This window comes from Camellia sinensis, chromosome 11, assembly GCF_055761805.1.
Source record: "Camellia sinensis isolate YWXY chromosome 11, ASM5576180v1, whole genome shotgun sequence".
Lineage (NCBI taxonomy): Eukaryota > Viridiplantae > Streptophyta > Magnoliopsida > Ericales > Theaceae > Camellia > Camellia sinensis.
Genome location: NC_138971.1, coordinates 151,915,890 through 152,060,068, shown reverse-complemented (window position 1 = coordinate 152,060,068; position 144,179 = coordinate 151,915,890). Strand labels below are relative to the sequence as shown.

General features: G+C 36.0%; 1 protein-coding gene and 2 long non-coding RNA genes across 5 annotated transcripts; all 3 read left to right on the top strand.

Annotated features, from left to right (window-relative positions):
- Nucleotides 1-29,143: 29,143 nt before the first annotated feature.
- Nucleotides 29,144-82,280, top strand: LOC114297127 (ABC transporter B family member 2). 2 transcript variants are annotated; one of them, XM_082895897.1, is made up of 12 exons: nucleotides 29,144-29,549; nucleotides 37,844-37,898; nucleotides 38,004-38,182; nucleotides 63,135-63,335; nucleotides 64,647-64,906; nucleotides 76,742-77,282; nucleotides 77,596-77,975; nucleotides 78,551-78,963; nucleotides 79,286-79,527; nucleotides 79,648-79,895; nucleotides 80,758-81,170; nucleotides 81,591-82,280. In XM_082895897.1, exons 1-12 carry the CDS (start codon nucleotides 29,202-29,204, stop codon nucleotides 82,136-82,138), a joined length of 3,828 nt encoding a protein of 1,275 aa, XP_082752023.1. In that variant the 5' UTR covers nucleotides 29,144-29,201; the 3' UTR covers nucleotides 82,139-82,280. The 2 variants fall into 2 exon arrangements, with proteins under 2 accessions (XP_082752023.1, XP_082752024.1); XM_082895898.1 differs by having other exon boundaries at nucleotides 29,164-29,549; nucleotides 79,262-79,527.
- A 15,771-nt stretch (nucleotides 82,281-98,051) lies between these two features.
- On the top strand, nucleotides 98,052-103,119 carry LOC145802951 (uncharacterized). Its single transcript, XR_014344815.1, has 3 exons — nucleotides 98,052-98,801; nucleotides 101,053-101,131; nucleotides 101,397-103,119. It is a non-coding gene; the product is annotated as an uncharacterized LOC145802951 (long non-coding RNA).
- Nucleotides 103,120-137,404: 34,285 nt separating this feature from the next.
- LOC145803297 (uncharacterized) lies at nucleotides 137,405-139,914 on the top strand. Of its 2 annotated transcripts, XR_014345409.1 has the most exons (3): nucleotides 137,424-138,204; nucleotides 138,633-139,105; nucleotides 139,177-139,914. It is a non-coding gene; the product is annotated as an uncharacterized LOC145803297 (long non-coding RNA). The 2 variants fall into 2 exon arrangements; XR_014345408.1 differs by having other exon boundaries at nucleotides 137,405-139,105.
- Nucleotides 139,915-144,179: the final 4,265 nt, after the last annotated feature.

The window sequence follows — 144,179 nt, the reverse complement described above, 5'->3', positions numbered from 1 at the left end:
GACTTTTGGAGAGTAGAAATCGCGGTGGAAGTTCCTGAAAAACATGTCGGACTATGACTTTATGTCGATGTAGGCCATTGGTTGGTGCGTCAATGGCGTTACACAATTTCATTCGTAGACACGAGATAGCTGCTAATGCCCACAACGAACATGTCAGATGTTCGTCAGTTTTGGATGACATGCCCACAGCGGAAGATGGAAGGGGAAATATGGACAATGGCCTCATGGTTGGAGATACGAAGTGGATATGGGGAGAGTTTGTGTTCGCATCTGCGACTATTTGTTTCACATACAGAATCAAGGACTATTGTGAAATAATTGTTTTCTATTTTGAATTGGTTGTATGATGTCATAGTTTGAGACACATAGCGTGACTTTTAATTGTGGACGCACATTTGTTGCAAAAACTATAACAAATCGTTACGGACTTAAATTATAGGGAATAATATTGTGCTATTGTTTTATGTTACTGTAATTCCTAATTTGTATAAGTAAAACGCATATTTTGTATAGAATTCCAATTTGTATGTAAATGCGTCAAATTTGGAATGGGAAGTCAAGTGTGTAACAAACTTGCAAATGTTTGTATTTTGTAATTTTTATATTTGTGAATCAAGTTTCTATCACATTTGTAATTTACTTGAACTCGTACATTTATGAACTAAAATTTACGTTTGGTACACAGTTGCCGTTATTTCAAATTCTTATTTTTTTTAATTCAAATTCAAATTTCTTTACACTGCGAAGCTACTGAAAATTCGAAATTTGATGCAAAGTCAAATTTCATAAAAGAAATTGCAATTTTTTTTTATGCGTCGTAATTAGTATATTGAAATTTTTTTGCAGTATTTGGGTACTTACATGTTATTTGCATTCGTAATTATTAAAAAATTCAGAGTCATATTTCGGACAAATATGCCAACTTGATAAGTTAACTTTTAATTTTTGTACGGTAACAGTGACATTCCGTACGAATTTGTCATGCAACCTAGTTCGTACAAAGTTGTAGGCATGTTCACTAATAATTTCATTTCAATGTATAATTTGTGTAATGACAATTGAAATATGTATAAATTTTGCAATTTTTTTGTAATTACTACCTTTTTTTAATTACATTTTAAATGTAGACCAAACTTTCTAATTAATTTAATTCGAAGTTTGTTCAGGTTAAAGTCAAATTTCAAAGAAATTTGTCATTTTTGGGAAAGTGTTAATTTTTAAAAATTATAAGTGAACAATCTTACAATCCAATACTGCTAACTGAAGAAAGTCGTATATTAATTAGTGCACTAACAAATGATTAGTACAAATTTTAGAGATTTTTTGTATTTGTAGTTTCAATAATTAGTGAGGTAAATAATAATATCATGACATTAGTTGGTACACTAATTAATATACTCCCTCCGTCTCAAAATATTAGTCCTTTATTTCATTTTTCATTGTCTCAAAATATTAATCTCTTTTCAAAAATCAAGTACAAAAATAATATAAATTTCTCATTTTGCCTTTCTTTTAAATTCATTAATAACATAAAAAGTACAATTATGACATTAATATTTTCTTAAAAATATAGGTAATTTTGAAAAATTAATTTTTTTAAAGTGCAATAGTTGTACTATCAAAAAAAATTAAATTCTCCAAAAAAAATCATTATTTTGGAACGGAAGGAGCATTAATTACTCACAAATATGTCCATTTATTTTTTTAACCTAACACGTACATTTTTCATTTATTAGAAATAAATATTTGTGTAAGGCAGTGACTTTGGTCCAGTCCAAGATCGGATTGGACCGTGTTGTTGGGCCCGTGAGGGCCCACCACGGGTCCCGTTTTGATAATCTGAACCGTTCAATGTGTAGAACTCATCGAGTACTTATGCATAAAAAAAATCACGTCTATTGGATATCGTTAACTACATGATCAAGTCAGTTTTGTATAAAAAATAGATGATGTTATAGTTAACATGTGACAAAAAAGACTAACACGATCAGATAGCTATCGATATCCAATGAACGTGATTTTTTACAAAAGTATAGTATTCGACGAGTTCTACACATTGAACAGTTCCAATTAGAAAAACAAGACCCGTGGTGGCCCCCACGGGCCGAACAACACCGTCCAATCAAAGGCCGAAAAGTAAGCAATTTTTTCCCATATCCTTTTCAGCCGAGGCACTCCCAACTGTACCGATTCATTAATTATCTCTCCTACACACTTATCTATACAATATTTTAATACATATTTTTTCATAAAAAGTCAAAAAATTAATCCAAACATTTATGTTTTTTTTTTAATTTTTTAGTAAAAAAATAAAAAATACACTTATTTAGAATACCCTAGATAATTCCATATATATTGTTTCAAATAATATTAGAGACGATAAAACCACCAATACTGAATAATTTACATAGTGGGTCCATCTTGTACAACTATATGCATTATGAAATTTGATGCAGTTAACCATATATAGTACAGTTTTGCACCTAATAAGTTGAATATAAAGGGAAAATGTTAGGAACTCAAATGTTTTATCAATATTTTGACTAAATATTTTATAGGGGTGTGGAATTTATACGAGTTTTATGTGAATTTTACACCCATATAAAATATTTAGGGATTATTTAGAATAACCTAAATAAGTATATTTTTTGTCTTTTTATGAAAAGATGTACAGAAAAATAAAGAGGTGATGTAATGAAAAAAAGATAAAAACATAAATTATTTTGTAATAACCAAACTTAACCTTAATAAAAATATTAATAAAACATTTAGATTCCCAAACGATACTCAAATATGAAGTTGGCTAAGGCCTTGAAGCCCACAAAGCATTGAATGATATGTAATCCTCCCTATGCTTTTCCGAAACATTCCAACCACTATAATTCCCAACCCTCGATTTCTCAACTGTATCATCCAAACATTAAACTCAGTTTTTTCACTTTATTAAGTTCAAAGGGACTAGATTGTCTATAGTTGGAGGCCCATTTAGGGCCCATTTTGAATCTTTTTTAATGATTTGAACCGTATAATATGTACAACTCATCGAGTATTTTATTCCTGTAAAAAATCACATTGATTAGATATCAATAGTCACTTGATCAATTCACATTTCTGTCAATAATTTTTTAAAAAATCATATTTATCGGTGACAGAAATGTAAACTAATCAAGTGGCTATCGATATCCGATTAACATAATTTTTTACAGAGATGAAGTACTCGATAAGGTTTACACATTAAATAATTCGAATTATCGATTTGAGCTCTGTGGTGGGCTCACGAAGGCCCAAAAATATAATTTAATCCGATTAAGAGTGGAGACAAGCGTAAGCCAAGTTAAATATTCCTCAATCCAAAAAAATAAACCTTGCTTGTTTCCACTTTTCAAAAAATACTTTTCAGAAAATTTTACTTTCTTATTTTTCGTGTTTTTTTGTTTTTACTGAATTTTTTTAATATTTTAAGCAATTTTTTTACTTTTTAGACACACCTAACATAAATACACCTAAAAAGTAAAAAAATTGTAAAAAAATTCACTAAATACCAAAAATATAAAAAAAAATACAAGAATTCAATACATTTTTTTGTATTTTTATGTATTTATTAATTTTTTAAATATTTTTTCATAAATTTTTTACTTTTTAGATACATCTAAGTAAGGTGCATCTAAAAAAGTAAAAAAAATATTTAAAATTTAAAAAATATTCACTATAAACAAAAAAATACGAAAACCAAAAAAATCAATTTTCAAAAAACTTAATCCACAAAACTCAAACCAAACACACTTAATAACAATCCCAGCGTAGTTGTAATTTTATCAAAATTCATCTTCCTTGTTTAATCATCGAAATCGAATCCTAGGCAAAACCATGACTTTTGATTGTGACCTATGGGTTTTATTTCTATAGGTTTTATTTCTTTGACTAAAATTATCATGTGTTTTTTTTTTTTTTTAATTCTTTTACTTTTGTGAAAAAATTTTATATTAAAAAAAAAAAAAAATTGTTAGTAAGTAAAATGTGAATAACAACATCCTTTCATATTTATTCATCTATTCTGTTATAATATGTAAACATATGAGTTGATCTTAACAAAAAAATATATCATAATTTTAATTTCTAAAATATCTTTACAAGAATTACATAATTCTGTCTGTATTTAATTTTTTCATACGTTACAATTCTAAATTTAGGAGGTCGGTACTTTCCTTTCTCTGGTAAGTATCCAAATCAAGGCCTCATACAATTAAATAAAATTTAAATTCAGATCAAAATTTATGACTTATAATAGAACATTCATTGAATGTGCACACACTGCTAATATATATATATATATATATATATATCCACACACAAAGAAATAATATAGTTTTCTGTTATTCTTTGGAGAAAAGTAACTGAATCATCAAATAATTGATTTACCTATGATATTTGAGATCATAAATACTAATCAAATGGGGAATGGAGTAAATAAAAAGAAAAGAAAAAGGGCAAATTACATATACTTTTCTCGAGATTTGACTAAATTACAAATATCCCCTTGAGGTTTTAAAAATTACAGATATCCCCCCAATGTTTATATTTTCATAACAAATTGATCCCTGAGATTTATATTTTCATAACAATTTGTCCCATAATTTGTTATGCAAATAGTACTTTCAGGGGGATATATGTAATTTTTCAAACCTCAGGGAGATATCTATAATTTTGCTAAACCTCAAGAGGGGTATACATAATTTTGCTAAACCTCAGGAGAACATTTCTGTGCAGAACTGTGCTCTTGGGAGTTGTGGCACCCACTATGGGTTGGTTTAGAAAGTGGGTTGACTTTTTAATTTTTTTGACTATTTAATTTGGGGCTAAAAAGTCTCGTTTAGAAAGTGTTTCTTGACTTTTTTGATTTTTTGTGAGAGAAAATATGTAATAATTATGGGTTTGTTGGCTTTTTTGGCTTTCGAAGGTTATTTTTGTAATTGTGAGCGTGCCAGTAAGGATCAATCAGTCCTTACAGAATGTTAATTGCCAACCAATTATCAGACGATTGTGTTTTAGTTCTTTCAGCCTCAATGAAGAAGACTTTTTACTGGTGGCTTTGTTTAGGGGAAATTAAGCAAACAATGATTAAATGAAGAACAGTTGTAGTATTTCATTAAGCAAAACGAAAGACTTACAAAGATTCAAATCAGCCTTGTAGAGGTTTACAGCAACAAGCTACTTGAAAATTACTCCTATGAACGAAATGCAGTGCAAGAATTTGAAGTACAAAAATGTAAAGAACAAGAAATATAAAAACTAGAAAGAAAATAAAGTAGAATAAAACTGATTTTATGGATCTGAGTCTGGGCCTTTTTTCTGGGGCCTTCTCTGCTATTTATATTTCTCAAGGATAACCATCGAACTGCATTTCTGGCCGTCGAACCGCTCCTCCATGATCGCTGATCATGTTGTCTTATAGTTAGCTCCACTATGCCATATGCAGTTAATCTTCCCTCCCGAATTTTGAATTTAAATATATGCGTTACCGTTAAGGCCATGTCACCTTGCATCTCTCTACTGATCCAGTGCTGCGCAGATCTACAAAAACCAATAATAACTGCCACGTGTGTGATCATGATTGAATATTTGAATTGCCTTCTCGTGTCGCCCTCATCTTGCCACGTGTCGAACTGTAATTGGCTTATACAAAATATGTAGCCAACATTACCCCCCGCACTAATATACCCAATACTTAGTGATATTAGTGGATTAAGGCATTCTACCCATGTCTTAAAACATGCATGGGCTTTTGCATTTCTCAGAAATGCAATTGTCATTCATCATTTGCATTAAATTATCTTCTAACCCTTGAACACTCACACTATCTCAGTATTCGAAAAGACTGATTCATCTTTTATGGCCAAGCCAATCTTCTCTTACATTGATCATGCATACGAAGAGTTATTTGATGACACTGTTCGTCCTCGAAAGAACCTTCATGCATTGATTAACCGTCTTTATCCACCTCCATTTATACAAGTTATGAAAGCTTTCGCAAATCACCGTCCTTCTAACCAAGAACCTACTACTTACGATTCTCTAGAACACAAATTTGCAATCATGGATATCGGAAGCTCTTCTTCTGGAACGAAACTATCCGCGTAGGACAAAGCTGCTGCTGCTTCTTCTTCTTCTTCTACGGCTTCTGGCTGGGGAACTTGGTCCACCACTGCCCAACCTCAGACAAGGGAACGCATTCATCATCGTTTCCCTGAATTCAATGACCCTCTTGACATTCCTCCTTCCAAATGTAGTTCAGTAGTATATCCATATGTTTCTATTAATCGTAGACGTAGTCTTGAAGACAATCTGCTTACATCATGGTATACTTCTACCTTGCCATCTCGGATGGTTTGAAGTGTCCCACATCCCATTGAAATTCTAGGGATCAGCCCTGCGCTTTTAGCAAAAAAGGAAAAACTTTACCCCTCTGATTGGCTAGAATGTATGACCAGGAATTTCTAGACTCACCCAGGGAACCTCCGACTGCTCCTCCTCTCTCTTTTAACCCAGATTGGATTAATGAGTTGAAGCGCACTCTCTCTGAGGGCCAATCCTTTCCCCCTTGCAGGGTCCCAGTGCCTCCAACTCCCTATCAGCAATTCAGGGCTCAGATATTGCTTGATGCATTTTCTCATTTATCCTTCGAGATCCTTCGAAATGATATTCCCCATCAAAACTTTCTACAGGCTTGTGACATTATGTCTCGAAGCCATCTCCTTAACCTTGTGGCCCAAATAAAGCTCTGTACCTTTTTAGACCAACTTCCTCTTCTGCTCAACTAGCACTTCCATGCTTCCATTGCCAGTGAAGTTTTGGATGAAGCCATTTCTGCTTGAACCCAGGTCCAATATGAGGCAGAAAACCTCCTTGATGACTATGAGGCCTTCAAGAGCCCGGATTCCGAGTATGGGGAGGATGTTGCGATGAGCGAAGTGCATGGAGAGGAAGAAATGGACGCCATAGACAAAGCCCTTAAACAGACAGAATTTGAAGTGAAAGCCCAACAACTCACTTCTCAATTAAGAGCTTACCAATTAGATAAGCCAAACCTAGACAAAATAGAGGATAGAGTAGGAAAAGAGTTTTCTTTTATTGAATTTTGTTAGACTAAATTTCATGACCTTGTAACTTTGTCCATTCCATACTTCTACGAAATTGAGAATGTAGTCCAATGAATTCCAATGTAAATAAAACTGGGCTTTCCAAATTCCATTTGTTAGATTTTAATTGTAAACTGTATGGTTGCTGCGCTTTGACTCCTCAATGCCATCTCAAATTCTAACTCAAATTCTTTCAAGGTGTGAAATCTTCCCTTGAAGAAAACAATTATTGCCTTTTATGCTGACTCTAGGATCGACATAATTCTTCAGCTATCAATTTCAAATTAACCAACTTTGTCTTTCGAAAACTTGATTTGATGATATAATAGAAGTTCAATTTGAACCTTTCCAACATATGGAAGGTAATTGATAAATTTTGTCGGTTTCCTTTCAGAAGTAAAGCTTCGAATTTATCAATTTTGCTCTTCGAAACTCGACTTGATCATATCTAGTTCCCCAACAATATGGTTAATCAAGCAATTTCAAATCAACCAATTTTGTTTCAAACAATCAGCCTACATTTTCCAAGATATGGAAATTCCTTTTAAATACTGAATAAAACAAAAGTGATCTCTTCTGCATATTATCAAACCAGCTATCAATTCCCAGCCATAAGGTATTTCAAATTTTGCTTCGAAGGATTCTACTCTCATTAAGAAACCAAAAATACATTTAATCCTTTTGAAGTAAAATACATAAACACTCTTTCACCGTGAGGCGTGGAATGTGCTTTGAAGTAAGCTTTTGACATTCGAAGCCGCTTGTCATTTCATTTTGGCGCCAGAATTTGGCTTCGAAGCCAATTATGTTATTTCGAAGCTGACATCAGTATTTGAGATGTGTTTCCCTCCAAAGTTATCAATATTGAGGAAAATTCTTCGTATCTGTACTTTTAGTACTTTTTTACGAATTCCATGATATATTTTCCAAACACAAAGGTTTTAAAAATCCTTTTTATTTCGTGCTTTGAATTCACTCGTTTATTGAATACACAAACCCTTCCCTTCTACTAATCCTCTGTTCCTTGCTGCTCATCATCAATGGATTATTCTTCACTGAAAGTACCGTCTGGCGAACGTATAAGCCTAACCATGGCTTTGAAAAGATGTATTGAGGAAGAGATCACCAAATTTACAACTGATGGGTCAAGTGCCATAGACAGACGCCTCTTTGTTCCTCGCCATAGCGACAAACAAGAATATGTCCTAGGTCCCATCTTTCGAGAAGCTCCCGCTCAACTTCCAGATTTATACCCTCGTTTGGAGGACCACTTTATTCTCTATGAAGGGGGGCTCGACTGGGGAAATTGGAGAATGAACCGACCTCACCGTTGCTGGCCGACATTGAAGGCTAAGTGGGAGGAATGGTATGACAGAGTTGTGCCTGCAAGAGAATGTGACCTGCAAGAGCTCTGTATTCTCGACGCCCTTCGTCTTTCTAGGTTTATTATTCCTGAAGATCCTTTTTTGATTCCTGCTGCTCTTTGCTTTTGGAACATGTCTTTTAATTTTTTTCAGTTTCGGTGTGGCATGATGGCCCCCACCGTTCTTGATATCTGCCATCTCTTAGGGCTTTCACCACTTGGTACTCTTTTTACACCCAGATACCCAGACCTTTCTGTTAAGTTTTCCCTTCCACCTTTAAATTCCTCCTACAGTGATTTTGTAAAGGCTAAAAATAGAAGGGAAAGCCCCGTGAGAGATCGAGAACTCTTTTCCTTTATTTTATACTGGTTGTGTAAATTTCTCTTTTGTACATCATCTCAGCGGATCATGCCTGAGTTCGCCCCACTTGGGAAGGCCTTTGTTTTGAAGAAACGAATAGCCTTGGCCCCTTACCTTTTAGGCCATGTCTATAGAGCCTACTCCCAATTTTATGAAAGACCTCTCGACATCAATCAGGTAGTCCCTCTCTGGGTACTTCAACTCTAGCTCTTTGCATACTTTACTGACCTGCATTCTAAGTGCTTGAAGTTTTTAGTTCAAAACCCTAGTACTTACGAAGAAAAGTATGCTAGAGTTACTCTTTACCCTGCTTCCTTTGCTTACTACCTCACCTTTTTTCATCAATTTCCTATTTCCCCAACTGCCACCTTTTTTTGCCCTTTTGATGCCAACAAAGGACCAACTTGGCTGCAAACATTCTTGGCTGATAAAGAGTGTTCCATCTCATCACACAAAGATATGCGGGCTTCCATTTTGTTGCCGAGGGAATTGTTCATTGGTACTTTAAACTCTTGAGCCTACAAGTGCATATCTGTGGTATATTGTCCTTCTTAGTTTGCCAGACAATTTGGGCTTACTCAAGGAATTCCCATTCCACTCTGCAGTCTCTCGAATGTCTATCTCACAGCCAGAGATCTAAGAGTACCCAAATCCAAACTAGAGGAGGCAACATTTAAGCTATTGAAAGACTCGAGTGAGTTCAAATTTGCACCCTTCATCCCCTCTGGTTTAGCTTTAAAGAGATTTCAAAATTGGTGGACAGCCAATATGGAAGTGCATCTAGCCATACATTCTCATGATTTACTGATAGGACTAGGTGTGTCTTCTAAGGCTAAACCAACAGCAGTCGAGAACATTCCCTTTCTTTCCACAGCTGCCAAGACTGTTCCTGTAGCCTCACCTCCTCCTGCTAGAGTTACCAGAACTGATTCGAAAAAAAGTATGTATTTTCAGGTTTCTTTTCTTTTAGACTCTTTTGTTTGTTTCCTTTACATTTATACCTCTTGGTGTAGGGTCTCCACAAGAAGAATCTCCTAAGAGAGTTGAAGCTCTAGCTACTTTCAAAGACAAACATCAGCAGAAAAAGAAAAGGAAGCTAATACTCACTCCTGAAGAGTCTGAATCTCAGATTGAAGAGAGAGAGATTGAGAAAGAACAAGAAATACCACTGCAAATAAAAAAGAGAAAGAAGATGACTGTCTCCCCTTCTGATTTGGTCGAAGACCCTGTTCATGAGGAAGCTGATTTGGTCGAAGACCCTATTCATGAGGCAGCTGCCAGAACAGTGGAGCAGGAACATTCTAAGGCAATAATTATTTTCCAAAGAGCTAAAAAAAGGCGGCAGCAGCAATTATTAAGAGATGAAGTTGCTACTGCTGATGCAATCCAAAGGGAAACTGCGAGAAGGCAGCACATTGCTGAGCCTTATTCCCTTCGTAGCTCTCCCATCATTGCTACCACTTCTGAAACAAGTAACGTCTTTCATGCCTCTATTCTTTTATTCTCTTGTCAAATTCTTGGTATTGAGACTTGACATTACTTTGTACTTCTTCTTTTGCAACAACCACTACTGAGCCTATTCTCTAAATAAGGACTCCTTCAGTTTCGGTTAAAGTTGATTAATCGCAAAATGTGAAGTCTATTTAGATAATACTCTCACTTTCTGGGCCTATATTCTCCGTACCCTCCTTGCGGCCAAGTATCCCTGCTCCTCTTTCTTTTGATTTAACTCCATACCTCCCTCATTTGTTATTTGATTTCACTCAATTTGATTCTTTTTCGAGCTTTACTTCTCCTCCCCCTCCTAAGGAAATTCCAGCTGTTACTTCATCTTTGATGGTAGCTGATTCCTATAGAGAAGGTTCTGGTAGCTCTCCAATTCATCATCCATTATCTTTGCCTAGCTCCAGTCCTTCTTCTCTTGACCAACTGGTAGCCAAAACTATAGAGACTGCTAAGGATACTCCATCTTCTTCTCCTATTCCTATGCAGTCATTTCTTCCTTCTACCAGGGCTCTCTCTGCACCTTCCATGTCAATGGATGAGGTGGATATCTTTGAGGCTAGACTTGCTAGTCTTTTTGACATACCTTCCACCTCTCCAATGACTAGCAATGAGACAGAGCCATTAGTTCTAGCTGATTCTCTGCTAGAAATTTTTTAGAGCTCTTCCTCTAGTGGTAAGACTTCCTTACCTTCGATAGACTTGGACAGCTGTCTGGAACTGCTAGCATCTTTTTCGAGGATTCCTTTTGAAGCCTTACAGAGGCCTATGATAAAAAAATGGCTTCCTCTAATGTTACAAGATTGCTGAGCAATTCGGCATAGCTGTCTCCAGTTATTTGTCTCAGGCAGCAGCCACCATTGATTTCTACATCAACATTTGTCATGTTGCCAAGGTTACAAAGGAGAAATTGGTGAGGGATCAGAACTTTGTTTCCAAAGTACATACTGAGGTATCAGAATTGAAGGAACAACATTCCTCTGTCTCCCAATTTCGAGCTCAACTATTGGAGAAGAAAACTCAACTTGAAAAGGAGCTATCAGCAGTCAACCAAGCCTTAGATCGAACTGCCACCAAATTGCAGATTACCAATCAAGGACTGGTTGATCGAAAGTAGGAGATGGCTACAGCCATCCAGTTGTTCCCATCACTTCAGAATACAACATCTATTGTAAAAGAACAACTGAGACATTGTACTGACTTCTGGTCCAATCTATGGCTACATGTACTCAACTTTTTATGAAATAAAAATTTCTTATTTATCATTTGAGTGTTCTCATGTTCTTTTATTTAGCACTTATTCTATTCCTTGTGTTTCCCATACAATTGGATAATAAGGCTTCAAATATCTGCCATTAATTTTCTTGGGATGTACATATCCATTCAAATTTTTTAAATGATATGCTCCCATAGGCAATACTCTATGAACTTGATACAGTCCTTCCCAGTTAGGTGACCATTTGCCAAACTTGTGGCTTTTAATCCCTATTGGGAGTATTGTCTTTCATACCAAGTCACCTTCATCAAAACTAATGTGCCTGACTTTCTTATTATAGTTTTTAGCTGCTTTCTTCTTTTGGAAAAGAATGTTATTTAATGCCAAAATCCTAGCTTCATCTATACTTTCTAATTCCAAGCACATACTCTGATGGTATTGCTCAAGATCTAACTGGTCTTAGCATCTCACCCTTAAGGACTTAACATTAATTTCCACAGGTAGCACTACATCATGCCCATATAGTAAGGCATAAAGAGTGATTCCTGTGCTTGACCTTGGAGAAGTTTTATAAGCCCACAACACATCCAACAATAAGTTGTGCCAATCCCTGGGATTGTCTTCCACAACTTTCTGTATTCTTTTTTTCAAAGACTTATTGGATGATTCAGCTTGACCATTGGGTTGTGCATAATAGAGGGTCAAATTAACAAAGCTAATTCCAAACTCTGCCACAAAAGACTTTACCATTTTCCCATCAAATGCAGCCCATTATCAACAGTTATAGTCTGTGGGATACCAAATCTATGGATTAAATCCTTAATGAATCAAATGACTTCAGTCTGGTCTACAACCTTGTATGGCTTAGCTTCAACCCACTTAGTGAAGTAATCAATGGCCACTAAGATGAAGCAATGATGCTTCGAAGAGGGTGGGTGTATTTTCCCCATCATATCCATGGCCCATCCTCTAAATGACCAAGGCTTCACAACTACATGCAGGTCAGTTATGGGCACGTGCCTTATTGTGCCATGCTTTTGGCATGCCTGGCAACCTTTTGCATATTCTATGCAGTCTTTAACGATAGTTGGCCAATAGTAGGAATGCCTTCGAAGCAACCATCTCAACTTCACACTAGGCTGATAAGAACCACAGATGCCTTCATGAACCTCAGCCATAGCTGTCAATGCTTCCTTTAGGCCTAAACATTCCAACAATAACCTATCTCCCCCCCCCCTTTTGTAGAGAGCATTATCATACATTATGTATTGCATAAACTGCAACTTGATTTTTCTGCTGGCTTTCGAGGATGGACTAGCTAGACACTGCATTATTGGATGCCTCCAATCTTGTTCTTGTAAGTCATTAAGATTGACTTCTAAAACCACATTCCTTTTAGTTAAAGGTGGTATTACCTTTTGATATGTTGTTTGACTTGTGTTCATTTGAGTATTATCCCTTCTCTTGAAATTCGAAATTTTTTGAGCCACATCACTAGCTTTATTATTCAAGAATCTTGGAACATAAGTTACATTTGCCATCTAAAATTGAGAAAACAAACGTAATGCAACAACATAGTATGGCAACATGCTCACACTTTGACACTTGAAAATCCCTTTCACTTGGTTAACTACCAATTGAGAATCTCCAAATATGTCAACTGCATGAGCTTGTAATCCAATAAGTATTTCCAGTCCCATTATTAAGGCTTCATATTCAACTTGATTATTGGAACAAGTAATTTCATCCACTCTAAAACCATGCATGGTTTCTACTCTTTGTGGTGACTTAATTACTACACCAATTCCAGTTAAACCATTGGCTTTTGATCCATCGAACCACATTTGCCATGGTTCAACACTAGCCATACCAAGTTCCATTATCTCTTGGCTTTCTGTTTGACATGGATGATCTGCCAAAAAATTAGCTAAAACTTGTCCTTTTACTGCCTTTTGGGGAACATATTCTAGATGAAATTCGGATAAAGCTAGTGCCCATTTGCCAATTCTTCCCCTCAATATGGGTCTAGATAACATATATTTAACCAAATCTGTGGTTGCAATTACCAAGGCAGTTGTAGGCAAAAGATAGTATCTTAATTTCATTGCAGCAAAATACAATGTAAGGCACAGCTTTTCTACAGCTGAGTATTTACATTCACAAGAATTTAGAAACCTACTAAGGTAATAAACAGCTTACTCCTTACTTTCTTCATTGTCTTGGGCTAAGAAAACTCCCAATGAATCCTCTGCTGCAGCTATGTACAACTTCAAGGGCTTATCACCCTTTGGTGGCATCAGCACTGGAGGGTTGGCCAAGTAGGCTTTGATTCCTTCGAAAGCAATTTGATGCTCTATTGTCCATACAAACTCCTCTTCATATTTTAGCCTTAACAAGGAAGAAAATACTTTAGTTTTCCCTGCAGTATTAGAAATGAATCTTCGAAGAAAATTAACTTGTCCAAGGAACTTTTGTAATTCTTTCTTACTTGATGGAGGTCTGGCTTCAATGATGGCTTTAGCTTTATTCAGGTCAATCTGTATTCCTTTCTTGTGTACTAGATAGCCCAAGAAGATTCCAGATGATACGCCAAAAGCACACTTAAGAGGATTGAGTTTCAACTTAAACTTTCTCATTCTTTCAAAAGCTGCTTCTAAGTGAAATAAATGTTCCTCCATAGATTGGGATTTCACTACAATGTCATCAATATAACACTCTAAATACCCTCCAATGAGGTCATGAAAGATAGTGTTCATAGCCCTCTGATATGTAGCCCCAGCATTCTTCAGGCCAAATGGCATTTTAATCCATTCGAAGGTGCCAATATTCCTAGGACATCTGAATGCTGTCTTGTGGACATCCTCCTCTGCAATGTAAATTTGGTTATAACCAGAGTGCCCATCCATCATTGATAAAATTTGATGCCCTGCTGAACTGTCTACCAACAAATCTACTATAGGCATAGGATACTCATCTTTTGGAGTTACTAGATTCAAGTTTCTGAAATCGATGTATACCCTCATTTTACCATTCTTCTTAACTACAGGCACAATATTGGATAGCCATTCAACGTACTTGGTTGTCCTAATAAAGCCTGCCTTGAGGAGTCTAAGAATTTCCTCCTTAACCTTCTGAATCACTTCAGGCCTCATCCTTCTTGGTTTTTGCTTGTATGGCTTGAAATTAGGCCTCATAGGGAGCCTATGTTCTACCAATGATCTATCCAATCCTGATAGCTCATTATAAGACCATGCAAAACAATCTTTATATTTCTTTAAAACCACCAATAACTGGTCTCTGTCAACAGTACTCAACAAAGCACTAATGTAGGTGGGTTGTTGTGTGGAATTCTCCCCTAAGTCAACTTCTTCCAAAGGATCCTGCATCTGAGGACTCACTGATGCTTCTTTTTTATTTCTTCTAGCTTCGAAACAATCTCCTTGCTTTGTCTTGCTTCCAATTTCTTTGATTCAACATCCTCTTCCTCATAGACAAAGTTTGTCTATAAGGCTTCTTCTTCCTGTATCTCCTGGACTTTTGTTTCAATGTCCAATGCACAGTATTTATTAAGGGCCAAAACCCTGGCCTGTTGCTGCTCCTGCTTAAAGCCAATTATCATGGCTTCTCTTTCTTGCCTTTGCACTTTCTGGATTATTGATTTTACGTCCAATACTGAGAACTTAATTAAAGCCAAAGATCTGGCTTCTTGAATTTCATCTTTCTACTTACAACCAAGCATCATTGTCATTCTTCGCAACAAATTCTTCATCAGCACTTTCCAGGACTAAGTGTTTCAGGTGTGCCAATTCCCCATCAGCCGTCACTTCGGCTGATCCATCAAGTTTTCTCAATATACTGAGTGGTATCACTCCTTCAATACACAATTTGGCCTCTGCAAAGTCTGCACAAGCTATGAAGGGTTGATGATCTGCATTGATTTCCTCTATGTCTCCATTGCCCAAGGTCATCATTATCTTCTGATGCAGAGAGGAAGGCACACACTTGTTAGTGTGAATCCAATCTCTACCAAGTAAAGCATTATACTTAGCATTGCTATTGATAACGAAGAATGCCATCATGCAGTCCCTGGTTCCCACACTCAGGTTGATGGGCAAAATTTCCTGAGCCATCTGTTTGTTTCCAGCGAAGCCAGCAATGGTTGTGCTGGTTGGGATTAACCTGGGGTTCCTTTTTCCTAGTTTCCCCAAGGAAGATTTCGGAAGCAGGTTCACTACTGCTCCATTATCCACCAAGACTCGGTTCAATTATATCCCATTGAAGAAGGCCTTGATATACACAGGCTTGACATGCTGTGTCATAGATGTCATGGGATACTCAAAAGGATATGAGAGGTTAATACTCACATCTTCTTTACTCTCGTCTTCAATTTCCATTAGGGTAGCTATTTCGGATTCATCTTGCACCATACTCACTTTTGAGTCTTCACTAGAGACTAGAATTGGGTCAATTTCTTGACCCTCTTGGTTCTCATCTCCAGCTTGGAATTCCTGTGGTAGTATATGTACCATATTCACTGATACTGGAGGAAACGAGTCAAATTGGATGGATGGCTGTACATGTTTCTCCTCTTGGCTACCTTGTTCAATTACTTTAGAAGCATCTTCCATGCTGCATTCTGGCACTTCATTACTAACAAACTCCTTCGAATGGTCTGCTTCTGCTGGCTTTTCAACCAAAAATGTTTGTTCAGCCATAAAGGCTTCGAGCATTTCTTCCTCAACCATTTCTTTCTTTTGGCTTAGGCCAACCTCTCCTTCTGTCTCGCTATCACTTTCCATCAAAGCCTTTTCTAATCCTGCTAAACTGGACCTCTCTTTGGCTTTTAGTTCAAAGTGAACTTTAGCCAACTGTTCTCTGCTGCAACCTATTTTGTCTTGAAGAGTTGATTTTGGACTATGGTCTGACTTTGGATTTTTCTTTCTTTCTGTCTGCCCCTCTGTTTGGACCAATGAAAAGCTTTCTCCACTTTCTTTCAGATCTTTCTGGTACTGAGTGTACCTACGCTAGATCTTCCTCCTTTGTGATCTAGAAATTACTGGGACTATATTTGGTTCCTTTGTTTTTGGATGCTTTAGTAACACCTAATTATTTAGGGCCACTAGGGGAGGTTTAACCATCCTACCTTGATCTCCAACAGCATTCCTTTGGGCAGGTATCACCCTAGGTTTGTTCTGCATGACAAACCAATTTGGGACTCCAGGTACCCATGAACCCACCAACTCAGTTATTGAGCTGTCTCTTTCTTCCTTCGAAGCCAGTTTCGAAGCTGCTTGTGAATGCCACTGCTTAGCCTTGACTCCTTGTTTTAGGCCTAATTCAGGCCTTCCATGAAGGTGGCCACTTTCCATCTTGTGTGAGGCTGGTCTAAGGGGCCAATTTCTGGCTTTGATCCCATAACTTGAGCCTACTTCAGTCCTTCTTTCAGGACGATTGCCCTCTATTCTGTAATAATTGGGAGGTTTAGACTCATGTAGAGGTCTTTTACCCTTGGATTGCATTATAGCAGTTGCTGATCTAGCCATGAATGGCTGTTGCCTAGGACCAGTTGGATATGACCTTTTGTTATAGGCACTGGTTGGCTTAGGACGTCTCTGCACATCATTGTAGTATTGTTTCCTATCAATCGGAAGCCCTTTCAGCCACTTATAGCTCAACCTACACCTGGGACACATTCTTTGGATAACTGTTGCCTCTAAAGAATCATCATCTAGTGCTTCCTCATCAGAGTCTTTTCTCTGAGCTGTAGAGCCTTGTCCAACAACTGGTGAACTTCTAGTGTCTTTCTTGACAGTAATCTGGCTGGCAACATGCATTTGCACATTGACCTCTTACGATTCCTTCAAGGATAAATTCTGGAAGTCTGATACAATAACATTAGTTGCACTTTCTCCAACTTCTGGGAATGGATTACTGTCGATCCCCATGGCCTTTTCTACTTTAGCTGGGAATTTTAAACTTCATTTTCGAATTTATTCTTGGATCCTGTCTCAAAAAATAATACACTTTTTAGTCGAGTGAGACCAAGAATTATGCCATTTACAATACACTTTTCCTTTAAGTTCATCTGGAGATGGAATTTTGACTCATTTTGATAACTTAAGGAAATTGGCCGTAAGCAAATGATCAAAAATATCATCTGCCTTTGTTAAATCGAAAGAGTATTTCCTATGAAGGTCTTTCTTTTTAAACTGCTGGTCAATTGTTGTGTCCTTATGAATTAATGCCTCACAGATCACAGGTTTTTTTCTTATAATCTCTGCTGCATCAATCTCATAATTAGGATCTCTATAATATATATTATATGATGCATTATTTCGATCTTGTTCTTCCTCTAGTAATGCATCATACCTAGACACCTTATAAGTTAGTTCCACTAAGTCTCTAAACTCAGTTGAGTCAAACTTCTTTCGAAGCCTAAACTTTAAACTATTTTGAGCCAATCTCACAAATTCAGGCTCTGGTAAAATGATCCTACATTTATTTCGTGCTCTTTTAAATCTAACAACAAACTGAGTAGTCGTCTTATCAGGCTTTTGACTCAATCTTGCCAAATCTGCCATGGAAACCTCTAGCTCTGTTTGGAAGAATTGGACATGAAATGCCTCTTCCATTTGTTGCCAAGTTTGGATAAAGCCAGGTGTAAGGTTAATATACCATGCAAATGCTCCCCCAGTTAGACAATTTGGGAATAATCTTAACTTCATATAGTTATTATTGGTAAATTCACCACACTGATCCGCGAACCTAGCAATATGCTCAACCGTTGACTGGTTTTCATTCCCATAAAAAAGGGCAAAATCTGGTATCTTGAAACCTCTTAGGTATTCATATACCCTATCTACCCATTCTGGGTACGGTTTCCTGTACACAGGAGTTTGAACTCTCTGAGCCCTTGGTCCACACATCTCTCTAACAATGTCAGCAATTTGGTCCCTAGGGACCATATTTTGTGCCTGTTGAACCACTACTGGAGGAACAAACACAGGATTTGGTAGACAACCTTGTGCTTGGGGTCCTCTTGGTCCATAGGGTGGTATGTTTGGGACTGGTTGTCCCTGTGGTACTGGCTGCTGTTGAGGGTATGGATGACCTCTTTGAGCCTATCCTGCAAAAGGACCTGCGAAAGGCGTTGGAACAGGTGTTGTGTCTCTTCCAGTTATAGGAAAACCTTCCAACCCCCCGGGTATAAATTCGAACAAAGGATTAGTGAAACCCCTCGTGCTAGGTATGGCTTCAAACATGGGATTTGGAACCATCATTACACCATTATCTTGTGTTAGGCAAATCCACCAATTTGCATGGCTTCACTGTTAAGTAATGAGGCATTTTGACTTGCTATAGGCCTCGAAATAGGTTCATATCAAGACTGAGGCGATGGTCTTTCATAGTTTTGATTACTAGTTTGACTATTAGAATGTCCATTAATTTGCATAGGCTGTTTATCTCTAGCCATTCTTTTCTGAGGGACATTTGAAATTTCCTCTATATGTCTTGCGTTTGTTGGTTGGTGGATATTCATTCGTTCCAAAAAGGATGTTGCCCACTTTTCCATTGTGTTCATTAACTGCTGTCTCATGGCATCTACTAGGCCACCCCATAGATTCATTGGTTGAGTAGATAGAACAATGGATGGTCCAATTCCCTGGCCTAGTCCAATATTATGAACATGTGGTACTTGTTCCGAAGTGCTGGTCTGTTCGACCATAGCTTCTGATAAAATGGTGTTTTCACAGGATGTGTTATCACATTATCCTCTGGATTAGGCATTTCTACCTCTCCTTCCACGCCTTCTTCCAAGTGTTCATTTTCTCCTTGTCTCCTGCGTCTAGCCATTTCAATTAGTCCCACTGGGCGTGCCAAAAATATATGTTGGCTTTTTTGACTTTTGAAGGTTATTTTTGTAATTATGAGCATGCCAGCAAGGATCAATCAGTCCTTACAGAATGTTAATTGCCAACCAATTATCAGACGATTGTGTTTTAGTTCTTTCAGCCTCAATGAAGAGGACTTTTACTGGTGGCTTTATTTAGGAGAAATTAAGCAAATAATGATTAAATGAAGAATAGTTGTAGCATTTCATTAAGCAAAATGAAAGACTTACAAAGATCCGAATTAACCTCGTAGAGGTTTACGGCAACAAGTTACTTAAAAACTACTCCTATGAACGAAATGCAGTGCAAGAATTTGAAGTGCAGAAATGTAAAGAACAAAAAATGTAAAAACTGGAAAGAAAATAAAGTAGAATAAAACTGGTTTTATGGATCTGAGTCTGGCCCCTTTTTTTTGGGGCCTTCTCTGCTATTTATACTTCTCAAGGATAACTATCGAACTGCACTTCTAACCGTCGAACCGCTACTCCATGATCGCTGATCATATTATCTTATAGTTAGCTCCACTATGCCATATGCAGCTAATCTTCCCTCCCAAATTTTGAATTTAAATATGTGCGTAACCGTTGAGGCCATGTCACCTTGCATCTCTCTATTGATCCAGTACTGCGCAGATCTACAAAAACTAATAATAACTGCCACGTGTGTGATCATGATTGAAGACTTGAATTGCTTTCCCGTGTTGCCCTCATCTTGCCACGTGTCGAACTGTAATTGGCTTATACAAAATACGTAGCCAACAGGGTTGGATGTAATGCTTTCGCTTATTGAGCTAAAAAGCCTTTTTTTTTTTTATGACTATTTTAGTCAAAAAAATCTCAAACCTCAACTTCCCAAACGAGCTCTATATGTCTTAGATGATTTGTTCTGGTGAATTTGATTTGTTTTTTTCATAAAAAAATAAAATAATTTTGATTATTTTATCTATGTGATTTCATATTTATTTTTTTTTTAAAAGGCACCCAATTCATAAATTTAAATTTTATTTGATCAAGGTTCAAATTTTCAAATATTTTATTCAAAAGAATAAGTTTAAACAAAACAAAAATACTAAAATTTTTAAAAATTTTATCAAATGTCTCATATAAATATAAAATCCATATTATATAGATCGCACATCTATATAAAATCTTTAGTTTTAAGATATCTATCCTTACCCCCAAAAATACCTTTCCTTATATATATCATATATACGGTACTATTTACACTCAAACCTATCCTTACTTCCCAAAATACCTTTCCTTATATATATCATATGAGAAATGTTAGAGATCATAAAATTTTTTTCATGAAAATAATCATGAAAGATTTGTGACCTTTAGATTACCTTGATTAGTGTATGGTGTTTTATTCTAAGTGTAATCCAAAGGTCACAAATCTTTCAAGATTATTTTCATGAAAGACTTTTCATGATACCTAGCATTACTAATATCATATATACGGTACTATTTACACTCAAACCCGAACATTTACTCCCTCTCTCTCTTTATCTCTCTCTCCTTCGCCTCCCACGCAGATGCCGTCACCTCTTTCTCCTCCGACACTACTATTGTGACTGTTGCGACCACCGTTGTCGCCACCACTACCTCCGTCGCAGATCCAGATCAATGTGATGCCTATGAAGGAAAGCAAGATCTAAACCAGAACCAATCGGAGTGGCCTCTGACGTTCGTCGCCGCCGTTTATGACCTTCATCGCCATCGATCTACTGATCTGACCACCACCGCCTACGATGGATTTTCATCTTTGTTTGTAATGCTCCGCATCACCGCTGGAAGGACCGACGCCGATGCCGACTATGATTCCAGATCCACTGAGAACTTGAAAGTCAGAGCTCGTATGTACTCTTGCATGTATATATATGTATATGATATATTCGAGGTCCGATGACGAACAGGAAACTGACGTCATCGCCACCATGGTGCTTTGATCGACGTTGTGGTGCTTCAATCTGTATCTGTGCATTCTCTTCCTGTTTAAGAGTCGTCTTTCAGTCGCTGTAGATCGTTTCTTGGGAACAATCCGATGCCAACCGCATATCCTAACCCTAAGTCGACCTCGACTCCAATGGTGGCAGCAGCAAAAGCCCCACCTAGATGATATCAAAGTAGATCTTACCTCAACTTTTATGTTTTTGTTCTATTTTTGATTCATTAAAATATGTGAATAAACCATGGTGTTTGGATTAAAACAAGTTCTTGAGTTTTGCATAAGTTAAAGGAGATCAATCCTCTTCTTTACCTGCACATGCATACATAGCTCCTTATATATTATATATATTTTGCTCTTATGTTTTTATTTTTTTAGAGGGGATTGTTTTGTTTTTGATTCATTAGAATATGTGAAGAAACCATGGTGTTTTGGATGAAAACAAGTTCTTGAGTTTTGCATTAGTTGAAGGAGACACAGTGTTGAGTCTGTTGAAAAGTTGTGATGGAAGATATAAAAATGAATAATAGAAGTGGCGGAATGCCAGACAATGTTTGAGCGTGAATTCCAACAGATGAGTTTGTTTTTGTTTTAAACATGTGAATTTGAACAGATCAAATTTTAAACCATATAGAGAGAAACCTACAAACATATTTTAAACAGATAGAAAGAGAAATCCACAGACAAATTTTAAACAGATAAAGAGAAAACCTACAAACATATTTTAAACAGATAGAGAGAGAAATCCACAGGTTTTGAATAGATAGGGGGAAAATGAACAGATAAAGGAAAAAATTAAATAGATAGCCACAAAAATTGAACAGATAGTCAAAAAAAATTGAACAGATAAATATAAACTTGAACAGATAGAAAATAATTTGAATATATAGATATAAATTTGAACCGATAGTAAAAAAATCAATAGATAAAAAAAAAGTCAATAGATAAATTAAGGAGTAAATTGATAATAAAATGTTCTCCAATAGATAAATTAAGGAATAAATTGAAAATAAAATGTCTTCCAATACCAATAAAAGGACTACTCATCAAACAATTTCACAAAGAGTGAGTGGACCTCTCATTAACAAAAAAATATTCACTAAATGTAATACTTTATACCCTTATTAAATTGAATTTATCACAAATTTTTTCTTTAAAAAAAGAGACATGCTTATATTTTAGAATATAGTATATAAATAAAGATGATGCAATTGTTAGGCAATAATTATCATATTGGTCTCTTTTTTACACATAAAAGATTAGGAAAAAAAATTAAATTAAAAAAGAAGTCTATCATAGGCTCCATAACCTTATCTAGTATTGTCAATATTTGGCTAAAAAAAACGAGACCTATAACAGGTTTCATAAAAAATTTGAAAAAAAAAATAGAACAAATCATTAAAATGAGACATACGATAGGCTCTTAATTTTATCTAGCACTGTCTAGTTTACGACTGGACTAGAAAGAAGTCTATCCTATAAAAAGGGAAAAATATGAAGGGAAATTACAATTCAATCGGTGTCGTTTTGGCAACTTGCCAAAAAAGCTGTGTTTTGCAGCTTTTCCCAAAAAAGTCAAAATGACTTTTTACCATTAAAATCATTTCGAGAGGTAAAAGAAAGTTACTTGTGAAATTACAACTATACCTTTTATGGATCAAAATAAGACATAGGTAAAATTGTAAATTTTTTAAATTAGGTGGGGATAATTTGATCATTTTATTGTGATGTGATATCATAAATAAATATTAATAAAAAAAGTCAAAAACAGTTTTTTACTAACTTCCCAAATCACTTTCTAAAAAAGTCAAAAAACTTGGTAAAAAGTTAAAAGCTAACTTTTTACTATCTTTCCAAAACATCTCATTGTGTCGTTTTGACAACTTGCCAAAAAAGTTGCGTTTTGCAGCTCTTCCCAAAAAAGCCAAAATGCCTTTTTACCATTAAAACCATTTGGGGAGAAAAAAAAAAATTACTTGTGAAATTACAACTATACCCTTCATGGATCAAAATAAGCCACAAGTGAAATTGTAAATTTTTTTAATTAGGTGAGGGTAGTTTGGTCATTTTATTGTAATATGATATCATAAATAAATATTATCAAAAAATTCAAAAGTAGCTTTTTACCAACTTCCCAAATCACTTTCTAAAAAAGTCAAAAAGCTTAATAAAAAGCTAAAAGCCAATTTTTCAATGTTTTAAAAACCGGACCGGTGAATGAACTGGAAAAATGATCGGGTGGACGGGTCACCGGTTCAACCGTCGGGTTGAACCGGAATCGAACCGTGACGTCATAAATATATTAAAATTATATTTAAATAAAAATATAAGTAATAAAATTATAAATTAAAAATTTTAATAATCTTAAATATTTCTCTTAATACTTTTTTTATTAAAAAATATAAAAATATATTTAAAAATATTATTAATTTTCATTTTGGAAGAAGAATTTAAATATTTAATATTTCTTCCATATGATTTTAATTCAAACACTTTGATGGAAAGAAGAGCAAAATTTTTGGAGGGATATCAAATTTTAAGTTTCCCTCCAATGAATTTGATTAAATCCCACATAGATTTCTTGAGTTTTTTGGAAGAATTTTTTTCTTATAAATAGATAGAAGCTTTCACAATAATTTCAAGCTCTCAATGGGATTCCTCACAAGAGGAGACCCTTAAAAGAGAGTTTCCAATTAAATTTTTATTATATATATAATATATAATATATATATATATATATAATAAGAATTTTCATTAATGTATAAATATTTTCCAAAATGTCACTGACATGTCCTTTTCTCAAAACGTGTCTTTTTCTTTTTTTTTAATAGGTGATTTACACGCACAAAATTTTAAAAATTAAACATAACAAATTATCAAAATGGGACCTATAATAGGTTTTTCTTACCCAACACTAGGGGTGTTTGTTTCAGCTTTTCAGAGCCAACTTATGGCTCTTAACTTTGAAAAAGTTATTTTGGACTGTTTGGTTAAATTTATTTCAAACAGCTTCTGATTCTAACAGCTTATTTTAACTCAAAAAAACTGATTCTGAGAAGCTGCTCACCCTTTGCTTCTGATTATCAGCTTCTGCTGTAGACATGTTAATTTATGGTTATACTCTTAAATTTTTTTATTTTTTATTTTTTTAAAAATAGAAAAAGACTCAAATGGACTATAGATTATTATTATTTTTTTTATGAGAAATGTAGACAAACAAAAAATAAAAATTAATTGAAAAAGTTATTTCACAGCTTATTTAACAAACACTACTCAGCAACTTAAATCTATAATCCAACAGTTACACCAAACAGATTAACAACTTCTGATTAAAGTCATAATCTATAGTCTGTTAAGTTATAATCTATAAGCTGTTTTAACAGCTACACCAAACGGGACCACTGTCCAGTTTATGATTGGACTAGAAAGAAGTCTATCCTATAAAAAGAGGAAATTTTAAAGGGAAATAACAATTCAGTCTATCTTTTCAAAAAAAAATAAAAAAAAATCAATTATATGGTAAATCTTACATACTTCAATATGTAAATTCATAAACTTTTTTATTAATCTATAAATATTTTCTCAAAATGTCATTGACATACTTTCTCCAAAATTTAGCAATAAATAATATTCACTCTTCTTTCAGCCTCTCACAAATTTCTTGTGGGAAACTAATAAATACAAAAATGGAAATGTGAAATTAAAAATGCATCTAGTGTGAATGTAATTGCTTAAACTTTGAATTATCAGTAATTGAGGTGAAAACACAAATGCATTTGGTGCATATATGGTTGATATTATGTTAGGCTGAGTTGGAACTCACGAGCACTTATTAAATGTCTTTTTTTTATTATTATTATTAAGAAAATGGTGAATTATAAATATACTTCCTAATATTTGTTTAAAATATAAATTATTTTTTGTGATTTAAAAAATTATAAATATGTCCATGTTAGAATTTTTTATTTAACAGAATTAAGTTAAAAAATAAAATTCATAATTGTTCTCTTATACAATAATAAAATTATCTAAATTATTAATTGAAATATATTTCTAATATCATTAAAAACTGTTAATTGACTTGATAATTTATTAATAAAATAGATAATTTGTTATGAAATTAGAAACCACGTGGGATGAAATATAATTTTCAAAACTAAAAAAAACAATTCGTATTTTAATCAAATTCTAAGAAATATATTTATAATTTACCCTTAAGAAAAACAAAAGGGATATAACTGCACAGCGAGAGCAGTTAAATGTTTTTTCCACTGTGCAATTATTTCCCCCAAAAACAAACACACATTGTACTATTGTACAATATTGTATCTCTGATGAAATTGTGTTGTAGGATTTCAATCTTTGGAAAATGTCTACTGATTTTTAGATCTCACTTAGGTTAAGCATAAATTTTAATAAACATTCGAAAAGAAAAAATGAAATAGTGTGTAAAATGTGAGTTTGGAGTCTAGCTAAAAAAACCTATATATATATATACGGTCCTGCTGGAGACCCCCAGCAGGAGACACCCCCAGCACCCCCACCTCCACGTGGGGGGCTGGTAATGGCCGAAAATCAAAAAAAAAAAAACAAAAAAAAAAAAATAATTTTTTGGGCCAATAGGAGAAGACCCCAGCACCCCCAGCTGGGGGTCTTAGGCATTTTTCATATATATATCTTTTATTTTATCTTTAGTATATTTTTTTAAAAATTTTTTACTCGTCAAATCTGTCTAATCTAGTTAGAAGGATCTAAAAACTAAAAAAGATTTAAAAGTTCAGAATATAATATTTTTATTTGGTATTTTTTTTTTGTCTTTAGTTTTTTTTTTTTTTTTTGGATCCGTCTAATTGGATAGAACCTAAAAATGTAAACAATTTAAAACTTTTTTTAAAAAATAAAAAAATAAATAAACACAAAAAAACTACTAAAAAAGTTAATCCCAAACATACTCGGGCCTCGTTCGAGAACAAGTTTCTTTAGTAATTTTTTGATTTTTTGACTAAAATATGATGTAAAAAAAATTAGTATGTTTGGGATAATTTTTTGACTTTTTACGAAAAGATGTGCAAAAAATAGAAAGAAAAGGGAATCTTTGACTTTTTGGTATAGGTTGTTGGCTTTTTGATTTTTTTAATGAATAATGCTTGGGACCCCCTTTTGGGGGTCACCTCCTCACCCCCTTTGCCAGGTGGCGGATGGTGATTGGAGGAACAGGAAAAAAAAGAAAAAGAAAATGAAAATGTAACCAATGAGAGAGAGAGGGGGTCAAAGGGGGTGGGAGGAAAAGGGGGGATGGATCATTGTGGTTTTTTAATAACTTTTTGGCTAAAAAAATCACTTACCAAACGAGGCCTCATTTGGAAAGTGGTTATTTTAATTGATTTTTTAATTTTTTTTTTTTTTTTTTACAAAAACACGTATAGAAAAGTAGAGAAAGTGATTAGTGGATAGCTAAAAAGCTATCATCCCAAGGCCTATTTGTTTTCAGATGTAGAATGGAGGAGATTCGTAGTGATGAGATTAATAGTAAGGGGACTGTTAGTGAGGGAATTAAGTAAAATTGTATTTGTTTTGATAATAGTTGTCAGTATAGAAATTGTTAAATTATTTTTATATAAAATAATAAAACAAATAAAAAAATACAAAAAATTAAATATTAATGTTCAAAAAAAAAAATGCCCAACATGTAAAAAATGAAAAAATAAAAAAATTTCTAGTGCCCTCATTATTTTTCTAATATTATCTCCACCTCCACCTCCTCAATTTCAATCACCCTTCCAACCACCATCTTAATCCCTACTTCATCTCAATCCTTTTCCCAAATTTACAAACAAACACAATACTAAATGGGTCTCATCTCTATCCTAATTCCATCCCACCCTCTACACCCCAAAATAAACGGCCCCCAAATGGGATTGTTTGTCGGACTAAGTTAAATGAAGGTGTACTGATGTAATTTCCTCTAAACAATATTACCAAAAAAAAGAATATTTTTAATTGAGGAGTAGGAATACTTATGCTGTGTTTAATTTCATTTTGATTATCTATTTTTTAATAAGAATTTTAAAAATTAAAAACTAGTATAGTGAAAGAAAAAAAAATCATTATTTTCATGTATGTAGTGTGGGGGTAGGATTAACTTATGCCTAGTGTATAAAAAAAACTCATTAATTTATGTTATATCATAAAAGATGTATTACATTAAATTTAATTATTTTAAAATTATTTAACATACATGATTATTATTGATCATTTTTCATTTAATTTTGTCTTAAAAGTATAATCTTACGATTCTCAATCTAATACTATAATTTGATTTATAAATTTTTCCTAACGATGTATCGAGAATCTTAATTTTAATAATTTTTATCAACAAAATGAAAATAGTGGATGAGTTTTGCCAACGAGGCATGCAATGTATCTTATGAGACAGGACACTCCACAAAGTGTTGTTGGATTCGTAGGATCTACCAGGAATTTCACTCTAGCTGAATGCTATACCAATGTGCATGTCCATGGACTGGAATGTGTGTTAGAGAGTCAAAATCTCACAAAACCTTTTGAGAAACATACATTCATGTAGTCATACATACATCATAACTCTTAACCACTTCTCACCGCAAACCACCACCCTGCATCAGCATCAGAATCATTAAAATCGTGTCTCAATTAAATTAAAGATATAAATTTACAAAACAATTACCTCTATCAACTTTACTTGCAGCTTGTCAAAATTTATGTTTATTACAGTATCTCGTTATAACGAGTGAGATACTGTTCATCGCTACTTGTATGTTGCTGGATGTCAACCGGTCAACCTGTCGGGCAACAACATTTTGTTTATATATATTTCTTTTAGTAGTACCTTTACAAAGGAACATAAGAATTGTTTGGCTAGTATCTCATCAATTTAATAAAAAAAAAAAACAAATATTTTAATAAAATTGAGTTAAAATAAAAAGTTTGATGCAGTGGGATGATTAGCTTAAATAGAAAAATGACTTTTTTAGTTATAATTTGACTAAAAATTTAAAGAAATTGGTATGGATCCTCTAACGCTCTCAACTATAGGAAAGTAAAAAATATATTAGAAAAGTTATTCTTAATGATATATAGCGAAAGTATCGAACTGATAAAGAGCTCTAATAGAGCTGCTCTAAAAGCAGTTCTAGTAAGCTGATACGCACCAAAAAAAAAAGATAAAATACAATAAAGGAAAAAAACAAATTAATCAGTGTGTTTGGTTTGAGTTTTTTGGATTAAATTTTTTGAAAATTGACTTTTTGATTTTTGTGTTTTTTTGTTTTTAGTGAATATTTTTAAATTTTAAACATTTTTTTTTTATTTTTTTAAATGCACCTTACTTAGATGTATCTAAAAGTAAAAAATTTGTGAAAAAATATTTTTAAAAATTAATAAATACATAAAAATATAAAAAAATGTACTGAATTCTTGTATTTTTTTATATTTTTGGTATTTAATGAATTTTTAAAAGATTTTTTGTTAGGTGTATTTATGATAGGTGTGTCTAAAAAGTAAAAAAAATTACTTAAAATATTAAAAAATTTAGTAAAAACAAAAAAATATGAAAAATAAAAAAATATAATTTTTTAAAAAATATTTTTTAAAAAGTGAAAACAAGCAAGCTAATTGGTTTGATGGTCAATTCTAACTATTTTTCTGAGTCTTTAAACATAGTACTGAACTATATTGTTCCAACGTTAGCTTTGCACTTAAGCCATCCAACCACTTCACTACCTTCAACCTTCTAACTCTCATTATGTCCTCCCCTCACTCCCTCTCTCTCTCTCGAACGCATCAAACACCACTTTCTATGTCACATTTTGAGCCCAAAATGAGTGTCCAAAGTCCCCTTTCCGGTGACGGAGAAGCCGAAAACAATGTAAAAACAAGAGAGGGAGAAGGAAAGAAGCCCAAAAAAGTGCCATTGATGAAACTATTCGCATTCGCAAACGCTTTCGATTACTTTCTGATGCTTGTTGGATCGATCGGAGCGTGTATTCACGGCGCTTCGGTGCCGGTTTTCTTCATTTTTTTTGGAAAGTTGATAAACATCATCGGCATGGCTTATCTCTTTCCTGCTGCGGCTTCTCATAGGGTAGCCAAGGTATATGCAATGTATTTTTATTTTTTTGATTCATTTTTTGAATTATTTTTTTGGTCACTTGGAAATTTTATTTTAAGTTTTTAAAAATTAATTTGCATCATTTTGGTCACTTGGAAATGTTTCCTAGTGAAAAGTCACCACTCTCCCCTCGTGTTTTTGGGTTGAAATCGTCACGTTTTGATAATTTGATGAGGGGTTTGACAAATGATTGTTTTACCATTTTTTTAAAAAAAATTTGAGAAAAAAAAATTTATGTTTATTTTTGTGTTAATGACAAAAGTTGATTGGGAAACTGTTTTATTTATTTATTTTTTTGGTCAGTTAAATCAGTCATTATTGAAACTGAAAATAAAATCAAATTTTCACTCATTTTTTTATTAACATTTATTATTACTTTCTAGAAAATTACTAAAAATAACATTTGCCAACACCAAGGATCCTCTAGAGTATTTTTTTCCTAAAGTTTCCTAAAGTGGTGTATTGTGTGGTTGAGATTTAATGTTGAAAAATTGATTTGACTTGTCATTAAATCTCAACCACACAATGCACCACTCTAGGAAACTTTAGAAAAAAAAAACTCTAGAGGATCTTTGCTCATTTGCCAAGCCCTTGTAAAACTGCAACCTCTTCTCATTGGTGAAGGGTGACCAAACAAAGGCATAACCTTTTCTTCTTTATTTATTTATATTTCTATATCTATATCTATATCTATCTATCTATCTATCTATCTATCTCTCTATATATTATATCTATTTATATATTATATAAAGAAAATAAGATTTCTAATTCACAAATTTTGTGAGAGTTTCAGGGCTCGTTTGGTTTGATTTTCTGAAAAAAATTTGGGAAATTTTCTCTACAAATAAGTTTTCAAAAATAACCAAACCAAACAAATTTTCCCAAAAAAATTTCCCAAAACTTGTAAACCAAACAAGTTTTCCAAACAAATCTCTCTCTCACACACATCAAATCAATCACTTTTTCCAAAACTCTATCTCAAAATAATTTTCCAAAACATCTTTTAAAAAAAACCAAACCAAACATGTTTTCGTACTTTTTATCTCTAAAACACATCTCTCAAACACAAACCAAACATACCCTCAATATCTTAATCTTAATTTTTTAATTTTTTGATTTAAAAAAAAATCTCAGAATTTATTGACTTCTCCCAACTCACAAGTCTTTTTGACTTCTTTCATACCTACTGTTACACCATTTTCAACTTGTCTCATACACTATGGTTAGTGATGTGATTGTTAAATTATTTTTACAAAAAATCTAAAAAAAATAATTTGTATATTAAAAAAATATTTAAAATGTAAATTCTTATTAAATCTATCTATCTATCTATCTATACTATATATTAAGCAAAAGGGGGTTTCTAACCCCAAAGGTCTGTGAGAGCTCCAATATGTCAATCCTACTCTTCTAATTTTTTGTTTTTTTTAAAAAAAAAAATCAACTTCAGCATTTATTAACTTCTCTCAACCCATAAGATTTTTTAACTTCTCTCACAATTACTGCAGTACCTTTTTCAAAACAAATAATTTGTATATTAAAAAAAATTTAAAACAAATATAAATATCTATATCTATATCTATCTATTTATTTATACCTATCTTTAATCCACAAGTTTTGTAGGGGTTTCAATATTTGAACCTTAATTTTTAATTTTTTTTTGATTTTTTTTGAAAAAAAAAAAAACTTGGCACTTATTAAATTCTTTCAAATCTTTTTAACTTCTCCAATTTACACAATCTTTTTAACTTTTCACATACCTATTGCAAACAGTGAGTCTCCTTTTTGTTTCCTCCTGCTTGACTTCTCACTTCTACACTTTCAACTTTAGTTACCACGTATGCAAACAGGAAGTCTTCTTTTTGTTTTCTTCTTCTTGACTTTTCCTTTTGTTTACTGTTTTAATATTATAGTTAGATAGCGCATAAAAATATTTGTGATTTGTCTAGCGAATAAAAAATTATAATTTGATTTTTTAATATGATTGAAGTTAGATAAATATAAACCATCACAAAGAGAAAAATGTGATTATAATTAGTCGAATGATTCTTTTTTTTTAATGTGATTGTACTTAGTTTAATAGTTCTTTTTTTCATTTATTTATTTTATTATGGAAAAAATGTGATGTGATTGTAATTTGTTCAATAACTCTTTTTTTTTAATATGATTGTTGTAGTTAGTTCAATGATTTTTTTAATGTTATTTAATCTTTTTATTTACTATTTTAATTTTATTTTTAATATGATTAAAGTTAAATAGACATAAACACTCACAAAGAAAAAAATGTGATTGTAATGTGATGTGATTGTAGTTTGTTCGATGGCCCTTTTTTTTAATATGATTGTTGTAGTTAGTTCAATGGTTTTTTTTTAATGTTATTTAATTTTTTTTATTTACTATTTTAATTTTATTTTTAATATGATTGAAGTTAGATAAATATAAACACACACAAAGAAAAAAATGTGATTATAGTTAGTTCAATGGTTCTTTTTTTTAAATGTGATTGTAGTTAGTCAATTGTTCTTTTTTTCATTTATTTATTTTTTTTATTATGGAAAAAATGTGATGTGATTGTAGTTTGTTCAATGATTTTTTTTTAATGTGATTTAATCTTTTATTTACTGTTTTAATGATTTTTCTTTACAATTATTTATGAAAAAATATAATTGTAGTTAGATAGCATAAAAATATTTGTGATTTGATTTGATTTTTTTTCTGATTTGATTTTTAAAGTATCAATTATTGATAATGATTAGATTGTATTTTGAAAAAAAAATTGTAATTGATTTTTTCAAATCACTGTGTTTTTTGAAAAAAAAAATTTGTTTTTTTAACTATCAATTCACTTAATTTGTGATTTGATTTTTAACTCACTGTGCTTTTTGAAAAACAAAATGGATTGTACTCATTAGGGTCACATAATGTACCAATTATTGATGATAATTAGATTGTATTTTGACCCCCAAAAAATTGTAATTGATCTTTTTAACTCACTATGTTTTTTGAAAAATAAATTATTGTGTTTTTTTAATTATTGATGATGATTAGATAGCATTAAAAAAATTGTGATTTGTATGATTGAAGTTATCTCCTTTTGTTTATAATTTTATTTTTTAATATGATTGAAGTTAGATAAATATAAACACTCACAAAAAGAAAAACGTGATTGTAGTTTGTTCAATGGTTGTAAATAATCTTTTTTATTTACTATTTTAATGGTTATTTTTTTCAATTATTATTTTTATTATGAGAAAAATGTCATTGTAGTTAGATAGCATTAAAAAATTGTGATTTGTATGATTGAAATTATCTCCTTTTGTTTATAATTTGATTTTTTAATATGATTGAAATTAACTCACAAAAAGAAAAATGTGATTGTAGTTTGTTCAATGCCTCTAAATAATCCCAATCTGAATTTTCTAAATTTTTTATTAAAAAAAAACACAACATTTATTGATTTGGTCAAAATCCTTTGATCAGCATTTATTGACTTTTTTCAATCCACATGTCTTTCCACATGACTGCATTTATTTATTTGGTCAAAATTTCTTGATCAGCATATAAAATCCCCTCATACAAATAATTATAGATACAATCTGTGTATAGTTACTACCGTACCTTTTTCAACTTCTCTCATACATTATGATTAGTGATAAGATTGTTAAATTATTTTTATAAAAAAATCTTAAAAAAACATAGTTTATATATTAAAAAAAATCTAAAACAAATATAAATATCTATAATTATCCCGTACATAGCACAGGTGATAGCCTAGTACTACATATTAAGCAAAATGAGATTTTTCACCCCAAGCCTTATGGGAGCTCCAATCTCCCAATCTAAATTTCCTGATTTTTAGATTTTAAAAAAAAAAAATCTTAGCATTTATTAACTTCTCCCAACTCCCAAGTCTTACCCTCATAATAACACTTTAATGCATTAAGAACAAGCATAAAATAAATTCTTTGAAATCCAACACATATGAATTCCTTGAAAAGTCCCAACACATATGACTATTATCCCTCATAATAACACTTTAATGCATTAAGAACAAGCATAAATTTTTTTTTTTGAAAAGTCCAACACATATGATTATTATCAAAATATTAAACTTTAATATAATATAATAAAAAAAAGACATTTAATTCCTCGAAAAATCCAACACATATGATTACTATCAAAATATTAAACTTTAATATAATATAAAAAAGGAAAAAAAAGAAGACATTTAGAAAAAAAATTTAAAAATCACAATTCACATATATAGATAATTGTAAATACAATTCGTGCATAGCACGAGTAATATGCTAGTTTATTATATAAGTAAAAGTGGGTTTCTAACCACAAATATTGTGGGAGTTCCAATATCTCAAATTAAAATTTCTAATTTTTTGATTTTAAATGATTAAGAAAATCCTCTATAGCTCTCATTCAAGCAAATATATATATATATAAAATATCTCTAAATTTATGACTTTCAAATGAAAAGTATATCAAATATATAAAATAAAAAATAGAAAGTATACTAATCCATTTCAAAATTTAAATTTGAGGGCCACTAAATATGGAAAGCATTCCATTGATTTAAATTTAAAATTATAATGATTTATCCCATAACCTATAAGTTTTAAATAATGATTTATTGTATGATTTATCTATATATCTATATACTATTATAATTACAAAATATTATCATTTCATTAAGATTGAAAGTTATAATTCTTTTTTCTCATTTTTTTTTATTTTGCTCAATTTTTTGTTAATATGTGTTACAATATGATTGGTTAATAAATTAATTTTATATTCTTAAAATAAAATTTCAAATTTGGATTCTTACTTAATTTATTTTACTATAATTGGAATGAAATCAATATTCATTCCTTAAATTTTGCATCATTTATTAAATTATAAAATAAAATTTCAAATTTAAATTCTCTTTAATATTACGACAATTAGAATGAGATAAATATTCACATGTGTCATAATATTATTGGTTTAAATATAATTTGTTTTAAATACATGTGTTCAAATTATTAATGGCTATTAATTTTTTGGGTGAAGCACCAATAAATCTCAAAATATGATCTTGTGAACTGTTTAGTCCTCCCTTTTTCTTATGAACCCAAAGGTGCTATTAAAGTGGAAATTATATAAAATGGTAGTCATTTACATATATAGTTTAATTTTTTAGAGATAAAAATAAGTTTTTCAAAATGTAAATTACCCATTTGGACAATTTACATTATAAAAGTTTTGAATTTTCTCTCATTCTAGAACAAATTCCACATTACGAACAAAAATCTAATACTCTAATGTAACACTCCAATAACGTAACACTTATACTAGAAAACTTCTTGGTGTACTTTTTCCAAACGTAATAACGTAATACTAAAAAAAAATTATTTAGTATACTTTTTCCAAACATAACACTCCAATGTAACACACAAAAAAAATTAGTATACTTTTTTCAAACGTAACACTCCAATCTGTGTAATCCCAAACATAATATTCCAATATAACATATTCCAATGTAACACACAAAAATGCTAAAAAAAAAATTAGTGTATTTTTTTTAAACGTAATACTCACAGTTTAAAATTATTCATTTGGCCAAAACTTACTACGGAATATTTATATTCCTTTTGGAACAGTTTGAAGAATCTCATATTCTTTTTTTTTTCAGTGTTATATTAGAATGTTACGTTTAGAAAAAATACACTAAGAAATTTTTTTGTATGTTACATTGAAGTGTTACGTTTGAGAAAAGTACACAAAATAATTTTTTTATTTTTTTGTTTGTATTACATTAAAGTGTTATACTAAGGAATTTTTTTAAGTGTTGTATTGAAATGTTACGTTTAGAAAAAGTACACTAAAGAATTTTTTTGTGTGTTACATTAGAATGTTACATTAAGGAGTTTTTGTGTGTTGCATTAGAGTATTACACTAAGGAGATTTTTTAGAGTATTATATTAGAGTGTTACATTTAGAAAAAATACACTAAGAAAATTTTTGTGTGTTACACTAAAGAGTTTTTGTCTGTGTTACATTAGAGTGTTACATTAAAGAATTTTTTTGGAGTGTTATATTAGAGTGTTACGTTTGGTAAAAATACACTAAAAATTTTTTTATGTGTGTTACATTAGAGTGTTACAATAAAGAATTTTGTTGTATGTTACATTAGAGTGTTATACTAAGGAGTTTTTTTGGAGTATTATATTAGAGTGTTACGTTTGAAAAAAGTATGTAAGGAGTTTTTTATGTATTACATTAGGGTATTACATTAAGATTTTTTTTAGTATTACATTGTAATGTTACGTTTGAATGTTACGTTGGGGTATTACAGTTTGAAATTATAAATTTAGCCAAAACTTACCATGTAGTTTTTGTACTCATTTTGAAATATTTGAAAAATCTCATATCCTTTTACAATGTTTGAAAAATTCTATATTTTAAGTCATTTTTGTATTCCTTTTAAAATGTTTTCCAAATAAAAAAGATTTTTACATAAAAATTCATCCAAAATTTGATTATCATATATTGTATATACCTTACCTTTATAGCGCAAAAAAAAAAAAAAAAAAAAATCATAATAGAAATAAAGGTACAATCATAAATCTAACCTTTAAATAATATATTAAAATCTACCTTTCCAAAATCTATGGAACTAATTGGTCTATGTAAAAATCTTTAGGACTAGATGGATCAGCATTCCTCAAGATGGAATTTATAGGTAAATTTTCTTAATTTTTTTTTTCTTTTTTTTGTTTTAAATTTTATAAAAAAAAATTATATCCTTCTAAACTATAAGGACTTGAACAATAATTTTTTTAATATAATTTTTTTTTTTTGACAAAAGAACAAAACATAACTTTTTTAGTACATACCAAACATGGTGGATTTTGTTAGATTTTTTATTTATTTATTTTATGTCAATTGTCAATGAAAGAAATTAAAATATAGAATAAAGATATTTTTTAGCTCAAATTGTTAAAAAGTTAATTTTGCTAAAATAAATTAGACAGAAATGTTAATTTTTTTTAATTAAAAGTGATAGTTCGTTAAATTTTTTTTATTTAAAAAAGGGATTATAGGTGATAATTTATTGTTTATCTAAAATTATTTTCAGATTAAATGAAAATACCATATTTAATTTTCCTCTTACCTTTTTTTATTCAAATACTTTTATTTGTAAGAAATTTGTTTTTGTTCTATTTAATATTTTATTGTAATTTTTAAATTAAAAATAATTTCCAAAAGTCATATTTAAATTATTTATGCCATTACAAAAGGTAAATTTTTTTAATATCAACTTACTGATAGTTTGGGAAGTATTAAATAAATATATTTTTTTACTTTTTACGAAAATATGTATAGAAAAATAAAGATGTGATATGACTAAAAAAAGATAATTAAATATATTTTTTTACTTTTTACGAAAAGATAGGTAGAAAAGTAGAAATGTGATGTGTTCCAAAAAAGATAAAAAAAAAAAAAAAAAAAAAAAGTGAGCTAATATAGTAATATGGCACTTCCCAAACAATCTTTTATTCGATGATCCCTTTCTAAAAGGTATATTTTGTAAATGTTTTCAAGAAAAATTCTATTAGAAATCTTAAGTATATTATTTTTTCTTTTATTCATTAATATTAAATTTTTAATAAATTTTATTTATTATTTAAAAAATAAATTAGCAAATAATTTATATATTTATATACATAATTTTGTTTTGGTTTCGCAGGTTATTTAGTGTTTCTACCCAAGTTCACTTATATTTAATTTGAATTTTTAAATTTTTGCATAAGTCCTCACTTAATTAAAAAATTATGTTATTAAATCTTTAAAAATTTTCAAACTTGACTCAAATTGTTTGGGTTGAGCTCACTTAAATTTGCAATTCTAGTAATGGGGGGTTGAAAATTACACGATTAAATTTGTGACAAATTAAAAAATAATAAATAAATTGTGATAAAATTATGGGACTTAAACTATAAATTTCAATTTTCTTTGTTTGCTTAATTTGAACCCAAAAAATTAATTATTTATATTATTTTGTATAAAAATATATTATTAATTTTTTTTGCATACCTTGCATAGCACGTTTTATCATTAGTTTATAAATAATGCAAATTTTGCGCAATAAATGCGATCGTTGTTGTTTTCTGTGTACATTCTGAATAGTTTTTTATTTTTTATTTTTTATGAAACATTGTTGTTTATTTATTTATATATAGCTTAATTACAATTTGTTTTTTATATCTAATTTTGTGTTGCAGTATTCAATGGATTTTGTATATCTCAGTGTGGCCATATTATTTTCATCATGGACAGGTATGAACTAATTAATATTAATTATTTCATTTCTAGTAGTTTTTTTTATTTTTTTATTTTAATATATTAAGGTGTGTGTGTATTGATGTGAATATGTCTGTGTAGAGGTGGCATGTTGGATGCATACAGGAGAGAGGCAAGCGGCGAAGATGAGGATGGAATATCTACGGTCCATGTTAAATCAAGACATTAGTGTTTTCGACACCGATGCTTCTTCCACCGGTGAAGTCATTTCTGCTATCACCAGTGACATCATTGTTGTTCAAGATGCCATTTCCGAGAAGGTATGACTCTATTTATTTATTTTTTTTTTAAAAAATATTATTGTTACAAACTTTTAAAATTTGATCTCTGAACTATCCAATTCAAAATGTTGTGGAATGACTATAGAGCCGCCTACAGCGAATCCCATTGTTAGGAGGCTTACAATCCCTGCCCACTATTTTTGAACTATACAGTACAATCAATTGGAGATAAATTTTTATATAAATTTTTTCATCAGAATAGCATAACTGTTATATTTTTGTTATTAAATGTCATTTTAATAGAGATATATTGTGTTTTGAAATAATAACTCCCCATACAATCAAGTAATTTTGTATATTTTTCTTTTTGTATATCATTACTCTTCTTATTTAGAGCATCTCCAATGCACTAGGCATATAATCCTTGTTAGTTAAAATGCCTAGTGTGATTCACTTTTTTCAATTCCAATGCACTAGGCATATGATTAGGCATTTTGGCTCAACTCATATTCACTAGCTACATGTAGCTAGCCTTCAACGCTAGGCAAAATGTATTCAATCATTAGGATCGTTTCCCTCCATCTTTGTTGTTGACGTGGAATTCTATAAAATTAATAATATTTGGATAAATAGCTAAAATAAAGAGTATGGTTGGAGTAAAAACATAAAACAGTAGATAGGTAAAATAAAATATATACTTTATAGTAATATTTAAATAGGTAAAATACCTACTACCGTTGGAGATGCTCTAATATATTAGGAGTGTGGAAATATTTGTTTGCAAAGAAAATATATTATAGACCTAACCGAATTGGGGTTCAATCACATTAGTCATATTAATTGTCACCAATTTCTTATGATAACACTGCACTCATCTAGAATATATGCAGTACCATTAATACTGCATTCTAAGTATTTTTTTTTTTTTAAGAAAAGAATAAGATATGTCTATATATATGTATAATTTAAAAAAAAAAAAAATTACTACGGGCTTGTCTTGTTTCCTAATCCCAATTATAAGAAAAATTATTAAGTATTCCTAAAGTATCACATGTCTATACTCTTTTATTAATTATCACTCATCATGTCCTCTCACGGTCCACTATCGTCCAACACAAAATCGTAAGTCTCACTTTCTTCACCAATTATAATATCCTAATAACTTCCCCAATTATAAGGGGAAATTTTGAAATTTCATTAGGAATTAAGAGAAAATCTTCATTAAAGAGACAACTAGAAGAGTAGGACTTGGGGTCACTGCTGTGCCAATGGCACAGTAGTGATTGTTATGCCTCATTTTGAAATGCATTATGGGCTTATTTTTATGATCTGAACCGTTCATTTTTTAATATTTGTTGAGTACTTCAAGCCTACCAAAAATCATATTAATCGGATATCAATAACTACATGATCGAATTGCATATTTTTATACTATTTTTCAAAAGAAAAACTTGTTTATTTTTTTGGTTATCAATCATATAGTTATTGGTATCCGATTAATATGATTTTTGGTAGGCATGAATTACTCAACAAACCTTACAACATGAACGGTTCAGATTATAAAAATAAATCCAAAATGCATCACAAAATGAGACACAACAGTCAAAGGTACAGCAGTAACCTCAATTCCAAAAGGAGTAGGTCTCACAATTAAATTTTCTGCTGTCATTAATACCCTTTCCTACTTCTATTAATTAAGGGGCAGTGGCACCCCAAATTTATCAGGACCCAACATTTAAGTCCCTCAATGTTGTCAAAAGAACAAGCTCAAAGCATTTAATTCAAACTTTATTGTCAAAAGAACAAGCTAAAAGCATTTAATTCAACAGGACCCAACATTTAATTCCAGCATTTAATTCAAAGAATTTAATTCAAATTTTGGTAATAAGCCCCTCAATTTCAAACTTTATTGTCAAAAGAACAAGCTAAAAGTATTTAATTCATTAAGGATAAAGTTTAAATTATTTAAAAGATATGGCAATAATACCCTCAACTTCTATCATTTTCTTACATTAACACAAACCGACCATTGTCTACTATCACTGACCACTGTCGGGCACCGTTGATCGCCCCGACCGACGACGATTTTTTGGTGACCACTGTTTGTTCGCAAAAATTTGCTGACAAGGTTCTCTGATGAAAGTAAAATTTTACTATTATTGTTATCTTTCCATCACACTTACTATAATTATTACCATTAGTCATAGTATTAAATGAGAAATCAGTCAAAATATTGAATTAATAACGGTAACAGTAAAATTTTACTATTTCGCTATTAAATGTACTAAAACAATATTTTCGTTTGAGATCTTAAAATCAATATTCAAACTGATAATGATAAAAAAAATATTTATACATATAGAGAGAAAGAGAAAAAGATATATAGAACACATATATTGGCTTAGATCTGGTTCAAACCAGAGTAAAAATTTACTGTATGAAAAATACAGCATCATGAGGAGACGAAGAGAAAGAGATGGAGAAAATATAGAACTGAGAGATCTCAAATCTGAAGTCTTGGAGGTGAAGGATGGCGATGATGGTTGCCGGTGGTATAGTGGCATCGAATGGCACTGGTGGTTGAGATAGTAGTGGTGGCAATGGTGACGAATGGTGTCGGTGGCTGAGACGGTAGTGGTGGAGATGGTGTCGGTAGTGGACACTATGGTGGTGGTGGCGGTGGTGGTGTAGACAATGGTGGTGGTGGTGGAGAGAGTTCTTAGAAAGAAATAGAAAAAGAAAGAGCTGAGTAAGAGAGAGAGAGAGAGAGAGAGAGAGAGAGTTGAGACAAACTAAGGGAGAGAAAGAGGAGAAATATAGAGAGAGTGTGTGTCCATAAATGGGTAAATTTGTCACACAGAATATAAATTTGAAATTTTTTGTTCTTACAAGATTTCTTTATTTTGGAGGAGTTTATAAGCTAAAAAATTAAAATTTGTCCTTTTCAATAAAAACGGGGTCTAGGAAGGAGTTATGGCCAAAAATCTCTTTTTATTTTCCAATCTTACGCAACTTTATTCAGATCAACAGCTCTTACAAGAAATTTTTTTAAAGGCCATTGATAGACCTATAGAGTAAACTCTTAGCCTCCGTTTGGGAAGTGGGTTGACTTTTTGGCTTTTTTGACTATATGAGCCTGGGCTCAAAAGCTTAGTTTGGGAAGGGCTTTTGGCTTTTTGGTTTTTTTGATTTTTTTGTGAGAGAAGAGTGTAATGATTATGGGGTTGAATGGGATGTTTTGTCTGTTGTGGCTCATGAGCCTATTCTGTCTTTTATGGCTCATTGAGCCAAAAAAACCCAATGAGCCCTTGCCAAACCAACCCTTAATGATATTTGAAAATTACGTCCTTACACATCAAAGTTAGTTAGGGATTTGAAACCTTGTTAATTGCATGAAAAGTATACCCACTAACCAATTTGGATTACCTTACAACTTAAACTCTTATTATTGTAACTAAATACAATTAAACTTAGTTAGTTGTGTCTATACTAAGGTTGAGATATAGTTATTTTTTGTTGTAAATAATAATGTCATAAATATATTATAATTATATACTTTTGTAGCCCAAAAAAACATATAATCGTAATGCATTTGTGGCATTATTACTCACACGTTAAGAAATAATTTTTGGGTTTTATTTTGGAGTAATTTTGGGTTTTGAGGTGGCATCTCTTTAATTTGTTTTCTTACTAGTCCTCTTTTATCTGCATTCAACAGTTGAAGGGACTGGAATTCTATCCAAAATTTATACATCCCTAAAATGGAAATAGAAAAAGGAAATCTAGCCTATGCATAGCATAGAGAAATTGGGAAAATTTGAAAAAAATCATGACAAAGATCATAAAATATGGTGATTTTATTTACATCATCAGTAGAATAAAAACCAACAAATTACCTTTTCTGTCCAAGGGGGTAATCTTTACTTTTTGAAAAATGCTTGGAGCACTAATTAGTGCTCCCACTAATTAGGTGGTAGTGGATCCCGTCATTAATGATGTGATGTTTTGGTCTTAGAGTTGTATTTTTTTTTTTTTTACTTTTTTAATGCATTAGTGCTATTAGTGGTGATATTTTTAGTGGGATGAATCATTGTTGCAGTAATTATTGTTATGTCTTTTGGGAGAGGTTTTTCAGAGTATTTTTTAATGATTTGAATTATTTATATTGTAAAATTTGTTGAGTAGATCATCCATACAAAAAATCAAATTGATTACATATCTATAATTCTATAACCAAAGCACATTTATTTCTATAAAAATTAACAGTTAACATAACTTTCATAAATTTTTAAAAACAATTGAGATATAATCAGAGAGTTACAAATATTTGATTAATTTGATTTTTATAAAAATAATATTCTTAACGAACCTTACAATATAAATAATTTAAATTATCAAAAAATACACTCAGGAAGACGTCATAAAAAGAGGCAGCAGTAACACCCCCTATCCCCTCTGGGGGGGTTAATTTTGGGGGGTAACTAGTCTGACAATGCTTTTACTTTTCTGAAAATGGTTCTGAGTCCAGTAAATGCCCAGCATTTATATGGATCGTTTGAGTAAAAATCATAATAGTGTGAAAATATGTTATTTTAATAATAAAGATAGGGATATGATAAATTATAATATTTTTTAATTTTTTAATTAAGATGTATAATTGATAAACGAAGTCTTATTTGAGTTGCTTCTAACTTTTTTGATCTTGACATTCTGTACTATTTTGTTTGATATAGATTTTGTTTATAACTTATTAGGTAAAAATAACTTAAATAAATTTTAAAAAAAATAATTTTTAAAAGCTGTGTGAGAAATGCTTTTGATTTTTATTTTTGGATTATCAATTTTTAACAAAACAGCACCTAGGTTGCACAATTTGAAGTTTAATGGGGAAATAACATATCAGTTGAAAAATGTAAAAAAAAAAAAATACAGATTAATGATAAAGTTTATAAATCTTAATTATTAAAATCAAAAAACAAAATCATGTATTTATACTTATTTTTGAAAAACTAGCCTGATTTGTAATTTTCTCAAGTTTAATTAGCTTTGCTGGATCAAAGGATATCTTTTATTTTTAAATCTTTATATTCCAATGCATTTTAAATTATAAAATTATGTAAAATTTTTAAAATATAATCTTATAATTAAAAAATTATTGAGACAAAGGAAAAAAAATTAAAATTAAAATTAAAATATGATCTACAATTGGATTGGACACATACATCCAATTACGGTAGATGCAATCCAATAGAAGTGGACAATATTCAATGCCCAAAAACAATGACGGAAAACATCCCACACAAATAAAAAAGGTAGTTTGCTTGTTTTTGATTTTCTAAAAATACTTGTCAGAAAATTCTAATTTCTTATTTTTTATTTTTTTTTGTTTATATTAAATTTTTTTAATATTTTAAGTAATTTTTTTAATTTTTAGGCACACCTAACAAAATACACATAAAAGTATAATTTTTGGGGAAAAAATGTTTTAAAAATTCACTAAATATCAAAAATATAAAAAAATAAAAATAAAAATAAAAATACAAGAATCCAATATATTTTTCGTACTTTTATATATTTATTAATTTTTTAAAATATTTTTTCATAAATTTTTTACTTTTTATATACATCTAAATAAAGTGAGTCTAAAAAATAAAAAATATATATTTATTAAAAACAAAAAAATACAAAAAATAAAAAATTTAATTTTTAAAAAACTTAATTTAAAAAATTCAAACCAAACACAGATTAATTTTTTAAAATATTTTATTAGAAATGTGTGAGTGAGAGAGATTGTGTGAGTGGTGTGCTTGTGCAGGGAGGGAGGGAGAGAGTCAGAGAAAATGAGAATTTTGATTTTTTTTTAAAAAAATAATCTGAGTCGCAGATTTTTAATAGAGTGACGTGGTCCAATCTATATCGTCCTCTAAAAGAAGTGCTGGAGAGAGGATCTGAACTCAGACGCAAAAGTGGACAACATTCAATGCCCAAAATCAATGACAGAAAACATCCCATGCAACCGACCCAAGTTGGGTCCACCTTGTAAACATACATGATTACTTTCTATTTTAATTAAAAAAAATTGTCTCCATATTATTTTTTATTTTTTATTTTTTTGGACAATTAGAAGGAAGAAAAATGGGTGGGTGCTCGAATTTCGTGGGTCAAAATTTGGGTCAAATTCAAAGAGAGGGAGAGAAGAGAGGAGAAGGAGAAGAGAGGGAGACGGGGTGCTGGTTCTGCCGCCGTCCTCGTCGCCTCGCCGTCCTCGCCGCAGCTCCGTCGCCTCGCCGTCCTCGTCGCCTCACCGTCCTCGCCGCAGCTCCGCCTCTGCCTCTGCCTCTGCCTCGCTGCCACACCTCCGCCCCTGCCTCAGCCCCGAGTTTGTTGGCCCCCTCCCCTCCCCCTCCTTCTCTTCCTCCCCTCCCCTCCCCTCCCCTCCTCCTCCTTCTTCCTCCCCTCGTCTTCTTCTTCCTTCTGCTGAAAAAAAAATAAAAAAATACAAAGATCAAAACGACGTCGTTTTGATCTTTCGATCCATTCGACCCACGAATTTTCGATCTACCAACCGGGGTTGTAGGAGGAAATACAAGGCCATGGATAAATGTCATTGGGCCACTTTAGTATAATTTTTTATAATTAAATTTTTGTGGTTTTGATTAATTTTTGAAAAATTAAAATTTTTATTTTTCAAATTTCTTTTTAGTGATTTTTTAAATATTTTAAGTAAATTTTTTATTTTCTAAATGCACATAATTTAGCTACACATAAAAAGTAAAGTATTTGCGAAAAACTATTCAAAAAATTTAATAAATACATAAGAATACGAAAATATAGTGTATTTTTATATTTTTAACTAAAAACAAAAAGATATGAAAAAATAAAAAAATTAAATTTTTAATAAGTGTGCTCAATTTTTTGAAACCAAATAAAAGTGATGCTTGGATATCTGCACTTGGTTACCCAATAACTGAGCCTAGGGTAATCCATTTCTGAAAATTTTGTGGTGTCAGAAAATTTATTAGAAATTTAAATATTTGGAGGAGATTTGTATTTGGTATGAGTTTGGAATCGTGATTTTATCCTCATATTTTAAGGTTTTGTTTAGTTATAATTTTTAAAACATAATTTTAAAACACATTTCAAAATATATTTTGAAAAAATGTTTGGTTACAGAGGATTTTTTAGAGAGTTTTTGAAATTTGAATTTTGAAAAGATCGGTTTTGGTCTATTCGGCCGTCGTCTTCTTGGACATCTTCTTGGATGTCTGACCGGTTGACCGGAACAGTGCTCTTTTTATTTTTTATTTTTTTTTGCAATTGTCATATGTTATTTGAAAAAAATATTTATTTTTTTTTGATATTTTAAATACATAAATTATTTTTTTAGACCAAAATGACAAATTATTTGGCCATTTATTTAAAACAAACAAAAAAAAAATTAAATAAAAATTAATTTGTCACAGTAATTTTTAAAAAATAAAAAAATATTTGTAAACAAAATTTTTTTTTTTTTGAATAATTATTTTTTTGAATTGAATTTTAAAAAGAATTTGGTTATGAGTTTTGAATAGAATTTTCAATAGAGTTTTGAGTTATATGTTTGATTATGAGTTATTAGTTTTTTAATTAAGTTTTGAAAACTCTTTTTAAAATTCATAACCAAACAACTTTTCACAAACTCAACACTCATTTTAAAAATTTAACACTCAATTCAAAACTCTTTTCAAAACTCATAATCAAACAAATTTTCTCTTTCAAATCATAATTTCAAAACTCAAAAACTCAAAATATAACTCTATACTTGTACGGGGAGGAAATAATTCTCCTCGTATAATCCTGTTGACCAAGTCCACGCTCCTCCGTACGACGTCGCTTTGTTACCTGAAAACACAAACGTGAGCTAGCCGGCGGGTGTGTGCCGGAAACCTCTCCGATGCCTAAGTCAGTAAGCTTGACAAATAGACAGAGTTTTATGCTTTCAAAAAGAATTATGTTCAATTACCTCCTCCAAGGTGATGTTTGTGGGCTTTTATAAGTTTCCCGTGGCACAATCCTAGTAGGACTTGTATTTCTACTTGCAGAGTCCTCCTAGGATTCATACTCCTAAGGATAATGCTTATCCTTTTACACCCTCCCCCACTGCTTAAACCAAGTGGGATGGTTTTCTCCATGGCCGAACTACCATTTGACCGAGGTAAAGTAGGCCGAACTATCCTTAGTTCAGCCCTTCCCTTTACTCTTCCTTATATCGGTTTCTCATCTGTTCAACCCATGGTGTGTTTGAACCGAACCAACGACTCTCGACGGGTATAACTCCCAAACTGGTATACCTTCAAGGCCGGTCTAACTTCAAGTTGCTCCCAGACCGAAGTACATTTACAATCCTCTAACCGAAGTAACTTTATCATCTGTGAGCCGAAGTAATTTCACCTCCTTGGGCCGGAGTAACTTTGTCTCTCCAAGGCCGGAGTAACCCTGCTCTCCTGGGCCGGAGTATCCATTACGCCCTTTTTACTTAGTCCTTCGCGTTTTGGGCCTCAAAGCCCAACTCGCAGCTCGGCCCAATTTTTCCCAAAAATTACCCTCTCAATTGCCCCTTAATTCCATCTGTGCAACATGATTGAGATTACCAGTCTACTGGCCGAGCTAGAGTTTATTAAGCCTTTTCAGCCGAGCTAAAAACCCTTTAGCCTCTCCAGCCGAGCGAAAAACCCTCGGGCTCTCCAACCGAGCTAATTTTACTTCGGGCTTCACTATGTCCGGTCAAAACGTCTCTTCAATCACAGCGACTGTGACGCTTCCCTTTCCAATGACACGTGGCAGATTCTGATAGGCTGAGGACGGCTGTCACGCCGTCTTTCGTACTTCGTGAATTTTGAACAGTCCCGCCCAAATTTTGGGCTTTCTAACAAAAACAATCCCTGAGGCTAAGGTCCCTTCACTTTTGCTATTCCTTCATCTTCTCTCTACGCTCTCTTGCTGCTCGTGTTCTTCCTTTTACTGCAACAGATTTTCAACTTCAGTCCCTTCTTCGTTAACCTGGTAAGCAAATCCACTTTCCCTTCATGTTTTTTTTTTTTTTTGCTTTCACATTTGTTTTATGCAACTGTATATCTTGTTTTGTATGTTTTTTGCCAACACTTTCTTCCATTTGCTGCTTTTACTTCCGTATTTTTATGAAAAAAACCAGTAGAACTTCATGTGTGTATGAACTATTATGTAGAAAAACCAGTCTTAGATCCAAAATCACATAGCAACCGAACTAGGATACTGTTTGTCCAATATTGGTAGATCACTTCAGTCAATAGCCGAACTAGAACTTGTAGAGACAACAGTAGCTTCAAAAAATAACCTTCTGATTTACTTTAGCCGAAATAAGATCACCGAACGAAGTCTGAATATACCAAACTAGGAACCTCGGTTTTCAACTGAACTAAGCTTTTGGGGCCAAGCAAGCTTTCTTAGTTCCTAAACCGAACTCAGAAAGCTGCCCCTAGAGGCTTAACCGAAGTAACTTTATTCATACTGCAACCGATTTAGGCCTTGGGGCTAAACCAGCTTTCTTAGTTTTTAGACCGAACTCAGAAAGCTGCCCCTAGACGTTAAACCGGTCTACCGAGCAACCTGCCCAAACCGAGCTACCAAACCTTTCGATGAACCGAGATAGAACCAGCTTTTTGAGGCCGAAGTAGGGCTCTTATACCTTGCTTTTAAATTGTAGCACGGTCCATTGATCAGTGCTTTAACCCCCTCTTGTTTTTTACTTTGCAGACTTAGGTTACCCAGGCACTCCTGCGTGCGCTCAACCGAGCTACTGAGCACGATTTTTGCACCGATATAAATTATAAGTAAATTATTCATCAGATGGGTAAGTATAGGTATCTAGTTGAGACCCCTGGTGGCATGGCCGAATTTAGGAAAGATTACCAAATTCCTGATGACGTCCATCTGACGTTGGCCAAAAAAGATGTTATTCCTTGGGAAAATGAAGGCTTCGTCCCTTTTACCCTTCAATCCATAATAGAAACCGGACTACGGTTTCCTGTCCAACCGTTGATCTGCGAATTTCTTAGGCAGACTAGGTTATGCCTCACCCAACTGTCCACCAATACATACCGCATTATTATGGGAATAGCCGCACTAAACCACCAAACCGGACTAAACCTTGGCCTGGCCGAAATTTTCCATCAATACTCCATCGGCTCAAAAGATGCTGGGTGGGTCTATTACCTTAGGATTCGCCGCCGCCGAGAGAAGATAGTTAAACATACACCGGACAAAGATCTTAATGACGATGATTTCTTTTGGGTCTCTGGGAACTTTGAGGATTTTCAAGCCCAAATTCCTGCCCGACCTATAAATTGGAAAAAGGGAGAGCCTGGTAATTTACCTTCGGTCTTCTTCCTTGTATGTTATCTCGGTTTTTAGTCTATTGACCGAACTAACACTTCTCTTTTTTGCAGATTTCGCCCACCTCCGTTCCCTATATAGCTATCCCAACCTTGCAATTTTGCGAGCCGCACTACGGTGTCAAGAAAGGAGTTGGGCTAAGCTTCTAAACTTTGAGCCGACCTATCGGTATAGCGGTCGCCGAAAAGCAAGAGTAACCGATTTCCTTCTTGAGGAAGCACCAGAACCGGACCCAACCTTGCCCGAAATACGACTTGTCCCATTAACTGCTGAAGAGGAGATGGCAAAGAAAAGCAGAGTCAGGGCCCTTCTGACCGCAACAACCAGAGCTGAAGTACCACCAACTATCGAGGCGCAGCCTGCCGTTGTGGCCCTCCTTTCTCAACGGCTTTCTTCGTCCCGCCCTTCCAAACGCGCCCGATCTACATCGACCGAACAGCAACTTGTTGATGAGGTTGAATCCATCCCCCAGAGTCCTCAACCTTCCCCTCAACCGGAGCAAACAGACCGAGCTAAATCTCCGAAGTGGGCTCCGCCGCTGACCTTCAACGACCGAGACATCAAAGCTACTGACTCGGTCGTGGCTGAAAAAGACCACCAACTGGCCTTTAACCTGGCCAAAAGTGTGTGCCTCCCCAAGGACATGGAGCACCACTTGAAGCAACTGAACACCGAAATGAAATCAATTCGGTCTGCTTCCAAGTCCATGATCTTGGTAAGTAGCTCTGTCTGTTTTTTCTGCCCGTATTTTCCAACTTTTACTTCGGCTGAAAAGAAATTTTTGTTTTGCCAGGCCTTACAAAAGAACAATATTACATACAAGAAAGTTCAAGAACTAAGAAAAACTACAAGGCAAGCAATGGCAGAAGCCGAGGCAAAGGCGGCCGAACTAGCGGATTCCGAAAGGAAACTGTCCGAGCTTCAAGCAGAGAACGGTCGACTTGCTGATGTGGTTAGTTCGGCTGAAGCAGAGAAGCAAAAAGCAGCCATTGTAATGAAAGACAAATATCTGCATGAGCTGCTGAAGCTTGAGAAGAGAAAAGACGCCGAAATAAGCGAATTAAAAAAGAACATGGAGGCGGCCGAAAAGGAGGGGTACAAGCGAGGTTACAAGGAGGCAGATGAGGCCTATGTCAAACAATGCGACGCCGCCAAGGAGCTTTTCTTCAAGTGCGGCTGGAGGGCGGCTGTGGAGAAGCTCGGTCATGATCAACAGACCGAGGTCTTCGACCCTCCAGCCTACTTTATACCGAAGTCCCTTGCGGCGTATGCAGACGCTCTGCAACAAGAGTTTCTGGAGGGCTCAGACACTGATGACTCCTCTGCTCCTAAAGACATTCCGGTTGTTGGTGCCGACCCATCACTTCGGTTGGAACCCATGGTAGAGGACCTTCCTATCGAGCAGCCGAATGAAGACGTGGTTCCAACCGAAGGAATCATGGCAGCCGAGAGTGAGCTTCCTCTTGAGACCGGTCTTCGAGTTGGTGATGATGCGGCTTTTGATGCTGAAATTGATGAACTTTTCTCTTAATTTTTTCTTCTCTTTGTAACCGAAGTATGCCCCTTTGTAATGACTTTTCTTTGAATGAAAATTTTACGCAACTCTTATTCCGGTTGTTGTGTGTATGCTTGCATTTGTAATGTCTTCTATTTACTTCTAGTTTTATTTCGGTTTTGGCTGTTTAAACTATGCTTACTAGCCAACCACTCCTTAGCTGATATAATCACTTCGGCTGAGGAGTACAAAGTGTTGGTTTATTCCAGCCAACCACTCTTCAGCCTTGTACTTACTTCGGTTGAAGAGTAATAAGTGTTGGTTTATTCCAGCCAACCACTCTTCAGCCTTGCACTTACTTCGGCTGAAGAGTAACAAGTGTTGGTTTATTCCAGCCAACCACTCTTCAGCCTTGCACTTACTTCGGCTGAAGAGTAACAAGTGTTGGTTTATTCCAGCCAACCACTCTTCAGCCTTGCACTTACTTCGGCTGAAGAGTAACAAGTGTTGGTTTATTCCAGCCAACCACTCTTCAGGCACTTACTTCGGCTGAAGAGTAACAAGTGTTGGTTTATTCCAGCCAACCACTCTTCAGCCATACCCTTACTTCGACTGAAGAGTAACAAGAGTTTGTTTATTCCAGCCAACCACTCTTTAGCCATACACTTACTTCGGCTGAAGAGTAACAAGAGTTGGTTCATTCCAGCCAACTATTGAAGTTAGTTTTTCCAGCTAACTTATAGTATTTGGTTATTCCGACCAAATGTCCTGCAGCCTGGATCCTTATCCTGGGCTTAGGAAGGGTGTTGGTTTAATCCAGCCAACCTCTGAGTTAGTTTTTCCAGCTAACTTAGAATAGAATGCTTGCAATATACTTAGTCTTTAAAGCCAACTTTTACAAAGAATAATTTGTGCTAAAAATAATTTCTCATTTTATTGGAGGAAGAGAAAAGTACATATGTTTGAAAAAGAAAAGCTAAAAGTAAAATAACTTGAGATTGGCCGTATTCCATGGCCTAGGGATTGCCTTGCCATCCTTGTCTTCTAGGTGGTATGCCCCTTTGCTTGCTAACCCAACCACCTTATAAGGACCTTCCCAATTTGGGCCTAACTTGCCGTCTCCTGTGATCAAGGTGTTTCCCATTACTTTGCGTAGTACCCAATCCCCAATCTTGAATTGTCTTGGATGTACCTTTTTGCTGTATTTTCTGATTAACTCTCGTTGGTATGAGGCGATGTGGACTAATGCTCTTTCTCTTCTTTCTTCTGCAAGGTTGAGTTCTAAGGCTATGGCTTCTCCATTTAAGTCTGGATCAAAATTTTCGCTTCGAATTGTGGGGAGGCCAACTTCTAGTGGGATCACTGCTTCCATTCCATAAGCTAAGGAGAATGGTGTTTCTCCGGTTGATCGCCGGGGCGTGGTGCGGTAAGCCCATAAGACGTGAGGAAGTTCATCTGCCCACTTGCCTTTTGCTCTCTCTAGCCTTTTCTTTAGTCCATCCAAGACGACTTTATTTGATGCTTCAGCTTGTCCATTTGCTTGAGGATATGCCGGTGTGGAATTGTAGAACTCTATCTTGTATTCTTCACAAAATCTTCTGAAGATTCTGCCGTCGAACTGAGTACCATTGTCTGAGATGAGTGCTTTTGGTATGCCAAACCGAGTGATGATATTCTGCCAGACAAACTTCTTCACATCTTTTTCTTTGATTGACGCCAATGCTTCTGCTTCCACCCACTTTGTGAAGTAGTCTGTTGCTGCGAGAAAGAATTTTCTTCCCCCGGGCGCTGTTGGAAGTGGTCCTACTATGTCCAAGCCCCACATTGCAAAAGGCCATGGGCTAGTTAATGGTAGGAGTTCTCTTGCTGGCTGATGTATTTGGTGCGCGAATTTTTGGCATTTCTCACATTTCTTCACATATTTTTCTGAGTCTGCTTGCATATATGGCCACCAATATCCTTGCGAAATAGCCCTGTAAGCGAGCGACCTTCCACCTTGATGACTTCCACACACCCCTTCGTGTATTTCGAACAGGAATGCTTCTACTTTGCTGGGATGAACACACTTGAGGTAAGGCCCAGAGAACGACTTCTTGTATAATGCCAAAGATGGAGATAGCCAAAACCGCTGCGACTTTGCCCTTATTCTGTTGGCTTCTTTTTTCTCTTCTGGTAGGATGCCGTCTTTTAGGAATAGGATGATGGGGTCCATCCAAGAAGGGCCTAATTCTGTGCAACATACTTCTTCTGCTTCGGGGTCTTCTATGCTTGGTCTTGGTAAGAAGTCGATGAGTAATGGATGAGAGATTGATGTATCTGCCAATGAGGCAAGGCCTGCTAGCTCGTCCGCTCGGCTGTTTTCCTCCCTGCCAATTTGTTCTATCCTTACCACATCAAACTTCTTGATCTCCATTCTGACTAACTCTTGGTACTTGGCCATTCTGTCGTCCTTTGCTTCGTATTCGCCAGAAATTTGGTTTACCACCAGCAGAGAGTCACTGTATACCATTAGTTCGGTTGCTTTCATGAAGTGTGCTGACTTGAGTCCTGCGAGAAGCGCCTCATACTCCGCTTCATTGTTGGATGCTGGGAAGCCAAGGTTGATTGCTTGCTCTATAACCAGGCCGTCTGGAGAGATGAGGACTATGCCAAGCCCTGCACCATGTCGGTTGGATGCTCCATCCACAAAGAGCTTCCACATCTCTCCAACGAATAGTTTCCAGCAAGTGGAAGGATCAGACGATGTCGTGAGGTCAAGAATGGTGTTTTCTTCAAGGTCCATGTTGGCTGTTTGTCCTTTGTCCTCTGTTTGAACTGCTGGTGAGCCTTTGTTTGTTTCTTCCTTGTTGTCCTTAGTATGGTTTGCCTTGGTGCTTGATTGACTACCTTCTACTAGGGGTTGCGCTATTCCGGCGTCAACTTCCGTCCCTAGTTCGGTTGTGTCAGTTAGGTCGACTGGGCAGATATGATGACTTCCAGGAGTAAATTCTGCGACGAAGTCTGCCAAAGATTGGGCTTTTATTGCGGTCTTGGGCTGGAACTTGATGTAGAATTGTCCCAACTCTACTGCCCACTTCAAAATTCGTCCACTAAAGTTCGCCCTTTCAAACAAAGCTTTTAATGGAAAGGCTGTGAGGACGACTATGGTGTGGGCGTGAAAGTAGTGCGCCAACTTTCTGGATGCCATCATTAAGGCTAATGCTAGTTTCTCCAAGGGCAAGTACCTTGTTTCGGCTCCCAACAATGTCTTGCTGACATAAAAGATGGGCAAGTGTTGTATTCCTTCTGCACGAACCAACACTGCGCTGACTGCGTGCTGAGAGATTGCCAGGTACAAAAAGAGTTCTTCACCAGGTACTGGAGTAACAAGTAGTGGTGGTGAGGACATGTACTCCTTCAAGCTTTCCAGAGCTCGGTCGCATTCTTCGTCCCACTCAAATTTGGCTTTTAAAGCTTGGAAGAACGGTCGTAGTCTGTCTGATGACCTGCTTATGAACCGGTTGAGTGTAGCCGCCATACCAGTGAGATGCTGCACTTCTTTGACTGAGTTTGGTCTCTCCAACTCCTGGATTGCCTTGATCTGAGAGGGGTCTGCTTCTATACCTCGGTTGGTCACCAGGAAGCCCAAGAATTTGCCAGATCCAACTCCGAATGCGCATTTGGACGCGTTGAGGCGCAGCTTGTGTTTCTTCAGGATCTGGAACATCTCGCCTAGATCTTTAAGATGGTCATTCTCATCCTTGCTTTTGACCACCATGTCGTCGATGTAAGCCTCCATTGTTCTGCCTAACAATGGTTCAAACATCTTGGTGACCATCCTTTGGAATGTCGCCCCTGCGTTCTTTAGGCCAAAGGGCATGACCTTGTAGCAATATAACCCCCTTGGTGTTGTGAAGGATGTGACCTCCTGGTCTGGTTCGTGCATGGCGATCTGGTGGTAGCCTCTGTATGCATCCAGAAAGCTAAGTCGGTTATGCCCTGCCGTTAAGTCCACCAGTTGATCTATCCTTGGTAGAGGAAAGCTATCTTTCGGGCACGCCTTGTTGACCGTTTTGTAGTCGACGCAGACACGCCATTTACCATTCTTTTTTGGCACTACAACTGTGTTGGAGATCCATCTTGGGTAGTGCACTTCTCTTATTGCTCCTGCCTCCAGCAGGTTGCCTACCTCTTCTGCCACTATTTCGGCGTGGTGGAGTGCCGATCTGCGTGTGCGTTGGATGACTGGTCTGGCGGATGGGTGGACATTGAGTTGGTGACTGATGAAGTTTGGGTCAATACCTGGCATGTCGTAGGGCGTCCAGGCAAACACTTCGATATTAGAGGTCAAGAATTCCAAGACCTCTAATCTCTCAGTGCTGGACAACGATGAGCCAAGCAAGAAGAACTTATCCGGGTTCTTCTCATCTATTTTTACCTCCACCAAGTCCTCCACCGCTTTCTGATCAGCCTCTTTGCCAACGTCCGCGAATAGTTCATTACTCTCTGGTTCTTCCACCGAATGAACGTATCCTTTGGCAGCTCGGCTTCCATTTGCTGTGGCGAAGCACTGTTTTGACATGATCTGATCGCCATAGACTTCTTCAATTATACCGGCGTCATTGGGGAACCGCATTACCTGATGGTATGATGACGCTACCGAACGCATGGCATGCAGCCATGTTCTGCCCAGGATGATGTTGTAGGTGGAGGGGACCTTCAATACCCAGAACTCCACTTGTTTTGTTACACTTCCTGCTCTGACTGGAAGGATTATTTTGCCGACATGCCACTCTGGCATGGAGTTGAATCCAATCAGGGGAGAAACTACAGGTGCCAAGTCTTTGTCTTGCAGCTTCAGTTGCTTGAATGTGTCGTAGTACATGATCTCACATGAACTACCCTGGTCAATCAGAATCCGCTTGACGTCAAAATCTTTGACTCGGAGAGTGACAACCAGAGCATCATTGTGAGGACAGTATATTTGATCTAGGTCCTTATCTGAAAAAGACATGACGTTTGTTGCCTCTGTTTTCCCCTTCTTGATGGCAGGTTGGGCACTTAATACTTCCCTAAAGTGTTCAACCTTCTTGATTGAACCTCTGAGCTCACATACGCGCTCAGGTTCAAAAACTCCATGAATTACATTGATAATGCCTTGAGGTGGTGCATCGATTAGCATTCTGTTTGGATGGTCATTATGATCTTGGGGGGCCGGTTGCGCTCCTCCTTCAATGTATTTGTCCAAGTGGCCTGCTGCCACCAATTCTTCCAAGTGCTGTCTCAGTGGCGTGCAATTCTCAGTTCGGTGCCCCTTTTCTTTGTGGAAGGTGCACCGTGATCTGTCGTCGTAATCTTTCTGAGCTTCCCCTAGCTTGGCTGGCCACTTGACGAAAGGCTCGTCTTTTATTTCGCTCAGAATCCGATATATTGGTTTTTTGAACACCGTTGTTATGGCAGTGCGGATTCTCAACCATCTTTTGTCTGGGTCTTCTCCGTTATCTCGTCTGCCACGCCCGTTTATATTCTGCCGATCTACTGTATTGACCTTTGCTGAGGTCTTCTTTTCTGGTACTGTGGTTGTATTAGATTTTGCTTTTGCACGTGCGCCATCCTCTTCTACCCTGATGTGCTGATGCACTCTTTCCATCAGGGCCTCCATGGTGAGGGGTGGCGTCATGGTAATCGAATCCCTTAATCTGTTCCCTACTGGAAGGCCTCTTTTATATTGCGCAATGGCTAGATTGGTGGGGCAGTCTCCAATCTGGTTGAATGTCTCCCAGTAGCGACTGTTGTAAGATCTGAGGGTCTCTTTTTCACCCATGTCGATGGAGAGTAACTGGTCTATCTCCACCGGCGTTTTAGTGTTTGTTCGGAACCTCGTTACGAACGCTTCTGCCAATTGGGCCCAGGAGGCTATGCTGCCCTCTGGGAGCTTTTCGAACCAAGTCAAGCCTAGGTCGCCAAGACTTGACGGGAAGAGTATGCACATTAAGGCCTCGTTTCGCCTGTACACAGCCATGACTTGGCGAAAGTGGCTCAAGTGTGAATACGGGTCCGTCTTCCCTTCATATGTGGTGAATTTCGGCTGAAGGAAGCCTGATGGTAAGGGCGCGTTTTCAATTGCTGGGACAAACGGCGAAGTCTGTAGTCTTGCCAATGCCTTGTCCGTTGGTTCGTAGGCCAGTCGCGGTATTGGCATTCCAACCTCGACGCTTCCATGCGTCCGAGGAGCCAACCGTTGTAAGGCCGAAACTCGGTGTGGATCCCTTGCCCGGGCATCCTCCGTGCATCGTGCTTTTTCTTCGAGCACGGTTCGTAAGTCGGATGACCTGGGTAGCTCTGTTTGTCTAGATCTGGTTTGGTGTGAATGTGAAGGCCAATACGTGCTTCCTTCAGTGTATGATCTTTCGGATCTCGTCCTCTCAGACCTGAAGTGACGAGTCCTGGAAGATAAGGAACGAGTGTCGCTTGACCTGAGGCTTCTGCTCTCTCCTTGGGAGGGTGTAGTATTCCTACTACGATTTTCTGAGTGGCGAGGGGGCGTCTTGTGTTTGCGCCCCTCTCCTGTCGCCGCATCTTTAATCTTCATCTGGCGTTTTAATGCTTCCATGTCCGCCGCCATCTTTCGAATTAGTTCATCTTGTTCCTTCACGCGATCTTCCAGGGCTTGAGGATCAATCCTCCTCCTTTGCCTGTCAGGACTTTGAGAGTGACGAGGGCTGCTATTCCGCCTTCCCCTGCCACTCCTCCTGGAGTTATGTTGTTGGGGCTCCAGATCTGCCATAGGAGGGACAGAGGGTAATCCTTCACGCCTTGCGCCCCCGTCTGGAGTTAGTCCGTCGACGGCGGACTGCGGTAGTTCTTCAATGTGTGCCATTGATTGAAAAAAGGAGATGCTTAGTCAAGAGGTGTTTGTTCTTGTCTGTTTCTTCCCACAGACGGCGCCAATTGTACGGGGAGGAAATAATTCTCCTCGTATAATCCTGTTGACCAAGTCCACGCTCCTCCGTACGACGTCGCTTTGTTACTTGAAAACACAAACGTGAGCTAGCCGGCGGGTGTGTGCCGGAAACCTCTCCGATGCCTAAGTCAGTAAGCTTGACAAATAGACAAAGTTTTATGCTTTCAAAAAGAATTATGTTCAATTACCTCCTCCAAGGTGATGTTTGTGGGCTTTTATAAGTTTCCCGTGGCACAATCCTAGTAGGACTTGTATTTCTACTTGCAGAGTCCTCCTAGGATTCATACTCCTAAGGATAATGCTTATCCTTTTACACCCTCCCGCACTGCTTAAACCAAGTGGGATGGTTTTCTCCATGGCCGAACTACCATTTGACCGAGGTAAAGTAGGCCGAACTATCCTTAGTTCAGCCCTTCCCTTTACTCTTCCTTATATCGGTTTCTCATCTGTTCAACCCATGGTGTGTTTGAACCGAACCAACGACTCTCGACGGGTATAACTCCCAAACTGGTATACCTTCAAGGCCGGTCTAACTTCAAGTTGCTCCCAGACCGAAGTACATTTACAATCCTCTAACCGAAGTAACTTTATCATCTGTGAGCCGAAGTAATTTCACCTCCTTGGGCCGGAGTAACTTTGTCTCTCAAAGGCCGGAGTAACCCTGCTCTCCTGGGCCGGAGTATCCATTACGCCCTTTTTACTTAGTCCTTCGCGTTTTGGGCCTCAAAGCCCAACTCGCAGCTCGGCCCAATTTTTCTCAAAAATTACCCTCTCAATACTCAAATCATAATTTTAAACACAAACCAAACGCTACTTTAAATTTTCTATTTTGGAGCTACACTGAAAGTGAATATCGACCATTAATATTAATTTTTCAATACTTTGTTAATGTATTTTTTCTCAAATTATAGCATTTTTGTTTAATTTAGGGTTCATTGGGGGCTATTTTAGCCCCAAAAAAAAAAAATCACTTTGCTTGGTTAGAGTTTTTCAAAAACACTTTTTAGAAAATTCTATTTTCTTTTTTTTCGTTTTTTTTTTGTTTTTATTGATTTTTTTAAATATTTTAACTATTTTTTTTTAATTTTTAGACATATCTAACATAAATATACCTAAAAAGTAAAAAAATTGTGAAAAAAAATCTTTCAAAAATTCACTAAATTACCAAAAATACAAAAAAAAAATGAGAATTCAGTACATTTTTTATATTTTTATGTATTTATTAAAATTTTAAAATATTTTTTCACAAAATTTTTATTTTTTAGATACATCTAAGTAAAGTGAATCTAAAAAAGTAAAAAAAAAAATTTAAAATTTTAAAAATATCCACTAAAAACAAAAAAACACGAAAACTAAAAAACTCAGTATTCAAAAAACTTAATCCAAAAAACTCAAACCAAACACACTGAATAGGTTTTTTAACTTAATAAGACCAAATATCACATCTAAATCATAATTATTTTATTTTTTTTCTCATAAAAGTTTAAAAAATCAAAAAGTTCATCCTAAATCCTAGATGAGACTTTTTAACCCCATACTAAAATAATCAAAAAATTAAAAAGTCAACTCACATCCCAAATGAAAGCTCCTTCTTTTTGCACCAAGACATTTTGTGCTAGGAAAAAGATTGTACCACATGTATTGTTGCATACTCAATATAATATATATATCCCCACAACTCTCACTTTGATTGGCTCAAAAAAGAAAGAAAAAAAAAACAAAAAACAACAAAATAAAAATATATGATTCATTCACATCATTTTAGAAGTCACGAGGTCTCCAACTTTAGGAGCCCAAGCATTTTTGATATATTTGGGGGTAGCTGTAATAATGAATACATGTGGTTATTTAGGGGTCATTTGGGAAGTCTAAAAAAAAAAAAAACTAACTTTTAACTTTTAATTTATTTTAAGTTATATTACTTCTCACATTTTTTACACATAAAATGATCAAAAAAAATTAAAAAAAGTCAAAAAATTAACTTTTAACCAACTTTTCAAATCATTCCTCAGTGTTGGTATATTTTAGATTATTATTTTAATTATTTGAATAAGTAATAATTTATTATTCGGCATGCATGATTGCTTGAATTCGTGTATTTTTATTGTGAGTGTAATTACATTTTTTTAATACCTTTCGTAGCAATTGTAAAAATAAAAAATAAAAAATTTTGAGCAAGATCAGCATAATAACATATTCAATATATTATATTTTTTTAAACTAAAAATCATATGAAGCCTCTCTCATTGACAAGAATTTGTTATTAACCAATCGTTTAATGAAATAGTGATCACTCAATTTACATCAAAATTATACTTTTAATGCCTTGAAAAAGTGAAATTTCAGAAATTTTTGATTTTATAATTTTTTATATTTATTTTCATTGGTATTTGACATGATTTTCTTAGCACTTGTGAAAAAATATATTTACATTATACTCATGGTATATCATAAGGGACCTTATTTATTAAATAGGTTAATATTGAAATTTGAGAAGGTAAAATAAACACCCAGAAACAAAGATATTTTTGAATTGTTCATTATTTTGGTTTAAAAATATGAAAGACAAGAATAAATACAAAACAAAATGAGAAATTTTTTAAGAAAGACTAAAAACATTCTAACATTTACATGTTTGGGTAAATTACACTAACACCCATTGAGATTTGAATTTAATACATTTCACCCCCTGATGTTTAGAAAATTACATTCCCACCCCTGTAGTTAATAGTTTCATTTCATAAACTATTGCTTATATAAAAAGTAACAACTCCTTGTAGAAAAACATAAAAAATTACATTGGAAAAAAAAAATAAAGCAAAGGAAAGAAAAAAAAAAAAAAGTTAAAGCAAAGCAAGAAAAGAGAATGTGTATGAATTCAATGTCTTTTTTATACAAATGTGTATCTCGTCTAAATAATTACAATGACAGAGGGGTTAGTGTAATTTTCCAAACGTCAAGAATGATATGTGTTAAATCCAAATCTTGAGGGCATAAGTGTAATTTTACCCTACATATATGCTGTCTGAATTAAAGAAACTTAACTATTTATTGATGCCTAGCATCATAGCATAGGAGAAAATTATAACTTATAATCCTTTCTTAAAAGGTCAAAAATTTGGAACCTTGCTAAAAAAATTCATCTTTAGAAGTTAGCACTACATTTTTTAAAGGGGAAAATTAGTCTAAGGTCCCTCTCCCATTTTCCGTGATGGAAGAGATCCATAATATTATTTTGTAATGTCTGAGGTCCCTTGATCCCACACCCGTATATTCCAGAGAAAATTCACTTTCTCGCTTTATTCTTTCCTCTAGCTAGGGCTTTCATCATTCTCTCTCTCTCTCTGATTCGATCAACCATGAACCGTTGCCTCTACTCTCACTCTCGTTCACTACCACGCCCACTGAGTGATTCATTTTGGAGCCATATTCGTCATCATCGGCTTCGTTAGCAAGTTCAGAGATTTGGGGCGGTTGATTGTCACGAAAGCGATCCCAGGTCACAAGTATTAGGTTTTTCGGTGACAATCGATCCATTTCTCTCTCTCACCACATATATGTGTACACGTATATGTGGTGAGAGAGAGAAATAGATTCCCACCGCAAGGGCCCCGATCCTCGGCCTCTTCCATAACCAGAGTTTTCCCTATTAGTTGTGCACTAGGGTTGCTCACTACCATAGCCATGGCGTTCTTCGTAGGTAATTTTGTTATTCCTTCATCGATTTGCCCCTTTGTGAGTGTTGATCATGATAAATATCGATCACATTACCAGTCATTACTCAAAATTTTGTGTTTGTGCGTGTATATATATGTGTGTATGCATTGGTTTGGGGAGTGACATAGACCGGGGGGGCATGTTGTGTGTTATAATTTCTGCAACTATAATTTCTGACTCTGTTTCTTCAAATTTCCCAAGGTACTGTTGACAAATCTTGTAACATCCCAGCCAATGTATGAATCATGAACCACATTTTGTTTGAGGTTTATGATTTTCAATCAGAAAAAATTGTGAGAGAGAATTTCTCTAGGTTTGGAGAGGGGAAATTTCTCTAGTTTGAGTGAATTTCTCTGGGTTTGGAGAAGGGAAATTTCTCTGGAGAGAATGGAAGGCTAGGAAGGCCAGAGAAATTTTCTCTAGAGAGAGAAATTTCTTTGAAGGCCAGAGAAGGAAAATTTCTTTGGAAAGAAAGGAAGACCAAAGAAATTTCCAAATTTTCTCTGGAGAGTTGAGTATAAGAGAGGCAGGTAGGGTAGAGAAATTTAAAATTTCTCTGGAGATGTAATTTTGTGGAAAGACAGAGAAATTTGTCTAGGAGAGTGAGAAATATATGGAGGGCAGAGAAATTTAGAGAAAGGGAGGGCAGAGAAATTTACAGTGGGAAGTTTAGGGAAGGTCAGAGAAATTTAAAATTTCTCTAGACCAATTTTCTCTGTGATGCGAATTTTCTTTGGATCAACTTGAGGGACCTAAGACATTATTAAAATATTGAATATCCTTTATACTATAAAATCTTAATACTAGGGACCTTAAAAAAAATCCCCCTTTTTAAAGAATCAAATGGGTCTCTCTCCAAATTTTATTTCACATAATACATTTTAACAGTAATTTTGAGTTATATGTATACAAAAATGAAGTTATCATCCCCCTTTTTATTTGTTTATTTATTAAAACGTATGTTTGTTTTTATTTATTTCAATGTCTACTTATTATTTGCATTAGTTTTAATCACTTAAATTATACTAAAAGGAAGATATGTGAAATTATGCTAAATTTGTAGTGCTATTATATTTTTCTCAAATATTAAGGGAGGTTAGGACTATTGTTAGTGTTAAAAAATAATATAAAAAGTGTATTAAAATACGTGAAAGATTTGGTTTAGGAGTTAGTTATTTTAGTAATTTTTTATTTTTTAATTAAAATATAAGATGAAAAAAAATTAGTATGGTTAAAATATTTTTTAGTTTTTTACGAAAAAAACGTATAAAAAATAGAGGAAAAAATGAAAAATTTAACCTTTTTGTATGGTCGTTTGATTTTTTTAAAAAAAATTTTAGAGTGAATTTTTTATTTTTTTTTAATTCTTTTCAAAAACAAACCAAAATATTTTAAAATACGTAAAAAAAAATATTAAAATTTTATGTATTTTGATATTTTATGTTTTTTATTGACACACCTCAAGGTTAGGAGTAATAAACGAGCCGAATAGTTAAATATTTAAGTTTAGTTTGATAATTTTAACGAGTGTCAAAATTTGTTTAAGCTTGGTTCGTTAACCTTTCGAGCCGATCTCAAACAGGTTTTTATTGAGCCGAACTCGAGTAGTTTGATATTTTATGTAATTTTATGCTTATTAAATCGAGATTAACGAGTAATTGACTGTTTAAATTTGATTTAAAAATTTTATCGAATTTTAAAATATATTTAAATTTAACTTATTTATTTAAGAGCATTTCCAACGGTGTACCAAAATTTTCACCAAATTTATGTAAAAAAAAACCAATTTTCTCAATCTGATATGGCTTACTCCAACCGTGCATCAAAAGGGAAGGGTCGACCGGTAAAGTTAATTTTTTTTGACCTGTTTGAACCTTTTTGACCGGTTTGAACCTACCTATTTGAAAGGGAACTTCGTCTGGTGGATCAACCGGGCGGACATCCAATTGATTGACCGGTTGGCCTACCCCTAGGGTCAAGCACAGTGAAATACTGATATACGGAGCTTGCCCTTAGTTTGATGAAATGTTTGTTCCATTCTCATTTTGATATCAAATTGGTAAAACTATTAAAGCTTAAAAAAGTCACTTTTTTTATCAAATTTCAAATATGAAATATGATTTGATGCATCGTTGAAGATGGTATAATGAACCGAATTTAAATAAATTTTTAACAAGTAATCGAATTGAACTACTTGGTGGTTTAGCACAGCTACTTACTGTTATCTATCCACCTATTCTATTCTATTAAAGAAAGAGGAAAAAAACAAGAAGAAATGTGATTATTGTCGTAATTTTGGCGTCAACCACCGGAAAATGATGTCATCCCTGAATCCCCATCAAAGTCATATTATCTCACAGCCCTGCTCTAGCACTGGGCACTCTACTCTCTCTCTCTAAAAATTGGGAATATTGAATTTGAAGCAGGTGGGAAACTTCATTCACTACATAAGCAGATTCATAGCAGGATTCACAATTGGATTCATTAGGGTTTGGCAGATCAGTCTCGTCACTCTCTCTATTGTTCCCTTGATCGCCATTGCTGGTGGTGTCTACGCCTTTGTTGCCACTGGTCTCATTGCCCGTGTTCGCAAATCTTACGTCTACGCTGGCGAAATCGCCCAAGAGGTCCTCTCCAAACTCTCTCTCACACTTCATCAAACTACATTGTCAATAGAGATTCATATTGAATGTTAAATTTTAGAGATTAATACAATTATCAATTAAATTATATAAAATTCTCATGCCAAATGATGAGGTTTAATTTATGCAAAGTTTAATATAGATTATTGGGGAATTTACAAAAAAAAAAAAAAAAAAAAAACCCAAGGTTTAAGCCTTACAACAAAATAGACCATAAGTTTTCAATTTTATTAATTTAAACTCTAAATTTTTTGAATTATTTTTAATTTAAACCATTTGCGTATTTTGTTAAGTTAAGGCGAGAGACAAATGCGTATTTTAGTCATTAAATTTAATAAAAAGGGTATTGTTGATATTTTATCTATATCTATATTTAGTTTAACGACTAAAGTACTCTTTTTCTCTGTTGGTTTTACTTACCGAAAATAGGAGAATGATTTAGATTGAAAACAAATCAAAAGATTAGGTTTTGAATTAATAAAATTAAAAAATCAAGCTTTATTTTGTTATAAAGATAAAACCTTGGAGTTTTTTTTTTTTTTTTTAAATTTTTTTTATTGTCTCTAGATTATTTATGCAAAGTTTGATATAGAATGACGTAACGACAACATTTTTAAAACCTTATAAGAAAAGGCCAATGACATGGCAAAGGCTGTCAATTCGTCATTAGCCTGGACAGAGGTAAGAAAATTATATGCAAATGCGTGCAAAACATTCAAAATAGAGAAACTTAGTGAGAAAATAGTACAACAATGTGTGAAAAATATTAAAAAATATATAAAACTTTTTTAAGGATATACCTTGAAATTCACGATTATTTTTGATATTTTCCTCACCTTAATGACAGCTCTTTGAGCCGTCGTTGGCATTACCTTATTTTAAACTCCAAATTTAGTTTGTATGACATTTGATGTTTGTTTATTTTGAATTAAAAAGTGTCATCTCAAATTGTTCTATATGGAAATTTTGTATACAAATTCTATATGTGTACAACTTTCTTTACTAAAATGGACTTGATTTCATAATTTAAGCGATCTAATTCTAACATAATTTTCTGTAAAACAAACTTTTCATAGAATGTATGTTTTTGGCGGAACACTTCCGTAAATTAGGTGACAGTTCAGCTGATTTTTCTTATTCCTGTTACTTGATTTGAAAAAAAAAAGAAAAAAGACATGGGCTTTTTTGTTATGTTGATGTGGTCAAAATTTATTCGTTAATTTGGTAAATTGGAGAGCATTCACTGTAGAACAGATCTCTCTCTCTCTCTCTCCCCTGATTTTATGCAATTCTCAGGTGATAGGAAATGTGAGAACAGTTCAAGCATTTGCAGGAGAAGAAAAGGCAGTGAGATCGTATAGAGCAGCACTCTTGGACACTTACAAGTATGGGAGGAAAGCAGGACTAGCCAAGGGACTGGGGCTTGGCACCTTGCACTGTGTCCTTTTTCTTTCATGGTCATTGCTTGTTTGGTATACGAGCATTGTTGTTCATAAGAACATTGCCAATGGAGGAGATTCTTTCACTACCATGCTCAATGTTGTCATTTCCGGACTGTAAGTCTTTGCTCCTATCTCTTTATTCAAGCAATTTTTTGAATTAGTTCATTGTGCTTCTTATTGTATTTCGATGAATCTATGAGTTGGTCCATTGAAATTGGAAGGTAGCATATGAACAAGTCCTTTGTTACTTCTGGTGCCTCCATTTTGCATTTTCAGTAAACATGATTTCTTATACATCTTGGGCCTGTTTAGATGTTTCTTCAGTATGTTAGATTTAACATAAGATTGGAAGCAAGTTTGTTACGTGACATGGGTAAGCCCATAAAGACTATAGCCCAGCATTTAGCGCCCAATACATATCTCAAATACTTAGGCCCAACACTGCTGAAGCCCCATATAGCAATAAGAACCAATGACATCAAGACACATGGCAAGAGAAGGGCAAGCCACATCAGCAGACAAAGATCTGCAGAGTTATTGCCACGGCACATCGCCATTAATGAGGTCCCTTACAGCATTTATTGCAATAACCCCTCTCTGTTGGGACAGCACACCCTCACCCTGAGCAAGGTAAGGTACAACATAGACTTTCGGCCAAGGTGACAGGTCGGAAGAGACAATGTAATGATTACCAAAGGATATAAGCAGACGTCGAAGACAAGAAGAAGGTTAAACTTTTTTATCTCTAATCTATCTACACATTCCACTTCTCTCTCTAACTTGCTCGTCGGAGGGTTCGCTGGGGGACTCCCCGTTCCCCGTTGAACCCCTGTGCAGGTTCCCCCGTGGGCTTGGTCATTCGGACACAGGCTCGAGGAGCGTGGATCAGTCCGACCCGTTCCACCAGGAACGAACTGCAACATCAGTTGGCGCCGTCTGTGGGAAATTTCTTACTCCGCGCGCCAGTTGTGCTCATTGTCGCCGGAGGCCCTTTTCCGATAACCCTTTCTTACCACCTGTGAAGGTGGATGGTCACAACTAGATCCATGGCTTCCCACCCCAATGTTCCCGATCACCAAACGACCCTCCCAACCCAAACCACCCGCCACAGTATTTTACCGAGCTCACCAACAGCATTAACCGCTTGGCCGAGCAGAACCAAGCTTTGATTAATGCCCTACTCCGAAGAAACCCTCCTATGCCTCCTCCACCACCTCCAGATATTCCGCCAAACCAGGAACGAGCCCCGACCCATACTATCCAGCAGCCCCATCCGTCTAACTTGGAGGGTTTGCGACCACCTCCCCCAGATATAAACCTACCTCCCTGGGTCCCACATCAATCGGTCCAGGCACCCACCCCTGAAGGAAAGGCCAGCAACGTCCAGCCCCCGTTCCCTTCTGGTGGTGACAACGTCCCTTACTGGGATGCAGAACTTCGAGCCATGAAGCTCCAGCTCTAAGGAGTCATGCAGAACATACAGTACAAACCATCCACCACAGCCAACTCACCATTTGTTGCTTCTATCCGGGCAAACCTCTACCCCCCAAGTTCAAAATGCCCACCATCGACTCTTTTAACGGTACAACGAACCCAGTCGACCACCTGGAGACCTACAAACCCTCATGATCCTCCATGCATTCCCTGACGAAATTATGTGTTGGGCTTTCCCTGTGACACTCAAGGGGTCAGCTCGACTTTGGTTTAGTCAATTGCCAGCGGACTTTGTCTCCATTTTCCAGCACCTCAGTGACTCCTTCCTCAGCCACTTCATTGGAGCTCAGCGCCAGCGACGTCCGGCGACCCAACTCCTCAACATCCGTCAGACTGAGGGGGAATTGCTGCGCAGTTTCGTTACCCACTTCAACACCGAAGCTTTGCAGGTAGCGAAAAACGATGACAAGGTCATCCTTACAGCTTTCATGGCCAGTCTACGGTCATCTGACTTCCTTTTCTTTCTCTAAAAAACCCCCCCGACCTCCATGGCAACCCTACTCTTCAAAGCCCAAAAATACATGAACGCAGAAGATTCCCTAGCCGCTCGCCAAGACCCTACTGCCAAAAACCCCACCACCACGGAGAAGAGAAAGGATTCAGAAACCAGAAACACCCCGTACAATAACCAAACACCCCATTATACCGACCGACCCCCCCGAGCCGACCGGTCGGCACCAGCCCGACTGCCCGGCCGGTTCGAGCGGTACACACCCCTCAATTCACCCATGGAACAAGTCCTCAATCAGATCCAGCGTGACTACCTCCTAAAATGGCCCCAACCATCACGAACTCCTTTCAATCGGAAAAATCAGTCCAAATATTGCCGTTTTCACCAGGACCACGGCCATAATACCGAGGAGTGTGTTAACCTCAAAGATCAGGTCGAAGGCTTGATTCGCCAAGGTCGTCTCAGTCAATTCACGGAAACTTGCCCTCAGCAGAGACAACGAACTGAACCCATCAGAAATAACTGTCGGCGCACTCCTCCCCGACAATCAGCACAACCTAACCAAGGTTATGATCGCCCTCCACAGCAACCTCAGGCACAAGGTCACCCCGTCCCACCTATTGGAGAAATCAGAGTTATTTTCGGCGGGCTTGCTTGTGGAGGACCATCCCGCTCGGCTCAGCGGGCAGAACTAAGAAAGATAAGGCAGGGCTCAGACAAAGAAGTTGCTACTCTGGACCGACCCTCCAAACAGCCCAGGCAGTGGACCGAGCCCATTACCTTTACGGACGCCGACTGCACGGGCGTCTGTTACCCTCATGACGACCCACTCATCATCTCGGCCCTCCTCTCCAACTACAAGGTCAGACGGGTTCTCATCGACAATGGCAGTTCTTTAGACATCATCTTCCTCAACTGTTTCCACCAGCTCAAGATCGGGGAAGAAAGTTTGTCTCCCCTTCAAACCCCGTTGGTTGGTTTCACTGGCGATCGGGTGACCTCCATCAGCTCCATCGACCTTTCCATAACAATCAGCGAGTACGCGCGACAGACCACAAAGCTGCTCACCTTCCTTGTTGTCGACTGCCCATCTGCCTACAACATCATCCTTGGCTGCACCGCCCTCAATGCTTTCCAAGCTATTACATCCACCTTCCACCTTGCCATCAAGTTCCCTACCGATCTTAGGGTCGGCACAGTGAGGGGAGAGCAGACCGTGGCCAGAGAATGTTATGTCGCCTCACTTAAAGAAGTCAAGCTGAAGGAGGCTATGATCATTGAAGGACTTGACGTCAGCAACGAGGACGAGCTGGTTAGGGGGGAACCAGTGGAAGAACTTGTCAAGGTCTTCATCGATCCCACCAACCCAGCAAAAACTGCCAAGATCGGCAGCCAACTTTTCGTCCAGGCTAAGGCCGACCTTACTGCCCTCCTGATCGAACATAACGATGTATTTGCCTGGACCCACTCAGACATGCTGGGTATTGACCCCTCCTTCATAACTCATCGCCTCAGTATTGAGCCCCACTTCCGACCCTTCCGCCAGAAGCAGCGCATCTTTCATCTGGAGCGCAATACTCTCATAGCTGCAGAGGTAGATAAGCTCCTTGAGGCACAATTCATCAAGAACGTGGACTACCCTAGATGGTTGTCAAACGTGGTCCTGGTCCGTAAGAACAATGGCAAATGGTGACTCTATGTCGACTACTCCGACCTCAACTGAGCTTGCCCCAAAGACAGCTACCCTCTTCCTCGCATAGATCTGCTGGTTGACGCCACGGCCGGTCATCAAATGCTCAGCTTCATGGATGCCTTCTCTGGGTACAACCAAGTTCTGATGCACCCGTCTGATCGGGAACACACCTCCTTCATCACCGACCGAGGTATCTACCATTACCATGTGATGCCATTTGGATTGAAAAATGCTGGGGCCACCTACCCATGGTTGGTCAATGCTGTCTTCCATCACTAGATAGGCCGGAACATGGAAATATATGTCGACGATATGCTAGTCAAGAGTAAGCTCTCCACAGATCATCTGGCCGACCTACGAGAGACCTTCGCCACCCTACGAAAGTACCAGATGAAGCTCAATCCGGAGAAATGCGCCATCGGCGTAGGATCTGGAAAGTTCTTGGGTTTCATGGTCAGTCAGCGGGGTATTGAAGCTAACCCTGAAAAGATTAAGGCCTTGATTGAAATGCAGTCTCCCAGAACGGTTAAGGAGGTTAAGAGACTTACTGGCCAAGTTGTCGCCCTCAACCGCTTCATTTCACGCGCAACGGATAAGTGCCTCCCTTTTTTCAAAGTGCTTCAGCAAACTTTTGAGTGGACGGCCAAGTCCGAAGAGGCTTTTCAGTAGTTGAAGCAGTGCATGGCCAACCCTCCCTCATTTCTCAGGCAATCACGGGCGAACCCCTCTTCCTCTATTTAGCCGTATCGAACACCGCAGTCAGTGCAGCTCTTATCAGGGAAGACAACTTGGTCCAACAGCCAGTCTACTACATCAATCGGGCTCTTAGAGGAGCGGAACAGAATTACCTATTGTTAGAAAAAATGTCCTTGGCCTTGGTCACCGCCTCCAGACGGTTCCGTCCTTACTTTCAAGCCCATTCCATTGTGGTCCTCACTAACCAACCATTGAAAAAGATAATGTAACAACCAGAGCTTTCTGGTAGGCTTATGCAGTGGTTGGTCGAACTCAGCTAGTTTGACATCTCCTACCGACCTCGGACAGCAATTAAGGGGCAGGCTATTGCTGATTTCATCCTGGAATTCATTAATCCTACTCCAACCATAGCTCCTCCGCCTCTACCACCCCCAACCGAGCCAGAAGACCCTCACTCTTGGACCCTCAACGTTGACGGATCATCCCGCAAAGAAGGCAGCGAGGCTGGTCTTATCCTCACCGCCCTTGAGGGTGGTTATTTCAAATGTGCTCTCTGCTTCTTGTTCGATGCAAGCAATAATGAGGCCAAGTATGAGGCATTGATAGCAGGTCTCTGCCTAGCCAGAGACATTGGTGTCAGCCATATCCAAGTGTTCAGCGATTCCCAGCTCATTGTCGGCCAAATCACGGGGGAATTCGATGCCAAGGACGACACAATGCGGGCTTATAGGGACATTGCACTCCCTCTCGTTCGCCTCTTCAGTAATTTCCACATCAAGCACATCCCTCGGACAGCAAACTCCAAGGCCGATGAAATGGCTCAGTTGGCTTCGGCAGGCCAGTCTGACCTCAGCCACGGTGTTCGCCTTGAGTACCTGACTCACCCTGTCATTTCCCCAAACCAACAGCAAGTCCACTTTCTCCAAAACGAACCTATCCCTCGGGTGGCCGATATCTCTCTCTTCTTGACAACGGGGGAACTGCCAGCCGACAAACAGCAGGCCGCCAAAGTCAGGGCCCGGTCGTCCAACTATATTCTTGTCGGCGACCTCTTATACAAACGTGGTTTTTCACGCCCATACCTCAGATGCCTCAATCCTGCTCAAGCAACCTACGTGATGAGGAAAATCCATGAGGGTATCTGTGGTAATCATTCGGGTGCCCGGTCTCTAGCCCACAAAATACTTCGCACTGGTTATTTCTGGCCTACTCTTAATCAAGATGCAACAGACTTCGTGCTCAAATATGATAAGTGCAGCGTTTTGCCAACATTCCCCATGCTCCTCTTACAAAATTAATCACGCTTTGCAGTCCTTACCCATTCGCCAAATGGGGGATCGACCTAGTTGGCCCATTACCCACTGGCCGAGGCCAAACCAAATTTGCCATTGTGGCCATTAATTACTTCACTAAATGGGTTGAGGCAGAACCCCTTGCCACAATTATCGAGCGGAACACAACCAGATTCATTTGGCAGTCGATCGTATGCAGATTTGGCATCCCTCAAGCCATCGTCTCCGACAACGGCAAACAATTCGACAATGCCATGTTCAGGAAATTCTGTGCAGAGTTTCAAATTCAGCCATGTTTCTCTTCCCCAGGTCATCCCCAAGCCAATGGTCAAGTTGAGGTCACCAACCGTTCTCTTCTGAAGATCATCAAAACCAAGTTGGAAGCTGCTAAGGGACTCTGGGCTGAGGAAGTACCGAATGTACTCTGGGCCGAGGAAGTACCGAATGTACTCTGGGCCTACCGCACTACCGTTCGAACTCCCACTGGGGAGACCCCCTTTCGCTTAACATACGGCGCTGAGGCGGTCATCCCAGTGGAAGTCGGTCTTCCTACCCCAAGGGTTCTACATCCGAATCCAGAACTGACTGAAGAGCTGCGTCGGGCAGACCTAGACCTAATTGAAGAGCTCCGAGAAACCACTGCAGTCAGACGGGCCTCATACCAACAGAAAATGAGAACTTACTATAACCGCAAAGTCCGATCGAGGGAGTTCGCCGTGGGGGACCTTGTTTTACGAGAAGCAACCCTTGCCACCAAAAATTCAACTGAAGGGAAACTGGTAGACAAGTGGAAAGGACCTTATGTTGTTAAAGCCAGACTTCGTCCGAGTACATACCGACTTCAGGGCATGGAAGGTCGAGACCTGCCCCATCCGTGGAACACCAAACACTTGAAGCGTTATTTTCAATAATTTTCCATTCTTGTATTGATCAGTTGTTGTATTTTCTTTTGGGCAATCTACACACTTGAATGTTCTTATTCTTCTCTCACATGATGTAAATTTCTGATCAAATGGACTACACTTTAATGACAGCAAGTTTATATCTCAGTTATTATTGTGGTATTCCAATAACGCTTTGATTGCAACCTCAGCCAGACTGAGTATAAAAAGCCTCAGCCAGACTGAGCACGAAGACCTCGGCCAGACCGAGTTACTTAAAGCCTCAGCCAGACTGAGCACGAAGACCTCGGCCAGACTGAGTTACCTAAAGCCTCAGCCAGATTGAGCACGAAGACCTCGGCCAGACCGAGTTACCTAAAGCCTCAGCCAGACTGAGCACGAAGACCCCGGCCAGACCGAGTTACTTAAAGCCTCAGCCAGACTGAGCACGAAGACCTCGGCCAGACCGAGTTACTTAAAGCCTCAGCCAGACTGAGCATAAAAAGCCTCAGCCAGACTGAGCATAAAAAATCTCAGCCAGACTGAGCACGAAGACCCCGGCCAAACCGAGTTATTTAAAGCCTCAATCAGACTGAGCACGAAAACCTCGGCCAGACTGAGTCACTTAAAACCTCAGCCAGACTGAGCATACAAAGCCTCAGCCAGACTGAGCATGAAAAGCGCCTCAGCTAGACTGAGCATGAAGAACCCAGCCCAATTGAGCATGAAAAGCCTCAGCCAGACTAAGCATAGAGAGCTCAGTCAGACTGAGTTACTTAAAGCCACTGAGTTACTTGAAGAGCCAGTTAATCGTAGCTTAACCTAAACTGAGCACGAATGAAGAACTTGGTTAAGGCCATTCGTGCCAACTTCATGGTTGTGGCATAGTGGCCATACTTAGTCAAATTCCAGGTCCATGCTTTTACACCTCTCAACACTCTTTACATTTTTTGGCTTTCATTTCCCAACTTAATTTTTCATTTATCAACACCCTTACAACACGATTTACAACTTCATTTTTGGGCGTGATTTGAAACTTCACATTTTTTTACATTCTTACATGCTTCCTTTATAAGTCAGATTGTTTCCTTACTTATCAACTTTTACAAGTCAGCCTCTTTCCTTACAAGTCAAGCCTAATTTGAATAAACCATTCTCATTCATTTCGGACTCACAAACATAAAGACAGCAGTGTGACAAACACAACCTTATAATTTTATTCATTCACAAACTTATACACAAGTTTATTATAGCAATTCAAAAAAAAAAAAAAAAAAAAAAACCAAAATTCTGAGTACAATTTTGTCCACTTCCGTCATTCCTCCTCACTTGACACGAGGTCTTCTTCTTCAACGCCCTCGTCTAGGGGGGTCTGGGCCACGTCGTCTTCATTAATCTTTACACTGTTGAGGTCCAAGTCTGGGAACAACTCTTCTACTTTGCGTTTAAACATCTTCCAGCCGCTGTCCCAGTACTCAGTCATCTCGTGCTTGTAGAAGTCCGACCGCTGGAAGCTCTGGATCACTTCATCTTCACTCCTGCCCCAGCGGTCGCTCCTGACGGGCCAGCCCCCCCAGCCCCTTGTCTCGCCAAGTTGCCGGCTACCGCGGCATCGTTCGCCATCTGGAAGTCAGCAGACCCCTTGAACTGCTCCACTGCTGCGACGTACAGGTCGGGGTATGCTGCCCTTTCAGAGGCTGCCTTGGTTTTTTCTTCCTCCAACTCCTTCTCCAACCTCGCCTTCTCTTCCATTGCCTTCGCACACTCATCTTCCAGCTCCTTCTCCAGCCCAGTGATCTTCAGGTTTGCTTCCTCCTTTTCTTTGACCCACTGGGCGCGCAGATCTTCATTGTTGGTCATATCCTCTTCAAACCGCTCGTTGGCGACCGTGCAGGCATTTTTAGCATTTTCCAGCTTCTTTTGTTTGCTAGCCAGCTGGAACTTGAGCGACACTACCTTGTGGCGTTCGTCCTCTAGCTCCAACTTGGTCGCCAGCAGCTCAGCATGGGCTCGAGTGGCAACATTGTGCTGCACGATCGCCAACACTTCCATTGTCTTCGCCTTTTGAGTCTCTTCCAACCCGCTAGCACACGCACTTCGCGCGGCCTTTCGCCAACCTGCAGTCTCCCTCCTTAAGTTCTCAAGTTGGGTCACCACCCCTTCCAACTTTGCCTTCAATGGCCCCACTTCACCTTTTGCAGCCACCGCCTTTCTCAGAAGGGCCCCGACTAAGGAGGTTGCCTCTATTTGGGCAGAACACAACCCCCTCAGCAGCTCAGCCTCAGTAAAATTTGCCACAGAGCTCATGGCTGCCTCCTTCACTACTCGTAAGAGGTGATCTGCAGCGGCCCTGACCTCCTACTCCTACTCCTCCCAGCACCCCAGACACGGCTGGGACATGGTAAAAAGCGGTCTTCAACCAGGCCTCCTCTCCCTCTCCTTGGGGCACCTCAGGGCCAGCTGACCCACTCTCTACTTGCATCTTGGGGCCCATGGCAGTCATATGCTCTTCTCCCTCTTGGGCCCCTTCACCTTTGTCCCCCTACACCTCTGGGACAACCACCCTTTCTAGAGTCGCCCCCACTCCTCTCTCCTCTGCCTCCTTCGCCATGGGGGTCTCCTCCGCCGTCACCTCCTTCCTCCTCTTCAAGGCGGGCTCCTCCTCACTCCTCCTCACTCCTCCTCACTCTCTTTTTCTTCACCACACCCCCCATCTCCTTGTAGGCCCTCTCCTTCAAAGGATTAATTGGGGGCGGTCATGGCTCAAATCCACCAAAGTCCTTCTCCCTTAGAGGTTTGGGGCGTGGTCGGATCCTCTCTCGCACTCGGTTTCAGCGGCCGGTCTACCTGTGACTCTTTGAATTTATTGGCCCTGGCGAGAATGGTCCTATCCTCCGCCTCTTGTGCCTCCCTTCTTGCCTCTAATTCCGCCGGTTCGAGGTCTCCACCGATCGGCTGAGGACCCAACCCTGCGACAAACAAGGCCGACGGCTGAACGAGCTCGTCCCATCTGGCACCCTCTTTCTCCCTCCATTCCTTCACTTTCTTCACTCTCTCCTCAGCTGCTGCCCCAAGTTTTGGCTCCACAGACTTGGTGGGCACTTTCCAAACTGTGCGCACTCTAACCCCTCCGTTGGCGGACACATAGAACCACTGCGGCCTCCACCCCTTTATCGATGACGGCAACCTCGCCACCAGCCCCTTCCCTGTCGTCGCCTGCAAAATGACCCAAGTCTCTTGTTGGCCCGACGCCTTGTAGCACGCAAAAAACTCGTCCACCGTCATGGCAGCCCCCTCGTTCGCCCTTGGCCACGCGCTCAAGCAAGCCAGTACAATCTTCCACGCGTTGGGCATTAGTTGACCCGGCGTCACTTCCAACCGGTTTAGGACACCCACTACTACCTCCGGAATCGGCAACCTCAACCCTCCCTTCAATGCCTCCTCGTAGAAGGCAAACTCCCCCAGTCAGGTGTCGGATGGCCTCTCCTTCGTGGACGGCAGCTTCAACTCTATTTCTGCGGGAATCTGGTACCTCTCGCGTATACTCACCAACTCCTTCGCGGCGACGGTCGACTTGTCGGCTTTCGTATGCCAGTGATCTGGCTCAATCTGGCTGATTGGCTGCACAGCCGTTATCACCGTGGACGAACGAGGTCGCCCCACCGGCTCCCACTCGCCTCTCCGTCCGGTATTGTTTTGCCAAATCCACAGCATCATCGTCTTCCAATGGATCAACCCTCGCGGCTGTTCCTTCTTCTTGGGCCACGCCTCTTGTATGTCGGCGAATAGCTTCAGATGCTGGTGTGAGATAGTCTACAAAATGTCGCAAGGGTGTATCACTAGCAACGAAGGAGTTAACACTTGGAACGTTCTGATTTTTTTGCAAAAAGGTAGGTAAAACGGATAATACCAAAAGCCCAAGGCTTGCCCGTATTCCAAGGGTCATAATTAATTTTCGCCAGTTTGAAAAATTTTCAACAGTCTGCCAAAACTGTCTTTTCAACACCCTAAAATGACCTATCGTTTCACTTTTCGCCTAACGCCTCACCTCCCCCACTACGAGATTCTGCCACGTGTACGACCACGATCCACTACCCCTTTCCCCTTCCCTGTCTATTGCACTTCACTTTATCACGTACCCCGCCGCCTCGCGAGCCCCGCGCCTTACCACCCACCCACCCACCCACCCACCCTTCGTGGTCGGCCACTCCTCATGGTCGGTCCCTCCACTCGGCCACCCTTCGTGGTCGGCCACTCCTCATGGTCGGTCCCTCCACTCGGCCACCCTTCGCGGTCGGCTCTCCTCTTGGTCGGTCCCTCCACTCGGCCACCTTTCGTGGTTGGCCACTCCTCTCGGTCGGCCTTCACCCCGCTGGTCTCTCACAGCCCTCATTTTCTTCATTATTCCCTTCGTTGGACTAAAGTTGCACTTGGGAATGGGAGACTACTGACATGGGTATGCCCATAAAGACTATAGCCCAGCATTTAGGGCCCAATACATATCTCAAATACTAAGGCCCAACACTGCTGAAGCCCCACATAGCAACAAGAACCAATGACATCAAGACACGTGGCAAGAGAAGGGCAAGCCACATCAGCAGACAAAGTTCTACAGAGTTATTGCCACGGCACATCGCCATTAATGAGGCCCCTTACAGCATTTATTGCAATAACCCCTCTCTGTCGGGACAGCACACCCTCACCCTGAGCAAGGTAAGTTACAGCATAGACTTTCGGCCAAGGTAACAGGTCGGAAAAGACAACGTAATGATTACCAAAGGATATAAGCAGACGTCGAAGACAAGAAAAAGGTTAAACTTTTCTATCTCTAATCTATCTACACATTCCACTTTTCTCTCTAACTTGCTCGTTGGAGGGTTTGCTGGGGGACTCCCCGTTCCCCGTTGAACTATTGTGCAGGTTCCCCCGTGGGCTTGGTCATTCGGACACAGGCTCGAGGAGCGTGGATCAGTCCGACCCGTTCCACCAGGAACGAACTGCAACATCATTATGCTTTTCCCATACCTATTAAAATTTGGGCCTATTTGATCATAAACTGATGATAATTAATCATGTGAAATGACATTGGTCTGCAACTTTGGCAGTGACACTTTCTAGCGCGTAGGCTTGTGCATTTAAACACTCTAAAGATAGAATGGTTTGATTTTGTTTTTTTATTTTATTTATAACATTCGTATGTACCCTGCATTAACCAACTGTTTGCTTAGTGTAATATGAATCAAATTGCAACGAGTCATGATAGGTTATGATAAATGCATATATTTGGTGTACCAAATGGCATGTTGAATTTTAGCTCTGTATGATCTGCAAAATGCCATGTTTGTACTAAACTAGAAACAAAGGCTTTCAATTCCAAGCTTCGTGATAAGATAATTGCATCAAAATAAGCATATTATATTATAAGGTCCTATTGCTTCACAGGTCACTCGGACAGGCAGCGCCTGACATCTCTGCATTCATCCGAGCAAAGACAGCTGCTTATCCCATATTTGAGATGATAGAACGAAACACAATAAGCAAAACGAGCTTGAAAACCAGCAGGAAACTAGTCAATCATGAAGGCCATATCCAATTCAAGGATGTATGCTTTAGCTACCCATCTCGTCCTGATGTTATGATATTCAACAAGCTGTGTCTTGACATACCTTCTGGGAAGATTGTAGCCCTTGTGGGAGGAAGTGGGTCGGGAAAGAGCACGGTTATATCTTTGATTGAGCGTTTCTATGAGCCCATCTCTGGACAGATACTATTAGATGGAACCAATATCAGAGAGCTTGACCTCCAGTGGCTCAGGCAACAGATTGGGTTGGTTAATCAAGAGCCTGCACTTTTTGCTACAACCATTAGGGAGAACATTCTCTATGGGAAAGATGATGCCTCCCCCGAAGAGATTACACGTGCTGTGAAACTTTCGGAGGCAATCACTTTCATCAACAACCTTCCTGATAGATTGGAAACCCAGGTATATGGAACTGTTGATATATATATACATGAAATTTGGAAATTGACACTGTAAAGTTAGCAGGTTGTGATCTTAATCTTTAAAGATGTGTTTGGATCTAGAATTTGGGGAGAGATTTGGAGAGGGAAAGGAAAAGAAAAGGGAAATGTGACAAAAGTTTATCTTCTATTTCATTCACTTTTCTTTTCTTAATTCCTTTCCCTCTACAAATCCTTCCTCAAATCTTTGGTCCAAACATTGCCTAAGAGAACATTAGGATAGGAGGATTTTTATTTTTTGGGTGAAAGGAGTAACAATTGAAGTTCATTTGCAGGTGGGTGAAAGGGGAATACAATTATCGGGTGGACAGAAGCAGAGAATTGCAATATCACGAGCAATAGTAAAGAATCCTTCAATACTTCTGCTGGATGAAGCTACAAGCGCTCTTGACGCGGGGTCTGAGAAGAGTGTTCAGGAGGCACTTGATCGTGTGATGGTAGGACGGACAACTATTGTTGTGGCCCATCGGCTTTCTACTGTTAGAAATGCAGATGTAATAGCTGTTGTTCAAGGTGGAAAGATAGTGGAGACCGGGAGTCATGATCAGCTCATTTCGAAACCAAATAGTGCTTATGCATCACTTATTCAACTCCAAGAGGCAGCTTCCTTGCATTGCCTCCCTTCCCATGGACCTGCTTTGGGACGGCCACTCAGGTATATACATTAAATTTCTGAAATAATATCAATTCTTTAGATGTTACATTTGCATTAAACAGAAATGGAGGGCATTTATTCTCCATTTGGTATTAGTGGCTAAATCTTCAAAATTATTTTTAAAATGTTGCACAGAAATTACGTTAGTGGTGCAAGGAAGACCAAGCTATGTTGACCGCATACTCACTCATTATGTTACATTCTTAAAAATGGAGAAATTTGTCTTTCTTACTTCGTTTCATATTTACATTTAGAGTCAGCTAAATTTTCCAAAATATGCTGTTTGCTGCCGTTACATACAATGGCAGTCTTAATGCACGAGGTTCCCACTACTGCGGGGTCTGGGGATTGTCAGATGTACTACTTTAGCAAAAATACGAACGCCAATACTCACAATTGTACTTGTACGTGTCCAATGCAAATTGTTATGATGTTTTTCCCAAAGATTCCATTTTCTAGTGAAACAAAAGAATACTGTTGCTTTTCAAATAGCAACTTTAACATACGTAAAACTAATTTCCTGAAAAATCTATGACTAAGTATCAAAATCTTGTTTTCTTGTTTTATTTTTATAGCATTAAATATTCCCGTGAATTGTCACGCAAAACAAGCCGCGGCACAAGCTCTCACTCTGATAAGATGTCTGTTGGTCAAATTGGAGTTGATGGTTTAGAGATTGTTAATCCACCATGTGTGTCGAATGGAAGATTGTATTCGATGGTGGGTCCTGACTGGATGTATGGGGTTTCTGGCACAATTTGTGCACTCATTGCTGGAGCACAGGTGCCTCTTTTCGCCCTTGGTGTCACTCAGGCTCTTGTATCTTACTACATGGACTGGGACATAACATGCCGTGAAGTCAAGAAGATCGCACTCCTCTTCTGTGGAGGTGCTTTCATAACTGTCATTGTCCATGCCATCGCACATCTCTCTTTTGGAATCATGGGAGAGCGGCTTACTCTTCGCGTGCGAGAAATGATGTTTTCTGGTAAATTGGACAATAGCCATATTTGCTCCTTGTATCCCTATTGTTCCCTTTATAAAAAGATTTTTTTTAGTATGAAGAGGTATTTGGATGAACACAATATTGTCTTAAAAATTCAAGTACCAATGTTTTCAAACATTGAAAATTATTTTTCAAATTGAATTCATCTTCCATTATTGCCTAGATGATGAATTGGTGCCTTTATATGGTGACGGAAACCAAAAATACTGGTTTATACCCTTATATTATGAAGTTAAAATAGTCCCTCATTTCTCTTGAAGAATTTATTTTATTTTTCTAGATTTTCTTCTGTATTTGGTTGCAGCCATTTTGAGCAATGAGATTGGATGGTTTGATGACACAAACAATACAAGTTCCATGCTCGCATCTCGTTTAGAGAGTGATGCAACTTTGTTGCGTACTGTAGTTGTTGATCGCTCTACAGTTCTCATAGAGAATGTCGGTCTGGTTGTTACCTCATTCACCATTGCCTTCATTTTGAACTGGAGGCTCATGCTTGTTGTCATGGCCACATATCCACTGATCATTAGCGGTCACATAAGCGAGGTTTCCTCCTCCCTTCAATTTTAGCTTGCAGATTAAAATTGATCATTGGTATTTGAAAGCTTTGTCACTAATTTGTTTGTTTGTTTGGTATTTTTTTTTTTTTTCTCTCTTCCGCTTCAGAAAATGTTCATGAAAGGCTATGGTGGAAACTTGAGCAAAGCCTATCTGAAAGCGAACATGCTTGCTGGTGAGGCTGTGAGTAACATCCGCACTGTTGCTGCATTCTGCTCGGAGGAGAAGGTCCTTGACCTTTATGCTCGAGAGCTTGTTGAGCCTTCAAGGCGTTCGTTTACTCGTGGTCAGATTGCTGGCATTTTCTATGGAGTCTCTCAATTCTTCATCTTCTCATCCTACGGCCTTGCTTTGTGGTATGTGGTTTTAGCTTCATCTGTTTTACCTTTGCCATGGAAAACATGGTTGGATAACATAAAAAGATGTAGCATTGATGCTAGATCAAGGAATGAAATTCGTTTCAGTTAGCTTGGAAACAGAAATGTTTTTGAAACATAAGGGAAATGAGAGAAAAATTTGAATACATTTGAAAAATGTTTAGAAACAAAATCTAAAATCAATATAAATTTTAATACATTCTCAATAATTAAATAATTAAACATATTGAGGTCTGTGAATGTTGGAAATTTATAAACAAAAGGTTTAGATGGGGAAAGGGTTCACCATTGTAAGGAAAAAAAAAAAATTTAAAAGCAAAATTGTAGTAGGGATTTTTTCGGAAAAAAAAAAAAAAAAACTTTGCATAAACAAAAGAAAAAAAAAACAAAGTGGGAATAAGTGACTTAATTATGGTTGTTTGTCTTCTTCTTTTGACAAAAAGCGGCAAATATAAATGGGCATTGCTAAGTATTCTTAATGTGTGTTGAAACAACTCATTGTTTCGATATGTTTGACAATGTTTTGTTATGCTTTTGTGGAAACGTTGGAATTTTGGTATTCTACTAATGTTTAGTTTCGGTTTCCTAAAAAACGGAAACATTGCAGCCATTTCGATGGAAAGGAAATGAAATGAAATTTTGTTCTTTATATTAGATGCATAGCAATTTTTTTGACATGGGTATTTGGAGCCTTTCATGGTGGCCTTGCAACAGATGAATTGTGAGACAGATGATGGATTCTGAAACAGTACTGACCAACACCATCACAACGGTTAATCTTGTATTATTGGCTTGTAGGTTAAATCTATTATATGCTTAGTCTTGTTTAAACTTTGTGCAGGTATGGTTCTGTTTTGATGGGGAAGGAGATTTCTAGCTTTAAATCCATCATGAAATCATTTATGGTTTTGATTGTGACGGCACTAGCCATGGGGGAGGCTTTGGCTATGGCACCAGACCTTCTAAAAGGGAACCAAATGGTGGCGTCAGTCTTTGAGGTTCTTGACCGAAAAACAGAGGTCAAAGGCGATATTGGAGAAGAGCTGACGAAGGTGGATGGCATTATAGAGCTGAGGGGTGTCCAATTTCACTACCCTTCAAGGCCCGATGTACTCATTTTCAAGGGCTTCAATCTAACTGTGCATGCAGGCCAGAGCATGGCATTAGTCGGGCAGAGTGGTTCCGGTAAAAGCTCAGTGCTTGCCCTTGTCCTACGGTTCTATGATCCAGCAGCCGGGGAGGTGATGATTGACAGTGAGTTATTTTCTGATACTGTACTCAACTCTATTAGTTTAAGAAACACTGATACGGACATGATGCTAACATATAAATTTTTAAAAAATTTAGGACATGACATGTAGGGGTCATATACAAAATATATAATTTTATAAATTTATTATATTTATTATTATATGTCATTTATGTATATGAATATTTAACTCAAAAGATAATAATTTTTGAAGTCTAGAGAAGGAGAATATATAAATTTGTCATTGGATTCCAAGTAATTTTATTTATACCTGTAATGTGTTTCCTGTGTGTCCTTTAGTGTTGGGAAGTGTCTGACGAGTATCGGTATCGGACATGACACATTATCTTCTTAGAAGGGTCCGTACTTCTTAGCTACTAGTCATTTTTATCGAGTCTTAAAAGTGGAATTGTTGACACTCACAGGGAAAGATATCAAGAAACTCAAACTCAAATCTCTCCGGAAGCACATTGGCCTAGTCCAACAAGAACCAGCTCTCTTCGCCACATCAATCTACGAAAACATACTTTACGGGAGAGAAGGAGCCTCAGAAGCAGAAGTAATCGACGCAGCAAAACTAGCTAATGCCCATAGTTTTATTAGTGCCCTTCCAGAGGGCTACTCAACCAAAGTTGGAGAGCGAGGAGTTCAACTCTCCGGTGGCCAGAAGCAAAGGGTAGCCATTGCTCGGGCTGTTCTAAAAAACCCGGCTATCTTGCTACTAGATGAAGCCACGAGTGCTCTAGATGTGGAGTCAGAGCGAGTCGTGCAACAAGCTTTGGATAGGCTGATGAAGAACCGAACCACGGTCATGGTGGCCCATAGGTTGTCCACCATTAAAAATGCAGACCAAATATCAGTTTTACAAGACGGGAAGATAATAGAGCAAGGGACTCATTCTAGTCTTGTGGAGAACAAGGATGGGGCATACTTCAAGTTGATCAGCTTACAACAACAGCAACAACATTGTTAGCCGTAACAACCTCAAAAAAACATCTTCTTTTACTGTTGTTATTTTTATTTTTATTTTTCGATAATAAATCTATTGTTTCTATGAAAAGACAATAATTACACATGTTGAGAAATGATTTTACATTTTAGAATGGGTTTGTTTACTCTTCTCTCTTCATGTTCTTTCTTGTTTGAAATGAGTTTCGTGTCTAAGCTAAAATATATGAACAAAGGATTGTTTAAAATGCGAACAATTGAACAAGAAATGTCTCCTAAACTATTGAACAAGAGATGATCAGAAACTCAGTATAATTTTTGAAATGTTAATAATTAGGTATTAAACCTGAACCAGAGGGGTGCCAGTGTAAGAGTAGTGCGCTATATATACAAGATCAAAATTAAGCTGACATTAATCCGAGAGACAAGTGGCTGAAAAAAATATTAAGGAGCCCTTGTTATTAAAACAACAGTAATTTAAGAGGTGTATTTTGGATGGTTCGGCGGGGTTGAAAAGTTAGTTTGAGTTTGTGCTTAGCCTTCATTTGGCATGTCAGACTTTTTGATTTTGTAACTATTTTAGTTACAAAAAAAATAAAATAGGCTTTTTAGCCCAATAAAACAAAACATTACATGCAAATTATAATTATTTTATTTTTTCTCTCACAAAAGTCAAAAAGTCAATCTCAAATGAGACTTTTTAGCCCCATGTTAGAATAGTAAAAAAACCAAACAGTCAACTCACATCCCAAATGAACCAGTATTGTCAAGTCCATTCACGTTTGACTTTTAACTCGAACTTGTTTATCCAAATTTGACTTGACTATAATAAATTGAACTTGGGCTAGGTCCAAATTGCTTGAAATACTCACAAATTTGAGTGTTTTTTATTTTTATTTTTACAATTATGTTAATTAATTTATTAAAGTTTGACCCTATTAATTTTTTTTGGATTAAAAGTTATTAGTAAATTAAAACAAATAACTTATATCATAAGAGAAAGATGGAGAAGAGAAATTAGAGAATTGAAAAATCGTTGTGGTTCTGTAACAGTGTTTGTCATTTCTGAGTGAAAAAGGAAAAAAGTATTTGTGTTGTGTTATTTGTGTAAATAATATATAGTAATGAATATGATCTAAAAAAGAAAAAAGAAAAAAAAGGCCTAATTAGTGCACATTAATGTGTGTTGGGGAGGTGAAAATTATATACACAATTTTGGTTTGAGTTGCTCTGGTTTGTAATATATTATTCAAGCCCTAAAAATTTCGAATTGAGAACGAATTACTTGGGTTGAACCCATCCAAATTACACCCTAAACCATGTCATTTTTACACATTATTGGGTCTTTATTTGGGTCCATACATCATTTCCCTACTTGTCATTTCCATTTTCTTTAAATTATAATAAGATATATATATGGATAAATTACACTTTACGCCCCTCAATTTTATACCCATTTTTATTTTGTCCCTTGACTTTATAATTATCTCAGTTAACCCCCAAACTTTCACTCAAATTGTATTTGGGTCCTTTTAGATAACTCTATTTCGAAAACTAACAAACAACAATTACGTAGTAGTAGTAGTAGTAGTAGTAGTATAAATTACATTTTGCTCTTTTGCATTTTTATCGAAATATCACTTTAGTCTTTAACACCTTTATACTTTTATCAAAATCTCACTTTAGTCTCATCATTTTAGTCTCTTCGTTAATTTTTTTAAAAAACGTTATATGACTGAGTGTAAATATAATTTTACTTAAAAATTAGGAAGTTAATTGAGACAATTAACAAGTTAGGAGTACAGTGAAATTGAATTTAAAATGTAATTTACTCTCTCTTTCTATACATAGAGTAAAAGAGATTAGTCACCCATTTTGGAACAAAAAAAAATAAAAATAAATACATAAGGTCACATTGATGTTTTGGCTTTTGTTTTCCATGTTTTTGTTCTTATAAGTTGTTCTCCCTCCCAACAGGGTCCTTTTGGCCCCTCAAAATCATGACTATTAGAGTTTTCCTAAGGTACAAATTTTGGCATTGAAAAATGAGTATTGCTATTCAAGCTAAAAAATTATATCTACTTTCTAGACCTAATGATGTGGCGCTCTATTAAATATCTAAGTCAATTATGTCTCTCATTTATTCTTTGGTTATTAATCAATCATTTTGTTGACAAATTACTGGGTCTAGAAAGTGAGTTTAGAAAATAAACTTGTATATCATTTTTTTTTTTTTTAAATAGAGAAAATTTACCACTGGTCTCTAACTTGGACTCTCTTATTTTCATATACAACTAATTGACTAACAAACAGAGGGGTAGTTAAGATTGTTTTTTAACATTTAGTACAAAAAATTATAAAAGATTAAAAGCACAAAACAATAACAATAATTTATAGTAGTTGTTGCTTCTCCATATGATCCAAAAGCCAAAAAACACAAAAAAATAATTTGATGTGTAGTGTCTCTATTCAAAAGCAACTTGCAAAAATAAAAAAGGGTTGAAAAATTCTAGTTGAAAAAAATAGGATGTGCAAAGCAAGCAAGCTTATCACATCATCATCTCCAACAAACTGTTTTTGCTTTTATGAATGTTCGATGAAAAGAGTGAAAAGTTTCTTAAAGCATTCGAAGAATTTCTTCATCCAAGGATTCAAAGTTTGATAGTAAAATCTTAACCACATGTTTTGGATTATAGCCAATGGAAAATGTTTATTTCTTTTCTTTTCTACCATGTGCTTATTATTTATTGTATGAAATTCTTTATTGAATTTTCGTATAACTGGACGCAAATATAGGCAGAACTAACTCAAAAAGAGGGGCCTTCATATATATTTTAAAAAATATATATTAGTAAAATAACAAGTATCCTTAATTTTTTGTTGCTTGTACCTCTGCATAATTTAGTTGCATGCATAAACAGGAAAATTACAATTTTTTTATTCACGCTATGCACGAAAATCACTTTAAATATTAGGTGAATAGATTGTGTGTAAAATAAAGAAAAATGTCTCATCCTCCCATTTCATCACTCCCAATTGCACCTCTAATAAGGTAGCAAATAATAACAACCGATCTACTATTTTCAAAGTGTGGGACCGCTTCACACGAAAGTGAGCCACGTCATTAGGCGTGACATTAGTGATACAAAATTAGAGGAATGTAACACAATTCGGGCAAAGATCTCATATGTATTTATTAATTTGAACCCTACTGCCTTTGTATATAGGAAAAAGTTTTGTGAAAATGTTCTTTATATATCGCGTTGTTCTTTTTCGTATGACTTAACAAACTTAGAGTTTTAAATAGTGGCTTACAAGTATAAAGTAATAAGTAATATGTATTTAAAATCAGATGATGTAATTGTGAATTTAAAAAAAAAAAATTATCAATAAGTAAAAAAATTTATACATACTTTCATACCAAAATGATGTAGGAATGACAATCTTAAAAATATAAATCACGTTGATAAATCTTTATTTTAAAAGAGAGATGACTCAGTGCCATATCATTTTAGAACACAATTTTATATAGACTTTTTATTTCTATAGAATTACTCTTTTTAAAATCATCAATCACAAAAAAGAGTTTTACGATTGCAAAACTAGCTATGTCGATTATGAATCGGATTGTGAATATATTATGAAGTGCACTTATACATATACAATTTTTTATTTTACTAACAAATTAAGGTATATCAATATTAGAAGGCAAAAAATTCATACATATCACTGATATTTAAAATTAGCAGTAAACTTGTTAATAGTTGCTTGGACGTGAGTTATTATGTGGGATTGGTGTCATATGAATTGCTACGATTGATTTCTTTTGCTCACATATCATTTACCAATTTTCTACTTGTTTTAGCAAAATGGGTGTTATGTTGCTTCAAGATATTACTTGTTGGTTGGTTTGTTAAAGTGATTGCTGTGGTATATTATGTTGTTCAATTGATTGAGCATAAATTTAGCTTCTGATTGGTTTATTAGGTATCTTTATGAATGTATTGAATTTTTGAGCCTTACCCATTTGTAATTTTCATTGTCTTGCTGTTACTAAAATTTGAAACTAAAGTTGTTATTGGAAAACCTGTAAAAATCAATTAGGTAACTCTTATTGTTTGAAATGATTTTTGATTTTTTTGTGTATATAGCATTTTTATTTTAAAAATTGGTTAAATTAGTTTGAATCACTAGCTAAATTAGATAGTGATGCTGGGGCAAAGTACAAAATTGTGTTTCTAAACAATGATTCTACACCCATATTCCAATATGATGTTTGGAACGAATTCTCAAATCACATTTCCACAACTCTGCAGAAAACTCTGTGTGGGGCGCGTTTTTCAATTTTTTTTTTTTCAAATTTGACGTAACCGATCGTCCCACCGGACGTCCCACCGGTCGTCCAGCCGGTTGACCGGAACAGTGCAATTTTTTTTTTTTTTTTACAATTGACATATGTTAATTTTTATATATTCAAAAAAAAGATTTTTCGAATTTTTAAATTTTTTTTGTAAAGTTGGTAATAAGAGAGAGAGAAAAGAGAGAGACTGGAATGAAAATTGATATGTTCACTATTTGTTATTGTATATCTGTGTGTTACAAGAGAATGAGCTCTCTCTCTTTATAGAGAGGAGAAGGAGACAAAGCATACGACAATACACATGGGTTAGCTCTCTTTACAGCTGAATACATAGTGGTTAGCTCTCTTTACAGCTGAAGGTAGTGGGTAAGTGTGTGGTAGTGGGGCTCTTTACAGAAGTGGGTCTCTTTACAGCTACAGCTATAGTATTTTATATTATATGTTAACAGCCCCCCGCAAACTCAAGGAGGGTAGGCATCGACCAAGTTGAGTTTGGAAACAAGATCACGGAAGCGCCCAGGAGGATGAGCCTTGGTGAAAATATCAGCAGGTTGATCGGCAAAAGCAATGGGAAGAAGATGAACAGTACCACGTGTAACATGCTGTCGAATGAAATGGCAATCAATCTCAATATGCTTGGTGCGATCATGAAAAACATCATTGTGAGCAATCTGAATGGCACTCTGATTGTCACAATAAAGAGGGGTAGCGCCAGAAGAGGAAATACCCATATCAGTGAGGAGCCAGCGAAGCCAGAGAAGTTCTTGAGTAGTATCAGCAAGGGCTCGGTATTCAGCTTTGGTGCTGGAACGGGCAGTGAGGGATTGTTTTTTGCTATGCCAAGTAAGAAGAGAATCCCCTAAGAAGAAACAAAATCCCGTGGTGGAGCGTCGATCCGTAGGATCCCCAGCCCAATCAGCATCAGAGAAGGCACGCAGTTCAAGAGATGAGGAAGCAGAGTAGTGAAGGCCATGGAACAGGGTGCCTTTGATGTATCGAAGGATGTGGAGTAGAGCAGTATAGTGGGGAGTGCGAGGAGCCGACATGTACTGACTAACAATGTGAACAGCATAGGCAATGTCAGGACGAGTCACTGTGAGATAGACAAGACTACCGACGAGCTGACGATAAAGAGTAGCATCAGGGAGGAGAGCCCCGTCGAGAGGAGTGAGACGAATCTGAGGATCAACTGGAGTAGATGTAGTTTTGCAATCAGTAAGACCAGCACGAGCCAGAAGATCGGATGCATATTTGGCCTGAGATAAATAAGAGCCAGTAGAATCATGAGAGACCTCAAGGCCTAAAAAGTAGTTGAGAGTACCAAGGTCTTTCATCTCAAACTGACGGTGGAGAAAACGTTTGAGGTGGAGAATACCAGCTGCATCATTACCAGTGATAATCATATCATCCACATAAAGAAGGAGAAGAGTGATACCATGAGGAGTAGTCCGTATAAAAAGAGCAGAGTCATAGGAGCTAGAGGTGAACCCGAAGTCATGAATGGTAGAACTGAACTTGGCAAACCAGGCGCGGGGTGCTTGCTTGAGGCCATAGAGGACACGTTGTAGTTTGCAAACCTTATGAGGGGGAAAAGTAGACCCAGGTGGAGGTTGCATGTAGACCTCCTCAAGAAGATTACCATTGAGGAAGACATTTTTGACATCCATCTGAAAAAGCTCCCAGTGGCGAGCAGCAGCAACAGCCAGTAAACTGCGAACAGAGGTAAGCCGAGCAACAGGGGAGAAGGTTTCCTCATAATCAATCCCATATTCCTGGTTAAAACCCTTGGCAACAAGACGAGCTTTGTAGCGTTCAATAGAGCCATCAGAATGAGTCTTGATTTTGTAAACCCATTTGCAGCCAATCGCAGTTTTGCCAAGAGGAAGGTCAACAAGATCCCAAGTATGAGTTTTGTCCAAAGCCTGAAGTTCATCAGTCATAGCTTGCTGCCAAAGAGGATTAGTACAAGCCTCACGATAGGAGGTCGGTTCATAAGTATAAAAGGCAGCAGACCCAACAATATAATCATGAAGGTGGATAGGAGGTTGAGTTACCCGGTGTGGTCGACCCGTAGGAGGATCGGTGGGGGGAAGAACCGGTGGAGAAGAAGGTGGTGCTGGGAGAGGTGGACCTGCAGGGAGAGCAGTCTGGTCGGGAGCAGGAGTGAGCAAGGGCGTCTCAATGACGGAGGGACCTGTATCAAAGTCATCAGAGAAGAGATCGATGGAAGGATTAGTAAACAATACATTAGTGGAAAGTGCAGGTAAGTGAAAGGAGGATAGAGAGGAAAACATTTGGTGCTCCCAAAAAATGACATGGCGGGAGATACGAAGACGTTTAGAGAGAGGGTCCTAACAGCAAAAACCTTTATGTTCAATTCCATACCCAAGAAAGCAACAAAGACGAGAACGCGGTTCAAGCTTGGTGCGTTCATGAGATTGAAGGAGAACAAAGCAGGCAGAGCCAAAAACCCGAAGATTAGCATAGGGAGGGGGAGTGCCATGCATACGTTCAAAGGGAGTTTGATTATGGATGACAGGGAAATGAGCACAATTGATAGTGTAGACAGCAGTGAGGGCAGCTTCCCCCCAAAAGTTTTCAGGGCAGGAAGAAGAGAGAAGGAGAGCGCGAGTAGTGTCAAGAATATGCCTATGTTTCCGTTCAGCACGACCATTTTGCTGGGACATGCCAGCACAGGAACGATGAGGCAGTGTACCATGACTCTGAAGAAAAGAAAGGAAATCGGAATCCTGATATTCCATAGCATTGTCGGAGCGAAAAAGTTTGATGGTTTTAGAAAATTGGGTGTGGATCATTTGGGCAAATCGATAATAAATGGTTTTGAGGTCAGACCGAGTTTTCATGAGAAAAATCCAAGTAAACCGTGAAAAATCATCAATGAAGACAACAAAATAACGAGATCCCCCCATAGTAGTGGTAGGGGAAGGGCCCCAAATATCCGAATGTATAAGATCAAAAGGTGCACAAGAAACAGAAGTACTTTTATTGAATGATAAAGCAGGTTGTTTGGCAAGTTTACAGGGTATACAATCGAAAGTATCTGGAATTACATGACCCAATTGTCCACTAGAAACCAAAGACTGTAAGCGAGTAATAGAAATATGTCCTAAGCGACAATGCCAAAGATGAAAAGGAGATAAGGAGGAAGCAGATGCAGGAGCAGCGATCTGAGGAGAGGCAGGAACATGAAGGTGAATGAGCTCATAGAGACGTCCGTGCTTACGGCCGATCCCAATAGTCTGCCTCGTCTGAGGGTCCTGCACCAAACAATGAGTAGCAGAAAAGGTGACAGTTAGACCAAGTTCACATAATTGACCAATAGAGATAAGGTTTAAAGTGAGAGCAGGGATATGATAAACTTGAGGTAAAGTTAAGGAAGAGGTGGAAACAGTACCAAGATGACGGACAGTCATGAGAGAACAATCAGCAGTTTGAATTGAGGGAATATGAGGAGATGAAGAGATGGAAGAAAATATAGTTGAACTGGAGGTCATATGATTACAACAGGCAGAATCAAAATACCAAGAAGAGTTACCTGGAATTACAGACAAAGCAGTAGGAGGAGGTGTACCAGAAGGGAAGAGAAGGTGTTTGAACATGGCCTCGACATCCGTTGGAGAAAAGAGAGGGGTAGACGGAGCCGGAGACTCAGAAAAACCCTCAGCGGCAGCAGCAGCAGTGGCGGTGTGAGGAGACTGATTCCCAGAATGAGATTGATTCCTGGAACGATGAAAGCTCCCCCGAGAAGAACCACCGCGAGAAGAGTGGCTGTTGGAGGATGAGCGGGATGGATGGCGAAAACAATCCTGTTGCAGATGACCAGGACTAAGTTTGTTGCAATATCGGCAGGTTCTGACCGGGCAATTGACCAGGAGATGTGTGGAAGGAAGGCCCCGATTTTGACAGTAGAGGCAGGCAGTGGTCCGCTGGGTGAATGATGGCCGGTACGGGGGAGTGGCAAGAACAGAGTCCACATGATGAGTTTGGAGAGTACCAAGACGAGTCTCTTCGGATAGCAACTCAGAAATAGCTTGTTCCAGAGTGGGCAAGGGATGGCGATGAAGAAGAGAGGCACGTACGGGCTCAAAAGATGAAGTGAGAGCCATGAGAAAGTGCACCAACCGTTGCTGATTACGATAAGCAGTAAATAAAACAGCATCTTCTGGGTGAGGCCAAGTTGGTTCGGAAAGAGCAAGCTGGTCCCAAACGGAGTACATTTGAGAAAGGAAGTCATTGATGGACTGACTAGATTCTTGGCGCATCCGATAAAGTTGGCTCTGAAGTTGATATTGATGAGCAAGACCAGTATTCTGGTATCGTTCTTTCAAAAAATCCCAGATGTCTTTTGCAGGAGTAGTGACAGAGTCAAGCTGAAAGCGACCAAACTGAAGACTGATAGAGGTAACAGAAGTATTTCGAAACCAGGTAATGATTTGGTAATTCTTACTGTCCCAGTCCTCAAGGCGATCTTCATATGTAGGAGTAGCAGGAGAAACAGTGGTTTCAGCAGTGTCTTTGACCGGTTGGGTCATGTCCCCGGTGATAATTCGCCAGAGCTTCTTTCCTTTGAGGAAGGAAGACATGGCTTGGGCCCATAGAACATAGTTGGAACCATCCAAAATAACAGAAATGGGATGGGAGGCATCAGGACGATCCATAATAATAGTGGAGTAGGGCTAAATAGAGAGGGAGAGACCTGTAGGAGCAAAATTTGGTAAAACAGAGTGTACCAGTGAGTCCGGAAGGTCGAAAATAGCGAGGAAAGGTGGGCTGGGTAGAGATGATGTCAGCAAGATGGAAAATGATGTCAGCGGCGCACGTTAGCAGGGAAGGCGTGCGGCGCACGGTAGCAGAGGGGGCTGGCGGCGTATGGTAGCAGAATGGTGCACGCGGGTGCACAATAGCGGAACGGCGCACGCGCGGCTCACGGTAGACGAACGGCGCACGCGGGTGCACGGTAGCAGGCGCGGCGCACGACAGGGCAGGGTGGAAGGCGCGTGGCAGCGCGTGTGAGAGTGGCAACGGAAGCAGAGACGCGCCGAGCAAAGAAGCGGCGCGTGAGAGCGTGTGAGAGCTTTTCTGGTGATGGGCTTGGTGCCGTTGGAACCGTAAGGAGATTCCGAGCTGTTTGGTGTAGTCCACTGTGTACGGGACTAAGCACCAAAATTGAAGAATGCCAGAAATGTATTACTGGGCTCTGATACCATGTAAAGTTGGTAATGAGAGAGAGAGAAAAGAGAGAGACTGGAATGAAAATTGATATGTTCACTATCTGTTATTGTATATCTGTGTGTTACAAGAGAATGAGCTCTCTCTCTTTATAGAGAGGAGAAGGAGACAAAGCATACGACAATACACATGGGTTAGCTCTCTTTACAGCTGAATACATAGTGGTTAGCTCTCTTTACAGCTGAAGGTAGTGGGTGAGTGTGTGGTAGTGGGGCTCTTTACAGAAGTGGGTCTCTTTACAGCTACAGCTATAGTATTTTATATTATATGTTAACATTTTTTATGTGCTTTAATAGAATTTTAAGTTGTATGTTTAGTTATGAGTTGTAAGTTTTTGCATCAAATATCATATGTTACATCAAAAATTCCCCACTCAATTCAAAACTTTTTTCAAAACTCTTTTACTAAACAAATTTTCTACACTCAAATCATAATTTCAAAACTCACAAATTTAAAATACAACTCATACTCTCAAATCATATTTACAAAACTCTATCAAACGCAACCTAGTTTTTTTTTTATCTACTTTTGCTGGTAAAGTTGGAGTTTCTCTACTGACACTATCCATGTTCAAACCTGACTGGCGGTCTCATCATATCCAACACTGAAACCATTCGATCATTCCTCACCACAGCCTCTAATGACCATTTTCTGTCCCTAGACCTCCTGAAAACTTCTTCTGACCTCTCTGTCCAACCCTTCGTGCCTTACAAATCTCTCCGATCTGTCTGGTTTGCTTCCTAGCCTTCCATGCCCAACAAAAAATGTTTTTGGACCTCTTGGGCTTGGATGATGTTGATAGTTTCTTATTGCCTTTGGATTATGACATACTGTAGATTAGGAAAAAGGTGAACGGAATTTATGGATCATGACGGTTCATTAGGAATCAATAAATTGGGGAAAATATCTAGAATTTGTGTGACATAGAGGATTATTTGGTGAGGCTGACAAATCAAACGATATTTTTAGGATCTCTTGTTGTCTTGGATATATTTAGAATTGTGACCATTATCTTTATTTTTCGTTTTCTAGTTGGAACTTGGGCTTTTGTATTCTGGGGGTTGTGATTCTAATAGTAACTAAACACATTCAATATTAACAGTTCCTATTAGATGCGACACTTGACAATATTTACTTCACAGATTTCGTGATAACTTCTTGAATATAAATAAATTGAGATTTTTGGTATCTGCATTTTTTAATCCCAGGCTATTTCCAACGGTTCACCAAATCCAACATCAAATTCAAATTTGATGAAAAAAGCTGTTTTTTGTGCTCCAACGGTTGCACCAAAACAGTATTAAATTGAGAAAACATCAAACGTTTCACCAAACTGAGGACGGCTCGCTCCTTTCACCAAATCACTGTACATAGCCGTTAAAGCAGAAATTTGTAAAAAATTTACACATGGTGGTCGACCACCTGGTTAACCACCTGGTCGACCCCCTAGTCGACCACCCGGTTGACCAATCGGTCGACCAGCTCATGGAAAAATTGGCCTGCGAACTGGTTCAAATGGTTCAAATTACTGGTTCAAACGGTTCAAAAAAAATTTGAACCGGTCGACCCACCAGATGTCCCTTTCCTTTTTTGATGCACACTACAATAACCATAACCATTGGAGCTATGCGTATCAGATCAAGAAAATTAACTTTTTTTTACTCAGATTTGGTGAAAATTTTGCTAAACCGTTGGAGATGCTCTTATTAGTTTTTGTATTTTTGAGTTTAGTTATTGCTATAAGCTTGTGCTATCTTGACATTCCTTATCTTCTGAGACTGTAACTATTTTTTATTTTTTATTTTTTTGATTGCTGATCGTAGGTGCTTGTGTCCCACAAGGCCAAACATTATACCCAAGAGGTTGGCTACACTATGACAAGGCATGAACCTTGCCTCGGTGACCTTACCTTGGCAACCCACTCGGTGCTCACCACAACCACTTGGCGACTATATGTTCATTGACATTCGCTTTGCCTTGCCCTGCCCTACTATCACTCTAGTAAAAAATGGCATGCTAACACTGTATAGCTTGTCCAAGCCAGAAGAAGGGCCTAGGGACCCCCTCAGGGTCGGTGCCTTGGTCATGGGATGCCTGATCGACCCATGACCCATGAGCATGCGTTGGATTAACAACATGGTTAGGGTTGAAGGATCATTAAAGTTGCTATGTTCACCCACTTGGGGTAAGCCCACTTTGACATGAGACGCCTTTGCACAAAGACCTAAATTGACTAAGTCATGTGATACCTTAGAAAGTGTATCATACTTACCCACTGGGGTATCTAGTAAGGTGTATCATACTTGCTAAACATAACCCACGAGTAGGAATGGCAACGGGGCGGGGCGGGGCCGGGGATCACCCTCCCCGTCCCCGATCCCCGATGGCAGAACTTCCCCCCGTCCCCGTCCCCGACGGGGAACCAACTACCACCCCCACCCCCGCCCCCTAACGGGGATCGGGTTTCCCCGACCCCGAAAATCCCCGGCCAAAAAAACAACATCAACAGAATATTTGGGCTCAAATACAACATCAACAACATAAAAAAAAAAAAAAAAAATCAACAACATCTCAACATCAACAGATTATTAACAATAGAGAACAGATCAACCACACAAAAAAAAAAAAAAATTGATAGAATAAGACAGATCTGAGAGAGAGATGGCCACGGCAGAGGCAAATCTGCAGATCGAGCAAATTGCAGCGGTGAAGAGCTACTGAGGGACGACGGCCACGGCAGAGGCAACGGCGTCGGCAGATCGAGTCGACGAAGGAGGTAGAGGCGTCGGAAGAGGCAACGGTGTCGGCAGAGGGAAGAAAGAGAGAGAGAGAGAGAGGGACGATCGGAAGAGTGAGGAGGTGAGAGTGAGACAGAAGAAAGCGTGAGAAGAGAAGAGAGAGAGAGAGTCTGTGAGAGAGAGTTGTAGTCTTGTTGATCTGTAAACAATGAAGATATATATAATATATTATAATATATAATATTATTATTTATAGCCTGTAATCAAACATAACCAAACATACATATATATATATATATAAACTATAATATAAATCGGGGGATAACCGGGGCTGGGGGCGGGGCGGGGGGCGGGGTCGGGGCCGGGCCGGGGTCGGGGATGAAATATATATCACCGTCCCCAGCCCGAATATCACCGGGGATTTGTTTTTAAATACCATCCCCGGCCCGTCAGGGGTATTTTTCGGGGAAAAACCATTCTTATCGGGGACGGGGGGTCGGGTCCCCGTCGGGCCGGGTTGAAATTGCCATCCCTACCCACGAGAGTGAGCTAGCCTCTATGGCCGAACTTATAATAAAAGGATGTCTTCCCCTCCATATGCAGTTAGCAAGCTTTCGCTTTAGGCATAGAGCTTCTACGTACATCATAAGCTATCCTCTCGTATTGTCACACTCTTTCTCTTTCTACTCTAAGGTTGCCTTGTGATTAAGTCTGTTGAGTTGAGTCGAGTATTGTACTCCTTGGGATTAAGGTTTGTTGAATTGAGTTTTGTTAATTTTATGCCTCTTCCCAAGCTTTCAATTCAAGTTGTTGATTTCAGTTGTAAAATGCCTTATCCAAAATATGCATCTGTATGTTTTTAATGTAACATCACTCTTGCACTTTTACCGGTTTACATGTTGTGTTGACAATGTTTACTGGCTATTTGGTTGGATATGCTAGATTCAGAGCACTTTTTAGCCACAGTCCTGTTATGGTACCTCTAGAGAAAGCATGCTAAGTTTTTATATATTTATTTTTATCTACTTGGAACTATTAAAATGGCCGTCGAGTGGAGAAGAAAGATTCATGTAGCCTATCCCATTTGATGGGATTTAAGGCTTGGTTTGGTTAAAAATTATTCCATTTTGCGCACAAGAGTTTTCTTTTGCCCCGCCCCCACCTTTCTTTTTTTCCTACCATTCTTTGTGGTTCATTTGGTAATAGTAATATCATAATTGATGATTCTCTTATCCTAATTTTCAGAATGCTACTGGAGGCATCCTGGGATTGGTTTGTGCCATGCTCTTAGAAACACTTCTTTTCATAATTAGAACTTCCAATCAAGATCCGAGATCATCTTCTTCGACTTCCAAGCTAAAGAAGGATCAATAGATTTGGTGTAGAGGTTGATGTTGTCCCTTATTCTTGTGATTGTTAGACTTGTAAAATTTATTAGGTGATTATTTGTTTTGATCAGTTGAATGAAGAGGCAGTTGTCCTATAGTCTTTCACTTGCAAAATTTGCAACAAGTCAAGTTAGATTATGTGTGGACTTTGATTTTCTATTTAATGTATGGTTTGTGATCCGTAAGGAGGTTCAAAGGGTATGGTTTAGTTGTAGTGGTTGAAAAGAATTTTGAATTCCGTTGGTCACCTTTCATGGTCTATAGACAGTTGCATAAAGAATTTCAACGAAATACTGCAAACACCAAAATTATGTGCAATTGACAAGAGTTCGTGAGGATTTAGAAATTTTGAGAATCTGAAGTCTCTTGATTTTAATTTCTTGTGATTTCACTTTTTGTTTTTGGTTCTTTTGTACTAGAGTTTTCAAACATCAACATGGTTCTTGAACTTCTGATCAACTTGAGTGATGTATATTTTATATCCTTTATGTAAAACTACCTTGATAAACATAGTCACCCAACAATGAAATTATGGGTGGCAATTGTGAATTATATTTACTATTTTACCCTTTTTAACTTTTTAAATAGGTTTTGAGTTACATGGGTTAATAGGGCATGCTTAATTAAATGGGTCAAATAGTGTTAAATGGGTTGGTCGACTATTTATGACACAATCTCATATAAAGGCGACCCAAACCTGCTAAATTTTGTGCTGATTTTAAGTTGTAAAAAATTGCTACCACTAGCCTATACTTGGACTAAACATTAACCCCATATTAAATTGAACTCTATATGCCCCGCCTCGCGTCAATTCTTTCGTTCATGGACTACATGGTTCGTTTGATGGAATGCGTTATAAGAATCTGGAGGGAAGTTCATTGTCAAGTAATCAACAGAAGATTGTGACTTCTCATGCGAGTGCATGAGGCAAAGTGGCAAAGATATATATAAGTGGCAATGGTTGAAGATTATAGGGCTGAAAAAGAAATAAGGGAAAAAAGAAAAAAGAAAAAAGAAGGAAAACTAAAAGCTGCTGAACAAGATAAGAAGAGGAGAAGAAAATATGATGCATGTATCAAGAATGCAGTGAAAATTAGTTATATAGGAGAATATTCATGATGCTTAACAAGTAAACATTTTTAAGTTGCAAAAGAGGACATTGCTGAGTTACAGAGGACGGTAGGACTCTTTTCAGTAGGCATTCATGTGCTTTGACTGAATCTCAAAATGCTATAGGGGTGCAAGGTTTGTATTTCATACTTTCATGGCATGTGGGATTTTAGATTTCCATGGAATTTGAATAAAATAATGGCAACCTTCTTTCAAGCCATATGATTTGTTGTTTCTAACTTTCTTCCATGGTGTTTGTGACTTATCAATTCCTTCTGAAAGAATATAACCTCACTTATCATAACCTTTTAAAACTGCAAATATGAATAGGTAAGAGTCCTTAGTAGGTTGAACTTAACAAGACTTCTCCGTAGTTTTAGATTCAGTATATGTGATTGATATTCGTGATTCAATCTATATTTACCGACTTTAATGGGTAATGGGGATGATATGCTCATCCTTTCTGATCTCATGTGCGTTTGGAGACAATTAAACTTATCAACATTTTGGTGCTTCAACATTTGAACAATTTAAATGTGGTTGTCGAAGTCTGTACTTGGATGCATCGAAGCTTGAGTTTGGTGTTAATCAGTTTTGGTACTGGGGATGTAGGGAAATGGTTTTAGCTATAAAGTATATTGAGACAAGGATGGTGTTTGGGAAGTGAGTTTTTATGTAGATTTTAGTAGATGTAGGTTTTTATGAGATAAAAAATTTTTGGTGTTTGGGAAGATAGTTGAGTTTTTATGTGGTTGGATGTGATGTTTGTGAGAGAAAAAATGAAATGATTATGGGGTTGGATGTGATATTTTGTTTGGATGTGTTTTTTTTGGTTTTGCAAAACTTTTGTCTTTTAGTGAAAAAAATGAGAAAAAAATTTGGGAACCAACTTCCCAAAACTTTTGTCTTTTAATCTTGAATGAATTAGCTAGGGCTTTGTTAAGCTTGTAATTTTTTTTTTAGGGATGATTTAATAGGGACCTTAAACATGTTTCTCTCGTTGACAAAGCTACCCCTACCATGCTGTCAAATAGGTGGGTGGATTGCAATTCTAACTGACTACCCTAATAATTCAATGTGGGAATAAATTTTTATGGCTATTGTCTTCATCTGATTTGATCCTCTTGATTAATAGGAATGGTTTTAGGAAATGAGTTTTTCTTTGAACACCCAAATAGGGCTTGAATTGTTTGTGACTGTATTGTGCTTAAAACTTTCCCCCTAGTTTTCATTAAAAAAGGGTTTGCTAAATAACTCTAGCCGAACTACTCGAAAGCTACTAGTGTTTGATTTGTTAAAAATGTATTCCAAATTAACTCATTATACGAACACATCAAGTTTGAATATGTTTTGAATCTTGTTAATTTTTAAAGTTTTGTTCAAACTTAACTCAAATAAATTAATATGTCTATGACCTAAATAAAAAGTGCATAGGCTTGGTATAACGCTCCTGCGAAGTGGTGGAAATTGAAGAAAATTTGAGATGTATACATTCACACATGTCAGTGCAAAAGGCTGCAACTCTCAACCTGCGAAGCGATGGAAATTGATTTCTCTTCCTAGAAGATTCATTTGTTCGGTGCACCGCTCGGATAACAATTGCTAGCATTCAAGCAATATCACCTCTGCAACTACCAAAACTTCAGCTAATTTGTTTGCTTGCTCAGCTGTTGGAAAGATTTCTAATGTGTTGAAAAAGAGAGTCGGTTAGTCGGTGCACAAAGCCATGTCTATATATATATATATAGATGAGTGTATACTCTTTGTTATGTTTCGCTTCTTGTCTTGGTTCAACTTCTTTGTTTCTCGGTTCACAGATTACTGCCCCAAATCCACAATCTGGTATGTAATTTAGAACTTTTCTATTCCTTTTCTTGCTATATATGGATATATTGACATCTGATTTGCATGTCTCTGTTTTCATAGGTACCTGTTAGTGTATAGACAAATTAGGCACACCACCTGCAAAATGCCTAAACCCTAAATAAACAAGTAAATGAATAAAAACATATCCAGACCTTTAAACCAGTAATATACAACTGAAATTTAAAACTAAGAAACAAACTTGTGTAAGGTTTTCATTACAAGATTTAGATTGCTCAGTTTGTGATTTTGTAGGACTGCCGAACCCATCCCATTTATTATTAATTGGTCAAGAATATATTGGTGCTCCTAGGAAGACTTGAAGTTTGAACTCGTATTACAGTCTTAGATATACAATACAAGAGATTTTGCAAATTATGCTATTCTTTATCAAAAACTTTCTTTCGTTCATTGTGATAAACAAATTTCACCTATTGAAACCAATAACATAATATTAAAAATCTAAAGTTCTTCAAAGCAAATGATATCTCATGAGACATTTATGTTGTGTTTGGTTTGGAGATTTGGGAAGGGATTTGGAAAGAGAAAAGGAAAAGGTGTGTGAAACTAGGTGAAATTTAGACATGTTTTATTCACATTTCACTTACCTTTTCCATTTCCCTTTCCAAATCTCTCCTCAAATCCTCCAACCAAACACACCATTAGTATCTGTTAAAGAATGAAGTTCAATAAGCCTATCCAAATTCCAATTTTTGCAGAACTTGCAACTGTGAAGTGAAATACCATCAAATTTTGCTAAAAAACAACTCTAATTGTTGATCTAATCCTCTTATTTAAAAGTCTAACGTGCAAATAGGCAATTAAAATTAAATGGCACATATTAAGATAGAAAATAAATAACAACAGACAAAAAAATAGAATTGTCTACACATCTAAAAATTCATACTATGGGTGTGGCACGACACCTGACAATATGCCTGAACATACAGACTAAAAAATTAGAGGGCTTCCCTAATTGAAAGCTCACTAACATAATCATATATATATATATATATATATATTCAACCATTACTTGCAATAAAACCTTGTCTATGCTAAACAATACAAAATAAATTCACTCTACGAGAGCCTTTGTTGTGAGTTGGAGCTGTAATGCTTGGTCAGGTATAAGAATTTGCAAATCTATTCCCGAATCTCCATAAACAGGAGAGTAAGATGATTTGGGTATTTGAGGTACTTTGAAGGATGTTTTAATGCTTCTTGCTTACAATTCAATATTTTGCTCTATTAAATATTGAATTGGGTTCTTGTACCATGAGTCTCAAGATCATTCACACAGATGTTAACTTTGTGAGTCTCTTTTCACATTAAATATTGAATTGGATTATTTGAGTTCTTATGTGTTTACACGCCCCTTTTTGAGACATCAAATTGGGTTCTTTGGGTTCCTGTGCTTAATCAAGACTGATTTAGTTCTTTTAATGTGAGTTGCATTTGATTATTCACATTTCCATTGGTCAATTTATTATTCCTATCATTTCACTTTTGAAAAACCAGTGTTGATGCTGTCTCATTGTAGTCCACCTCTGTTACAAATGTTTTGATTAGTTAATGAGAGGGTAATTTATAAATAAATTGGGGCGAGCTGGGTAATGGGCCGTTCTGTGGGGCGTAGTAAGAAATGACTGAGTAAAAGGGCCTTGTAGTTAGTTCGATCCAAGAAGAGCCTTGAAGTTAGCTCGGTCACCACAGTCAGAGTGGTAACAATTAGCTCGGTCATAGCATTCTGAGCCGAGATGTTCTGAGCTTTCCTTAGGACCTTGCTCTTGTTTAGCTCGGTCCAAGCTTGCTTGGGTTAGCTCGGTCTCAATAAGTGAAACTGAGGTACAAGCTACGAAGGGAAGAACCGAGCTAGCTAGAGCTCGGTCAATTTTTGCCAGTCTAACATGGCCATGTTAGCTCGATCGTTTTGTCATACTACCGAGGTAAAACCATCTCACTTGGTTTAAGTAGTGAGGGGGTGTTGAAGGATAAGCATTATTTTTCAAGAATATGATTCCTAGGAGGACTCTATATGGAGGGATAAGAGTCCTACTAGGATTGCGCCACACGGAACTTATAAAAGCTTATAATATCACCTATGGAGAGTTAACACAACTTTGATTCCTGAATTCACAGAGCTTTTGTGTTTATTGTCTATTGTGCTAACTTAGACATCAGAGGGGTTTGCGGCACACACCTGCCGGTTAGCTCACGTTTGTGTTTTCAGGTGACAAAGCGACGACTTTTGGAGGAGCGCAAGCTTGATCAACAGGACTATACGAGAAGAATTATTTCGTACTCGTACAGTTAAGATTTCAAAAAGAAATGTTTATTATGAAATGCAATGTTTTTTCAGCCTTTTATCTATTTAAGTAATGATTAGCAAATTAGCTTTTTTTGAAAGGTTAGTCAAAAATGATTTTTTTTTAATTTTTTTTTATATTGTTAAATAAGAGTTATATTTAATATTTAGAGTTTGGATTTATTAATATTTAGATGGTCTATAAGTTGATATTTGAGAGTTGAGAGTCTCATTTTGTTCTTGCTTTAAAAAATTTGAATAATTGACAGATGGATTCTCAATAGCTTCATCCTGGGACAGGATAAGACAAATTGTGGGAGATGTAATTTTTTTTATACACTATCAATATTACTTCAAAAGGAGAAAGGAGTATTCTGTTCAAGTTGAAGGGACTACAATAAGAATGGAGGGCCAAAATGTCACAGATTGGGTTTGCAAAGAAATGACAAGATGGCTATTTACTTATTGAAAACAATGCGTCATTGAAATATCAAATGAGGTTGAAGCTTGATAAGGATAATGATGTTGATGCTCTTCTTTAGACTAGGAATTGTGTAGCTTTAGTGTTTTGATTTTTAGGAACATTTTTTTTCCTTGATAAGTTTAACTTTTAAGAACATTTTATTTTAAATTTTTAAGAACATATTTTTGGTTAGGTGGAATTAAGAAATATTTCATGATAAAGAAGTTGTGTTTCTTACTACTATATTAAGGGAAAAAGTGTATATATTTTGTAATTGAGCTTTTTTAGAAAAAAGATTATGGTGGGACCAAAATTCTAAATTTTACGAAGCATGATTGGATGAGAAACTCAAACATACAACATTTTGTAAGTGCATATGTGCTACTGTGAAGCTATTAGAAGTGGTGTCTAAATAATGTGATTTTGGTAGCTATCAGAAGTGTTACCTAAAGAGTGTGATTTTGGTAGCTTGGAAGTACTATGAAAGGATGGCATCAACATTTCTTGTGTTGGAGTAGCAAGTGTGATGTTTGGTTAGAGTTGAACTAGGTTACAGTCTAGGGGTGGTAATAACAGTTGATGTAATGGTGGAAGGGTCGCAATGGTAGGGTTGATGGTGGCACACTGGTGTTGAAGAGTTGGTTGCCTTGATTATTGAAAGGATCATTTGGGAGTGTTTTTTGCAATTCGATAGACATTGTGAAAGACAACAAATGACTTAATCTTTAATACGAATGAAACTAAATGGGAGGTAATTATTGTTCTATTATAGAATTAAAATAATGATTACTTAATGGATTAAAGTACATTAGGACTTCTATGGTTATTTAATTTCTGACTTTGATAATTGCATTGAAGGTATTAGAAAGATCAAAGCAAGGAGGAGATGATATCAATAGAGATATGAGTGCAGACTCATCTTATTTCCTTGTTCAATTTATTTGATTCATTGGTCAATTGAGTTGTGTTTTTCTTTTGTTTGCCTTTGGCCTTATATGTTGGTATATAACTATCTTGCTAGCAAGTATGTAATGGTATGCAATGTTTTCATATTTTAGTGTTTTATAGTTATGTGATTGTTTTGTGTAGAGATGTGCAATTTGATTCTTGTTTTGAACTGATCGTATTCCGCTCTCAGTTTGTAATCTTATTGATGAATTTTATTATTGGTAAAACAAAAAATTTAAAATATAAAAAAAGAATTCATCTTTTATATACATAAATTTCTTAAATAAAAAAATATTATAACTGCAACGCGGCCCCATGCACGGGTTTAACTAATATTATAAAAAATTAAATTACTTCAACTTTGGTGTGACATCCATGTGATCCCATTTGGGTAGCACTAGGGAGAGATAGTATTGCCACCTGGCATGAATTTTGTGAGAGAACTTTTCACATGAGAAAGAGATCACATGGAGGTCACGTGGAGTCCTGAAAAGAGGGGGTTGAACTTCTCACTTGGGAATCACATGGGTTCAGCTGGTCCCACAATGGAAGGGAAGGAACCCATGGAAGTGCACTTTTTGAATCGAATAATGTTTGGGATTTTTTTTTTTGAAAAAATTTCCAAATCATCTCACAGTGATGTAGGTCAATAATTTATTTGTATTGTTTTATTTTTTATTTTTGTATTTAAACCAATCACAAGTGAGTAAGAATTATAAAAAAGATGTTTTTGTGGGATTTGAATCATTACTGTTTTGAATAATGCCTAGGAGAGGGAAGGAATGGGGGGAGGAAGGGGTATGGGGCTGATATTATGTATGTTTTATTGATATTAATTTTTTATTGATTAATGGTATGCCGGCCTTAAAATTTGTTTGAATTTGTTTCGTTTACAAAATGAAGTAGCTTGAATTCAATTTTTAGATTAAAAAAAACAAATTAATATTTAATTTTAAATAATATATCAGATTAATTTATTTTATTTTCTATGTGTTTAATGTTTGTATAAATTTATATGTTTGAATGATGAAATTTATAATTAATAGTAGTATTCTTTTATATTTTACTCATGATTCTCTCTCCCTTAAGAGAAATCTTAATAAGCAAATTAATTTAAGTATAATTTTTTTAAATTTAAACTCGAGTTGACTCGAGTCAAGTTTAAATTTTTTAAAATAAAATGTTTTTATTGACCTAAAATTTTTTAAACGCCTTCAATTATCTTAATTGTTAAATCAAAATTTAATTTAATTATTATTTTAACAGGTTGACTCTTGATTTTGGTAAAACCATATGCGGCTTCCTTCCTTTATGTAATGTGTACCCCACTGTTTTAGCAATGGATGCACAATATCTGGATGCTGTGTGCACATGCATATCACTACCCTTCTGTATCACTTTGCGTGGAAATGTGAAGAAGTTTGAAAAAGGTTCTTTTTTGAGAACGGTAGTGCCAGAGGCCTCCAATCCGAGGCCTTCAATTTGCCTCGAATGAGCCCTTCTTTTTCGATCATGCTACGTAACTCGAATGCCGCGGTTTGAAACGCGACTCGACATCAAAACGACGTCGTTTTGGTGTCGATTTTGTTTTTTTTTTTTTTTCCTGGTTTTGCAGAACGAAGAAGAAGAAGGAGAAGAAAAAGAAGAAGAAGGGAGAAGAAGAGAAGGGAGGAGGAGGAGGAGGAGGAGGAGGAGGAGGGGAGGGGGACCATAAAAATCGGTTTGAGGAGGAGGGGAGGCTGGGCTGCGACGGAGGCGGGGCTGCGACGGAGGAGGAAGCAGCAGCGGCGGCCGGAGCTGCGACGACGGCGGGGCGGGGCTGCGACGACGTCGACCTTCTTCCTCTCCCTCCCTTCTCTTTCTCCTCTCCCTCTCTTTCTCTCCCTCTCCCTCTCCCTCTCTTCCTCTCGAGCCATTTCGAGCCTGGTAGCTTCGAGCTACCAGGCATTTTCCCTTCTTTTTTTTGTTTTATGTTGTTTTATTTTTAAGGGTGGTTGTGTAAGGATGTGTCAAAAAAATTAGATATTTCGTATCAACTTATCGTATAAAATTATATGAAATTAATAAATTGATCAGTCAATTTTATCACTCAACCAGTCCAACCTAATTGACTAATCAGTTAGATTGCTGGTTAAAATTTGTTAATTCTATATAATTTTGTGCAATGAGTTGGTGTAAGATGTCTAGTTTTTTGACACACCCCTATACATAACCACCTTTAAAGTAAATAAAAAAAATCAAACCAACACAGCCCAACAAATAAAATTAAATTAAATTAAAAAAAAATTGATTAGTTAATTTTATCACCCAATCAGTCCAATCTAACTCACTTGCAGAATGTTTAATTTTTTAGCAAATCCCTATACATAAACTACCCTTGCAAAAAAAAAAAAAAAAAAAAAAGAGAGGGAAAAAAAAAAAAACCAAACTAACACTGTCTTAAAAGAAAAGAAAAAAAAAAAAAACCCTCAAATTCGAGGCCTCAGGCACTTTCCTTTTGCAAATTCATTTATTATTATTATTTTTATTTTTTATGAAAATATATTAAAAATAAAAATAAAAAGAATGAATAAATTTTGTGTAATTTTTTTTTTTTAAACCAATCATCAAATAAGGCCTTAATGCGATAAAAGGGAAAGTTGTTTTTTTTTTTTTTTTCTTCTTACACCTTTTCTATCAAAATAATGAAATCAGAAGTGTTTGATTGGTATAAAGAATAACTAGTGAGGATATTTCAATAATTTTCTAGGTTATCAATCTTTAGAACTTATATTTGCGTAGTTAAAAAAATAAGTGAAAAAAAAAAGAGAAGAAAAAACAAAGATACGAAGATAAAATGAAGTGAAAGAAGTTATTCTGAGAATTAAAGTAATTTTAATTCCGGAAAAAAATACTCCTTGTCATGATATTTAAACTTATGAATCTTTATTTTTGAATGATCAAATCTTAAATGTATAAACAAAACCCACTCACAGAACACTTTTACAGAACCATATGAGAAAAGTGGAACGAACAGAGTTTCAAGCCTATTCTATTTACAAAACAACGTTTGTTTTTTGATAGCAATCATAAACATATATATAGATAGGCTTGGACCCATGATCTATTGTAACACCATATAACTTCCTACCATTAGGGAAGTTGTAACTTCCATGAAATCACTATATTGGGTAGTGGGTATCACACACGTTAGTTACACAAATATAAAAATATGAATAATATAACATTAGTTGGCACACCTTAGTCGTAACTTCCCACTTTCACGTTAGTTACGCAAATAATGCTGATTATATATATATATATATATAAATAATATTTCTATGATAATTGTTAGCACCATAAATCTGTAATTTTTATTATTATTTATTATTTATATAATTGCAGGATACGTGGCATCCTCTTATTCATTTGGAAGTTAAAAGAAGTTATAGAGATAATGGAGAATATGAAGGACAAAGAGGATGAGTGGGAGGACAAAGTGGATGAGTGGAAGGACACATGGCAAGACAAGAATGAAGATGGAAGAAATAGGTAGTTATTAAGTAGTTATTGCTGTATTTTTTCTTCTATAAATAGCCATTAATGGCTACATTGTCAAGGATCCAGAACTTAAATCAAAGACACTTGATTTCAATATTTCTTGTCATTTTCCTTATCTTAGGAGTAGTTTAACATAAATTTATATTTCGAAGCATTTATTTTCAGTATTTCCATTTTGATGCATTTTATGCACTTCCTTTTCGAAGTATAGGAGTAGAGGTAAGTAATTATCACTTTGATTGTTCACTCAATCATCCTTCTCCATCCCTCATTCTTCTTTTATTTTTTCTTTTCTCTACACTTTGGCAATTTTGAAGTCCTCTTTGTTGAGGCAAAAGAACCGTCAACGCAATCGTTTGATAATTGGCTTGAATTTAACCTGTAAGGATTTTTCAATCCTTGCTGGCACGCTCGCATTTATGATATTTTCCTTCGTAGGAAAAATAAGCCAACATTTTTTGGCACGCCCGCTGGGACAGCCAAGTGTAAGAAATGACAAACTATTTGGATTTCGCCATTCGAACTTGTCAATATGAAATATATTGGCGTGAGAGAGAAATTTTGGATCTTCAAGAAGAGATCCATTTTCTTGATGAAATAAACTTTCATCCCTTACAATATTATTTGGTGAAAGAAAAAAGACACTATTTAATTGGAGAAATTCATCAACTTGATATGGAAATTCACCAAAGGAATGATGAGTTATCAACTCTCACTACCAAGTTTTTAACTGAGGCTTTAATGGCCGGAATTGGTGAATTTTTTCATAATTTTTCCATGGTTAAAATAACAAAAGCAAAGAGTTGATTTCATCAATGGCTCGGGGGGTTCAAGAGTCCGTTTCAAAAGAGCCAAATTATGAAATTAACACAACGAAAGAGCATGTTCTTGAGCCAAATTTGGCTAAGAATGATGTTCCATGAATGACTCAGGGGGTCCAAAAACCAAATTTTAGAGAGTCAAGTCATGAAAATAACATATCTATGGGTGATTTTCATAAGCCATTAATGGTTAACATGAAAAAATAACCCACTTTGCCAAATAATTATGAAAACATATTCGGCAAAAGTTATGTTTTTAAAACAAACATGGTCAAGAATAATGAACAAGCCACTGTTCATGAATTCAAAATTTTTGACATTTTTCAAAATGTCAAAAAGTATGAATTTTCATGGTCACACCATACCATGACTTTTGGTGTTCAAAATCCTTTTTGGATTTGTAGTTCACATCAAAATATAATTTTGATGATGTGGCTAATAAAATTAACAAATTGTTCTTATAAGTTCTAAGCACTAAGAACAAGGGATGACCATTTAAAATGCATGAATTTGGTTAGAAAAAGCCTGTGCATTTAAATAAATGGTTGAGAATGGCTTATCTTTTCAAATTGATGGCCAGTTGTTTGTATGTACACAATCAAAGCATCGAAGATACATTCGAAACATCAAGAGTTGTTTCGAAGGTTGATTACTTCACCTTCGAAGCTGTATATAGCTTTGAAGATACATTCGAAACATCAAGAGTTGTTTTGAAGGTTGATTACTTCACCTTCGAAACTGTATAAAGCTTTTAAAACTTTCGAAATGTGTACATCTCTTCAAATATATGTAAAATGACAATTAATTAGTTGTCGAATAATGCCTGTTTTTGGCATGATAAGTTGGTTCGAAGAACAACAGTTTTGGTGTCTTCGAAGAATTAATAACTGGTTCGAAGCACAAAATTAATATTTTCATGTATGAACCAGAACATACAAAATGTGAATAACTACAATGTTGGCCAAAAGCTGCTTCGAAGGCTTTTTTGTCATAATTTTGCAAGCTCCAGAGCACTCCATCTTGCATTAACAGCTTCGAAGAAACAATAATGGTGGTTGTGAACCTTCGAAACTTTGCCGAGTATTTCTAAGGATGTAATTTGTCCTTTGTCGGCACTTTCAACCTTCGAAAGATGATTTTGGTCCTTTGTACCACCTTCGAAGCTTGTTACTAGTCCGTAATAGCTAGCATTCGAGACATCTAGTCATAATGTCATACTCATTCAAAATACTTCATTGGTGCTATTATATCATTCGAAGCACTTTATTGATATTATTCGAAGCATTTTATTGCTTAGATTAGTCATGTGTTTGGTTCGGCCCTTCAAAAATTCAAGTAAACATCATTTTTAAGGGCCGCGGGGGGTAATGTTAGCACCATAAATCTGCAATTATTATTATTATTTATTATTTATATAATTGCAGGACACGTGACATCCTCTTATTTATTTGGAAGTTAAAAGAAGTTATAGAGATAATGGAGAATATGAAGGACAAAGTGGATGAGTGGAAGGACACATGGCAAGACAAGAATGAAGATGGAAGAAATGGGTAGTTATTGCTGTATTTTTTCTTCTATAAATAGCCATTAATGGCTACATTGTAAAGGATCCAAAACTTAAATCAAAGACACTTGATTTCAATATTTCTTGTCATTTTCCTTATCTTAGGAGTAGTTTAACATAGATTTATATTTCGAATCATTTATTTTCAGTATTTCCATTTCGATGCATTTTATGCACTTCCTTTTCGAAGTATAGAAGTAGAGGTAAATAATTATCACTTTGATTGTTCACTCAATCGTCATTCTCCGTCCCTCATTCTTCTTTTAATTTTTCTTTTCTCTACACTTTGGCAATTTTGAAGTCCTCTTTGTTGAGGCAAAAGAACCGTCAACGCAATCTCTTGATAATTGGCTTGAATTTAATCTGTAAGGATTTTTCAATCCTTGCTGGCACGCTGTAACAACCCCCATACTGTTTACTGATTAATGACTGATTGGTTACCGATAATCACCGATTACTGTTAAACTGAATTGATTATGACTGATAATTAGACTGATTAAAAGTACTGAACTGACTGACTGACATTGGAAACCGAATTGATTGAGTATATGTTAGTTAAATTGCATTCTATCTGTTTGACTGTATGATTATCTGTCCATGCTTATGTGTTTAAACTGCTAATTGAAGGCCTTATCGGCGGCCGAATTAGAAACCGACTGATGTTCCATGACCCTCGTAATTAATGTGATTTTATGGTATATTTATCTGAAAACTGATTAGGTATGATTAGATTAGATTAAATAAGCCAACTAAAGAGTTGGACTTAATTACCGTTTTGCCCTTGAGTGGGCCACTACCTCTACACCTTGATCTCATTATACTTGAGCCAAGAACATTTCATCAGCCATTTCTCATTGTGCTTAGCCGACCTAGAGAGAGAGAGAGAGAGAGAGAGAGAGAGAGAGAGAGAGAATTGGTTTTCATCTTGAGGAGTTGCTGGGAAATTGAAGAAATTGTTGAGCTTGATTGTTAATTTGAGCTCCCTTCTTGAAATACAAGACTAAAGGTAGCTCCATTGTCTTCTTGTTCATGTTTTAAGTTGACTCTTGCATGGTTCATGTCATATTGATGGAGTGTAGAGCCAAAACATGGTTTAGATGTTGAATTGAAGCTTAATTGTTGCATGCATGTACATATATTGAAGTTTTGAGGTTGTAGTCCATGTTTCCTCACATGCATGTCCATCCTTTGGTTATACTCCATGAGTTCATCTTGTTTTTGAAGGTTTGAGCTCTTTTGAAACAGCATTAAAGCTTTGAAAATGATTTGAGATCATGCATGTTGCATGTTCATATTGTTCTTGAAATTGGTTTGAAATTGGGTTTGAATAAAACACCCTTGGGCTTTGATTTCTCAAATTGAGTTTTGAATCATGTTTAACTATGAGTTTACATGTGTTTTCTGGAAATTTAGCCCAAGAGGTCGAGTTTTGATGCTTTTGAACTTGGTTTTGAGCTTGGAGGTGCAATCTGGGTTTTCCAGATTTTGCACTTCCGCTCGAGCGGAGGAAGTGCCGCTCGAGCATAGAATTCGAGCATCCAGTATCTCTGCACTGTCCTACAGTCCGCTCGAGCGGAGGATTGGGCGCTCGAGCGGAGTTAGGCCTCACGCTCGAGCGGGCATCGAGCGGAGATTTCACCCATCTAGTACTTTCACGGTACGCTCGAGCGGGAAAGTTTACGCTCGAGCGTATACCTTTGATTGCATGACCGCTCGAGCGGGGAAACCTGCGCTCGAGCGGAGCTCTGTTTTTCTGAAAATGTTTTTAAATGTACATCTTTGCATCCTCATCCCATTCTAGGCATTCTTAGGTCTAGTTTAAGGCATCTTGTTGAGGATATAGATGTAGAACACACCGAGGCATTAGGGATTAAGTTATGATATTTCCCAACCGTGTAGCTTAGTGTGTTCAATCTGTTAACTGTGTAGGGTTGGCGACTGGAGAGACACGCTCTAGCATACTGTAGCCCAGAACTCTGTGAGTAACAATTGTGTAAAGATATGTTCAACTGATATCTTTTGAATACTGAACTGAACTGCTTACTGAACTGGTATTATTTACTGAATGAATGTATGTCCTTTATTTCTGAACTGTACTGTGGCATCCTTAGTACTTACTGTTTACTGTTACTGTTACTGCGACAGAATTCTCTGTCGGTTCCCTCGTGGAACCACTACTGTTTACTGACTGATGGCCATCATTACTGTTCGGTCTTTTAAGACCTACTGTTACGGTTATGCTAATGGATGTACCACATATGACTGTTTACTGTACTGAATAACTGAAATACTGATTGAATTGAACTGTTTTCATTACTGTAAGGACATTCATTCTAAACCCCTTTACGCTTTATGTTATTCACTGGGCTTTAGCTCACCGCTCATATATATATGTAGGTGTACAGGCACCAGATCGGAGCTAGGAGCGTCAGGGTAACTCCAGTTTTGTCAAGCCAGCCTTTGTGCCTCACTGCGAGGTTCCGAGTTGCCATGCTATGGCTTGGGGATGTTTTGTTTGTTTTCCCCGCCTGTCTTCATACTGTCTAACTGTTTCTGTATAGACTGAACGTTTACCGTACTGTTATCGAGGGATTAGGTCCCTGTACTGTGCGACTGTAAATTTTGTATAGACTGTACTGTTTGTGTATGTATGAATGCATGAAAAATCTTTTTGACATACAGACTGTCACAGCTCAATGGGCACTATTTACTTACTGTATTGGCTTCCGCCAGGCCCTGTACTCTGTTTCACTGTATTACTGTTCTGCAGGCCTTCGGTAATCCCGGATTACTGGCCGGTTACGGTGCTAAACCCATAGGGCCGGGTTTGGGTCGTGACAGAGTGGTATCAGAGCGATACTTAACCACGAGTTATACCGCACACACGTGTCCAAATGAGCTATAGGGTGTCCTAGAAAAGTAATTAGGGCATCTCATGAGCATGATAAGTGTGTGGTTATGTTATGACTGAATACATGCTAATGTGGTAAACTGTTAAACAAATGACTGCTTATGTTTAAAACTGTTATAACTGCTTATAGTGAAATGGACAATGCAAATGAACCTGAATCCTCGTCTACCGAGGCAAGAATGGAAAGAATGGAAAGAATGATAGAACTGATAACTGCTAGACTGGAACAACAACAGAACCAACAGCCCCCACCTCCTCCTCCTCCTCCTCCTCCTCCGGTACAGCCGGAACCTAATGTTAATGTGAATGATGGGGATATTATTGCTCTGACCCAGAAGTTCAGCAAAATGAAACCGCCATCCTTTCAGGGAGGCCTTGAACCGTTAAAAGCTGAAGCTTGGGTTCTGGAAACAGAAAAATTATTTGAAGTATTTCCGTGCTCAGAAGCAAACAAAGTATTGTTAGCTACCTTCACCCTACAAGAAGAGGCTAGAAGGTGGTGGATGTTGATCTGTGATACAAATACCGTTATGACTTGGGCTCAGTTCAAGGAGTCCTTCTTTGAAAAGTATTTCCCTCAGTGTGTTAGGGATAGAAAAGTGACTGAATTTGAGCAGCTGAAGCAGGGCACAATGTCCGTTGCGGAATATGAAACAAAATTTACTGAACTTGCCAGATATGCACCACACATGGTGGATACCGAATATAAGAAGGCCAGAAAATTTGAAGGCGGCCTTAATGTTGCAATTCTTGACCGAATAAATGTTTTGAAACTACCGACTTTTGTGGGTGTTCTCGACCGGGCATTGATGGCCGAGTCGAACATTGCAGCAGTGAAACAATCTGAAACACCAATAACTGAATGGCATGGAAAAAGGCAGGGTTTCAAATTCAAGAAAGGCAAGCACAACCCAGCCAACAAGAAACAGAACACGGGATCAATGACTAGCCCCAGCCAAGGGAGTGGGTTCATTCCACCCTGCTCTGTATGTGGTAACAAGCATAAGGGGGTTTGTCACAAATTATCTGGAGCCTGTTACAGGTGTGGCAAGGTGGGCCACATGGTTAAAGACTGCCCCTCTGCTCCACAAGCCACTGGTAAAGCTGCACCAAGCGCAGCAGCATCAACTGTAGCACCAAAGCCTAACCCTAAAGCTACCGGGAAAGAGCCTGTGAGGCAAGGCCGAGTGTTCGCACTAGTACCGGGAGATGTGCAGAATACCGAGACCGTTGTGTCAGGTATTCTCTCTATTTGTACACAAAATGCATATGTATTGATTGATTCGGGGTCTACGCACTCTTATGTATCGCATGCTTTTTCATGAAAATTGAATAGACCCTTAGAACCTATGAACTATCTGCTAGCCGTATCATCACCCGTAGGGGGATCCATGACATGTGCTTATATGTACCCCGCATGTGAAATCATTGTTGGGGATATGCATCTGTTTATTGATTTACTGCCATTGAACATTGATCATTTTGACGTAATATTGGGGATGGATTGGTTACAAAAATATCATGCCACTATTGACTGTGTGACCAAACAAGTTGTTTTTCGTCCACCTGGTCTGCCTGAATTTGTGTTTAATGGGAGTGGAGTAGTACCTCCTCCGTATCTGATTTCGTCTGTGAAAGCTGTTAAACTGATTAGAAAGGGATGTAAAGGATATCTGTGTTCTGTACTGACTGTGTCTACTGATGATAGTGTTAAAACTGATGTGAATTGCATTCCTATAGTCAGAGAATTTTCAGATGTTTTTCCAGATAATCTTCCAGGAGATTTGACTGACAGGGAGATTGAATTTACCGTTGATGTGATTCCCGGAACACAACCAGTTTCTAAAGCTCCATACCGAATGGCTCCAACTGAATTGAAAGAACTGAAAGTGCAACTACAGGAACTACTGGATAAGAAGTTTATCAGGCCTAGCACTTCGCCATGGGGTGCTCCTGTTTTGTTTGTCAAGAAGAAAGATGGCTCACTGAGACTGTGCATTGACTACCGTGAACTGAATAAGGTAACTGTAAAGAATAAATACCCATTACTGCGTATTGATGATTTATTTGATCAGTTACAGGGTGCACAAGTGTTTTCCAAAATCGATCTCAGATTGGGGTATCATCAACTGAAGGTTAAACCAAAAGACATTGATAAAACTGCTTTTAGAACGAGGTATGGCCATTATGAATTTTTAGTTATGCCTTTTGGAGTCACGAACGCACCAGCTGCTTTTATGGACCTCATGAACAGAATTTTTAAACCATACCTTGATGACTTTATTGTTGTATTTATCGATGACATATTGATTTACTCCAAAAGTATAGAACAACATGAACAACATCTGAGACTTGCCCTACAAACCTTAAGAGAACAGAAACTGTATGCTAAACTGTCTAAATGTGAATTCTGGCTTGACCATGTTATGTTTCTGGGGCATGTTGTTAGCAAAAATGGAATTTCTGTTGATCCGCAGAAAATTGAAGCTGTAGTAAACTGGCCTAGACCGACAAATGTGACTGAAGTCCGAAGCTTTTTGGGACTGGCTGGATATTACAGAAGATTTGTCAAAGATTTCTCCAAAATTGCTCTACCATTGACTCAGTTAACTCAGAAGGGGACATCATTTGACTGGACTGACCAAAGAGAATCTGCTTTTCAGGAGTTGAAAACTCGATTAGTGACTGCACTGGTTCTTACCATACCTTCAGGTACGGATGGTTATACTGTATTTAGTGATGCTTCTCATAAGGGTTTGGGATGTGTTTTAATGCAGAATGGGAAGGTTATTGCTTATGCTTCCCGGCAACTGAGACCGCACGAAAAGAACTACCCGACCCATGATCTGGAACTTGCTGCAGTAGTATTTGCACTGAAAATCTGGCGTCACTATCTGTACGGGGTGACATGTGAAGTATACACCGACCACAAGAGTTTAAAGTATTTCTTCACACAGAAAGAACTGAATATGAGACAGCGGAGATGGCTGGAACTGATTAAAGACTATGACCTACAGATATTGTACCATCCGGGAAAAGCCAATATCGTTGCCGATGCATTGAGCCGGAAATCGATTGGAAACTTAGCCTGTTTGCTTACAGGACAGAAAGAGTTGCTTTGTGACCTTGAAAAATCTGAAATTGAAATTGTTTTGAGAGAACAAGGTGGAACCTTAGCTGCTATTTCTGCTCAACCGGCACTGATTGAAGAGATTAAAGAGAAACAACAACTAGATGACTTCTTGAAGAAGATCATCGAAGAAAGAGAATCTAAACCGAGACCGGGATTCAAATTTGAGAACAATGTACTGAAATTTCATGAAAGACTGTGTGTACCAAATGATACTGAACTGAAAAGAAGAGTTCTGCAAGAAGGCCACAATTCGAAATTGTCTATCCATCCGGGGAATACGAAAATGTACCAAGATCTGAAACAGAATTTCTGGTGGCCGGGAATGAAGAAAGAAATTGCTAATTTTGTATCCAAATGTCTTCATTGCCAACAGGTCAAAGCTGAACATCAACGACCTGCCGGATTATTGCAACCCTTACCCATACCAGAGTGGAAATGGGAGCATATCACCATGGATTTTATTGTGGGATTACCTCGCTCCAGAAAAGGTATGGATTCAATTTGGGTTATTGTTGATAGATTAACCAAATCTGCTCACTTCTTACCTGTCAAGACAATCTATAACGCGGACAAATTGGCTGTTATTTATATTGATGAGGTTGTAAGACTGCATGGAGTGCCTGTGTCTATTGTTTCTGACAGGGATTCGAAGTTTACATCGAGGTTTTGGCAGAGTCTACAGACTGCATTGGGTACTGAATTGAGGCTGAGTAGTGCCTATCATCCCTAGACAGATGGACAGTCAGAAAGGACCATCCAAACTCTGGAGGATTTACTGAGAATGTGTGTCCTTGATTTTCAAGGAGACTGGGAAAGTCATCTGCCATTAGTTGAATTCGCCTACAATAACAGCTACCATTCGAGTATTGGTATGGCGCCCTTCGAGGCATTGTATGGCAGAAAATGTAGATCTCCAATTTGCTGGGCAGAAGTTGGAGATGGGCCTTTACTTGGGCCCGAGATTGTTTATGAGACAACTGAGAAAGTGAAACTGATACAATAGAGACTGAAAACTGCACAGAGTAGACAGAAAAGTTATGCAGATGTCAGAAGACGGGACAGAGAATATGAAGTGGGTGATCACGTATTTGTGAAAGTGACACCAATGAAAGGCCAGACTCGTTTTGGAGTCAAAGGCAAGTTAGCGCCAAGATACGTTGGACCGTATGAGATTATCGAGAAAATTAATCCGGTGGCGTATCAAGTTGCGCTCCCTCCTGAAATGGAGCATATGCATAATGTTTTTCACATTTCGATGTTAAAAGATTATCTCCGGGATCCCTTCCATGTAATAGAGCCTACCCACGTAGTGTTAAGTGATGACTACACTTACGAGGAACGGCCTATACAGATTGTAAACAGATGAATCAAGAAACTGAGAAACAAAGAGATCCCATTGGTGAAAGTCGACTGGCAGAACCATGGTGGCATGTATGCCACTTGGGAAAAGGAAGATGACATGGCCAAAAGATATCCTGAACTGTTTCCACTGAATCCTGTTTTCTTCCAGAATGAAGGTAACTCGAGTTTAGAGGACTAAACTCTTTATAAGGAGGGGAGACTGTAACAACCCCCATACTGTTTACTGATTAATGACTGATTGGTTACCGATAATCACCGATTACTGTTAAACTGAATTGATTATGACTGATAATTAGACTGATTAAAAGTACTGAACTGACTGACTGACATTGGAAACCGAATTGATTGAGTATATGTTAGTTAAATTGCATTCTATCTGTTTGACTGTATGATTATCTGTCCATGCTTATGTGTTTAAACTGCTAATTGAAGGCCTTATCGGCGGCCGAATTAGAAACCGACTGATGTTCCATGACCCTCGTAATTAATGTGATTTTATGGTATATTTATCTGAAAACTGATTAGGTATGATTAGATTAGATTAAATAAGCCAACTAAAGAGTTGGACTTAATTACCGTTTTGCCCTTGAGTGGGCCACTACCTCTACACCTTGATCTCATTATACTTGAGCCAAGAACATTTCATCAGCCATTTCTCATTGTGCTTAGCCGACCTAGAGAGAGAGAGAGAGAGAGAGAGAGAGAGAATTGGTTTTCATCTTGAGGAGTTGCTGGGAAATTGAAGAAATTGTTGAGCTTGATTGTTAATTTGAGCTCCCTTCTTGAAATACAAGACTAAAGGTAGCTCCATTGTCTTCTTGTTCATGTTTTAAGTTGACTCTTGCATGGTTCATGTCATATTGATGGAGTGTAGAGCCAAAACATGGTTTAGATGTTGAATTGAAGCTTAATTGTTGCATGCATGTACATATATTGAAGTTTTGAGGTTGTAGTCCATGTTTCCTCACATGCATGTCCATCCTTTGGTTATACTCCATGAGTTCATCTTGTTTTTGAAGGTTTGAGCTCTTTTGAAACAGCATTAAAGCTTTGAAAATGATTTGAGATCATGCATGTTGCATGTTCATATTGTTCTTGAAATTGGTTTGAAATTGGGTTTGAATAAAACACCCTTGGGCTTTGATTTCTCAAATTGAGTTTTGAATCATGTTTAACTATGAGTTTACATGTGTTTTCTGGAAATTTAGCCCAAGAGGTCGAGTTTTGATGCTTTTGAACTTGGTTTTGAGCTTGGAGGTGCAATCTGGGTTTTCCAGATTTTGCACTTCCGCTCGAGCGGAGGAAGTGCCGCTCGAGCGTAGAATTCGAGCATCCAGTATCTCTGCACTGTCCTACAGTCCGCTCGAGCGGAGGATTGGGCACTCGAGCGGAGTTAGGCCTCACGCTCGAGCGGGCATCGAGCGGAGATTTCACTCATCCAGTACTTTCACGGTACACTCGAGCGGGAAAGTTTACGCTCGAGCGTATACCTTTGATTGCATGACCGCTCGAGCGGGGAAACCTGCGCTCGAGCGGAGCTCTGTTTTTCTGAAAATGTTTTTAAATGTACATCTTTGCATCCTCATCCCATTCTAGGCATTTTTAGGCCTAGTTTAAGGCATCTTGTTGAGGATATAGATGTAGAACACACCGAGGCATTAGGGATTAAGTTATGATATTTCCCAACCGTGTAGCTTAGTGTGTTCAATCTGTTAACTGTGTAGGGTTGGCGACTGGAGAGACACGCTCTAGCATACTGTAGCCCAGAACTCTGTGAGTAACAATTGTGTAAAGATATGTTCAACTGATATCTTTTGAATACTGAACTGAACTGCTTACTGAACTGGTATTATTTACTGAATGAATGTATGTCCTTTATTTCTGAACTGTACTGTGGCATCCTTAGTACTTACTGTTTACTGTTACTGTTACTGCGACAGAATTCTCTGTCGGTTCCCTCGTGGAACCACTACTGTTTACTGACTGATGGCCATCATTACTGTTCGGTCTTTTAAGACCTACTGTTACGGTTATGCTAATGGATGTACCACATATGACTGTTTACTGTACTGAATAACTGAAATACTGATTGAATTGAACTGTTTTCATTACTGTAAGGACATTCATTCTAAACCCCTTTACGCTTTATGTTATTCACTGGGCTTTAGCTCACCGCTCATATATATATGTAGGTGTACAGGCACCAGATCGGAGCTAGGAGCGTCAGGGTAACTCCAGTTTTGTCAAGCCAGCCTTTGTGCCTCACTGCGAGGTTCTGAGTTGCCATGCTATGGCTTGGGGATGTTTTGTTTGTTTTCCCCGCCTGTCTTCATACTGTCTAACTGTTTCTGTATAGACTGAACGTTTACCGTACTGTTATCGAGGGATTAGGTCCCTGTACTGTACGATTGTAAATTTTGTATAGACTGTACTGTTTGTGTATGTATGAATGCATGAAAAATCTTTTTGACATACAGACTGTCACAGCTCAATGGACACTATTTACTTACTGTATTGGCTTCCGCCAGGCCCTGTACTCTGTTTCACTGTATTACTGTTCTGCAGGCCTTCGGTAATCCCGGATTACTGGTCGGTTACGGTGCTAAACCCATAGGGCCGGGTTTGGGTCGTGACACACGCTCGCATTTATGATGTTTTCCTTCGTAGGAAAAATAAGCCAACAATAATATAAATAAAACTAATGTGGCATATGGTCCACTTTATGGAGACATACTGGCATTCTCTCATTTGGCACATATGACACATTTTTCTAACTTTTGGGTAACCAACAAACTAATTATGTCTATTAAATAAAAATACCCAAACCTTATAGGAGTCATAATACACGAATCATGGCGATTATACTCTATCAATTGAGTATTTCCTTCCATGTATTACATTGTATGATACTCTCAACTTTATGTGGTGTCATTCTTTATGAATAACTTCTAATAAGTTATTTTAGGTCCAACGATCCCTATGGATCAATAGTCCCAATGGACTGCATAATATTACAAATACTTTAGGTGTACAAAATGATACTTTTCACTAATAATAATTAAAATGTCATGACAAAATAAAACAAAACAACAAATAGAAAAATTATTGAGCTAACCAATCAGTCTCATACCCTCAACGTGTTTTGAAAACACCTTTACAGAAAGACCTTTGGTCATGGGATCTGTAATCATCATATCGGTACTTATATGCTCAATGCTGACTTCTTGCTTCTTAACATAGTCTCGAACAGCAAGATACTTTATGTCAATATGCTTGCTTCAGCTGCCACTTTTGTTGTTGTTAGAGAAGAAAATCACAGCCGAATTATTATAGTGAACCTTTAATGGCCTAGAAATTGAATCCACAATTTGAAACCCTATGATAAAATTCCTTAACCAAATAGTTTGTGATGTTGCTTCAAAGCATGCTATAAACTCTGCTTCAATTATTGATGATGCAATTATCGTCTCTTTGGCGCTCTTCCATGAAATAGTACCACCTGCTAGCAGATAGACATATCCTAAAGTGGATTTTCTAGAATATTAGCAACCGAAAAAATTCGAGTCTGAATATCCAACCACCTCAAGACAGTCAACATGCTTGTAAGTAAGCATGTAGTCCTTGGTTCCTTTAAGTACCACATGATTTTCTTTGTAGCCTTCCAATGTCCCATTCTTGGATTGCTTTGGTATCTACCAAGCATCCCAATTGCAAATGTAATGTCAGGTCGTGTACACACCAAAGCATGCATTAAACTGCCTACGACAGCTGCATGGGGAATGCTAACCATTTGTTCATTTTCCAAATCATTTTTCTGCTATTGACTTAAACTGAATTTGTCACCCTTTAAAATGGGCACTGCATTAGGAGTGCAATCACTCATCTTGAATTTCTCCAAAACTCTTTTAATATAGGCTTTATGAGACAGTCCTAATGTCCTTGTGAACCTATCTCTGTGAATTTCTATGCCAATGACATAAGAAGCTTTACCCATATCCTTCATTTCAAAATTTTGGGAAAAAAATTGTTTATTATACACAACAATCTCAAATCATTAGATGCAAGTAAAATGTCATCCATATATAGAACTAGAAAAATGTATTTGCTCCACTAACCTTAAGGTATATACAATTGTCCACAACATTCTCCGTAAAACCATATGAAGTAATAACATTGTGAAACTTTAAATACCACTGTCGGGAAGCTTGTTTTAGTCCATATACAGATTTCTTGAGTTTGCAAACTAAGTGACTATCTTTACCAGAACAAAAATCTTTAGGTTACTTCATGTATACTTCTTCCTCAAAATCCCCATTTAAAAATATCATTTTCACATCCATTTGATGTAGCTCTAAATCAAAATGAGCCACTAATGCCATGATAATTCTAAATGAATCCTTTTTTGAAACCGGATAGAAGGTATTATGATAATCGATGCCTTCTCTTTGAGTGAAACCTTTAGCTACAAGTCTGGCCTTATCTCGTTTGACATTGCCATTTGAGTCTTTCTTGGTCTTATAAACCCATTTACAGCCAATAACTTTAACTCCTTTAGGTAACTCGACAATTTTCCAAGCTTGATTCTTAGCCATAGATTCCAACTCTTCCTTCATGGCATCATACCATAATTTAGAATCATCTCTATTCATGGCATTGGAAAATGAAATAGGATCATCTATCGGTCTGATGTTAAAATCAGACTCCAGTAAATATACAAAATAATCATAAAAAATTACTGATTTTCTAACTTGTGAGGATCTTTTTAATTCTGTAGTCTCAATTGGGACTTGAGCTACAGGTTCTATGTTGACTTGTTCCTCTTGTGGTGGAAGTTCTTGAATTTGTTGATTTTCAAGGATATCAGGTTGATTATCCTGAAAGACAACCAATTCACCTATCATGGGTGTTGTATTCGGATCCTGTGATTCCTCCTATTTTATCTTTCGAGGGTAACTCCCACTAGGGTTAACTTTCTCAATAAACTTGGCATTTTTGGCTTCAACAATTCTAAGTGCATTTGAAGGACAATAAAATCCGTAGCCCTTGGAGTTTTCTGCATAGCCTATGAAAAAATCACTAACTGTTCTAGGGTCTAATTTCTTTAAATGTAGGTTATACACCCTCACTTCAATTGGACAACCCCAAACGTGTAAATGTCTTAAACTTGGCTTCCATCATTTCCATAACTCAAATAGTGTTTTGGGAACAACCTTAGATGGAACCCTGTTTAAGATATATACAGCGGTTTTCAAAGTTTCACTCCACAAATTTATAAGCACATTAGAATAACTAAACATACTCCTTACCATGTCCAGAAGTGTTCGGTTCCTTCTTTCAGCAACACCATTTTGTTGTGATGTGCCAGGCATTGAATATTGTGCAATAATGCCTTCTCCTTTAAGGAACTTGGCAAATGGACCTGGTAATTGTCCCAATTCTGTGTACCTCCTATAATATTCTCCACCAGTGTATGACCTCACAATTTTAATTTTCTTTTCTGTTTGTTTCTCTACCTTTTCTTTATAAACTTTAAAGGCATCAAGTGCCTCGGCCTTATCAAACAAGAGGTAGAAATACATATATCGTGTATAGTTATCAATAAATGAGATAAAATATCTTTGACCAGTCAGACAAGGTGGAGTAAATGGTCCACAAATATCAGTGTGTATGATTCCAAGAATTTCCTTACTCCTTTTGACACCTTTATTGGTCTTGTTGGTCTGTTTTCCCTTTATGCAATCCACACAAATACTAAAGTTGGTAAAATCAAGAGTCGGAAGGACTTCATCATTAACCAACCTCTTTATTCTCTTAATGGAGATATGTTCCAATCTGCTATGCCAAAGTATAGAGGAGGACTCATCAACAACATTACGCTTAATGCTAATATCACCATGCAAGGTTAAAAGATTTTATTCAAAAACAAGATCCAAGTTTAATTTGTACAAACCATTAATTAAAGTACCAAATCCTACAGAAACAGAGTCTTTTGACAAACTGAAATTTAAATCCAAATGGTACTAGTCTAGAAACATAAATTAAAGTTGCGTTTGGTAGAGTTTTGTAAATATGATTTGAGAGTATGAGTTGTATTTTGAGTTTGTGAGTTGTGGAATTATGATTTAAGTGTAGAAAATTTGTTTGGTTATGGTTTTTGAATAGAGTGTTGAAGTGTGTTCTGAATTGTATGTGAAATTGAGTTTTGAGAGTTTGATGTGACATGTGAAATAAAAAAATTTGTTTGGTGATGAGTTTTCAAAATAGTTTTCAGAACTTAATTCAACCTTTAATTGATAATCAAACACATAACTCATATATCGATATCCGTATTTTTGATCAACAATCATAACCAAACTATTTTTAAAATACTCAAATTAAAAAATGATTTTTTTTCAATTAATTGTTTTTAAGTAATTTTTTTGAATAATTTTTTTTGTCAAATAATTTTTTTTAAAAAAATAACTTCTATGTCAATTATTGTGTCAATTAATTTTTGTGTGAATTCATTTTTTTGGCCTGTGCAAAGATTTTGTACAATACGTTTTTAATTTTTTTCAAAAATTTTGTTCAAGTCAACAACTTTGGAGAATATATATTGATAACAATTAACATAAATCAGTGTGTTTAATATTTTTAAATACAAATCAATACGTAAACGTTACCAAACATTTTCATTACTTTTTCATTTATTACATTTTATTAATTTAATAAAAAACTCACTTGAAAAAGTGCATGCATTATTGTACTCTTGCAAGTCACTCACCCGTGAGGGCCACAGAAGGTCATATAATTGGGGGTAGTGATATTTGTGTATGAAATTACCAATTCGCCCCTCTTAAATTGAATGGCAGAACAAAATAAAAAGGATGATATTGTCATTTCACGTATCCAAGACACCTACCCCCTCTTATCCATCACTGTGGAATAAGAGAAAAGAGAGACGATGACAAAAACCTGTAGGCAGGGTCAGTATACGGATGCAATTACAAATAAGTAAGGAAAATTAAAAAAAAAATCAGTAAGAAATCAAAAGTAAGAAAAAAAAAAAACCTTCTGGACCTTATGAACCTCAGCCTTTATATAAGATCTGAGTTTGTACCATCTTTACCATCCAAATTCCAACACACCATTTGAGCCCGTCTCATTCCAACTCCTTCAACATCTCCATCACACTATAATATTCACTATATTCAATGTAGAAGGTAGTGTAGAAGGAAGAGAGAAGAGGTTAGTTCATATTCTTGATAGCTTGAGAGCTGAGTTGCAGAGAGGCGAATTGAAGGCGAAGAACAACCACCAGGGACAACCGGCCGGTCATCCCGCCAGTCAACCGGCCAGTCATCCCGCCAGTGATCCAGTTTAGCCACCACTTCGCCCTCCGCACCTAATTTCGCTATCTATTGCCTATCTATTCCATTTTTCGCACCAACATCATACATTTTTCACACATTTTTCTTAACTTCACACCAACATCATACATTTTACTATACATTTTTCATACATTTTTCTGAACTTTTACATACATTTTTCTTAACTTTTGCAGTCATCATGCCAAGAACAAAAAGAGCGAGACCCGAATGTGGCGAAACCTCTAACCCTGTACAACATGAACCACATCAACAACATCATGACTATCCAACTAATGATTTTCTCACATATCATCATGAACAAGCCTATTCAAATTTCGCTAATCGACCAATTGTTATGGGGAGAAAGGTAAATCTACCTTCTCAGTATGATCCACTGTTGCTTGGCAGATTAGATATAATAGGATGGTTACCTTTAACTAATATACCACATAAGGCACATCCCCGTCTTATACAGTTATTTTACGTTCACTTGACATCTGCTGAGTAACAAGTGGAGCCGTTCACTCTGACCTCTTATGTGAAGGGGAAAGTAATCACACTTAGTCCCCGCACTTTCGAACAAATTATTGGAGTTGAAATAGGAGATTTGCTATGCTATTTTCAAAATAAGGCTCAGTTAGCTAACATTGTTGATGATGTAACTGAGGTTTATACCACAATTTGTGAGAACTGATTCACCGGCACTAATTTACAAGCCAGACATTTAAAACCCCACCTTCGTATTCTTTATCGATGGATAGTTGAAAATGTCACTCCCAAAAAAGGACATTTTGATGTTGTTTCATGTTTTAATGTTTATTTGTTATATTGTTTTGAAATTGGACAAAAATTAGATTTATGCTTCATATTACTGAGAGAAATGATGGTTGCAAAGCTTGGTACTCTGAGTGGCCGGTTACTACCTTTTGGAACTTTGTTAACCAAAATTTTCAGAGCGCATCATGTCAGCCTTGAAGGTGAAGTAGATGTGAGAATCACTTCACCAATTTCTGAGTACACAGCGACCCGAGTTGGTGGTGCTGACAACTTGCTGGGCTCTATTAATTTTGAAAATGAACCAATACCTGATGAGGAAGAATCCAATGACAATGCCATGCCACCAAATGAACAACCCTAATACTGGATTGATTATTTAGCGTTGGAACAAAAACAGTATAATTAGCACCTACAATGGGAACAACAAATGGCTAATCAGGTCAATACATTGGGTACTCGGTTCGATGAATTTGCCGCCGCTCAGAACTCACTAATTCAACAATTTGGTGAGTTTCGTGTAGACTAAGGGAGACGTGATGAAGTGACAAGGAACCGCATTGATCAGATTGACCATCGAGGCACTCAGGTGTACCATCACTACTTCCCTCTACCTCCACCACCACCTGATAATGACGCTTAACTTGTTTCGATGAACGTTTAAAAAATTGACACATATTGTGGTTACATTTTGTTTTCTTATTTTATTGTGGTTATTTTATTTTCTCATTTTGCTGTGGTTATTTTATTTTGTTATTTTGTTGTAATCTTTTGTACTAACGTAATGAATAGAATTTTTTTTTGGCACTGTAAAATTTACCAGTGACAATGTTATAACAATTTGTGTGTTATATTATGAAATTAAAAAAAAAATTCGTACAAAAACTAATAAAAAGAAATTAATAAATGTGTAACAAATCCTTCATTTCAATAAAATGCAAAAATTAAAATTAAAATTAAAATGTAAAAACTCTACGAATTAATCAAAAAATTTAAATTAACAACAAAATCATTATTTATATTTAAAGGAAAAAAACAACTTAAAAAAAAATAATCGGCTCAAATGAAATAAAACAAGGGAAAAATTAATAATTATACTTTTTTTTAATAAGAAGGAAATAAAAATTAATAAAAACTTATTTGGTATAATGTCTGAAAATAACAAAACCATTATGTTAACATGAACAAGAAAACAATTAATAAAAATAAATTAAAATTAATAACAAAGCCTTCAAATTGTTTGAAAATGAGAAAAATAAATTAATTAAAATATGTCGTCTAAAATAAATTATAAAAAATTTAAATTAATAATAAAACCATTATTTTACTAAAATGAGCAAAAACAAGTTAAGAAAAAAAATTTGGCTAACATGAAATAAAAAAAAGTTCAATTTATAAAATGGGGACAAGTGTAGCTCAAATTTTGGAAACGATCTTCTATTTAGGTGCACTAATAACTCAGTGTTGTTCGGCCTATGAAGATCCATCACGGACCCCGTTTAAATAATCTAAACCATTCAATGTGTAGAAATCGCGGAGTACTATATGCTTGTAAAAAATCATCCTGATTAGATATCGGTAACTATATGATCAAATCAGTTTAAAATTATAAAATTTATGTTGTTATAGTTAACGGTTGAAAACGAACTAATCCGACCAGATAGCTATCCATATCCGATCAACGTGATTTTTTACAAAAAGATAGTACTCCACGAGTTCTACACATTGAACGATTTTGATTAGCAAAACGAGACCCGTGGTGGGTCCCCACGGGCTAAACAGTACCTCCAATTCAATGCCCGAATAGCAGGGAAACATCTCACGGTCTCTAGTCTACCAACGTTGTTGTCACTGCATTCAGTCCACCGTACAACCTATCCCATCCAATCTTCTCCTATATAATAATTTATTCAATTTTTTGAATACACATTTTTTCGTAAAAGGTACAAAATTTATCCCAAACAACTATCTTTTTTTCCTCAACTTTTCAGTCCAGAAAGTGAAAAAGTGGACTTAGTTAGGACACCCCAAAAGAATAATGAATAAAAACTTATTTGGTATAATATATGAAAATAACAAAACCATTATGTTAACATCCACAAAAAAACAATTAATAAAATGAAATAAAAATTAATAACATAACCTTCAAATTGTTTTAAAATTAGACAAATAAATTAATGAAAATATGTCGTCGACAAATTAATTTTAAAAAATTGAAATTAATAACAAAACCATTATTTTAATGAAATGAAAAAAACAAATTAAGAAAAGGAATTCGGCTAAAATGAAATAAAACCATTATGTTAATAACATGAAAAAAAAATAATAAAAAGACATTTAAATTAATAAAAAAGCCAAAATTTCAATAAAATGAAAAATATAAAGTAATAAAAAAATGCCGTATACAAATTAATAAAAAAATTAAAATTAATAACAAATCTATCCATGGCAAACAATTTTTTTTTAATAAAAAGTTAATAAACATCATAAACTGAATGAATATAATAAATTACAATTTTTAAATGCATCATTCAACCATCAACTACAATAAAGTGTTTGTCCCTGCATATTATATATTGCATCAACAACATATTTAGGTGTCTTCATTAACGTAATAACATTTTGTTGATTGGCCATGTGATGATCTTTGTGTTCCCTTTCCTTTAATTGCCATTTAGCCCAATCGTTGTCCTCATTGATAATTATCCTACAAAAAGAGGAAAGAAGTCATTAAATTCACAATTACGTAAAGTGGACGAAGTTATGTAATAACGGTGTCATAATGATTGAAAGTAGTAAAATAATTATACATTTAAAACCATTAGTGACTACGATATTCACTTGTCTTGTTCACATCAAAAATCTAGCCATGACTAACATGATTTTGCCACATAGCAGTAGTAAGTGCATCCCTAAAGTTAGATTGGTACGTCAACCCATGTTGTGACATGTTAACATAGTCAGATTGGTGTCCAACAAGTCCGTCTGCTTCCGCTTTTGCCGCCATTTCATTATTAGCTTCTATGAAGAATGGGTCCATTACTACATGCAAATGGATCCAATTGTGCACTACACAACATGCAATCACGAGAGGCCCTTGTCTTGTAGACTTGTAATTTGGCATATACCGCAATATTGGGAATCGCTTCTTCAGAACACCAAATGTTCTTTCTATGACATTGTGAAACGACGAATGTCGATCGTTAAACAATTCCTTGGGTCCTGAATAGTGACGGCCATGAAACTCTTGCAAGTGATAGCGTTGGGAACGAAATGGGGCAAGAAATCCAGGCATGTTTATGAAACTAGCATCCACTAAATAATACTTCCCTACATGTAAATAATGAATGCACTGTTCTATCAAACATATCACAAACAAAAAAATAATTTAAAAAATTGTATCGTATGTTATTTCATGACACTCACCATTAGGTGGGTGTGGGAACTGTAGATTAGCTCTTGTAATAGAGTCAACTAAAATAGTGTTGTCGTGTGCGCTACCTTCCCATCCAGAATTAAATGTGAACAACATGTCGAAGTCCCACGCTGCGAGTACATTTTGTGATACCGTAGATTTGCGACCGCGAAATGTATTTTGTCTTGAAGTAGGGACCTATGTATACACTAATGTGCCATCGATAGCACCGACACAATCCTAATTGAAAGATATTTGTTTGACATTAAAAGGGAAACAAACTTGGATATTACTTATGCAAACGGATCCAAAAAAATATCGTCCCTTATTGTCATGCAGAACTTACAGGACAATCATTAAATTCATACCTTGAACCACGGGAAAAACCTCCTGTCATTTAAAATTTTTGCCGGAATCTCGTTTTGGTTATGTGGTTTGATAACCATTGATGCAAGCTTGCACAATGCCTGCATAACAATTTTTATGTGCCGACAAATTGTTTCCGTGGAGTGTTGAAATCTATCTGCCAGTAGTCAATGCCGATCATTTTGTGTAAAAGTGTATAAAAAAATCCCAAGCGATTCTTCTACACTTATATGTATATGTTCAGTATCGATAAAACCATTTTAGAGTAAGGTGTCTTTCAATGAAATGAATGTTGGTGCATCTATTCGCATAATGTCCATCATTGTTTCTGGATGGCCATTTAATAAGCTGAAGATGTAATCATCACCTTTGAATGGACAAGTTCGCTGCGGTCGGCGACTACTTGACGCGTTGATATGGTCATGCATGAAAGCAATCATTAAAAAATCCATAAAATCTTCAATAACCTCATCGTCCTTTGATGAGATCTCCATTGTATTGTTTTCTATGTCGGATGACATATGGTTTCGTCTACATCACAGTAAAAGCAGAATTATAAAATAATGTTTGACAATATCATAACACTTACCATTATTGGTGAAACTGAATTAAAAAGTGGGTACATCAATAGTCGGCCATAGTCATTCACCAGCATCCACTAAAATGTATATGAGAAGAGAATTTGTTTAATATGTAGGCATCTTGTAATAACACAACATATTTTTAATAAAACAGAAATTACTTAAAAGTTCAATAAAATTAAACATACGAAGATGGAAAAGAAAGACCATCTCATGGAATGAAAAAGAAGGATAAAAAACAAATCAGGAATCATGAAATCATCTTGCAGAACGACAAGGAGATTCGCTAACACAATCAAAACACAACTTCTCATTTCACGGCAAAGCGAAGATCATAGCTAGGCGCATATGGGTAGGAGTACATATAAAAAACCTTCGCCATTCCTTGTCTTTAAACAGTGTCAGTGCCCTAACGTACTGTACCGGTGGTATGTCCCCAAGCTCTAGCAATGCATCTTGACATGCATCAAGGGAATACTCATCACCACCTGCACTTACAGCCTTTGTTTCATTTTCTTGTGCACGTGAATGTTCTGTTTTTGCCTGTATATAGGATGTGAAAGCTACGCACACATCATCTAACCCACTTGACCGTGACTTTTTGGAACGACCATTGTCAGTTTGGCTGCTTGTAGGGCCCCTCTTGTGACTTTTGCCCTTCCCTAGATCCATGTACTCATTGCCGAATAAGTTAACAGGAATGGCTTCAGCAGCATTACTCACACCAACATCAGGGTTCCAAAATTTATTTAGCATTTTATCTTCTTCATCTGAGTCAAGGGCTCCTTGTGTAGATGCACAAGACAAGATCCCTGTGGCACAACAATTTTCAACAATTTCTGTCATTTCTTGGAAATACTCAAATCGTTTTGTCCTAAACTTCTTTAAATTTCTGGTAGCCTACAATAATTGAGAATATAGAATTAAGCATACTGTATGTGTGATGAAATGTTTAAAAAAAATTTAAAAATGATAAAGGTTAATGAAAAACCTTATCCCAAAATTCATCCGGTGCAACAACAGTGCCTACAATGGGATCCCATCCCAGACCAGTCTGTGCCTAGAGTCACTTAAAAATCTGGTAATCAGCTTTCAATCGCTGATATTTTTGTCGCACCTGCTTTGCTGTATACCGAAATCCATACAGATTGTGCAATTGATTTGCAAAATGATTCCAATGCTTAATTGTCCACACAGTAGTACGGCCCGTGGTTTGATTTTTTTTAACCTCTTCTCACAACATGTTTATTAATTTCATTTCAATTATGGGAGTCCACATTTTTGTATCTTGATTGTCATCGGAATTGTTTCCATCCATCTATAAACATACAATTTATATTTAAACTACTCTGAGGTGGATATAAAAGAATAACAGAGCAAACTACTCTGGAGTGGATAGAAAAAAGTAACAGAGCAAAAACCAATTACAATTATTTATGTAGGAACCAAAAGTAATATTTATTTTAACTTGGTAAATAATGTTGGAAAAAACAGATGGTTTGAAGGGCAACACAGATAAAAAAATAAAACCACCTAAGATGAATGTTTATTTCAACGTGTTAAATAATGTTACGAAAAACAGATGATTTGAAGGGCAACAGAGAAAATAAAAATACATAACATCAATGTTTATTTGAACCATAGAAAAGGCAGATGATTTGCAAAATAAAAATCATGTAACATTGTCTGTATTTACGTACTAAAAAAATAACCACAAATAAGCAGTAGCAGGTGATTTGCAAAATAAAAATCACGTAACATTATCTGTATTTACATACTAAAAAATAACCACAAATAAGCAATAGAAGAAGGCCAGAATAAAAAACAAGCAGAAGAAATAAGTAGAATGAGAAATAAGTAGCAGGAGGCAGAGGGAGATCAACCGGTCGGATGACCCGGGAGATGACCGACAGGATAACCCGGGGCATAACTGGCTCAGCTATAAAGGAGAGAAAAGGTTCAAAGAGTTCAGACAGATCATAAACTATCTCAAACTATCTCTATACTGGTTTGGACTTCTCAGAAATCATTTGCACATCACAGATGATTGAAGGACACATTTACCAGATTAGTGGGAGTTGAATAATTATCACAAGTGGTGGAGCGTGTACAGTGACTGAATGTGCGTCGTCTAATTCGACAATAGGTTTGATAAATTTGACCTGAGACAAAACACAATTGGAAATTAAATTAGAGATGATTTTTTCAAATCAGTGACCTATAAGAAAATATGTGAAATAAATTTGTGAGTTATTTGACCCCGCACTCGTCGTTGTTTGGTTGCCCGTAGAAGGAATCTTCCACAACGCACAAATTGTAAGTGAAAGTGACTTGATTTGTGGGAGATGGTATGAGTAGGGAGCAGGTTCACAGGATTCATGATTTATAAAATGGTTTGAGTTTTCTGTGAATACTACCCGTGACGAATCTTCAGTCCTGATACAGAGTGATATTTGATACAGAGAAAGAAAGATGAGTATATCAGTTCACGTGAACCTTTTCAGAGACGATAGATATGAAAGCTTTTCAGAAAGGAAGAGGAAGAAGGCTGACGTTGAAAGTGGAGAAATGAATCACAAAGCTGCGAAATGGATTTTCAAATTGTAGTTTGAATTATATGGTGGAATTGTATTTTGAAAGTGGTATCCAAACATGAAACGGGAGTGATGGTGTAGAAATGTAATTTCAAAACACAACCAAACAGAACCTAAATTTTTAGAAAAAGAGGAATGTAAAAAGTGTTTTCAAGATCCAAAACAAAGCCACTCTTTAAAATAGGTCTGAAAGTTCCCACAGCTTCGACGTGAGAATGCATCCCATTGCCCGAGTAGATGCCTTGTTCACTTCTCGTCGGTTTCCTTAGGCTGGAGAAGCCCTGCATGGTGTTAGCAATGTGAATTGTAGAACTCGAATCAATCCACCACTCATATTGATGAGTATTAACAAAATTAGATTCATAACACACAAGAGATAAGAGATTACCTTTCTTCTCAAGCCATTTCTTATACTTGGGGTAGTCTTTCTTCATGTGACCATTTTTCTTGCAGAAGAAGCATACATCCTTATTGCCATGATTTTTGAATGGCACTTTATCAAGCTTCTTCCATTTTTGATCACCTTTGCCCTTTTTCCATTGCCCTCCTTTATGTGTTGCTAAATTAGCAGTTTCCACTTTTCCAAGCTTCAATCTCTCCTCTTCTTGAACACACAAGGTCAAAAGTTCATTGATAGACTATTTTTCCTTCTGTGTGTTATAAGAAATTTGGAATGCTTTATATTCTATAAGAAGAGAATTGAGTATGAAATTGACAAGGAATGACTTAGAAATCTCAATCTCTAAGGACTTAAGACGAGCGACAATGTCCCTCATTTCCATAAGGTGCTCACACACACTTCTAGAATTGTTATGCTTCATTTATGATAGTTTGTTCATTAGAGTGCCTGCTAATGCTTTGTTAGAACTAACAAATTGCTTTTCAATAGCCTTTATGTAGTTCTTGACCTTATCAGATGGTAAGATTGAGCCCCTAAAGCTTTGGCTGATATGTGACTTTATGAGCATTAGGTTTAAGCGATTAGATTGCTCCCACTTATCATAAGCACTCTTTTCTGTAGCGGAACTCTCGTCCGTGCATTCAGAAGGTTCATCCACATGGAGTGCCAGATCGAGGTCCATACACCCTAATGTTAGAAGGATTTTGTCCTTCCAGTTTGAAAAATTTATCACCGTTCAAGAATGGAATACGAGAAGACTCATTAGACAGTACAGAGGTAGAAATCACTGCAATACCAAGAACATTATTAATGCTTTGAAACAATAACTATAGTCTGAATCAACCAATGTCAAATTCAGTAACAAATCTAAACCTTCTTGTGGGTAGAGGTCATTAAACTTTATTAGATTTGCTATTACTTTATAATAAGGCTAAATGGATTCCGAAATATTCAAGGAAAAGAAAACTCATGCCTATGGGTATCGAGTGTTCAATCCCTTTAATACCCGATCCATTATCTTATTCCAATTAAATTTTATAAATAACTAATTTCCTGTGAGACTGAGAAATTATTTATAAAACATAACTGTAATATAAAATGCCAACTTAATTTTTAACTTTATGTGATCAAAATACTGAGGATCACTACATCTTTATGTCTTAAGATGCTGTGGCTACTCTTAAAACAGAATAAATTTTTTAAATATGACATAATTTATTAATGTGAGTAAATCCATATGGTCACAACAAGTACATAATCTTTTAATGCACATAATATATAACACATGTAATCAGAATAATATCACATGAAAATCCCAAGACCAAAACCCATGTAATTCAACCTTATACTAGATTTTGCTTAAAAGTTGGACCAAAATAAATTTCATAAGTCCAATACATAGTGTATACATGTTTTTATTTCACATAAATTTTCATGGCATAAATAATTACTTTAATGTGTGTAATATTATATTGCACTATTCTAGATAGCATTCCAATGAACTTGAAAATTTATAAGGCTTGAAGGGACATTATTTAAAATAATTTATTGTATGAAATTCAAGTAAATTCAATGCAACTACAATAGAATAATCTAAATAGCATATTAGTCTCACTATAAAATTCAAGATTAAATTTAAATCAATATTGGATAAAACAAGATGATGTTTTGCTCAAAACCACATATACAAGACTTATTATTTCCTTCTTCTTTTCTTCTTTTTTTTTTTATTTTTTTTTAGAAAATCATAGTCACAGAAAGTCCAAATAAAGGAAGCAACCATAAATCAACTTGAATTCCATAAGCAAACATGAGTTTATTACTTAATTTCACATATAACGTATATATATATATATATATTCATTGAATTAGTAAAACAGTCCAATAATATATATATATATATATATATATTATACAAGTAGTTAATTATAAATCAAACCTAGATGGGTAAAATGAATTAAATAATTCAAACAATGGCTATGTTCTGCGTCATGGAGATCAAACAATGACAAAGTAACAATTTTATTATTATTTATACATGCAGCAGAGTCTTGGGTTATGAATTAAATAATTTTTGTTTCTTTGAGACCTCATACCACAGTTCACAAACAGTGTCTTATGTTACAATCATCAAGTTAAAGCTAGGATTTTATCAAATAGTGAACACGTTGGTATAACAAAGATAATAACAAAGATAATGATGGGACAAAAATATGAATAAGATCGAACATGATTTGGCCTCTGTAAAATTAATAATGCTAAACAACATAAAGGATATTCTGATATCAATTGTGAGAATTAAAATAATTTTAATTCGGAAAGAAAAATATCTCTTGCCATGATGTTCAAGCCTTTGAATCTTTATTCTTGAATGATCAAATCTTGAATGCATAAACAAAACTCACTCACAGAACACTTTCACAGAATCACATGTGAAAAGTGGAAGGAACAGAATTTCAAACATATTCTATTCACAAAACATCTGTTTTTTTTATGGCAATCACATGCATATATATAGATAGGTTTGGACCCATGATCCATTGCAACACCTAATAACTTTCCACCATTAGGGAAGTTGTAACTTCCATGAAACTACCATATTGGGTAGTGAGTATCACACACACGTTAGTTACTCAAATAATGCTGATTAATATATATATATATATATATAAATATAAATAATATTTCTATAATAATATAAATAAAACTAATGTGGCATGTGGGCCACTTTATGGAGACATACTTAGAGTTATGATTTGTTCGGTTGTGTTTTTTTATCCTATTTTTATTTTTCCGTGAAACAACTCATTGTTTTTTTTTTTTTTTTTTGGTTTGCAAAAGTATAATTTAGTATTTTGTCAGAATATTGTTATAATTTAGCATGAATATTGTTATATTTTAGTATTTTTTTCAAATTTTGTGACTGAACAATGTTATTTATTTATTTATTTTTTTGAGAATCAGGCAAACTTCCAAATATATTATCCGTAAGATAAAAGTTTTACAGATTTTACCAGTTTGTGCACCGGCTCCGCATGAAGGATACATTATTGAAAATGAATTTCAAAGTATTATTGTCAAATTTTAGTTTTGAGTTACGTTAATGATAACTTTACAAGTTATGTGTTAAAATTGTCAAAAGTATTAAAATTTCAATGTATTTATATGAAATGGACTTCTTTTCACTTTGTAGATTGGATTGTACTGTTTGTGGAGTTCACCACGGATTTTGTTTTGATAATCCAAACCGTTCAATGTGTAAAACTTGTCAAATATTTTATCTTTGCAAAAAAGCCTCTTGATCAAAACACGTTTTTGTCAATAATAAATATGATTTTAAAATTAAATTGTTAACAAAAAAGTGTTTTAATCAAGGGACTATCGATATCCGATAAATATGATTTTTACAGGAATGAAGTACTTTACGAGCTTTACACATTGAATATTTCAGATTATCAAAACGGAACTTGTGATGAGCCCTATGAGCCCCACAGTATGGCCAGTTTACAAAGTAAACTATAGAGAAGAGCATCCCTATTTATATTTAGATTAGTTGCATTGATTTCTTTTTCAATTTGAAAAAAGTACACTAATTCCAACAAATTTAACATTGAATTTTGTTGAAATTTTAATTAAAATGACAACTTTGGCCTATTTTATCATTAAAAATTAGTTAGTAATGGAAAAATACTATATATATTTATTATTTCATATTATTTGTATTAATTTTAGTTTATTTTACTTTATAGAAAAATAATCAATATAATTATATTAAAATTATCAATCTAATTAGATTTTTTTTATATATTATAAAAGATATTAAAGTAAACATTTTATATTTTTAAATAATTTAATATAATTTATACGAATTGGGCTACAAAGATAAAGGAAAATGTTAAAAAAAAAATTACAATTTGATCTATGATGACGTGACATGATACATGTTAATTTTTATTTTGTCATATACTTAATTGTATAGAATTTATTTATTTTATTACATCACTGTGAATAAATTTAGAAATTCAAATTATGAGTCTATAGTATTAGGATAAACCAAGAAACAAAAAAAAAAAAAAATACAAATTCATACTCCAAGCAACGAGTAATTATACTACAACAATGATTCATCCCACTAAAAATATCACCACTAATAACACTAATGCATTAAAAAAGTAAAAAAAAACAAAAAAAAACACAACTCCAAGACCAAAACATCACATCATTAATAACAGGACCCACTGCCACCTAATTAGTGGGAGCACTAATTAGTGCTCCCAAGCATTTTTCATTATACTATGTTTCAAGAATTTTACATTAGCTACGTGCCTAATCAATAGCAAGGGCACATGCACACATGGTGTTAAGCTATTTTAATTGATTTTTTTTCACAATTTTGACTTTGCTAAAAAAATTATATTTAGAATAATAATAATAATAGTTATTTTCTTTTTTATAATTAATTTAATGATTAATATACATTAAAACATGGGTAAATTATAAATACCCTCTCTAAGGTTTGCTTAAAATACGAATTGTTTTCTGTAATTTGAAAAATTACAAATACTTCCCTGTCAGAATTTTATATTTAACAGAATTAATTGAAAATGTGAAATTTCTAAATGTTCACCTATACAATAATAAAATTATCTGAATTATTAATTGAAATAAAATTTTAACATTATTAAATATCATTAATTAATTTGATGATTTATTAATAAAATGACCTATTTATTATGAAATTGAAAACCTTAGAGACATAATGTAATTTTTAAAACTATAAGAAATAATTTATAATTTAAGTAAATCTCAAGAAGTGTAAGGAGTGTATTTATAATTTATCCGTAAAACATTTAGGGCCTGTTTGGTAACTATTCCGTTTTCAGTTTTCAGTTTATATTTACAAAATTTTTTAAAACTGTCATAAAAAAACTTGTTTGATAACTTTTTTGGTTTATAAATAGTTGTCTCAGTTTATAAATTTGAGGAAAAAGCGTAAACTCAAAAATTGAGTTTACGTTTTCAGTTTTCAATTTTTTTTTTCAAATAATTTATTTTCAATTATTTTTTTTTGAAATAATTTTTTTTCAATTAATCTTTTTTTTTTCAATTAATTTTTTTTTCAAATATTTTTTTTCCTAATTAATTTTTTTTTTCAATTATTTTTTTAATTAATTTTTTTCCAATAATTTTTTTGAATTAATTTTTTTTGAATTATTTGTTTTCCAATTAATTTTTTTTTCAAATATTTTTTTACCAATTAAATTTTTTTTCATTAATTATTTTTTTCAATTAATTATTTTTTAAAATTATAATGTGCATGATCACGTTGTCGTAAATAATAAAAATAAATATAAATTATTTTAAGTTTCAACAAACATATTTTTTAATTTATGTTTTTAAATTTTTTAAAACATTTTGTTCAAATTAAACGTATTTGTAATTTATATTTTTCTAAAAATAAATAAAAATTAATTTATAAAATTTTTATAAACATAAATAAAAAACGTAAACGTACCAAACGCTATCTTACCTTAGCTCTTAATGGAGGTGTTTGTTTCAGCTTTTCAGAGCTAACTTATAACTTTTAGCTTTGAAAAAGTTATTTTAAACTTATTTCAAACAGTTTCTGATTCTAACAGTTTATTTTAACTCAAAAAAGTTGATTCTGAGAAGCTACTCACCCTTGCTTCTGATTATCAGCTTCTGCTGTGGACATGTTAATTTATGGTTATACTCTTAAATTTTTTTATTTTTTATTTTTTTAAAAATAGAAAAAAAACTCAAATGGACTATAGATTATTATTATTATTTTTTATGAGAAATGTAGACAAACAAAAAATAAAAATTAATTAAAAAAGCTATTTCACAGCTTATTTAACAAATACTACTCAGCAACTTAAATCTATAATCGAACAGGTACATCAAACAAAATAACAACTTCTAATTAAAATCATAATTTATAATCTGTTAAGTTATAATTTATAAGCTGTTTTAACAATTACACCAAACGGGTTAACATTTTTCAATTCTACCGGGCAGCCCATCAATCCACGCCACGTCTCTTCAGTTTCACTGTTTTCTCATGACACGTGGAACCCCTTCAATTCCGACATCGCCGTCTCATCCGGGACTGCCTTTTCAAGTGCATCCACCACACGTGCCCTCCATCAGTACGCCCACCCATTAACGCCGTCACTAAATCTAACGTCTCTCTCTCTTTCTAAACTGTCTTCACACTGTAAAGCCCGAGTGTGAAGTGAAGTCCCAGTTTCAAACTTCGAAACCATGTAGTCTGTTCTTCTGCGAACCGGTTCTGTCCCGATCCAGCTCCAGTCCTTCGTGCCTGGCTCTCCAAGACTCTCTCTATCCCTTCACGACTCCGCTGCCGGTTTTTTCTCAGGCGACAAGACAGGTTCGGCTTCGCCGAGAATTTCGCTGCATTTGAATATCGATCACCGGAGTGATTCTATTCCGGCGAGGGGCATAAGGAGGGTGTCGTCAGAGTCCGACGTCATCGTATCGGAGACTGAATCTTCGAGGCTGAGCGGCATTAGATCCCGCTCTCTTCCGACGATAATACCGGAGGAGGAGCGTATCGGAGGTATAGGATCCTTGATGTTGAGTGAAAGATATTTTGATCGCAGGAATTACGCCGGTGATTGGCCGGAGAGTGGAATTCCGGTGAAGGAATTAGGATTTCCAGGCAGCGGCCGGGCGACAATGATGATGGTTCTGCTGGTGTTTCACCGGCGGCGACGCCGATCGGAGCAAGATCGGCGCGTATTACGAGGAAATGCTGAAGTCTAACCCTACGAATTCACTTCTTCTCAGGAACTACGCCAGGTTCTTGCACGAGGTAATTTCGCTTCAATTTCATCAAATCTCAATTCAATTGATGCTTGAAAATGTTTGTGTTTGTCAGATTTGAATTTATTTTTGATTTTAATAAAAACACACAAACACAAGAAAAATTACTCAAGAGCTTGTTCGGACTTGATGGAAAACCTATCATAATACATGACAATAGAAATATGATTCTACTCAAGGTTCATATCATATCCATACTTGTTACAGCACAATGAACTTTTTCTTAATTTTTTTTTTCTTCATAATTTTGAACAAAAAGGTGAGTAAAATAGAAAATGTAATCTCATAAATAACATTCTCTAAAGGGAGATATAGATCAAGCTTTAATTACATATTGCAATGAGCTTTAATTACATTGAAGAAAGTGTTGCGATATTCACCCATATGTTAGACGGCTACACTAATCCAAACATATAGGAACGTTTCCAACACTCGGCAAAAACTGTGTTGCGACATTTCCATGCAATGTTGGACGTAATGGAATTGTTCACAAAAGAGCATTGTAAGCCCACTAGAGATCAAAATAGTACGCATCCATATTTGCGGTCCAGAGGCAAATACATACCGTTTAAGGTTAGCACTTCAGTTATTGATACTAGTTTAAATTGAGATATGTGGTGTGTATTACCCTCGTGTGTTTTGTACTAAACTCTGGCAGTATTGTATTGGTGCATTGGATGGAACTTACGCACAAGTCGTGTTGCCTACCCGTGGCGCGGGCACTTATTACGATCATAAAGGGTATCCAATCCAAAACATACTAGCAGTATGCAACTTCGACATGTGCTTCATTTTCATATCTTGTGATTGGGAATGAAACATGTATGACAGTCGCATCTTCAAGGAAATAATTGAAAACGAACACACACCGTTCCCGCACCTACAGGAAGGTAACACATTTGAAATTGAGTATTAGTTAATAATTTATCTTTTGTACGTAATCCTGATTTAACAAATATAGGAAAATATTACCTTGTGGTTGCTGGATATCTGAACAAGAAGGGGTATTTGGCACAATTCAAAGGTTTTCAGTATCACCAAGCACAGTTCCGGGAATATGGACGACCCGATAACGCAAGAGAATTGTTTAACGAGGCGCGCGTGTCATTGAGGAGCGTGGTGGAAAGCACTTTTGGAGTGTGGAAATCGCGGTGGAAGTTCTTGAAAAACATGCCGAATTATGACTTTGCATCGGTACAGGTGTCATTGGTTAGTGCATTAAGGCGTTACGCAATTTCATTCGTAGATGTGAGATAGCTGCTAACGCCCACAATGAACATGTCAGATGTTCGTCAGTTTCGGATGACATGCCTGCCACGAAAGACGGAGGAAAAAAATATGGACGATGACCTTGTGGTTGGGGATACGGATGTGGAATGAGGAGAGTTTGCATTCTCATCCACGACCATTTGTTTCATATAGTGAATCAAGGACTATTGTGAAATAACTATTTTCTATTCGGATTAGTTGTATGATGTCATAGTTTGAGACATGCAGCATGACTTTTAATTATGGACGCACATTCATTGCAAAAATTGGAACAAATCGTTACAGACTTAAATTATGGAAAACAATATTGTGCTATTGTTTTTTGTTATTGTAATTCCTAATTTGTATAAGTAAAACTCATATTTTGTACGCAATTCTAATTTGCATGTAAATGCATCAAATTTGGAATGGGAAGTCAAGTGTGTAACAAACTTGCAAATGTTTGTATTTCGTAATTTTTACATTCGTAAACCAAGTTTCTATCACATTTGTAATTTACTTGAACTCGTAAATTTATGAACTAAAATTTACATTTGGTACACAGTTACCGTTATTTTAAATTCTTATTTTTTTTAATTCAAATTCAAATTCCTTTACACTGTGAACCTACTACAAAGTTTGAAATTTGATGCAAAGTCAAATTTCGTAAAAGAAATTACAATTTTTTTTTCATGCGTGTAATTATTATACTGAAATTTTTTGCAGTATTTGGGTTCTTGTATGTTATTTGCATTCGTAATTATTAAAAATTCATGGTCATATTTCGGACAAATGTGCGAATTTGATAAGTTCAATTGTAATTTTTGAACGGTAACAGTGACATTCCATACAAATTTGTCATGCAACCTAATTCGTACAAAGTTGTAGGCATGTTCACTAATAATTTCATTTCAATGTATAATTTGTGTAATGACAATTGAAATGTGTATAAGTTTCGCAATTTTTTGTAATTATTGCATTTTCTAATTGCATTTTAAATATAGACCAAATTTGTAATTTAATTTAATTCGAAGTTTGTTCAAGTAAAAGTCAAATTTCAAAGAAATTTGTCATTTTTGGGATAGTGCTAATTTTTAAAAATTACAATTGAATCATTTTACAATCCAATATTATTAACTGCAGGAAGTCGTATATTAATTAGTGTATTAACAAATTATTAGTACAAATTTTAAAGATTTTTGGTATTTATAATTTTAATAATGAGTGGGGTAAGTAATAACATCATGACATTAATTAGCACTAATTAATATATCAATTACTTACAAATATGTCCATTTATTTTTTCAACCTAACACATACATTTTTCATTTATTAAAAACAAATATTTGTGTAATATGTTTGTATCACAAAAAAGCAAAGTTGGCTGTGGTGGTGTACTGGTAGGTTTGGGAAGTGGGTTGGTTTTTTGACTTTTTGGTTTTTTTTTTGCTATTTTACCCTGGGCTAAAAAGTTTGGTTTGAGAAGGGTTTTTTGACTTTTTTTGTGAAAGAAGAGTATAATGATTATGGGTGAGAGAAGAGTATAATGATTATGGGTTGGATGTGATGTTTTGTTGATTGTGGCTAAAATAGCCTATTTTGGCGCTGTTTGGGAAGTGCCTAAAGAGGCTATTATAGCCTAAAAATTTTTTTTAGCCAAAAAGCCACTTTTGGAAGCTTTTTCAAAAAAAAAAAAAAAAAAAAAAAAAAATAGGACTGCACAGTCGGCAGTGTAGGCACAGCCTACACTGTCAGCTAGAGAAAATGTTCCATCAATGAACATTTTACGATTTTACCCCTTGATAGCAATTTAAAAAAATATTTTTTTAGGGACAAATTTGTCATTTTAATTTCAAACATCATTTCAACACATTTTTTAATACAACAACTCAAATAAAATCCATCTCATCTTCCCAAACACAAAAACTAAAATAGCCTACTAAAATAGTCAAAAAGCCAAATAGCCTACTAAAATAGCCACTTCCCAAACGAGGCTTTGTCTTTTGTGGCTAAAATAGCCAAAAAAAACCTACAAACCTTCTTCCCAAATTCATTACAACTTTTTTTTTTTGTAAGGGCACTTTGGTCATTTTGTATAACACAATCATTTCAAATACATTTTTCAATACAAAAATTTCAAAAAAGTTTTTCCCATCTTTTCAAACACAAAAACTAAAATAACTTATTAAAATAGTCAAATAATCAAAAAATTTAAAAAATAGCCACTTCTCAAACATCCACTATGTATGCAAGCTCAAACCCCAATCTAACTTGACTAATTCTGGAGCATTTTGGAAAAATGGTTAAAAATTGTTTTTTGATTTTTTTTTTTTTGTGAGAAAGAAAAATGAGTTAAAAGTTAAAAAGTGACTTTTAACCCTTTTCGCAAAATGAGCCTCTATGCCCACCCCTTTATACACAATAAAACATGATGAAAAAGTCATTCAGTGTCAACAAAATTTAACACTAAGCATTCGTATAAGAAAAATGCTTTCTAACTTGAAAATGGAGGGGTTTGAATGACTCAAATTGGTGTTTACTGGATGATCTGCTGGACAATCACCTGACTGATTGGGTGAAACACTTATCTATCACGGTTGTCACCTTGTCGACCGTGGCTACTAGCCTTCTCCCAGAACAACCAACCAAACGATCGACAAGATGAATTTCAAGTCATTCGGACCAAGCAAAAATTCAAATTAAACAGCAATCTTATTTGTATAAAACTCATCACTAAATATATATAATTCACGCAAATACATTGTTTCAAATAATGTTAGAGATGATAAAACCACCAATATTGAATAATTTATATATGCATTATGAAATTTGAAGACAGTTAACCATAAAGCATTGAATGATATGTAATCCTCCCTGTGCTTTTCCAAAACATTCCAACATTCCAACCACTATAATTCCCAACCTTCGACTTCTCAATTGTATTATCCAAACATTAATTCAGTTTTGTCACTTTATTAAGTTCAAAGGGATTCGATTGTGTCCAGTTGTACGGTCCAATTAGACTGTCCAGTTCGGCTCATTTAGGGCCCATTTTGAATTTGTTTCAATGATTCGAAGCATTTAATGTGTAGAACTCATCTAGTATTTCATTCTTATAAAAAGTCACGTTAATCAGATATCGATAGTCACTTGATCAATTCACATTTCTGTCAATAGTTTTTAAAAAAATCATATTTACCGGTAACAGAAATGTGAACTGATCAAATGGCTATCGATATCTGATTAATATGATTTTTTACAGGGATGAAGTACTCGATAAGTTCTATACATTGAACAATTCGGATTATCGATTTAAGCTCCTTTGAGGGCTCATGAAGGCCCAAAAATATAGTCTAGTCTGATTAAGAGTGAAGACAAGCCTAGGCCAAGTTAAAAATTCCTCAAACCATAAAAAAAAAAAAAAAAAATCTCAACGTAGTTGTAATTTTATCAAAATTCATCTTCCTCGTTGAATCATCGAAATCGAATCCTAGACAAAACCATGACTTTTGATTGTGACCTAGAGGTTTTATTTCTTGGACTAAAATAATCGTGTGTGTGTGTGTTTTTTTTTATAATTCTTTTGCTTTTCTGAAATTTTTTAAAATTAAAAAAAAAAAAAAAACAGTGTTAGTAAATAAAATATGAATAACAACATCCTTTCATATTTATCTATCTATTCTGTTATAATATGTAAACATCTGAGTTGGTCTTGACAAAAAATATGTCATAATTTTAATTTCTAAAGTATCCTTACAAGAATTACATAATTCTGTCTGTATTTAATTATTTAATAAGTTACAATTTTAAATTTAGGAGGTCAATACTTTCCTTTCACTTGTAAGTATCCAAATCAAAGCCTCATACAATTAAATAAAATTTAAATTCAGATCAAAATTTATGACTTATAATAGCACATCCATTGAATGTGCACACACTGCTAATATATATATACACACAAAGAAATAATATGGTTTTCGGTTATTCTTTGGGGAAAAATAACTGAATCATCAAATAATTGATTTACCTATGATATTTGAGATCATAAATACTAATAAAATGGGGAATGGAGTAAATAAAAAGAAAAGAAAAAAGAGAATACTTCTGTGCAGAACTGAACGGTGCTCTTGGGTGGCACCCACTATATGTCTTAGATGATTTGTTCTGGTGAATTTTATTTATTTTTAGATTTTTCATAAAAAATAAAATAATTTTGATAATTTAATCTATGTGATTTTGTATTTATTATTTTAAAAAAAGGCACACGGTTCATAAATTTAAATTTTATTTGATTAAAAGTTCAGGCGTTCAAATATTTTATTCAAAAGGATAAGCTCAAACAAAATAACTAAAATACCTTTCTTTATATATATCACTAGTGGCTGGACACACACGATGGGTGTGTAAACTCATTTAGAGTTATAATATGAAATTCACATTTTTTTTCTTCTAATAATGGACATATAAATGATATGTATAACTATCACTACAACAATTTACATTTTTGGTGACTAAACTTTTTCTAGTCGCCAAAAGTTATAGAATAGGAAACTAAAAATTACATTGGTCGCTGTTGAATATGGTTTTTAGCTACTAATTTTTTTTAGTAGCTGTATCTTAATTATTGGCGACTAAAAAAAATTAGTCACTAAATATGTCACAATAGGCGACTAAAAATTGTTTTAGTCAGCATTAGATCATGTTTTAGGTTGCTAA

What these genes read in the sequence shown, in the direction of transcription:
- LOC114297127 (XM_082895898.1), top strand. Translation starts at nt 29,202, where the DNA reads ATGTCCTCCCCTCACTCCCTCTCTCTCTCTCGAACGCATCAAACACCA. An exon ending in CTTCTCATAGGGTAGCCAAG is followed by an intron (nt 29,550 to 37,843) that starts GTATATGCAATG and finishes TTTGTGTTGCAG; the next exon opens with TATTCAATGGATTTTGTATA. An exon ending in TCCTACGGCCTTGCTTTGTG is followed by an intron (nt 79,896 to 80,757) that starts GTATGTGGTTTT and finishes AACTTTGTGCAG; the next exon opens with GTATGGTTCTGTTTTGATGG.